Source organism: Homarus americanus, unplaced genomic scaffold, assembly GCF_018991925.1.
Source record: "Homarus americanus isolate GMGI-L3 unplaced genomic scaffold, GMGI_Hamer_2.0 scaffold59495, whole genome shotgun sequence".
NCBI classification, from domain to species: Eukaryota; Metazoa; Arthropoda; class Malacostraca; order Decapoda; family Nephropidae; genus Homarus; species Homarus americanus.
In genome coordinates this window covers 1,281,073-1,405,525 of record NW_024732415.1, presented here as the reverse complement: position 1 = coordinate 1,405,525, position 124,453 = coordinate 1,281,073, and the positions used below count along the sequence as shown (strand labels likewise).

The window sequence follows — 124,453 nt, the reverse complement described above, 5'->3', positions numbered from 1 at the left end:
TGGTTTATTTATGGGTGTGTGTGGCAATGTCTACCTGTGCTGTTGTTGAGAGAGAGAGAGAGAGAGAGAGAGAGAGAGAGAGAGAGAGAGAGAGGAGAGAGAGAAGGGCTTTTGTTGGTGTTTATTTATGTGGTGTGTGGCAGGCAATGTTCTGCCACCTGTTGTTGAGAGAGAGAGAGAGAGAGAGAGAGAGAGAGAGAGAGAGAGAGAGAGAGAGAGGGGGGAAGGGCTTTGTTGGGTGTTTATTTATGTGGTGTGTGGCAGGGCAATGTTCTGCCACCGAAGAGAGGAGAGAGAGAGAGAGAGAGAGAGAGAGAGAGAGAGAGAGAGAGAGCGAGAGAGAGAGAGAGAGGAGAGAGAAGGCTGTTGGGTGTTTATTTATGTGGTGTGTGGCAGGCAATGTTCTGATTGTTGTTGAGAGAGAGAGAGAGAGAGAGAGAGAGAGAGAGAGAGAGAGAAGGGCTTTGTTGGGTGTTTATTTGTGGTGTGTGGCAGCAATGTCCTGCTGTTGAGAGAGAGAGAGAGAGAGAGAGAGAGAGGCTTTGTTGGGTGTTTATTTATGGGTGTGTGGTGGGGCAATGTTCTGTTGTTGAGAGAGAGAGAGAGAGAGAGAGAAGGGCTTGTTGGGTGTTTATTTATGGTGTGGCAGGGCAATGTTCTGTTGTTGAGAGAGAGAGAGAGAGAGAGAGAGAGAAGGGCTTTGTTGGGTGTTTATTTATGTGGTGTGTGGCAGGGCACGTTCTGGTTGTTGAGAGGAGAGAGAGAGAGAGAGAGAGAGAGAGAGAGAGAGAGAGAGAGAGAGAGAGAGAGAGAGAGAGAGAGAGAGAAGGGCTTGTTGGGTGTTTATTTATGTGGTGTGTGGAGGGCAATGTTCTGCCACCTGTGATATTGAGAGAGAGAGAGAGGAGAGAGAGAGGAGGAGAGAGAGAGAGAGAGACTTATTACTGTCCCGTCACACCTTCCAGTCCCGTCACACACCCTTCCAGTCACGTCACACTCCCTGTCACGTAACATCCCCCCGTCACGTCACATCTCCCTGTAACGTAACACATCCCCGTCACACCGTCGGCCAATCATGACCTGAATCTTAAGAAGCGGCGACGTCGGAACCAATCTTAATCAATTGGCTAATTCTTGGCGCCCGCTAATTGGTTAATCCGGAAAATGGACCCAGCCAATCAGGACCCACCATAAACAACTTCAAAACTGACGAGGAATTTACCTGAAGAACGAACAGAACACACACACACACACACACACATAAGCCAACACAAAGAAACAGACATATATGACATACAAAGAAACTATATTTATAAACAGACACAGACAACCACACTGGCACGACACACACACACACACACACACACAGGCAGACTCAATCACACTGACAGACGAACAAACAAACCCACATACAGACACACATACACAATCACACACACATACACCATCACTGGCGCACACACACACACACGCCTCCCCAAACACACAAACACAACCAGAACTAAACATCCGGGTTTTAACGACCAACAGTGAACTCTGCCGTGTAACCCGACCCCTGGATTACGTCCCGAGTCTCAGAACCCAGCAAACAAACACACACACAGGTGGTCGCCCTCGATAGCTGAGTCTTATAGTGGTCGCCCTCGATACTGAGTCTTATAGTGGTCGTCCTTGATGCTGGTCTTTATAGTGGTCGTCCTTGATAGCGAGTCTTATAGTGGTCGCCCTTGATAGCTGGGTCTTATAGTGGTCGTCCTGATACTGAGTCTTATAGTGCGTCCTCGATACTGAGTCTTATAGTGGTCGTCCTGATACTGAGTCTTATAGTGGTCGTCCTGATAGCTGAGTCTTATAGTGGTCGTCCTGATAGCTGAGTCTAGTGGTCGCCCGATAGCTGAGTCTATAGTGCCCCTCGATAGCTGAGTCTATAGTGGTCGTCCCTGATAGCCGAGTCTTATAGTGGTCGTCCTGATAGCTGAGTCTTATAGTGCCGTCCTGATACTGGTCTTATAGTGGTCGTCCTTGATACTGGAGTCTTATAGTGGTCGTCCTTGATACTGAGTCTTATAGTGGTCGTCCTTGATACTGGAGTCAGTGGTCGTCCTGGATAGCTGAGTCTTGTGGTCGTCCTTGATACTGAGTCTTATAGTGGTCGTCCTTGATAGCCGAGTCTTATAGTGGTCGTCCTTGATACTGAGTCTTATAGTGGTCGTCCTCAATAGCTGAGTCTTATAGTGGTCGCCCTCGATACTGAGTCTTATAGTGGTCGTCCTCGATACTGAGTCTAATAGTGGTCGTCCTTGATACTGAGTCATATAGTGGTCGTCCTTGATAGCCGAGTCTTATAGTGGTCGTCCTTGATAACCGAGTCTTATAGTGGTCGTCCTTGATAACCGAGTCTTATAGTGGTCGTCCTTGATACTTGAGTCTCACAGTGGTCGTTCCAAATATATACTTGTAGGCCCAACAAATTATTTATGGCGATATTTACTGAATAAATATCTATTCTATCTTTCTATCAACATACCACAACACACACACACACACACACACACACACACACAAACACACACACACACACACACATTATATATTGCATCCGCTTAATAGAAACACATTATGGAAAGTCGTTCCAATAGTGTCATTATCCCACTCAGTGTACTGTATATATTTACCATAATATAGATTGTTTAGCTTTGGGCAACACGCATACATACACATGGATGGGAGGGGAGCATGTATACTGTATATGTATACAGTACTTTAACATGTACTGTATGATATTGGGTAAGGTAAGGTCCCATGTTCATGTAAACTTCACATAAAGCATATGCTAAGTCCTTGCAAAATTCACATAACTTAATTCACATTACAAAAAAAACACTGTAATCAAATCTCAGGAGTAATTCCTCAAGTTGTAATGTATTTCAAATCCAACATACTGTAATTATTATACTGTAACGATTATTAACCAACTTACACTGTGACTGGAGATGCAATATTCTTGAGGCACAGTAAGAGGCAATTTTGTTCTACCGGCTACAGACAATTAAACACAGAATTACTTGATCATGCGTGCAACTGTTCTAGACAATTACCATGACATTTAGAAGGTACCGTACAGTGTCTTTCATGCTAAGAGTCTTATACCACATCTCATTCTGATCTTAGTAATATCATGTAAATAAAAGTTTCATAGTCAGAGAGAATGGCTGTGATAATCTTACTATTGGTGGAAAGATTAGATTTTTTTTTTTAAATAATAAAATTTGCTTTTATAATTATTAGAGCAATGATTAGAGCTCTTTAAACCTTAAATAAATAATGTATACAAACAACTTCATATATCTTTGTGGTAACAGCATGAATTCTTTTATTACGAAAGCAATATTGTCTTTACTTGTTGATACAGATGTCTCTCACAATACCACACATCAACAAGCGAGAACAATATTGCTTTTGAATGCGAGACATCACACAATCACCGCATAAATCTAGGAGGCAAAATTTGTTACATTTGAGACACCCTGTATATATCTTGCAACTAATAAAACGAAAATTAATGCTTTAACTATCAATAATAACTACTTGTCAAGGTTGTAAAGAGTTCCTTAATTTATATCTCGACTAAAATTCTAGCAACGGTGATCACAAGCAGCCGAGAGAATCACCGTGAGATATTTAATTCGATCACCTGAAGTATCACCACCCCAGCTTATTTCACCTGAAGATTAACCACCCTAATGCAAACCTAACCTAACCTAACCTCATCACACCCAATACAGTAATGTTGGTTAATCTTTAGGAGAAATAAACTGGGGTAGTGATTATTCAGGTGATCCATTAAAATAAAGTTATGTTCCAGGAATATCGAGTTAAAGAATAATGTACTTTAATTTATGGTAAGGATAGGTATACAGTAGTTACATTAAACTATGGATAAATTAGGTTAAGTTATATTAGGTCAGGTCAAATTAGGTAAAGTTAGGTTAGGTGGTTATTCTTCAGGTTATCAACTTTCCTTTTTTATACATAATAAGATCAATACAAAGAAATACAATTGACTAACATATACTTTAACCATTCATCAATAGACTCAGGAAAGGTAAATGTATTTCACCAATCTGTTAACTCACACTCCCAGGACTTACATAAAGGAAGACTTGGGATAACTGGTTGTATATATTACAATTTTATTAAAATAATTATATTTGTGGCTTTTATTAAATTCCTGTAGTTGAGTTGAGTAATTGAGTCTCGGAGTTACCCCAGTCATTCCTCCCTCCGAGTCCTAACTCCTGACCGGGAGGGTGACGGTGATCCAGTTACATGGATCACATTACATTGATCCCGGTAACCCAGTTAGTCCTTTAAAGCTCTCCGGGAAGTTATTAACCAAGGTCAATCTATTAAGTGGTTAAATAAGAGCACTTCATCACTCACCTGCAAAGTTTAGACACTTAGTGGTTAGAGAACTGACAGTAGCCAGCAGTGGTGGGCGGTGGTCGTCAAAAAAAACAACTGAACACTTCTCGCTATTTTGTGACAGTGTGTCGCGGTTTTCCCTCAATATCTTCACCCAAAATCACTGTCAAGGTCACGTCATTACACTATAACAATCCTCACTAACTGTCTTGTCTTAATTTACCTCAGTCACTCATGATACACAGTAAACCAACTCGTACAGGTGTTCTCGCGGTGACTGTGATGTTTGTCAACAACAGCAGTGCGCAGACTCCGCCTCGCTCACAGCTGATCCCCACAACTGAGTCACCAGCTGCGTCTCTTGTTCAATATTTGCCACCCACGATTATTTATTATTTTACATATGAATAAACACCGTAACACAATGTATAGACTGAATATTAAATTTCTCTATTTGTATTTATACAGCACAATGTGTTAAGAATACGTAGTTGCATTATTAAAGGTACCGAGAACTGTTGTCTTTTTATCTAAATCAGTTGTTTCATTATATTGTTCTTATATCTGTAAATGTAAACACATCATTAATAGGATTTTTTTATAATTGTTTCTTTGCCATGATGAATTTCTTTCATCGTTTTACCACTTAACAGCCAACTAGCTATTCGGATGGTTGGTCAATTTCTCAGTTTTCGTAACAATCATCATTACCTTTTATTTTAATAAGCACCACGTTAATAAATCTTAGAGTAAATTTTAGTGCAATGGCTTTTGATATAGTTCCGTACTAGTCTCCATCAATGCCTCCGAGATTGCGTTTTCTTTGACGAGTGACCAGACAATAAATGACAAACTCATGTGGAACAATCGAGGGATTAACACGTTATCTACTTCCTTTACCCGCCAAAGCAGTAAATTAAGATATAAACAAATTATTAACTGAACTTTCCAGATTACAAAGAACCTGAGAAATATCAGTTACTTCCCACTTCCTTGCTAAGAGTCGAAGCTTAAATATCCAGAACTTAATTAACATATTTAGTTACTTGTTTCCAATTGATGGCCCCAATTTACAGTAACTTCACATTGGGATCAAATTGTACTGCTCTTTTCATATGTATTCAGCACAAGTTTCCTCTGCCCTTAACTGCATTTCTTAAAAAAAAAAAAGCCCCCATATTTAGGGCAAGGTAGATGGTGGCTAAGTAATAACGTAAAATATGGATAACGAAAGCTTTTGAGAATACTGTATTACCTTTTCATGTGGTTTGAATATAATACACCATCATATAAAAAAATACCTATAGTGTATAATTTCAACTTAATAGGTTTACCAATGTGCCAAGATTGGATCACAACATTGCCACAAAGTACATCATACAACTGAGGTCAGATTACACATTCAATTGTCTCCCTTGTCTACTTATTTCTTCTTGGTTTACACTAAATATCAATTTTCTTCAAACCTACAGACACATACTCCAGATTCTTTCACATATATTCCTAAGTTTTAATTAAGCTACACCTTCCAGGACAGCATTCAAAGATTCCCTTTTACCTCTCTAATTTCTTAATACATCAACTTCATTACCTTTCTATCAGCTCTTATTGTATTCATTTCCTAGCATTAAGAACCTGACGCAAGAGACTGCAGGCGGCCACACAGCACGGAGAACGATCATTATTTATGTTATCACGGCTAATCCACGACTCATCTGTGGAAAATGGCCGAAAAACAATGATGGTGTTGATGACGTTGGTTTCATTTATTGGGTTTAAAGGTGAAATAATAATTCATATAAAAACATTTCCTTCTTTGCTATGCTACATTCATAGTTTCTTTTTAAAATGAAAAATTAAATACATCATTTATTAAAAGTTATAAAAATCCATCAATAAATGAAGTAAGACCTATAATGGTATATTCCTTATATCTGTAAAAATAATGTACCTCTGATATTAAAAGATTTGTAACACTGACAGTAGAGGAGTCCTTAAGTTTTCTGCAAAAAAAATAGGACTGAATGTAACATTAACAATAGATAATAATAATAATGATAATTATAATAATAATTTTCAAATAAAAACAAATTCATCATCTGACTGAATGCTGGAACACTGTGATGGCAATTTATTCACAAAAATTATATAAGCGAGATCCGCAATTTACAAAAAGAAACTCTAAGAATCATAATTAAAAGCTCACCAGAATTACAAATTATGTCCCTGAACTTTTACTTCAGTTATCACTGTTTTTTGAACACTCAAAAACATATCGGCATTATCAGTCATCTTCTTTCCTATCCTTCTTGTGTGTTAGGTGGATCAAGGGGCACAGAGACCTCACAGAAGGGGGGAGTGGTGGAGACAGCCAGAGAAAGTAACAGGTTAAAACAATATTCTTTGTCTCCTTTACTTCTCTAAGGTTTCCAACCCTTGACCCAACCCACACCAGAGTGGAAGAGGTATACAGGAATACCCCAGTTATTGCAAAGGATGCGTTCCAAAAAGTCATCATTGTGAATAATGAATTTGCGAATATCAATGCAATTTTCCCCATAAGAAAAAATGTAAACAAAGGGGAGGGATGCGTTCCCAACCGGAAATTTCACCACATATTTTACGATATATACTCTTAATTATCCGAGGCTATAAGGTACCAGGGTCGCGTGCTCTGTATACAGTACAGTCGTAGCAGTAAAGGTGAGGAATGAATAAAAAAAAAAAAAATGCCAGTTAGCAACAGTATCACTATATGCAGGACACAGGAGACTGGAGCAGCTGAGATCCCTCCTCATCCCACGATCCAAACGCACATAAGAAATGTTTATGACCTTATATCATTTATTTTAATTTACTTTTGCACATTCTGTACGAAGGATTGTGAATGCATATAACAGAGAAAAAATATATTAACATTATGTAATTCTACCCAAAAATAAGAGTTGAAAAATAACAATAACACAGCTTGGCCTGGTAGGGGGAGAGTACAACTTGGTGACACGCCAAATCCACACACCCGTTCTTCATATTTCTTATTTAATATCAACATTTTTCTCGATATACAGGTACAGTACACTCCATATAATACAATAAAATAACTACAATATCATGAAAACAATACAAAAGAACAAGGTGTGTGTGCGTCGGTGACTGAGTGAGTGTCTGTGTGAGTACATTTGTAAACAAGTGTCAACATTTAAACGAGCATTTACCACTGCCATATGAAGAATTCTATAATGCCCGGCATGCTTTTCACGCAGCGGTTAGGAAGTAAGGGTAGAGGCGTGGGGTGAGCGTCTCCCACGCGTGCTCTGTGTGACCGGTGCCATTGAACTTCACTAATCTCTAAACCGCACGGGTCATGTGGCCAGCCTGCATGGTTTGAAATATTACTGTAGGGCGTCGTAACTTTTCTTTGCGAATAAGCGGGGTGTGCTCTGCGAATATCGAATAGGGGCGTTAAAATATCAATTACGGATAAGCGGGGCTGCGAATAGCGAGGTATTCCTGTACAGATAATGAACTTAATAGCCTTATAATTAACTCCTATTTGTACTGTTTGTTTCAAGCTAATCTAACAGACTCTCAAGGTCAGCACCCATCTGACTCAAGTTTCCTTCATCTTCACTCTCTCCATCATCACTGTCGTCACTGGGCAGACCCCCACCTTGTCTAAATATAACACTCGGGAGTTCGTCTTCATTCTCCATCTCCTCTTCTTCATCATTGCGTGCCAAGTCGTCATGCTCTATCGTGCTCTTGGACCTCTTCCTGCGAGGGCCCTCTTCTTCATCCTCTTCCTCGTCATTTTCTCCATTAGTGGTCGATGTGTCACCGTCCGAGGCATCTCCCTCATCATCGTCAGATTCGTCTTTCAAGGGAACAGATGAGAATTATTTACCATCACATCTTAACAAACACATCTCAAGTAATGTAAATCAGTCGAGTACATAGTGAAAATAATCTGTTCTGCTAGATATAGGAGAGGTAATTACTGTTAATACGTACAAGGTCTTGGGCAAGTCAACTCATTTTACAGGTATATTCCTTGTTTTCTGATCTTATGGTATGGATCAAATTTTAGGTAGTGAGAGAGAGAGTAAGATAAGAGATATAAGAGAGGAACAGTTATGAGGGATGGAGGGAGGGAGAGAGAGGTGCAGTATATACAATTTGTAAAGAAGAGGGGACAGGTGAGAGGGGAAGGGGTTACACACCTATAAGCTAAACACCTTACCATCGTCACTGAGGGTGTTTTGGACCTCCTCCGACATATTATTCTTATCGTCGTGGCCTATGATCCTCATATCCGTGAGAGTGATATATTCCTCCATAAGACTTCCACTTGCCGTTCTGGTTCTGCCGCTTGGACCTGCCTCAGTCTGCTCTGCAATGATAGATGGAACGTCAAATCAAGCAGTACAGTACAGTAGTTGCAACAGGAGATCAAGTTATGGGTACAGTCACTTAAAAATCTATCTCTACTTGGTGGGATTGATGAATTATAGAATGAAAACTGCAACTCCTGGATAGTACTCAGATAATTATTGTTTAATGAGTAAACTTTAAACCACCTCATTGGCTTTATTTAGACTGTAGCAAATAAAGAAATCAGTACAGCAGCTTCATTCAAACTTACTATAAAACTGAACAAATCAATAACGTGAGAAAATTATATATCTGGCCATCTGCTACGTCGAATAGATTCACTTCTAAATTCAACTTAAGGGAAGCACACAATGAAGAATTTAACCCACTGACTGAGCTCTACTGTATCTGTTTTTGGTGTTAATATTGGTAACAGGTGAATGCTTTACTGTGTTATTGTTAATATACATGAAAAATTAATTAATCACCAATATTTTCTTTTGTTAACATTTCCCAAACTAATCTACCAATAATAAAGTCAAGTTAAATATAAGACCATTTATCAATAAAAGACTTGAAGAGTTTTATATGTGTCTCACCTGTACCTGAGTTATATCTTAGTAACGAGAGGTCGGGGGTGAAGCAGTGGTGTGGTGGAAGCCGCTGGATCTCCTTCTCTGTCTCCTTGCTCAGAGGAAAGAGCCGCTCCTCTACAAGTTCCCATCTTTCTGCACATTTCCACAACCAGTTTGGGGTGACGACCTGTAGATCAGTATAAATCAAAGATGCAAATGATGTAAGATCGACAGAATGGAAATAATTATACAACAAAGACGACCACACAACAGGCAAAGGATGTATCCCCCATACTGATCACTGACTAAAATGCCAATGAAACTTTCTTCTCGAGGGACGTTCACTAAAGTCTTGCACTAGGTTGAAGAACCGCCAGGAAAAGACAAGAGGCACCCCAAGCTCTCCCAGAGGGTTGGGTAAACTGAGTTAGGTAGGGTAAGTTGGGTAAGATAAGATAAGGTAAAGTAAAGTAAAGTAAAGTAAAGTAAAGTAAAGTAAAGTAAAGTAAAGTAAAGTAAGGTAAGGTAAGGTAAGGTTGGGTTGGATTGGGAAAAAATCACCCACATAAGATATAAAGTTATGAAGTTAAAACCATTCATATAAACCAACATACCGCACACTGTGAGCAGGAAAGGTGATGTGTCTGTGTCAGAAAGTGCCAAACCACATAGTGAACAAATGACAGTAAAATACTGTACTGCAAAATAGACCATGTAGGAATATCCATAAGGACTATTTCTCAAGAGCTATACAGTGGAATCTCTATTTAATGGACCACTAGGAGAGGAAAGTCCGTTATATCGACGGTTCGTTAGATGTGAAACCTCTATCAAACCGACATTACTGTAAGCTACTAACGTAATATTTAAAGAGTACTGTAACATAACGAGCAGTACTCACATGTAACAGTGACTACATAGCACATACGTGAAAAGTAATGTGATTGGTTGAGTACCTTGATAAGATAGGAAGAGGTGGAAGCAGGGAACAACATTTATGGAATATCTGTGGGATTTTTATTTATTTATTTATTTATTTATATTTTTTGAAGCTGTGCGTTAGTAGTAAAAACACAAAGATGCCAACAGTACAAAGTGTCAGAGAGAGAGAGAACGTAATATTTCAGCATAATGAGTACTAACATATGGCTCGTATGAGTTAGCCGATAGTACTGTAATATATCAACTATTGTGACACTGTCTATGAACAAATCAACAAACAGCATGCAAGCACGACAAACCCAGAAAACAGATCTGAGAAGACACAAAGCTAGACAAACTGTAATTACCTTTCAATGCCCACAACAGATCTCTACACACAGCTTATATTTTCAAGACCCAACTTGCTTTAATTAGAGGAAACCCTGTAACAGACATAGAGGCTATAAGAGGTCCTTCACGTGAGGAGAACGACAAGGATATGGAGTCCCAGCTAAATAAATGAGAAATATTTATAGTAGGTGAACACATTCTAATCAAAGCTATAGTACAAAGCTTCAACGAGGTTATTAAAAAAAAAAATCATGCCACTGTAACAATCCTCAATTAAAAAATGGTTAAGCTGCTGCATAAACCAACTTACTAGAAATTCAACCACGTTATACCTTTATGGATTTGTGTTTTCGAGCGTAGTTCACTTTCTCCGTGTGCAGGTTCGCCGCGACCACGTGCGTCGTGTAGTTCTTTCTGTCGTCGCTCTCGGGAGCTCCTTTAGCCTTCACGATGAGTCTCTCGGATACCATCGCCCCGTAGCTCACGGCGATCATGTAAGCCTTAGACTCCTGTAGCCTCATCTGCTGTGGAACAACCCCCGAGAAGACTATGTTGACGCCCTTCAAAACTTCCCGGCGAACTGTCGGCACGATTGTTTTCAGGTCGGGTAACGCCTGCTCTTCGGCATTTTGATTCTGAGTCTTATCATACTCCTTGAAAAATCTTTTGTGGATTTTTTTCAGGATATCTTCAAGGTACAACAAGTAATCGTCAGTATCCTCAACGTCAAATACATTATCTGCGTTTATCGTCTTTTTACTCGACGTGACATCGTTCTCGTTTCTGTCGCATAATTTCACTTCCAATTCATCCTCCTCTTTCGTTTTACAGTACGCCATTTCTACATCACCCGGGAAGGCATTACCATCCTCAACTCTCACCTCGTTGCATTCTGTGTTCGTGTTCTCGGCACCCTCAACCCCATCGGCCGTTAATTCTCTATCTGCCACCGAATCGGGTTTTAATGCACATTCTGTTTGGTTTGGTTCGCTCGTACAACTATCACTATTCTCACTAGGTTTTTTATCGTTTCCCTCTGTCAATTCTGTATCACAATGCATTACCGAATCGTCACTTTGTTTACTCGAGTCTACGTCACTGTCTAGTTTAATTTCAGGTTCCGCATCTTTTGTATCTGTCTCACCACTCTCGGCTTTTGTGTCGAGTACCACCTCTTTAGTATCTTTCTCACCACTCTCTGCCTTTGTGTCAAGTACCACTGCTTTTGTATCTGTCTCACTCTCTTCTGCTTTTGTCTCGAGTATCACCTCTTTAGTATCTTTCTCACCACTCTCTGCCTTTGTGTCAAGTACCACTGCTTTAGTATCTTTCTCACTATCTTCTGCTTGTGTCTCGGGTACAGCCGTTTCCGAACCATTGCCATGAAACACATCGCCCATTTTGCCAGGTATCAACTCCTTACCGTCCTTGTCACTGTCCGAATCTGAACTGTAACTTTTCTTATCGTCTTCATCCGTTACTAAAGTGTTCTCAGTTGGAACTCCTGTGAAAATAAATGCTATATTATATAACCCATTAATATATTCATAGTGTAGTTCATTGTGTATGTGATGAATTCTTAATACAGTAATGTACAATCAATCAACTAAGTCCTTTGAGCTTTTTCCCACTATAAGAAGGAGACTAAAACTGAGAGTACACACACTTTCTCTCTCTCTCTGTACTGTCATTCATTCACTCTTACAGCCCCAACATGTGTATTTAGTTAGTAGTTACAGTAATTACTTCCATCACCTCACACAATTAAACATTACCCACTTAAACCACATCACACACACCCACTTACTTACCAACAGTTTTAATATTGCACTTTTTCAAATCCTTGAAGTCTATGCCCTCTCGGTCGTCATTTTCCTTCTTCTGGAGACCCTGAGGAGCGTTGATGTCTCCCGTGTGTCTGAAGAAGTGGTAGGGAATGACCTGTACGACGTTGGGGGAGAGGTTCCACACATCAGTCCGATCATCGATGATGCAGACGAGATTGTCTCCGCACGGGAAGAGAGAACTGCCAATTAATACAAAAAAACAATAATGTGTTTAAGACATGAAGAATACAACAGCACTGATACAAGAATACAGTAAATTAAACATGAACAATACAGTGAACATAAACAATATTGTAATTTAAACATGAACAATATTATGAACAAGTAAAATACAGTGAACATATACAATATAATACTGTAACCAAAACACAAACACCACAAAATAAGGTTAAATTAATATCACGTCTTATATCCCTCTTGAGTTATATCATCTACTACTCTTGTTAGCCTCTTTTCCCATGATGGAGGCGTGATGGGCGGGGCTTTTAACCTCCTCATCGGACATTCAGTTACAAAAAGAAGAAACATCACTGGAAAAGAACTGTGATATTTAACTATCTATGAGTACAATGAGAATCAAGAAGAATTGGTTTATTGGTGAGGAACAAAAAAGAAAATTACTGTACTTTCGAATGACGTGATGTGAAAAATAAGAAAATACCGAAATAAATTCAAACAATAATAAAAAAGAGGTATTGGTTTTCTGGCGAGGAACCAAAAAAATTACTTCCAATGATACGAAAAATAAAAAAATACCCCCCCCCCCCAAAAAAAATCTAAATAAAATCTAAATATCTTACTCAAGGTTGGCCTTTTTCGACATCATATCGAGGCATTCATTTCTAGAGAGAATCCTCTGACCAAACAACAATCGGTCTGGATCCAGGAAGTGGGCTATGTGGTGAGCATATTCCCTCACGCCGAAAGTACTGATGTGAAGCTCATAGTACTTGGATACCTTCTCTAGAAAGACCTTTGTGTGTGGCCGCAGTCTGGCATGATACCACGGGCCGCCATAGTTGATTTGGAAGTGGTAAACGTCCTGGGGGAAATAAATAAATAAAAAACAATACTGTACTTGGAAATAACTACACTACTGTCTATCCTGGAAGAAATAAAGCATAGAAATAAACAATAATACTTGGAGAGAAGAGAAGAATCACAATACAGTACACTAAGGTAAAATAATGCAATATCTACCTACCTGCTTCAGTTTGTCTACCATGAAAAGACCTTATGTGTTACTATGGCTAATTTCTATAAGGCTACAGCAGACATAGCCAAACTTACCTTCAAATTTGCTGGAATATTATCATTTGTCGTATGGATCAATGTCTGGTCCAAGTCTACTAGCAACACAAGTCTCCGCTGCTTCAATAGATTCCTTATGTCTTCTTTACCGAGCTTTTGGGCTTCCTGGAGACAATAACGTAATAATAATAATAATAAAGTGTTCACCTATATCACCTCCTTTTCCTTTACAGTAATTTACCTAAAAAAATCAGAAACTGCTCCTAAATGAGAATAAATTCATACACAGTCAAATTCCTCCCTAAATATGGAAAAGCATTTGAGATCTGGGCCTACATGAGACAAAACAGGATTTATTTGGTGTGCAACAGCTGTGTGGATGGAGTAGTCACATCCAGTACTGTACTAAGGTGCTCTGGTTTGTTGCTATGATAGTCTCTGTTTGCCCAGCTGTAAAAAGGGGTACTGTACCTAACTATCTAGATGGGGAAGTGAAGGAGTTCCCAGTACAGTATCAAGCCACACTGCCCCTTTGTGTACCAGAGGCTTAGTATATAATGAAGATATTCCAAAGTGTGGATTGGTGCGTTTGTAAATAAGTAGGGACGGAAAGAAAAACTAACGATAACTTCAAAATAAAAGTTTCAAATAGTCATGTGAACAAAATATTAAATAAAACTTGCAAGTAAAGTCAAAACTGGAACACTAAACTTTCAATTAGCTTTCATTTCACATTCAGGGATGCCAGAAACTACTTGAAACACAACTTAGGGCTCCTGTTTCTATCTCTCTTGTAAGTTTCAATTTATCTACATCTTTAAAAACGTTACCCAACACAAACTCTTCATATGTACCAAAAAAATGCTTCACCAGTCACAACAAAATACTCACATTTCTAGCAATCTTAAGGTCAGGTACAGAGTGAAGCATGCTCACTGCTTCTGTCTTTGGGAGGTCTTTCTCATCAAACACAACACCACAGTCACAACAAATGTTCCCCATCAAGGCATTGTGGGTACATGCTTCAAGTTCCAGTATGTCACATCTGTAGAGCCACAGGGGGAATCACATGAGGAAAATATATGGACTATATTCATTTGCTGTATTATTACTTCAAGACATATGCTCAATATACACACTTAAAAAAAAGATACAACAGTAAATAATAAAAATACTTTCAGTTCTTTCTATTTTCTTTACATATTTAACAAAAGCCTTAACTAATTTTTTTGCTTTTCTCCATCATTTATCAATTTCTCCACCACCAAAGATACTATAAATTATTTTAATTTTTTTCATCAGCCTAATGCTTGTCTTTCCTGTTAATCCTAATTACTATAATCAAGGAGGAAGTAATTATGTAACTTAATTGTCTAGGTATTTTCCAGGGCCTTCTGTGATTGAGGTAAAACAGGAAATTAACAATGCTCAAACACGTTCCCTTACACCTTCTGACACCCTGAGATGAACTGGTGACATCCCAGATCATTGTTGAAGCTACATAAGTTAGTTAAAGTCTTAGCATAGCCAGTTCAAGCCTGTTTCGAGTTCAACATTTAGACTGCACTTAAAAGGTTACAGAATCAGTCAGTAACATAGGTATTATACACAGGTGTCTAATTGTTTTACCTTTATAATTAAGACATAGTGACACCTAACCAACTACATCAGGTATGGGACTTATGACTGCCTGCTCTCCACCTAATACATCACACACACACACACGCCACATAACACAGGACTTACCCATCTTCTATTGTATCATCAACGTTGATGAGCACCTGAGTGACTATTCCAGCATACTTGGCCTTGATGATGATACATTCTCCGGACGTAGACTGGACTTCACAGAGACGTCGCTTTGGGAAGATGTTGGTTCCTTTCTTTGGGTAGATTTTAAGAACCTGTTAAGAGATATAGTATTTATTAAGCCTTCATTCATATAATAAATTTCATAGTCCTCTTTCAAGTCTTGTCCCTGTAGTAGGTTGTCGGGGTCATAAGCAACTACAGAGTGTCCCTTCAGCGGCTGTCACTTTACACCCGTTCAAGTAAGCAGCCGTCACTTTACACACATTCATGCATTGTAACTTATGTGTTCTTCTATGGCATTCCTCTTCCACACCACACTACAACACACATAATACACAACACACAGGTGGTAAAGTGTTTCTCATACAAAACCTCATGCACTTTTGACTTCTGAACTAAACAGGGAACCTTAATTTTGGCTACATGATAAAAAAAAGGCAAAAAAGCACAAGAGGAAAACATTTACTGTGATTATCATTTTATAACTTCGTCCAACACCAGATAGACAGAATGGCTAATCAACTACAGTTCAGTATATTATATAATTTCTCATTCATAAAATAAACCAACTTAAACTACCTAACCTATCAAAATTAAACTACATAACCTTAACTGAAATAATTAATTTAACTTAACCTTACCAAAACTACCTAACCTAATCTAAACTAACTAACCTAAACTACCTTACTCAACCTAATCTAACCTATCAGACTTAACCTACATAACCTAACCTACAATAATTATCCTCATCTATTATCTTAATAAAAAAATGAAATAAATAAATAAAAAAAATCCCACCTATGAAAAAAAAAGGCCAAACTCTCGCAATATTGTCGATTATCTGTCGTTGCCGTTGTAGATTTGTGTTCAGGAAATAAAATAAAAAAAGCAATAAATTCTGAAAAAATAATCCCACACCAACTTTTTAGCATATGAGAAAAAAAAATAATTATGTTAAATTGGGTTAATATACAGTAAAAAAAACAAAAAAACACTGCTTTTAACGGATATCAATTTAACATCTAACGGACCTTAACAAAACGAACTGTACATACTCTCCCAAGTATGCTATTATATAGAGGTTTTATATCTAACGAACCTCAATATAATGGACTCCACTCTGCTAATTAGCACGTTAAATACAAGTCTCAGTGTATGATCGAAGCCCGTATCTGCGACTTTTAGGATCTGACCTTGTATTAAGAGTTGGGTGGAGGAGGTGGGGGGGGGGGGGGGGGGATTACATGGTCAAAACATGAAAGTTCATGCAAATGGCTGATGTGGATTCATATATATATATTAGGTTAGCTTAGGTTAGGTTTTCAATTTTTAACATGTTGAAATATGTACCATTAAGTTTAGTAAGCTATTTGTTTTCATTCCTGAGACATTTGTACATTTTTCAACCTAACCCAACCTAACCTCTCCTATCCTAGCCTAATCTAATCTAACCTATCCCAACCTAACATAAACTTAAAATCCTAAACTTCACTGGATGACCAAAGCGATAATAACAGCCCCAAGACAATAAGGTGATGCCCTAAAACAAGATATTATCGTTGAAACAGACACATCTATACTGAGTGAGGTTTTTAGTATGGGGTAAATCAAGTCTCACAACCCAATAATGACCAACTTGGGTAATTCGAGTCCAAAAATTCACCTGTAATAACTATCTAACAGGTAGGTTATGGCTGACACCTTCTTAACCCTTCCTTACACTAAATCACCATAATCTTTCCCTAAACGATAACCTTCTTTAACCCCATAGTTTTAACCCTTATTTATCCCATTTATGGTTAAATAATGGTATTGGCTAGAGGTCATATATACCAGCTGGATGACGGCCGGTCTCTAGCCACATGTCTTACTAGTTACTGATAAAACCTTAACCCCTTCTTAACCCCCCCACAAGACTATAACCCTCCACGACAACCCACAGATAAGACATGACAGTTTGTTTAATCCGTCCCTAAACAATGGCGACATACCTTATAGTCTTGCCCACAGCTTCTGCCGACGTCTATCTCCCTGAATGTCTCTCTGGTGAGCAACATGGTGGTGTTGCATCTGTAGTTCACCCGCCGCCTCTAGTAGTTGTCCTCCTGTTTGTTTTGCTTTGCGTCGTAACTCACCGTAGATCCACATTAAATTTTATAGGGAATATTTTCTTGACTAAATTATTATCTACTTTTACTGGTTATTAATAAATCATAAATAAATATTATTATTATATTATTTCCTTAAATATATCTTAAGAATGATTAATAAGGCACTAATAACATCATTCCCATAATTGGCGGGAAAATATTTGGCTAGCATTATATATTTCTCTAACCCAGTTTTAAGATTATTTGAGTATTCATAAATCTTTATTGAGATATTATAGTAAGAAAATTTAGAATATACTTCACAAATAGCTCATCATATAACAATAACAATTAATGGCGCAAAAATTTTTGGCCGGCGACTGACAAATCTGTTTGGTATATTTTGATCTCCCTAAACTATTGTTTTCCAATTTGCTTGATTCATTTGTTTTTCTCAAACCTTAAATTATTACATTATATGAATTAAAATAGTCAATGATAAAATAATTAGGTTCACATAAATGACACGATTTTTGGGGGGGGGCTTGTAATTGAAAGACCCCAGAGGAATCCAGGAATATCAACAGCGGTTACATAATGTAATGAAATTTCTAGAAAACCGTTGAACTGTAGTTAGCTGTACAAGTATCATGGATTACGGGCTATTTTCCTTTCAGTTAAACAGACAAATATAATTACAGTAGTTTTCAAACGGCATATTGTGCTCTCCTAATATAAACAACAGTTTCGTTATGATAATAAGACCATTCTTTCTATACCTGTAAGAACAGGTTCACTAACACACATACATTACCAGATACCATACAAAAGTCTGATCCTTTTACCCGAAAGTGAAGGTCAGAGTCACAAGGAAGTACAATATTCGAGTTCAAAATCACGTCAAGCTGAACCATGTGAATCTTAAGTTAAAAACGTTATTAGACCTCCTACAGCCTTGACCTTACGTGATTGTTGACCCAGGAAGCGATGGTGGTCACAAAGATTTCTATCATACCATTTGACCAGAAGTGTCGAAGGAACATTGACATTTTGCGGGTAAATTAACTTAACCTAATCATATCTATCCTAACCGAAACAGTCCTAAACTAACCTAACCAGACCTAACCTACACTGGAGCAGGTTCAGGAACCGGTGCATGCCCAGTACTTGCCAACAGTGCGTAACAGACTTGACCGATCGCCCAAGTGGTTAACGAGCCGATCAGTGAAGAGGATAAAAGTAAAATTAACAAGTCCTAACTTTAACCTAACTAGTCCGACCTAATCTAACAAGTCCTAACATAACCAGTAGAGCCCTAACCTAACCCCAAGGTAGTATAAGGGTATTTAATCTTTAAATGAAATAATCTTGGGCGCTAATCTTCAGGTGATACCCACTAGGAAACACCGAATCCTAAATGGGGTTCGAGCCCTTGTACTGTCAACATAACCAGAACACTACCTATATTTACTGTATACCTGCTTTATATATATATACATTATGAATTAATTTAAACTTCAATCACGATTTTACTGAATATATTTAACTGTCTGTCTGTTATTCCCACAAGGGTTCAGAGGATTCAGTAGCTGTTTCAGACGTGAACGACTCGCACGGTGCCAGCCAATCAGGGAGGCGCTAGCAGAAGACAACAATATGGAGGTCTTCCGCATCTTCGTCCTCCTGTCAGGTAAAATATAAACCTATCTGAACCTTGAGATTTATTTACGAGTATCAGGTCGTCTATCTCGAGGAGTATGTAGTGAAGATAATGGACGAGATGATGTGCTGATGACGTGGATATCTACGTGGCGTTATCGACCCTGTGTTAACCCCCATATAGAACACTCTAGTTTTCTCTAGTTTTTTTCTTAACCTGTAATTTACGATATATATCATTTACTTTAATGTTTGTTAATTGTACCAGGTGTGTGTGTCAGGTGTAGGTAGTGTAGGGAGAGTCCAGGTGTGGTTTAAGACTCGTGGGTATATGAGGTTTCTTTCGGTATTTCTCTCCGATTTACTGTTTCAATCTTTAATGTATGAAATATGGACCAAGGAAAAAAAAATACTCGGAATTAATCATTTAGGAAGTAAGGACTAGCCGCCATACCTCCTGTGCTTTGATAAATTAACCAAAAAAACATTACTGAAGTATGATTTGTGCTTTAATGAACCACTGATTGTTACAGTACTCAAGTTTAGCACTACCCGGTGGTTCATTTCAATTAAAATCATGCTTCAGTGGTTGTTTTAATACATTTCATACATTTTTGAAGCCACAGCCATACAGATTCATGTTTTATAAGCTTTAAACCCAGATAATTCAACAGAGGAGCTTAGGTCTTGACAAAAATACTGAAATTGTTGTATTAAGTTTCGAAATATTCACATTATTTCGACCATTCCACAATTCACCTCAATATATTTACAAACATGGAGATACGATAGAACTAATTAACAAAACACAATAAAATAAATAGAATGTAGAATACAAATTTTGACTGACTTTACTGAAAAATTAGAGAACGATAGTGAATTTTTTTTTTTTTTTTTACACAGGAATTAGCCCACCCGGGCACAGGTCAAACGACCCACAATAGGGCCTGGAGGGTGAAGAACCAATAGACGTTTACAAACACTGATTATTCTATATTCTATTGGTACACTATTAATTGGTGACTTGAAATGATTTGAATTATATAACAGAATTTTTTATTTTATTTTTTCCAGTTCTGGCCAATGTGAAGGCTGCTTCTAAAGTACTGGAACTGAGTGATAGATTCCTGGAGCTTCGAGGAGAGTCAACATGGCTGATAATGGTGATGCAATTTACTGATGTTGTACAGATAATGGCATTTGAGTCATCCTTTCAATCATATTAAATCGTAACCTTTTTTTATTTAAGAATATATTAATTTTAGTAATTATTCTGTAATGTTTTTTGGGGGAAGTGCTGATAACATTGTAGTACTGTATTGTTGCATGGTAGTACACTAGTGTTACACATTATACAAGGTGGGCGAATGATGAACGACTCATTTTATATACATACTGCACAATATATATAATAGACACAAAACTCATCGTACATACATATTACATTATACAAACTACACATACATATTACATTATACAAACTACACATACATCATACATATAAAATACATACTACATGAACACATGTAAAAAAATATACATATAGTGGAGATATATACATAGCTTATACCATACTGAGACTGCTATGTATGATGTTTGAGTTATATCTCACCCACCCTATACAGTATGTCTGATGACCATCTTTTGACCGCCTCAGTTCTATGCTCCCTGGTGTGGCCACTGCAAGAAGCTCGACCCAGTATGGAACCACGTGGCCCATGCGTTATACGGCACCGATATCCGAGTGGGACGTGTGGATTGTACCCGCTTTACTGCCGTGGCGACGGAGTTTGTCATCAAGGGATTTCCCACAATAATGTAGTGAGTGTGAATGGTTGTGGAGTTTTCTTTGGAGTTAAAAGTGGAGGATAGAATATTTAAATGACTGGGTTTTTTTCTGGTCATTGGAGGTTAGCTGTAGGGACGGCAGCCATCATCAGTTGAAGTTTTACGATCGTTGTATTCCATTTTTACCTTTGCATTAATATATCAATATACTTCATAAAAATTTGTAACTAAAATTATTTCTCAAATCTGAAAAAAAAAAATGTATTACGTATATTTAAAATTTCAGCGTAAAAGGGCACATCCGCCATGTTTACAAGGGTGATCGTGTCAAGGAGGAAATTATAGGATTTGCCTTAAGGATGTCGGCGCCCCCTATCCAACACATACAGTCCTCGCGTCACCTCAAGGAAACAGTAGATAGAGGAGACCTTTTCTTCATATATGTTGGAAATCAAGAAGGAGATTTATGGGTAAGAAAATCCAAACATAGTGATCTGGTCTTTGTTGTCTGATGAAGCAAGGGTCAAATGTTACTTCATGTCTCTCTCTTTCTCCCTCTCTCTCAAATGTTTAAACTTCATAAACTTCTGTATTCATTTCTCTACTTGTTAGCTACCACTGATAAACGGCTCTCCCACAGGAATCCTACAGAGCGCTGGCTAATGAATACAGACCATTTTATTACTTCTATCACATTGACGCCACTTGTATGGAGGAGGTAAGCTTTAGGTTTATACTGTATATACTTCAGAGATAGAATTTATGGAGTTAAGCTTTCAATATATACTTCAGAGATAGAATTTATGGAGTTAAGCTTTCAATATATACTTCAGAGGTAAAACTTTTCCCAATCTTTTTCTGGTACATAAATGAAATAACAACACACTCAATTACTGAAGACCATTCGCCTCTCTCCCTGAACCACGAACCCCCGAGATTCAGACGCATGAACCCGAACCATTTATAGAGACAATAATGTTTTCCCCAGCACGTTAAGTTGGAGTATAACCCAGCGGTGATGGTGTTCAAGGACGAGATGCAATTCTTCTACCCAGGTAACGTAAACTTCCGAGTTGTGTTAAAGATTATGTATTATTATTATTAACAACTTTAAAACTTCTTCAATGCCATCAAATTGTCATTCTTTTCGTTAGGTCTTTTAGCTCTTAAATGGCAGCTATCATCGGCGGAAGTTAGCTGCAGGGCTTGCAGTAATCATCAGTGAAAGTTAGCTGGTGATGTGAATATTGACACTGTTGAATTAATGAACACTGCCATTATTACACATAATTTATGCTTGAAATACTATACTACACAACACTATGTCTTTCTTTAGTACCAGATGAAATAGATATGGCAGAGGACAGCAACCTACTCAACACCTCCTTGACGGACTGGATCAACCACGAGCGCTTCACAACCTTCGTTAAAGTGACTCACGGGAATGTGCATCAGTTATGGAAGGTGAGGTTAATTTTTTTCTATAATAAATGAAAAAGAAAACACATTATATATTTGATTACATACATAACTTGCTAAGGGAGATATTATTTATTTTTTTACTAATATAACTTGAAAACACACTATTTTATATTTTATTATTTCTCTAAGGTAGATGTTAATTTTTTTTACTAATATGCCCGGTAATATACGGAAATGGCGGCCGCTGTACTTAGAAAACCTGCTAAGTGTAATGTTCTTTGGCATATCGTTATTGACTCTGCTGTATGTGGGAGTAAGACACAGCTTATACAGAATTATTGTTTATTACAGATCAATAAGTTCCTGGCCATAACGGTAGTGAAGGAGAGTAAGATTGGCCGGATCACGACGGACGAAGATGCGTAAGTTTTTGAAGTCTTTCGTGCAGTGAACAGAATTGATATAATAACTATAATACAGTCATCCCCCAATTCACTATAATGGAAATGGTTAGTTTAGGATTAAAATTCGAGAAATAGAAAGCAAAACTCACTATAATGGAAATTATGGTCAAAAGTTTGAATATACTTTAGAAAATAATATACCTACAGTAGTTACAATCTTCCTCCCTCCAACAATTAACAAAAACTGCTAAAATAAACAAACATGATACATAACACATCATAAAAGACAATAACACACGTTTTATGTACAAAAAATAGTTCAGCCAGCCATCAAGCTGACTCGAACGTGTGTGGCTGCTGTCCTGTGGTGTGTGTGTGTGTGTGTGCAGTGATGTCGGCCCCAGGGGAGGGAGCACAGCTGGGCTAGCAACATTAGTTACAACCCACTGCCTCCACACATACACACCCATGCTCTTCATTTTTCTTATTTTATAGTTATATATTATACAATGGCAATGTCCAAAGCCATCTCACAGCTGACTGGTGATATGTTTTGGGGATATTTACAGTATTATGACTCACGGACACACTCACATCTCTCTCTTCCACTGGCTTAATTATTGTATATTTATGTTCAGGATAGTATTAATAAAGCTTATTGTTGTGTTATGTGTATGTGTTACATTGTAGAGTCAAGATTTAGATGTGTAGGAACCTGTCTTCACCTATATAATAGGAATACAGTACAGGCATATGGGGAAATTAGGTTTAATATACAGAACTTCGACTTACGGCAAGATTTTACGGAACCTAACCCTTCAGAATATCGGGGATGACTGTATGTATAGGTAAATAACCAAAATATATATAGAAGTTAAACATAAAGTTAAAAAAAATAATAGTACTAAGAACATTGTTTAGGAAAATGTGTGTGTGATTATTCTCTCTTGTGTTTTCTGCAGGGGGTCTAAACCACTTGGCAAAAAATAGGCTTATGCTGTAGTTTCTGTAGCTACATGATTGTATTAGATGAGAGTTACAGTACTAATTCATAAACTACTAATGTCTTTCCCAATTTCAGAGAAGACTATGTTGATGGGTACAAGTAAGTGGAAACCAATGCACAATATTTGAGGTAGTTTCTGGATTATCTGCTCCTAATTAGAATGTAGATATTTGCCTCGTCCTTCCTGTATGCCACTTAAAGAATGATATCAATATTAAGTATTCATTTTACGGTTGAGAAGAAATAAATTTAGTTTTTTTCGAATACTTCGGATATCCTCGTGTAATCTGTTATATGTATGTTACGTACACACACACACCAATACTCCTGTACTGTCAATTGTCCAGGAATGGGAATTTAAATGCTTGTAATCATATGTTTAAACTCTCTTGATATTTGTATGATTTTATGGTAATCTACTACAGTGTTAAATGTGGAGAACTTCAGGCAATAATAGGCAGTGTTTTGAAGTCATTGATTTTCTTGGCCTGATTTTTGTTTTCATTCCTCTAGTCCTAATGGCCCTTACTTTCCCGGTCTTATTTAGTATTACCAACACCTACTTCCAACACCTTTTTCATATTTTAGTATTGAAAAGGATAATGGTATAGTCAAATTTGTAAATGTTTCAAAATCTATACATTAGTTAGAATTAAATCATCTATTTCATGCATACTTTCCTCTCCATCCAGAAGTTTGACAAATGCAGTCAACTCCAGTCATTTATATCCTTTCACAAAATACTACAGCCAATGTTTCCACTGTACTGGGGGTGTGTGTTACTGTACTGGAAGCTAAATATCCATTATGTATACTGTATATGCTATTTATACATATGAACAAGTATGTGTTGGTATTTATACATGCTATCTTAATCCTTTCCTGATGTTTTTATTTTTCACCTCTCTAGCATCACTCGTCTCCTCCTCCTTCACCCTTACTTTGAGGTTCCTGTTCCCCTTAATAAACACCAGACAGACATAGAAGGGGAGCAAACATGTGGATACTGGAAATGATAACTTATGACTGTGCTCATTGTTTTGGTAGTCACTGGGAATGAAGCTGTCTCTCTGACCCTGTGTTAACTTTGCTACCATACAACCACCTTTAATGTTGCCTAATGTTTTCAGTATTTTCTTTATAAATACATTACTGACTTCACTCTTAAAACTATAATGTCAATCTTACCATCATAATTGAGTGTTCTAATATTTGGTGTATAAATTATCTAAATTCTATAGTTTGGTGGGTATATTTATTGTTTAAAAAACATATTTATTGTTATCCTGGAGTAGAATGCACTTGGTGTTTTGTACTCCATGTTGGCAACTGTTTCTGTAAATATGTTGAGCCATAGGCATAGCAACACACACTATCCTATCCCCTTCAGTAAAGAATAGTAAATACAACACATTTACAGTAGATAGTTTAAACACAGCTTTAGTTTAAACCTTCCCTCTAATAAATCAAAGTGTTGGCAGATGGAGCAACTTTTAATGTAGGTGAGAATATATAGTACAATAATACCTGTTTATTTAGTCTGTAATTAATATATACCTTTCATCTCTCAATTTCCTCTTTTGCAAATCTTTATTATATAATATCCCTTAAAATACTGTATAAATTGTAATAACCTGTTCACTTATGGAGGAGCTCTAATTTATAAAAGAATGAATATAAAATGTAAAATATAAACTTTGGGACAGCTTTTGCTTAGTCTGGATAATATTGAGATAACTAATATTAACTTGTATATGGCTCAGGTATTTTTTGACATTGGCTGTAATGTTATTGTGTCTCTCTTATCAACAGGTTTAAAGATATGGTCGAGTCGGTTATTCGCAACAGCCGGGACAAATATCACAAGTAAGTTCGGGTTGCGATTGTTTTTATTTACACTAGGGTACTTTGTCTTTCTCTCCATGGGTATTTTGATTCCATAGTAACTAAAGTAGAAAGAAGATAATTATTATGTTTATCAAAGATTCTGGCTCGATAATGATATAATTTGGACAGGCATTTCCAATTCGGCTGGACTGGAACACCTGATTTAGCGAACAGCATTGCCATGGAGCGCCTTCCACTCCCTTCCTTGCTGGTGGTGAACTCGACCACCATGCAGCACCATCTCCCCGAGGACCCAGCACAGCACCTCACTCCAGCAGCTGTTGAGATGTTCCTAGACTCCATCATAGCGGAAACTGCACCGGTAAGTTCAAGTATGGCGTGCATTCTTTGTAAAGGGTGCAAATCGCGTCAAATCATTGGGTAGCACTACTTGCATTGGCGACACAAATTGCATCATTAAACTTAAAAAATTTACCGCCAACATTTTTCAATACAGTATAAGTGTTTCAAATTTAGTTGGGTCATAGATGAATGCACGAACCTTACAGAAAGTAACTTGCGTGAATATTCCCCATATTTTCAGTCGTACGGCGGTGACTCATGGCCTATAAGAGTCTACCGAACCTATTACAATGCCAAGACGTCCCTGGAAGAGATGTGGCAAGGCAATCCGGTGTTAACTTCGGTTCTCTTTGGTCTGCCAATGGGCTTCCTGTCACTAATCTGTTATTCCATATGGTGCTCGGATATCCTGGATGCTGATGAGGAGGAAGGTGAGTTGAATGGCATTGAAGCTTGAATGTTTTCCTGATGTAACCAAGACAATTCATGGATTATAAACTTAATATTTTTCTTAAAGTTTTTCAATCAAATTATTCTTATTTCTAATTTTATTTCAGAGGACCATCATGAAAAGAAAGAATGATGGAAGATGAGAAGATATAATCAAATTACTTGTTACATTGAGTACCAGTATATGGACTACTTGGCTGTGTTGCAAGGTTAGGTACTGCAGCTCTTAATGTTACTCACGTTGAACTATCATAAAATAACCAATATTAGTTGTTGTTTCGGGGGAAGTGGCAACGTAATTCACTTCGAGTAAAACGTTGAAGAGAAACTGTATAAGAATTACTTGTATGATTATAGAATTTCAGTCTAATTATGGAACCTGTCATGTAATTGTTTATGCCATAATTGATTTTACTGCTGGTCTAATCCACACACCTTGACCAAATATCCTGTATAAGTGACATATTGGTTTACTTTACTGTTACTGAAAGCTTGATGGTAGTCTTAGAGAATTAGTTACTACTTATTTAATACTGTGTATGAATTACGAGTGCTAAAGTCATGTATAAAAGTTCAAGCTAAACTGTGGGACCTTTAAATATTCCATGGTTCAATGTATTACAGCTGTTATGTATTGAATAATGAACGTTCAGTATCATAGACAGCTTTTTATTCATTATTTAACCCCAATTTCAAGATGGGGTCGCACTATCCAACTGTTAATTTCTTGGGATGATTTTCAGTCACATTTCTCTCTTTCCTCCCTCTCTCCCCTTCTCTTAGATGTTCCCAAGGACAAGAACAAATTCATATTGACAGAAGGGGTCCATTCAATATATGTTTGTTTTATTTTTAAGAATAATTAGAGTATAATGAGAAAAAAGGAATACATTTTCTTTGACAAACAGAGGATTGTATTCTGATCAGGTATCCCGTTATGTATGAATGGTGAGTGTGTCGCTGGTGCTGGGGAGGATCACTTAAAGAATCTTCAACCTCGACTTATTTCACCTTAAGATTAACCACCCTAACCTAACATAACTTATCGTATATTAACCTAACCTCACCCCCCAAATAGTGCCACGGTGGTTACGAATCTTTAGGTGAAAAATGCCGAGGTGGAGAGATTCTTTAGGTGATCTATTGGGGATGTGCTTTGTCTGATTACCTTTTGTTTTGGTATGGTTAAGGCCCCGAGGAGTACATTAACCATTAGTTTTGAATGTAAGATATTTTAGTGAATATTAATTACTCATACCTGTATTTAATTACCTGTTGACAGTAAACCCACACATTTAACCAAAAGTAATATACGTGTAATAATGTTTCAAGTAATGATGGTAATGAAGGTTCCACAGCACTATAAGTATATACTGAAGCTGCCAAATATTACTTAATGCTACTTTTTAAATACACAGTAATATTCTTAAGGTGATAATTTCCCCTTAATAATCTTGTGGTGACAATAGTAATGATATAAGCATATTATATTTTGATGTACTTAGTGTATTGTTAAGTATTATCAATGCAGGATTAAACCACTTTCTGAAATTATATATATGTTGAATAATATACTGTATTGTTGAACCCATGTTAGAGAGATGTGTATTTCATCTGGTTAAGGCGAGTGTGGAAGGTAGAGTAAATCGTGAGATATTCCTCTTGGATTACAGATATAGTCCAGCATCTACCACTATTGGATCTTTAACCATTTGTGTAGGATATAAGTGTGAGGACTATTATTACCCATATATGGAGGAAAAAAAAAGTTTGTGGGTTTTTAGAGGTGACTTGTGTTGTTGAGCTGAAATGGAGGTTATTCTGTATACAAACCTTTTGTTAACATAGGCTGTATCTCTCTATAATGTGCGGCTGGTCACTTACTTGTAAATACATACAGTGTGTTTGTATTTTATTCATTTACTGTATGTGTGTGTATTCTGCCCTTCATTAAAGTATGGCAATTCAGTAAACTACACCCAGTTAACCTGATTGCATTTAGTAACTTTCTCTAAATACTTTGTTTGTTGTTGACTACTTTTCTCATATAATAAATCAAAATACAGTATAACCAGTTTTATGAATTTTTCAGTAATTTACAAATTTTGGAGTTTTACATTAATTTCTATCTTGCTTGTGGGATACTGTGTGTTAGTTTTATGACCTGTGGTATTTATAGGGATAACGAGGTCATATTAAAATGTAATTAAGTTTGTTTTAAATAAAGTAGGTGAAGTTAATTGTGGGCAGAGAAAGAACCGAGAGCAAGTCGTGTAAATGTACGTATGATTCACCTATACTTTTACTTGTGTATGGTTATATATTATATGCATCCATGTGTGTGGATACATGGATGTTATGTATGTGTGGGTAGATTTTAGAGAAACTTACAAATAATTTTGGAGAAACAGTAGTGTAGTATTTATGATATTTTTGTAGAATTAGGTATTGAACTTTGACCTCAATTCTGTACTGTACCGTACTAATTATCTTGAGGTAGCAGCACGAAGAAGTACATAAAATAGTGTGGAAGTTGCCAGTCTCTTGTGACCTCAGTACAAGAGAGATGGAGAAATTCATTGATATTAGTCATTAGGAAACCAGAAGCTCTCTCTCTCAATCACCTACTAATGATTATCAGAGAAATTATGGGTATCTATACTGTCAGTCTCTTCCTCATGCTGACTTCCACATTCCATTTTGAATTTTTATGTGTTTGATTTGTCTGAAGTTGTGTCGTAAAATGACATTAAAACATTGAAAAGAGTTGTTTACAATATTGAATAACGGTAATGAATCAAAATGTTCATCTATATATATCGAAGTTGTGATATACATTCAAGTAATGTCAAAATATCACATCGCTTCAATTACAAAGGGGATTAATCTTTTCTATAATTACTCATAAAAGACAATAAATATTTCAATTATCAATGGAAGAGTATACAGTATAGTTTTCTACACATAAAAACCTGGTTGTGATATATGGTAAGTTAAAGACAAGTTTGTTGGGAGGGCTAAGGAGAACCAAGAGGAGGAGGAGAAGGAAGCCACAAGAAGGATTGAAACCCATTTTTGTATAAAATCTTGGCTCTTGAGTTTATATTCTTCCTTGGAGGTAAATGGGGACTTAATACACCACAATAGGAAAGATAGATAGGTGTGCAAGATGGCAGTACAGTGAAACCTCCATATAACGCACTTCCCTCGCCATACAAACCGTGTGATGGAGGGTTTCGCATCTAACGGACCCTCGATATAATGAACTTTCCTCTCCCTGTATAGTCTGTTTAATAGAGGTTTCACTGTAATATTATATAGGAAGCTAGTGTATATATAGTATTACTAGCTAATTTATTCATATTTTATAAACCATCTCTTGCTGTAGAGTATATGATTAATGTTTCAAGCTGACTGACTCATCTACACTATCACCATGACACTTAAATGCAGTTCCTTCCATGTCTCATCTTCATTCAATCCCTACTACTTCCCCTTCAGTTCTTCGGGATATCCACACTCACTCATTCCACTCAAGTCTTTCATCTGCACTTTATCGACCATTCTCTTCCACCTTGTTTCCTTATAGTTTTCTACCTCTCCTTCCCCCTCAAATTATTGGTGTTCTATCTGCCTTATATGAAGTCTCTGATCTAGTTTTCATCACCATCTTGTGTTCAATCAGCCGTACTTCACTATTAATGGACCATGAACATACCAGTAACCCCTTCATTTTGGATTAATCTCTCTATTAGTTTTTTATATGTATATGTATGTTTCAGTCAGTATGTCAAATCAGGCAATCTGTAAAATACCCATAACAATGTCCATTTCCTGTTGTTTATAGGTAAGGTTATTTAGCCAAGAACTACAAATATTCCATTGAATATAACTGTAAACCTAACCTGATCTAATCTAAACCCTACACTAACCTAACTTAACCCAACCTATATACAACACAACATAAAACGGAATTTTTCATGGGTAATCTGCAAACTGCCCGATTTCGACACATTGACCCTAACATACTGAACATTGTTTGGAAAGCCATAAAACAAACAGTATACTGTACTTAACCGTTTAAGCAGCAATAAAAGTACCAACATGACTGGTGGAAATATACGTGTTGTATTTTTCTGATGTTTGTAACCCATGAACAAACTAAACTATATTGTTGTTCCATCCCCCCAAAAAAATTCTTGTGTGGAAGAAAATTTACTTTGTCTAGAGAAGATATTTTCAGTGAACAAAAATACACATTAACTTTTAGATAACTGTTTTCTTGATGGTTTTACTCTGAAATGTTAACTTAACCCTTTGAGGATGATGTTTTAAACCTATGAGATGATGATTTAACCCTCCAGGAGTCAAAGGATTAAATATACTGTATTCAGTCTGTATCTATATAAATCAAGATAAACTATTTCTATATAACTAGTTAACATTATGGTTATGAAATTATCTGTCTTCAACTATGATATAAAACTTAATGGTAATCCTACTTTTTTAATATGGTATAGTTTGTGGTGTCAAGATGAGGATTTTTTTATCAATAAATTTCAGCTTCAAAAGTCTTAATGATTTTACAGATATATTTTAAGTTTATTACTGTATTATATGGTTTAAAAAATAATCATTATTTCTGTAGCTCATGTAACCGATGTATTTTCTTGACTAGTACTTTTAAAATAGTATGTATAGTTAGAATGAAAGGTTTTTATTGTGTAATATTGATTCGTGTAATAATACAGTTTTGTGATTACAGTGAAACCTTCATATAACGGACTGCTCTCTCTATTTAGTTCATTAGACGGGTGTTCACATCTAACGGAACCTCGATATAACAGAATTTCCTCCCCGTATTGTCCGTTAAATAGAGGTTTCACTGTGCTAAAACGTTACTATATGTGTGACCAATACTGTACCTTGTTATAGTTCTGTAAAGGTTAATACAACATGTGTGGACACTTAACTGTATGTACACTCTAGTCATATGCATTCAACATATATTTCAGACGTTTAGGTCATTTTTATGTCAAGGTTAATGCGGCATTAAATTGTCAAGTGTAATAATTTGGTTGGATTCCATGACTATGAACTTTAAATAAAGATAACTATATAAAATGTTGGTATCATTCATTCATTCCCTTTTGTAACTTTTAAGAGTGACGCGTGCACTCACGCGCATGTAAGCCATGCTTTGGCAATTGAGGTGCTTATCTTAATCTAGAACTGCTCATCTTAAACAAACCTTTACTGGCATCTTTAACGAGCAGTTTTATTGAGTCACTGATGTTTCGTGAGATGAATGCCATCATAGTGACTCCGACCACCTTACGACCAGCGTAGGCGTTTCCAAACATTATTATTAGCGCTCCCTGCCAGCCTGTCACCTTAGGTGTTTATAAACATTCAAGCAACCGCCAGGGTTGTCGCCCCTTAATCTCTTGGTAAATGCCACTATTTACACTTCCTAAAGTACACTGAAAACACCTGGGCCATTGCACCACAATGAGTACAGTATGTTTGAGTAATATTCTGCCCCATCTGGTAAGTGTGCCGGGAGGATAGTTAGTCTTCAGTCAGCTCTTGTCTAGTAACAAACCCTTCTTAACCCTCGCTGTCAGGTACTACCTTGGGACTAAGTAGAAGACTTAACCAGTAACAGAGTGGAAGTATACCTGGACCCTTGAGTGAAGCATCTGAGTTCTGCTTAACCAGGAAACCTGCCATTTAATCATCAAAAGCAATGGTACTTATAGACACACACACAAACACCCTCCCCACACACATACCAATACACACCCACACAAAAATATATACAGTACATTAAATTTAACCTACATTAGCCTAGAGATCTAAAATTGGGATGAGATATTGGTTGTGTCATCTGGTTAATTTCCAAAAGTTGCTCTTGTAATGGTCATGATAAGAGCTAACCTGAAAACCTTAAGGATTCATATTACGCTCAAACGTCCACAAAACCTTCCGAGTCCCCCAGTGGAAACGTCCCCCGTTTTCTCTGTTTCCCCCGCCTTTGTCTATGGGAGCAGACGCTGTATGCTGGGACCTGTTGCCATCCATTCCTTTGTAATCAATTTAATTTTGCTTTCGATAGCTGAGTCAGAGCATTGTTAGTGAAGATAATAGTAGAGAATGAAAAGGAGTTCATAGTCTCAATTTCAACGTCAGAGGGTACCGTAAATTAATTCATTGGAATAGGAGTAGCTGGACTCCCTGGCCTAGTTTGAGTGAGGGCGCCGCGGGCATTTTAACCGTTAGTAAGTGCCCGTCCCTTCATCCATACAGGTATGCCATTCCACGCTGTGTTGTAATTTGCCCTTCTTTAAGTGATTTGACTCAAGTAATAGTTGATTGTGCAAGTGTTACAGTAACGTAGTTGATATGCTCTGAGTAAAGTCATATTTACGTCTTTAACGTCCCCTGAAACGTGTTGTTGTTGTCACCGGTTAGTAAGTGCCCGTCCCTTCATCCATACAGGTCCCTAACGCAGCCTAGGCCGTGTCTGTAGGGTGGATGTTGTATCCACTATGTCTGGGGACATGTCCGAGGTCCAGTAGGATCAGTTACCTTCGTGAGACCCGGCCGTCAGACACTTCAGACCACCTATAGCCCCCATAGCTGGCTCGTCTGGCCCTAACGCTCGGTCCACGAGGTGACCCGGACCACCAAGCCACACACCACTACCAGCCCCCATCATTGGTGGATGAGTGTCTACCTCAGTAGGGCTATATTTGTGTGGTGGAATTAACCCACTGGGATCTCCAGAGTTCGTCAGATAGTACTCCATGGTGGCTGGACCCCATGGCTGTTGCTTGAGTATCACTCCTGACGACTGAGTGTTGTAGTGGCAGTTGCTCTAATATGTATGGTGCTAAGTGACTCTCCTAGTTGTGCTATTGAGTATGTCCACCCAGTAGGGTTGGAAGGGTATTGAATATGTCCACCCAGTAATGGTGTGAGTATGTTGAGCCTGAGGGCCTAGTAATAGATTTCGTCTGTTAGTACAAACCAATTCTTTCTTCTAATTTCATATTCATGTTTAAATAAACTTTGTATTTGTATAATTGTGTATATCATTTACCTACAGTATTTACCGTTATTTCTTCCCTATTGCTTGATACTATCATTACACCTACCCACGAGCCTCCTATCGTCACGCTACCAATGGTGATATATAAGAGTAACAGGAATTGTTACTGGCACACAGGCCCTCATGAATGGTGGCAGTAGCAGCCCTCATAAATGGTGGCAGCTCAAGCCCTCATACTCTGTACTGTTTATAGTATTGGAGAACTGAAAATTTGAATTAATTTTCCCACAGTGTAAGTTATTTTAAAATGTTGGTAAATTTAGCTACAATATTAACCAAGTGCTGCCTACTTATGGTTTCCTTAGCACCCACTACAACTCACAGGAGGTAAGTGGCACCTGGTTGTTTAGTGAGTTTGTAACATCACCAATGAATTCACCAATATTATAGTACAGGGTATACTGTATATTTTTTGTGTGTTTCATATATATTTTTCTGGTGAAATATGTTAAACTATGAAAAATTTATATTCATAAATGGTTTTACAGAGTTATTCACAAACAAATATTTTTCTATCATATCAATTCTCACAATTTCTAGGCCACTACAAAAATTACTACAAGGTTTAGATTTGTTGGTAGAATTTTTCACTTACTTGTACACCTGTAGTTTGTTGCTTCATAACCACATTAAAGATAAGGACTAAGCACACCTTTATGCATACTTCTTATACATTACACTACAGTACATGTTTAACTTTCTTTCAACAAACCTCACACACCATAACCATCTCTCCCTTACAAAGAATATATTAGTGATATCTCCGTTAGCCGGAACAATTGGTGCAGAGCACTTCCGGGAAAGAGAGATTTCTGGGTAATGAGACGACTTTCTCAAGGCCGGAAAAAATACCCCATCCCCGGAATTTTCTGGGTACCGGAAAATTTTCTTGGAATTTTCGGAAAAAGCGCCTGATTTTTATCTCTCAAACCCGGAATAACTCCCCCATCCCCAGAATTTTCTGGGTAGTGGGAAAATTTTCAGAGAAAATTTCAATTCTGGTTATCGGAGAGTTCCAGGTTTGAGGGATTCCTGCTAATGGAGATATATATTACTGCATTTCCCATCATTTCACCAACTTTTTTTAGTCTCTTAGTCCATTTTCATACCATTATCATGACTACTCCTAGACGGGTTTTTTTCTTTACCTTGCTACTATGTTTGTTAGTTCTTTAAGTTCTTGATGTTAGTCAGAGAATCTACTTAAACCACTACAGTGTGCGTCCATAAACAAACAATGATGATAAAGTCTGGAAAGTGTATTTGTACAATTTATACTACATTCAATTTAATTCAACGCCCCCAAACAAATGCTGTACAAAAAATGGTTTTAAAAATACGCACAAAGAAAACTTAGCTAGCGACGGGATCATCGTGTAGAGGGTGACCGGGCTCGAATTCATGCCACTTCTTATAACCAATCTGAAAGTGGATATTGATAGATATATAAATGTAAGGTTACTGAATACACCGGCAATGTTAATATATACAAGGATGCTTTACTAATGGTACTATATTATATACTAGCACAGGCAGCTAAATCCTGATCCCCCCCGAAAAATAAATTGTATCGTCTGTCTCTACACAATAAAATCAGGCAGTGTTCTGTAAAATATGTTAGTGTATAATATAAGGAATAGAATTTAAAAAATTTTCCAAACAGCTGGGCTTATTGATCTCATTATAGATGGCGTCTTCCCAAATAAAGCCTTGAGTGTACCCCTAGCTAATGGGTGGGAAAACGACTGCATTAAAATCTTTATCAATTATTATAAGACCCTTACAAAATTAGTTACAGTAAACAGGTATATGCACTGTTAAAAAAAAAACTATCTTTAAAAAAATTATAGACAATATGACACAACGGACGAAGGATTTTGACAACCCTACAGCGACAACAGGAGTCACAGTGTTCATTCTGTAATTAATCAATCCCCCGTCCTCCCAGTAAAGTTAGTTTTTCGAGTGACTGTACAAAAGATTTAATTGCAATACCTTATGAGTGAAGTCCTTCTTGCCTTCCTGCCAGCCTCTGTCCGGTGCCTGAGAGTAATCAAAGCCACCTGAGCCATCTTCAGCCACCCCAAACATCTCATTATATTCCTTCAACTGGTCCCTATGATAAAAGATTTACAGTATTAACACACTCACTAAATAATTACACCAATAGAATACAACCAATCAATTCCTATGTTTGTGGACATATATTTATTACAAGCATTACTGTACTCATTTGCATACATACAGTACAGTTCCTCCTTAACACAGATCATTAAGTTAGCTATGTAATTAATCTCCCTTAGCAGCTACATCACATGAAAAATAAATATATGTTGAATAAAGTCACATAAACTGAAGATTCAAATATACTTAACCCCTTGTGAACTGTGATCATCTCCGAGCTGAATAAAATCATCAGTCAACCCAATTATACAATATCAAATGTGGCGGCCCTATAGTGAAGGGGTTAAAAGCAATACTTCAATCAAGAAGACATAAACATACCTATAGTGATGATTGTACACCTTCTTGCCTGTGATGGGATCTGTCACGTCACCAAACTTGTACACCATTTTCACCAGCGAGTGGGAGATCAACTTTGTCATCTTCTCTGGTAGTTCCCTGACCGATATAAAACATTAGAGGGAAGATATAGATCCCAGTGCTTTATGGAGTTGATATATGCTTTACAATATAGGAAATGTTGAGAGATAATATAGGTACAGTATAGTTGTCAATTTTATTTTCATTATTTCGAAACTTTTACCCATTTTAATTCACAATGACCAGAATTAAGTGTAAATGGATCACGATAAGATTAAATTTCCTAGCATATTTCATCTGATGATTAAACACTCTAATGCTACCTAGGTTAGGTTAGGTTAGGTTAAGGGTGGTCAATCTCAGGGTGAAATAAACAAGATTACTTAAACTTCATGTAACATAATTAAATACACAACCACCAATCATTCACTCAAGCATAAAATACATTTCTGATCTATACTAATCTTAAGTTATCCATTTTACTACAATAATTGAACTTGAATGTAACTTACTTGATCAATACAACATCTCCAACCTTACACTGTTCCTCAGGGTCGTGGATGAAGTAGCTCTTCTGGGTGGGGAAGTACTGAAAGTTGACAAATAAAAGAGAATAAAAGAGGATTATACATCATCTCCACAGAGGAGCTTACAGAACCCAGTAACCATAACCAAATTACCTTAAATAATAAAAGACAATATTATCTAAGAATATTTCATGGTAGTTTGGTATTGGCTCAGTTTAGCTAATGGTAAAAAAAAATACCAAAGTAATAAATTCCCCCCATCTGATTTGGATTATTTTTGAGATAATGAAGTCATGACCGTAACTAGCTGTGGTCACCTAAGGACGCAATATACTCACCATATTTAGGTTATTATCCAAGTTAAGTCGTTTTACTCTAACTTTGGCGGCATTTTTTGTGTTATGAGCGATACATTGACCTATAAGAAGAGTGTTACGACCTAATGAACCAGCCATGTCTGAGGGGTCAGGTCAACTGCTAGACGGTGTTGTTATTGTTGAACCACAAGTTGAAGTTGTTGAAGTTGATTATTGTTGAAGTTGATTATAATTAGTTTATCATTATTGTCTTAGTTTATTATAATAAGTTTATATACGTATGATAATTTAAAAGTAAAATAATAAAAGAATCTGTTCGCTGGTAGTCGGTGTTCACGTTAACTCAACAACATTAAGATTGATTTATATATATATTAATATTTAGAAATATAACAATTGAATTAAACTTTAAATATATTTTTGTTATATACTTCATAAGATGGACATACATATAGCACAAATAAATAACAATTATAACACTATGAAAATATGTTAGCTGGTGCTGTTTGCTGTAACCATAAACCTTAACAAACCAAAACCATTATAATAATCAATACATCCAATAATAGACAAAAAATATATCTATATAAATAAAACATTAAATCATATCTCATGTCAAAATAAGAGTAATAATGATAGTAAAGACGGTATAGTAGTAGACTGGTCGTTGGGTGTGGTCGCCAGGTGAAGGTTTAAAAATACTTATCAGTCTTTCTATTGCAACAAGAGAGATAAAGTTTATACTTCACTACAGCGTCAAACACTGGCCGTTAATCTGTTGGGAATAACCATATGGATAGTATTTCACCCTACATAGAATAAATCACCTGAGGTAACTTAATATAACGTGAGCTGTGGTGAGTAGATAGGAATTAATATATATTTTCTTGGTGTTTTTGTGGAAATTTTTTTGTGTTAATTATTATAATGTATCTAATGTATTCCATATATATATATATACACTACTACTAAATTAACCTCTTTGGCTATTTCATTTATTTATATTTGTTATCTGGGAATATTAAACATGGTAGTGTAAAACCAAGTGAGAAGATCCAGGGGTAAAATAATTGTTTCAGTCATGTTTTTCCTACTGCTCTTGACGTGGCATTGAATGATTTTGGTCTTACCTAACCTAATCAACCTAACCTAACCTAACCTAACCTAACCTAACCTAATCAACCCAACCCAACCTAACCTAACCTAACTTAGCCACAGAACCCAGAAATTATATTTAACCTAAATTCCTAATATTCCACAGATGACCAAAATGATAACTATACCAAAATAAACAAAATTGAGCAAATCCTTCTGGTGTTGGCCATCTGCTCCAATATTACCAACGTAAAAAAAATTTCTCGCCTCTAGAATATCAAAATAACATTAGTTAGGTTAGGTTGACGTGCCAACCAGCGAGCGACATAACTCTTTTTAATTAACTGAACACTTCCCACCGGATATTGTACGTTTTGGGATTTACATGAAGTGAGAAAGTATTTAGATTTTTACAAGGCATTTATCACTACTCCACAATTTCTATTTTTATTCATCACAAACTACCAAGTGTTCTGTGACGACCATGAATATAACTAGCGTTGTAATTTTGTTTCGTTTACACTGGCAGTAATGAGTAGCTCTTGGGCCAATACTCATTCATATTGTAAAGGAAATGTTCAGTGATTATTTTGTTTATGTTTTAGGAGAGAAGCAATCATGGACGAGACGAGTCTATGTCTTAGGTGGAACGACCATCACCCCACCATCGTACACATGTTATCAGGCATCAGACATAAGGTAAGATTAACTGTGTGTGTGTGTGTGTACAGCCTATGGGGTTATTGATTCGTTACCTGTGAGTTATAGATAATTACAGGTGTGGAGTACAGTAATAGTACAGTACAATAGTTTGGATGATTAAGATTACTACAGAATGGTTACTTGTTCATTGTATTGGAGTGAAATCATTCTCTGAGCTGCTAGCACACTGGTAGCGTTAACATTGTGCACAGCTTCGAGTCCTTTGGTTTGAGCTATAATGGCCTTGAACTCTGGCAGCCACATATAGACACTCCATGCTTATTCTCATTGATTGATATATTTTGTGTACTATTTCCAGGAACAGTACTGTGATGCTACAGTAATGTGTGAAGGACGCTTCTTTCCAGTCCACAAGATAATTTTGGCAGCTTCAAGTACCTACTTTGAGCAGATTTTTTATCAGCTTGATAGTCAACTTACTATCAAACAACCCATGATTGTCCTGGCAGATATCAAAGCTTCTCACTTTGAAGCTATCCTCTCATACATGTATTGTGGAGAGGTAAATATTTTCCAGAAGAGCCTTGGTGGTGTATTACACACAGCCACTGTTTTAAAGGTGAAAGGTCTGTCGGAGGATTCAGATGAGGAGAGCGACACGGAAATTAACAGGGATTTAACAAACAGACATGCTAATGCTCAGTCACCATGTAAACAGAAACAAAACATGAGGACTGGTATTATACAGCAAGGAAGAGAGAGCACCAAGAGAATGATGGATGACCTAGATAACCAGTGCCAACAAGTCAAACGACCAAGACAATCGCAAGTAATTCATCCGAGCATTGTGCCGGGCTCTGCCATCAGTTTAGCAAAGTTTGGGGCAGTCTGCCAACAGTTAGCTGATGTAGAACCCGAGGAATCTCTTGATGAGGTAATAAAGGACATTTTATTCTATTGTATTTTATGTTAATTAAGAAAATTTTATAACTTGTAGAGATCACATGTACTGTATGTACCACCATGTAGACAGGAAGGTAGCTGGGGTCATTTTGATTTACACTTTTCTATGAGTTTAATTCTGTCCCATTGAATGTTGAACTAAATTTCTGTATACAGTATGTGCAGTTTTATGTTTCCTCGCAGTTATATCTTTTGCCCCCATATACACCTCAGATGGAGAAATACATACAGTACAGGTAACTTATACAATTTTTCCTCAAATGCTGGCCTCTGTAATGCTGAATTTGCAGGCGAATGATTTGCCTTTTATCATAAAATATTTGCAAATACTATGAGTGGCTTATATATGAATGATTTAAAAAAGAAATTGGTTTGGAGATCCAGAAAATATGTAAGAAGAAAAAAAATCCAATCAAGAATTTAAGAGCCCATTTCACACCAGGCACTGCACATTCTGATTGAAGCTCTTCCATACATTGTTTATGCTACTATAGTCACTTGTGGTACATCTGTATCCCCCCCCCTCCCCTCCTGGATATGTGTTAAGGTTGACCACAGAGATATGAGGTTCTCTTGCTGTTATTCCCTCCATCACATTGTGTTAAAGAAGTTCACTCCATATTTTACTAACCTGTCATACCTGAAGATATAAATTTACACACTGTTTGGTAAGCCTAGTGTTTTGGGTTGTAAGAAATAAACAAGTACAGTTTGAATCAAAAACAAAAAGTTTATGAAACTTATTTTTTGTGCTGAACAAAAGAAGTGTATGTTATTGCATTTAACCCACTATTGACTGTTCATAAATTTCCCAGAATGCAAAGTATTTGACTTTTTGTATGCCTGTACAGTTCATGTACAATATACTATACTGGTACAGCAGAACATAGTCGATATAACTTGAGATAAGTTCCAAGAGAGGTCGCTTTAAACCGAATTCGCACTGAATTCGCACTAAATCGAAGTGTTGTTTCAATTGAATAATTTAGTTTGGTACTTGAGAGAAACACAAAATACTGAAAAGACTGGGTCTCTACCCAGATGTGCCTCACCCCATCTCCTAGAATAAACAAAACATTGTTTTTTTGTAGTATTATGTTAAAACAAACATTCATAAATCAACACAGCTAAAATAAAGAGATGAGAAATGGTCTACTGTATTTACTGGCTAGGAAAATGGTGGGGGAGGGAGGTGAGGTGATATGTTTGACAGTTGATGCCAAGGTCTAGTGCTGATTTATTTATCTGTCCTTAAGAGTGACTAAGTTTTTCTCTTATAAAATGTCACTGAACTGACATGGAAGAATTTAGTTAACATTGCTGGAATTCTTATAAGATAGTGATTAATTTGAATATAAACATGCTATAGCTCGCATTAGACATACAGATTTTAGTTGTAATTTAAGAATTTTATTAAAAGAGCAAAAAATTTTACCTCTTGAGCAAAATAAATGACGTTTATATTCAAATTATTGGCTATCTTGCAAGGATTCCAGCAATACAAATTATATTCTCCTAACTTTAGTCTGTGACATTATATGAGATAAAAACTTTAAGCCTAAAACACCAAACCCTGGCTGGGAAGATGGGGGGGGGGGGTAAGGAAGTGACATTTTTGACATTTGGGACCAAAGGTCTAGTGAATTATTTATTTGTTTATTTATGTCCTTTAGCTTGAGTTTATGTTCTTTGCTTATAAAATGTCACAGAAGTGATGGGGAGAATATAATTTGAATTTAAACATGCTATAGTTTGCACTAGAGAAAAATTTTAATAATCATTTAGTACATTATTTTGAGTACATTTACAGTACAGCTTTGCCCTTAGAACAGTGTAGCGTGCCCAGAGAAACATTAGGCGCAAATTTTAAAATATGATGTGCCAGATTGACTCTCGCAAAATAGGCAAGATTCGCTTTAATCCAATATTCTTAAATTGAATTGCTTTAAATCAACATTCTACTGTATGTATATAAATGGGATTTAGTGGAGGGGGTTGGAATGCATCCTCTTATCTTCCATTGAAACAATAGTTTGCTAATGCCATGAGTTTTCAGAAGCAAACATTATGTGTGGCATTTGGAAGGGACTACTGTACTATATTTTTAAAATTGAATTACACAATATTTTTTTTTTAATTGAATAACACAGCTAATCTTCTTGTTATTATTGTTACTGTTGAATTACAAGATCCTAATATTATGTTATAACTTTCAGTTTGAGAGAGAGGAGATACAAGTGAAACATGAACTCAGTGATTCCTTGCTAGAAGACCACAGTATAGACAGCACTGACATCATTTTAGGAAACACCATCAGCGGGTTTCTCCTCACAGATACCGGTAATCACGGTTATGACTCCAACACAGCAGAACATACCATAGACAATAGGCATCATAGAAGGGAAGCGAGTGACGTCATTTTGAATACAGGCGACACACTTGAATGTAATGCACAACCGAACTGTGGCACGTCCGATTCTTTTCACTTGAATAATGGTGACGGTGACATAAGATTCAACAGCGCCTTTAATTCGGGTGACAACTTGGATACTAATGAGATGTTTGGATCGGGATCTATAGAACAGTGCAGTCGTAATGGTGACTCTACGAATACCAGTGCCAATGAAAAAATCTTGTCTGTGGAAGAAAATGTACAACCAATTGTCACTCTAGAGGTACCGGTTAAAAGAAAACCAGGACGCCCACGAAAAGTGCCCTTGCCGGATGACGGTTCAGTGAATCAGAGTAGTGAAAAACGTATAAAAACTGTACAACATAAATGGCGCGGATGTCGACCAATAATTCGAGGATACTTTAAGAAACGTAAATGTGTGGCGGCGCTCAAAGTGTCCGGTAACAGAGGTGAAGTTGGAGCTCTACCAAATGGCTCGAAGCATGTGACATCCACAAAACGTAAATATAAGCCAAAGATCAGGCAAGGCAAGGAGGTACTGGAAGCGTCCGGTGGCAGCGCCGAAGTTGGAGCTGTACAGAAGAACTCGAAGCGTCTGTCGTACACCACTAAGAAAACTGCTAAAAGAGGAAGACCCAGGAAGGATAGCAACACTTGCACCTCTTCCAGAAAGGTAGTTTACTCACATAATGATTGTTGCTAGATTTACCTTATTGTATGATTTCCAAACCCGTTTTAGAACATTTAGCTGTAAGATTTCAGATATGGCTGAGTGTGCTGTGTGATGAAGCCACCAATCAAACTAATGGTTGGTCGTGCTCACTTTCATTAAGCAAGTGTCAAACCTTTCAACTAGGGTGAACACGATTGACTCCAAGGGATTTTAACTAACTAGCTGTACGGTATTGTGAATTTACTGTACTGTGCGTGCCATTAGGATCAAACAGGATGTAAAATTTAGGTGAATCCCTCGTAGGTTAAGGCTTTGTAGACAGACACCCAGATACCCCTTTATACATGTATGGAAGGCTAACTACACAAGCCAGAGATTTTACAAGACTACTTTAGAATTTTGAGCTTTAAGTTACCCAAGGGTCCTTTCTGAGATTTGGCAAACTTTAACACAAGGGACAAAAGACTTAGAATCGCCTCATATCTACCAGGTATTCCTACTTTTACCGTCTACTGACCTAGCACCCCAATATAAAGACCTACGTATCCACCGACAGGAGATATTGAATTATACTGTATACTCTAGTGCAGGGGTTTTCAAACTATGGGTCCCGACCCTTCAGTGGGTCGCGAAATAAATAAATTGGGTCGCAAAATAAAAATGGGTCGCAAAAATAAATGAGAAAAAAAATAAATGCACCATAATTTAGGCTTGGTTATTGTAATGTACACTCCACAGTCTAGGAAGCGACTGCAAGGAGAGCATTTCCTGATTCTTTCTTTACCTCTCATGTTATCCGTTTTGCGTAGAAAAATTCGTAATCGTAGTTTTTCCCCCGTAATCATGAGAAATTTACATGAATTTTGTCGATGCTAAATAAAGGAAAATTGTGAACAGTGTTTGTCTTTGATTTACTCATTTCATATCATTACACTTAGGTTTAATGGGTCGCAATTCAAATTGTTGTTCTGGCTGTGGGTCGCAGTAAAAAAAAGTTTGAAAAGCACTGCTCTAGTGGAAGGGGTAGTAGCTAAGGGACATTTCATAATCGACTTCATTAGAGATCGAATCATGTTTATTAAAATGTTGTTGACAATTTTAGGTATTTAAATGTCTTATACATGTTAATAAAAAATGTGGTTTTCTCTCATTTTTATCAAGAATGTGGTTTTTTGTTTCACATTTATCAAGATTTTTTTTTTTGGCTCATTTTTATCAGGATTGGTACAGTAAATATTTTTAGCTCATGATATTCACCTAACTCTTGACTCTTCATGAGACATGGCCCTCTTTCCCTTGACTTTGTGTAATGGATAATTATTTAAGGTTTGGTTTGCCAATTGAATTCTCTTGTTTCTTGTACACAATAAATGATGAATTTAAGATAGGTCTATGTCTGTGTGTTTCTATGTACGCATCAAATGGAATATATTTTGTAGTGATGGTAATGTCAGATGCTACTGTTGTATTATACATACACTAAAGAGGATTTATTTTATATGATGGTAATGTCCAGTGCTATGACCATTTTTATACGCACATCAGATGATGTAGTATTTTGTGGTGATTATGTCTCGTTGTCTCTATGCTACACCTGTTAAGTTTCTCATGTCTTCAACTTTACCAAAAATTAGACAAATCTATCCCATCCCAAACTGTTGGTGAGCTTGATCACTGGCAAACAAAAGAGAGTGCATGAGAGGCAACTACACACAAAATCACTTTATACCCCAGTGATTCAAGATTTATTTCCATATCCTTAATCTAGACTAAATTTTCTATCTTTTGACGCCAGTTTTGTCATAATCGAGCGATGAGTTAGAGAGACAAACAGATATTAAGTCACGCCATTCAACCACGATTACCTTAAGAAATATAACTGGTGTTGTCGTCAGTGTACACCCAAGTGCCTCGGGTGATCTATGGCTCCTTTTCTTCATTAGGTAAATTATCAGGTTTTATATACAGTACAGTACTTGTCTTTGGGGATTAAAACATTATCAGATTAGCAACAAACTTATTAAAAAAAAAGGTCACGTTTAAATTGAGGTGTGCATTTAGTTTGGCAAAATATACAGTACAGGTATGCCTATATTTTTTTTGGACACCTGGTGATTATTTTGTTTGATAAGACATACTGTATTATGATATTTACACACTCAAATACAGTTAATGTTTCCTGCACACTCAAATACTGTTAATGTCTCCTGTACACTCAAACACTGTTAATGTTTCCTGTACACTCAAACACTGTTAATGTTTCCTGTACACTCAAACACTGTTAATGTTTCCTGTGCACTCAAATACTGTTAATGTTTCCTGTACACTCAAACACTGTTAATGTTTCCTGTACACTCAAACACTGTTAATGTTTCCTGTACACTTAAATACTGTTAATGTCTCCTGTACACTCAAATACTGTTAATGTCTCCTGTACACTCAAACACTGTTAATGTTTCCTGTACACTCAAACACTGTTAATGTTTCCTGTACACTCAAACACTGTTAATGTTTCCTGTACACTCAAACACTGTTAATGTTTCCTGTACACTCAAATACTGTTAATGTCTCCTGTACACTCACATTTTACTCTCATTTGTAGATGGTCATGACTGCTATTAACCCCTTCACTACAAGGATGCCAATTTTAATACAGTTCATAAAATCCACAAAAGAACACAAAGGTGTATTAGACCAGAAAATACAGGAAGATGCTCACCCAGTCTTCCCATATATAGGTACAGTATCATCCGCAGTAATGGCCTAACCTCCTCTCGCTCGGCTCACGTGCGACCAAATACATCGCTAAGAAGGACTGCAACATTAAACGCTGCTAATGTAAATCAATAATATTTTAATTAGCAATGAGTGGGTGATATTTTCCACGGTGCAGTCTGTGTTTGTATTTATCCCATTCGTGTCGTCAAGTATTCCCAACTGTGTATCTTGTATGCTTTTCCAGTTATGTGTTATTAGTGTAAATATATGTATATTTTCATAATTTGGTGTGAATAATTTTGATATTACGTCTTGATGTTCTTAATCTACTGTAAAGAATTTCTCGTCATTACAAATTGTGGTATACTGTACTGTGTAGACCAACAACACTCAAACATTGTTTTGTACAGTAGCTAAAACAACTATTTGTGCATACTTTGTGGGAAACACTATGAGACAATGGATGATAAATTTTGGTACATGTATATGACGGCTGTCACTAGTCACAAGTAAATTTGGGAGAATATCGACCCCCACCTGCACAGATACAGTACAGTAATTGTTTTAGCTACTGTACATATCCTGTGTTTTGATTAAAGGAATGGATGGTGTTACCCAATTTATGGTTGTACCTGTGTATCTGTATTGAGATTATCATTCTCATATTTATTATATAAACAAGGGAGAGGATGACCTGATTGGGGCTTAATGTAACCCTCATCTAGTCAAGGAATGTGGGCTGGCAAATCCAATCCTGTATTATACCAACGAGAGCCGTAGATGTTTTACCAATAAAATTATTAGTATTAGAGAAGAACTTGGACCCATCCTTTCGCCAGTTGTCGTTAAATGTCGGCAGTGTTTTGTCTTTTTTGGAATAAATTCTATACGCAGCTTTATTTTATTTTCTATTTAAGCAATAGTCTGTCTGTATACATGTATTTTCATCACTTCTCTCTCACACACTATACATCACATACCACTCTCCCCTTGATGTTTATACAAGGTCTTATTTCTACTCGAGAACCCTAATGATTTATATTTTAGCACCCGTGATAAACAGGAACCTTAAAATCAGGAGGAGAGGTGACAGGATTTTTGTGGGTGACTATACAGTACAGTTCTTAAGGCATTACACGAGGCTTGAAAGAAATCCCACAAGGCAAGGGTTCAAGAGGCTGTAAAACTATGATGATGAATAGGATATTGATATTCTTATATTACTTGGTGATAATGTGTAAACTCCTTAATAATAATGTACTGTATACATAAACACTGTAGATATTTTTCTCTTCTCTCTTTTATGTGTGGAAATATTAAATGGCAGCCAGGAAATGAGAAGCTGAATAGGAAGTCTCTGTGTCTTGTGAGGTGTTATATACTATTCTTCCCCCACACGACATTTATTTGAGAATGAAGGACGGTTGATCAAAAGAAGAGCAGATTAACCATTTATAAAGTTAATCATGCTGTCTTTTGAAGATTATTATGTATCGTGGGAATGGTAAACAGGAAAGAAGGATGACGTGAGTGGGTGACGTACAGTTGCCGACAATCCACCTGGTACAGTGGCTGGAACTCGCTATAGTAACCAGACTAAGAATGTAAAATACACAGCTCCCTCACTACCTCTGACTACAAGCATGTTATATGTTTAAGGTTTTACTACACAATACCTTATAGAACGTCACTGACTTCTATCTGCGGACCGGTGAAGTGATGTAAAGAGATGTGAAAGAGGGTAGGGAACAAATGCACCAACATATTGTCATTTAGTAAGAAATTCTTAATCTATTTAAGCTTACAAACTCAGTGTGCTTTTCCCTCCATAAACACACACACACACCATCACCTTGACAACACCTACTCAGTACCACCAGACAACCTAATAGATACATGTGTTTATTTCATCACCTTGTCTTCCTGTGAGAAAAACCTTTAAAGGGGGAAAACAATTGATCATCTCAAGTGTATCATAATATATTTTTATAAGTGCCTCTTCAGCATTGGATATAACTGATGTAAATTTATATTCATCCCAGACACACACTGCTGACATGCATCCAAAGACTAAAGTCACCAGTAAAGTCTCTGCAGCCACGGTTATGACATCAGAGGGAAAAAGACTTAATCCGAGGGTAAGTGGATGATGTATTGTCAGTCTTTCCAACCTTTTTCTCCATTGGTGCAGGGTAGCCAGACAAGTGCTCAATGCTGTGTAGTATTGTTCACCAGCCAGTACTGTACTGTAGTGTATCTCATCACCCTGGCAAAATGCTTGTCCATAAAATGTAAATCAGTATCAGCAGACATACATGATGGTGTATTACTTTTTTGTCTGAGTGTACAAAGACTAGTGTACTGTACAAGGAGCATATTTTGTACTAATAGATTGAAATACAATATCATCATATCCAGTAATGTGTACACACCTTCCAAAGATCCATAATAAATGTGTGAATCTGTAGCTTAGTGTAAATAATCTGTTCCAGATTTTGCCACTTGGAGGAGTAGTAATGGAATAACCTATTAGCTGCTGAATAATGGTGGAACAATTCTTTGATGGACCAGCATCGTGCCAAGGTAGTGAGGTAACTCCAGCTACTGAATGCTAACAATCACAGACTCAGCATCGGTTTGGTCATCTTGCCTCAAGTCTGGAAAAGGCTTTTATGGTGTAAAATTAAAAATAAAAATAAAAATCATGTACATACTCTGTCATCTGGTAGTTGTTAATATGTTAATTGAAAACTACACCATTCATTTGGGACATAATTATAATTATCAATAAATTGGTTTATTTGCAGCGTTTATGCACTGGGTGTACCTCACTCACACTATGGTGTTCATTATGAGACATTTTATTAGGTTGAGACCTTACAATTGTCTGGGCCAAATGTCCCCCTCAATCTAAAATCCTTCCTCAGAAACATACGGTACCTGAAAAGATGATGCAGAGGAACAGAAACTGTCTACAGTGTGTAGCCCCTTAACAACTTCAGGCGGGTTCCAGTATATTCACACATACATTATGTTACTAACTTATTATAATGCATTAAGCACTCTTCACTAAATCATTCACTTTGTCATTTGCATCCTCACGTGCTGGGTGCGGTAGTAGAACTTGGGCACACAGAATATAGGATGGTAATGTACTGTACTTTATTTTGTGTAAAGCCAAAATCATACTGAATTATCACTAGTGTTTGGTTAATTATTGTTCTTTATGTAGTAGAAGATACAGATATTTATATTGTCTACACTCAGGTTGTGATAGCAGACATGGGTCCAGAGGTTAACGAGCTGGAGAACAATCCTGGCAATTGTTCAACCAGTCATTACAAATCCAAAGTTGAAGACTCGCATCCCAATGACTGCACCTCCCCAAGTGTCTCTGATCATCCGGTTGATTACACATATGCTTCAGTTGGTGTGTTGGATGATCCACAAGCACATCACAGTAACCTCAGCACACAAGATAAACACAGAAATACAGCCATAAATTATTCCAGTTTCTTGTCCAACCAAGAAGATACTGACATAGATATAAATTTAAGTGAGGAAGTACCTTTTAATTTTTGGTAAACAAAGACACATCAAAAGGAAGCCAAGATATTACTACAAGAAAACACCAAGGCTGATATCCAAGACAGGTTCTTTACAAAAACAGAAAAGAATGTCTCAAATTTAATCCAATATTCCCAGAATCACTGAGAAACTGCAACAGTAAAGAAATGTCGTTCTTGTTCTCATTGCCCTTTTTCTTCCCACAAAAATGCCCATCTTAAAGAGCACAATTGGATCCATACAGGAGTGAAGCCATTTACTTGTAATCAATGTCCTTATAGAAGTAAAACAAAAGGAGCGTTAAAAAGACAATTTAATTCACTCAAAACGTCACCTGTTTGCATGCCATCTTTGATCTGTTAGATCAAAAACACAACTCAAATTTGGATGGACACCTCCCTTCTCTTGCAATCATTGTCCATATACCACAGCCATTTTATTACACATTAGAAGACACCAACATACTCATACTGATGATAAAAACCCATCACTTTCACTTATGCCCTTACAAAACTAAGAGTCAAAGTACATTCAAGAAGTACAATAGTTCCCATCTTGCTGAGAAGCTAAATAGTTGTGCCAAGTGTTCTTATGGGACAGATAAACAGTCATGCCTTCATCATCGCACTTTAATTCACTTGGGAGAAGAACCTTATGCCTGTCAACGCTGCTCCTATCACGGCAGGACAACGTCTAACCTGAGATTTCATAACTTGACTCATTCTGGGGTGAAATGCTATTCTTGTCACTTATGTTCATATAAAACATCTCTAAAGTGTAACATGAAGCAGCATGACCTTAATATATATCCAGATAAAGTTAGCAGAGATGAAGGTCAAGTTAGTAAAGATGAAGGTCAAGTTAGGTTAGGTTAGCATTAGGGTGATTAATCTTCAGATGAAATAAGCTGGGGCGTAGATTCTAAAGGTAGTTCCAGGATGTGTATGCATATATTTTTTCTCACTTCATCATACAGGAGTATTTACCTAATCATCAGTTAAGTTATATCACATGAGGTTATCATTATCGCTCTTAACTGCTTCTAGACCATCAGTTAATGTATAAAATGAAGCAATCTGCATCACCTAATTACAGTCAAATGGTATAATGGAAAAATAACCATAATTTAACAAAAACAAATGAATTTAACCTGATGGACAGGTTAGGCCAGATGCAGGGTGTGTGGAGGGGGGGATACAAAGCAAGATCAGTGATTAATTGAATTAGTTATAGATTGAATATTACAGAATTCCCCAGCATTGAAATCTAGTGAAGATTATAATCCAGGGGGGGAATAATTGCAAGTTAATGTACTAACACGAGATATTTTTATGGACCGTTTTGTTGTAACGATCTGCTTTTGTTGCATGTTTGTCGAAGTTGTATGGGGCTATAGTACACAGGGCAGCATGTGGTTATATGCACCAAAAACACCTTTCTATCCCGTATAATAAAGATACGATAGATTAAGAGTGTAGTGTAACACCCACCACTCGGTCATGATAGCAGCAACTTGAAAAAAAAAATTGCTTTCGGGACTTTTCACCAGATAACTTCCAGAAAAAATTTGCTTGCTCATTTTTTTATCCTTGGTTGATACTATAAGTGATTTTACTGTGTCTTACCTGACTTTCTTAAGCAGTCTGTCACTGTATCACCATCCATAATGACTGTTGTTTATGTCACCATATTTATGATTAATGTCTTGGGTATTTTCTCTCTCAATCTGCTTTACAATTCTTCTTTTCAGGTTAATTTAGGATGCAGGTTATGACTCTGCAAGGAGAAAAATTAGTCATCTGATTTATCAAGAAAATCAATCAGTTTACATTTTAGAAATGATGACTGGTGGTTCTCCGAAGAATCGGTGTATATACTGCATGAATGTGTAAGTTTAGGATATTTGTAAGTGTGTGTTTTGACTTATTTTTACCATTTCAAGTCACTTTCTACATTTATATGGCACCTCTCCCTCACTCTAGGTTTGTGTCCCTTGATCTATCTAAAACACAAACAAGACAGAAGTAGAGACATTACATTATCTCAGCCCTACTATCATCAGTCCCATTGGTGAAATTTCAACACTCGGTACAAATTTCTGATCTTTAATTTGTCATTTGTTTTCTACTGTCTTCACATTTTATGATTAAGTTATTGAGATGATTAGATTCATTTATGTATTTTTAATATATTTTTAAATTTTGATACAGTACAGTGTACATGAGATTATTATGTGGATATTTTGAGAGAATTGTCTGAATCTCAAGAAGTTTTGTTAATAATGTGTCCTTTGTATTCATAAGTGATACATTTAATGCATGGATCTGTGGTATTGGATCTGTTTAGTGTTAATGAACTGTATTATGTGTTCAGCAATTGTAAACTGGATACAACTTGGAGCACTTGTTTGACTGTGTTAAGGTTATACTCAGTCTTACAGTATTAAGTATTTTTGTTCAATTAATAATTCTTACATAACTGATAAATGACTCCTCTAAGTACATAGTGGGGGCAAGTGATGCAAGCCTCACTTATTCACCGACTTCAACTTATATTTTAGTATTATAATTAAGTTGCACTTATTTTAGCACTTATCCACGCAAGCAAGGAAAATGGCTGTAAAACAGTGATGATGGTGATGGTCATTAGTGTGAGATGTATTACTCATTACTGAGGTACAAGAGTTCGGACAAGGATGCTGGCAACGATTATTTTGCATCTTTCATTGATATTTTCATTTGTCTATTTGCTTATATTAATTTTAGGAGGAACATTTTTAGAACATCTTCATCATGTTAAGTTTGAAGTATGTATTACAGCATGGCACAATCATAGAAATAGATTGTTTTATTTGCAACACCCAGTTTGTTTACCTACACAGTTGAACCATTTGTACTTAGAATTAATCTTATTAACTTAAGAGAATGTTTGACAGTTACATTTTACTACAAACAATAATCCTTAAACTAGTTGTAAGTTATAGCCAATTGAAGTTGCCTGAACTGACTCTGTGCAGCCTTCTACAAATACACTGTTCTCAAATAACATAAAATTTAACAGCCTTTAATGTTACGGTTGTGGTACCATTACTCTCCCACATGTAAATTAGGTAAAAATTTAACTTCTTGCATAATGGTAAACATAAAACCTTCTCATTGCATCATTACAACATCACACTCTTGCCTGGATGCCATTACAATTGCAAAAATCACTAAAAATGTGTAAATTAGTTGATCATCCACCATTATTATATTTTGTGTGAATGTAGTAGAACTCAAAAGATCATTGAAGAAAAATACATTATTCTAGGCATTTTGTTAAAAGTTTACAGTTTATATTTACAGATCTACAATTAGTTTTATTGTTAAGGAAGGCAACAAGACTATGGACGAGATTAACAACTTAACGATCCCTGAGGTCCATTTTTTATAACTACGGTACTAGATTGTTAGTACATTACCTTACAGTGTCAAGGTGAACATTGCACCAATAATGCTCTAATAGAAGTGCTTTGATTTGATGTGATTTCACTATCCATGCACTTTTTTTTTTTTTACAGGGATTAGCCCACCCGGGCACAAGTCACTGACCCACATCGGGGCCTAGGGGGCAAAAATTTAATAATAATAATAATAATAATAATAATAATAATAATAATAATTATAATTATAATAATAATAATTCAGATAAGCAAAATTAAAATAACGATAATAATAATATCATCATCAATGCAATAATAATAATAATAAAGAACCATGAAGAAATAAAATAAAACAAAAGATCAAGAGTGAGAAACAATATATGTATGTTGTGTTGTCAATGTTAAGAGAAACAATGAGACCCTGCAATTGTGTGTAAATGAGGCAGAAAGTCAGATAAGCAACCCGGGACTTGGTCACAATTTTCGTGATGCCATGTGGCAACAGGGTCTACCATAGACAACACATTATGCTTCCAATATCTTCCCAGGCAGTAGTACCTCTCTGTTTGGTAGTTGCCTATTTAAATGCTTGTCATAAACTTGAGAAGTTTATAAGTAATGTACTGTGGTCTGGGTCATCATATGTTCACCACTGTTCATTCATGGGTATGTTTCCTTTCTGTAAACATTTGCATACAGTATAGACTAGACAAAATGCCAAATAGTGTAAAAATTAGATCATTGTAAATTATATAAAAACACCATATTCTATTAATTTATTCTTGTAATTATATGATGCAGGCTTTAAAATTTGACGAGTGAGTGCGTAAAGGAGCACAGTACGTGTATATTACTTTTTAAAAATAAAATACAGGTAATGGGCTTTATGTAAACTATTAAAATAAACATTTCGTTGATCTGATTGTTGTTTTTCATTTTGATGTCAATAACCTTATTTATATACAGATGAAATATATTATTAAATTAAGAAAAATGATGGTTCATAAATTTAAACATTTTTAATGGAAATCTTCATACTCACGGTACTGTACATTAATTATAAAATAACTGCAACATTACAGGTGCACATAATGTAGTACAGAACATGTTACCGTGAAAATTATGTGAGGTACCTTTTGCCTCTCATATGCAGGTACAGTATTATCATAACAGGCATTTTTAGCTCTATTAACATTATCCAAAAAAGAATATACAAAGTGAATCAATATAAAATTTTGTATATATTCGGTATTTATTTGTACAGTACTGTATGTACAAAATATATCAAATTAAATTAAAATTAACAGTAGATCACTGGAGGAGACAAAACAAAGTCAGTCTCGGATCTCCCAAGAGAGTCATCAGACATCCACCTCTGTCCTCCCAGTTTTGTGAAGCAAAGTTGTGTCAAAAAAATACCAGATGTAAAGGATGAAATAATGAAGCTACATAATAGTGAAATGCACAGCAAATTGATGTAAAGACATACCTATGTAATGAGTGCACAGTAAGTAGTTAATTCTTGGGGCGTACTGTATCTACGTTGTGTCAAGTTTGGTTGAAAAAATATATACTGTACTGTACTGCATATTTTCCAAGTACAATATAGTGAGGTAATGTTTAATACAGTATACAGAAAAAAAAACAGTAAAACTATAATTTGTCAACTACAGTATGTTAGTGAGACTACTGTACATTCAGCAAAGTTACTGTACCCTAACTACTGTAATGGGTTAGGAGGGATCTCTGTCTGCTGAATAAAATCATCTGGCATTAGCCAAATTTATGCCAAATAAAATGTTAAAAAAGGTGTACCGAAGAGAAGGGATTAAATGGGGTTTACCTGTACAGGTATTTGTACTCTGGCTGTAAGTTACAATTTTTTTATTTTTTTTTAGTTAACCTACAGTACTGGTTAATTATGTTTGGGAAATATAAAAAAATGGTTATTCAAAGACCATATTATGGGATACCATTTACTGCACCTGTACAGTATCTGATATATTAATCCCTTCACTTCTGGGGGGGGGGGGACCACTTGTAATATTTTATTTATCGAATGCCAGATTATTTTATTCAACTCGGAGAAGAATCCGTACATATGGGGTTAATGCTATCAATTAAATATTTCACTCTTGTCAAAACAACAAAGTAGACAAAACAGATTTCACTTTGGTCTAAAGAGTTGAAAATGACTAAATTACAGGTAAAATACACTTCCTTTGTCTCAAACATATACACTGTGTTCCTATGTTTACCTAAGATGTGTCCATTGATGTACTTGTTAAATCTACAGCAACAGGGGCAGCTGTCAGGTCAATAATTTCATCAATAACACACGGCTCATCATCACGTGAAGGAGAATTATCGTGGAGTAACGCTTGCTTGAGTTCGTGTAGCGACGTAACCAGAACATGCAGCTGTTTGCGTCGTAGAGTTAGCTTCTCCTCCAGCTGATCTCTCTTAGACTGTAAGGTATAAAAAAAAAAAGTCAAAGGAAATCATAAAAATAATCAATCAACAGGAAACTATCACCTTCACTACTGGTAAACAAAGAACCACCACACTCCTCGACCTCACCTTAAGAGAATGTAGCTGCTGTGTCAGATGAGCCAACTTATTAGCCGTGTCGGAGCGAGGGGGGTGTTCCTTAATCAGCCTCGCCAGTGCATCGTATTCTAACCTGTTCCGCCGCACTTGCCGAGCTTCCTCCAGTTCTTGCTTTGCCGAGCCAATAGCAATGCAAGCTTCCTTTACATTGGTGCTGGTCTCATCCCTATAAACACGAGAAGAAAAATCAATAAATCCACATAATGTATGAGCCACCAATGGTCATATATTAAGCTCTTTACATTACCAGGTATCATATCAACCAGTAATTGGCACTTCTACTTACAGTGTAACCTCGAAACCTCCATTTAATGAACTATACAGAGAAGAAAGTCCATTATATCGAGGGTTCGTTAGATGTGAAACTCCCATAAAATGGATTATACGAGGAAATAAGTCCATTATAAAGAGGTTTCACTGTGTTTATCCCCTCATGACTACTAATAATAACTCATCAACAGGTAAAACCGAGCATAAATCAGAGAAGAGACAGACAGACAGGACACAGGATATATATAGACAGACAGACAGGACACAGGATATATATATAGACAGATAGGACACATTTACCTGAGCAGCTCGTAGTGTTGTATTTCTTCCTGGTTCATGTCAACAATTGACTTCCACCTGAGGGACGAGTGCTCTATGGCCGCCAGCTGCGTGAGGAGTCGATCGTACTGGTTCTGGCTGGAGAGGACAAATGGCAGGAGCACGATGAAAGAACTACTGTATTACTTATTCTAATCACAGGAAATGTACGTCAACCTTAGAGAGATACAATTAAATTAAAACTAAGATAATAAATTTTGTAACCATTCTTAGCGATTATGTTGTTATTATTCAGCAACCTCCTGTTTGTACTTAGACTTTGTAATATTTGATCTGATCTAATCTAACCTAACCTTAAACCTCGTCTAATCTAACCTTAAACCTAATCTAACCGAAGTTAACCTAACCTAACCACGTAACATTTATCGTGAACAGATGTTATACCTTTCCTGGGGAGACTCCTCTGTTGAACACCATTTAATGAAGTGTTTCATGTACATCATCATCACTCGAGCATCACCTGTCCCATCTCCATCAATCATCAACCGACGCCTAATTATCTCTTCTGGAAATTACAAAAAAAAAAAAAATATCAGAATTACGATAATACACATAGTCAACTTTTTCTTCACTCTATACAATAATACAATGTACCTCACAAGTTCTTCCTCCCAGTCTTCTCTTGTTCAGTATTGTCCTCATTTTTTAATTTAACTTTAATAAAATCTTTTGTATTTTACTTTATAATGGTATTCTTCACTGACCTCTGAGGTGATAGCCATAAGTGGTCTTCCGAGCCACCACCACCAACACTTTTAATTTAGTAACTTTGTGCAACAGTTTCATAGAGCCTATCAGACATTCTCATATTATCAGTTGTGGTAAAAATGTAATCTCTTAATCTAAAAATGTGTGGCAAGATCTACACAACCTCATATATATTCATCTTGCTTCCTAACTCTTCCCTTCACTTTGTCCATTTTTGAAGCTCTATAAATATATATATCTGAGGTTATAAACAAGTTGTACTGGTTCATGTAGCTCTTGAATAGCAGTACTTACCATCCCCCATTGTGTTGTGAAGAAGGCAGCTGTTATTATCTGTCTACTTGGTAATAAAAGTTCTCTCACTCTCCTCACCACTCCGACTTGTGGCTTGTTTACACTGGGGTCACATTCACACATCCATTAAAAAAGTATTACAGTATCTCATATTATCCATAACTAACCAATTACTTTGAATGTATTTTTATAATTATATTTATCAAGTAATTTTTACTTATTTTTCTCCTTGTTAGACAATATTAATGTATATGTATTTTTTCTCAGGTATGAACGTTTACTTCATCAATGATATAGGATAGAATTCAATGTATTTCCTTTTATGCCATTCTAACTGTTTCTTATATTTTTTATTAAATTTTCTACGATAATTCCCCCTTCGGGGTATTTATCATATAACCAGTGTGGGTGCCTTTGATGACGCGCCTTCTGTTCAATCACCAAGTTGATTGCAGATCATAAGTAGATTTAACTCTGCCTCATGCTACCAGTTTGGACCTCTATGAACTTACACGTAATTTGGAGCTCTCTTCTATAGACAAAAGCTGAACATCATTTTCATTATACAGTACGTCCTATATAGGTTGAATTTGATCACCACCAGGACATTACACATAACAAAATTGTAACATTTGTCATCTTAATTTTCAATAATGAGATTCCCAGGCCTTTCGTAACCTGTATTACGTCCTTCACTTCAAAGCGTTTCAACTTTTTTTTATTAATTTTCAAAATTTACCTGCATTGTGTGAATCCCTGAGCACTAAGCTTGACCATCCTTCAGGGCACTACCTCTTCCCACACCACAATCCCTTGGTTGTGTACTTCCTGACCCCCTTGCCCACACAAGTTACCATAATAAGTTCAGTGGTTTATGTCATCAAGTTATTGGAAGCTCCAACAACTTGTCCCTGAATGCGAATTCGCAACTTTCGACTTACAACAGGTACCTACTTTACTGCTAGGTGAACAGGGACTAATGGGGGCTAGGAAGTAAGTCCAAACAACCCGTGACATCTTGCTTGCGAGGCAAGAACGGTACCGCTTCTACCACACTTAACTCATGAGACATAAAAGCAAGCATGAACTTAGCATCCTTCCCTGTTGGGCGCTGTAAACGCTTCACCTTGCACAAGGATGTGGTGTGCCCAATAAAAAAAAAATGTTCATATATTGTCACACGTGTTCAATTAATATCTATTCAGCCAGTCTTAAGTTACTCAGTACTCTTGGTATTTATTTACATACCAGTAACCCTGACACTATGACCTTCAAGAATTAATCCGGTGAAGAACTGTCTTTAGATATCGAGTTCAACATTTTGAAGAATTTTGGTACACATGACCATTGCAGATTTCTTCCTACCCAACATGAACTCTTAAGCCTCCTTTTAAGATGCAAAGAACTACATTATTTCACTGTTAAAAATATATATGAAAGTAGCAGCAATTCACTAAAACTCAAAACTCAAAATTCACTTTTACTAAAAAAGCATTTATGATACATCACATAACATATCTTTTGTCTTATAACAATGAATATAAATGGAATCTAGTCTTATGATACAGTAAAGTGTGTAACTTTACATAAATTTATAATTTTTCTTAACTCCATATGTTGCACATTATTTACATTTTATCAATCAAAATTACAATTGCATACACCTGTACATAAACCAAATACCTTTTTTGTTTAACGTCTGGTCCTAAATATTTGGCAAGTGTCACTTTAAAAAAATAACCAAAAGTGAATTACTGTATTGGTTTAACAAACAAACTCTTATATTCCACACATAACCATTTAATACAATTACCTTCTGTAAAATTGCTTGGTACAGTATGTATTGTATATAAAATCTATGAAATGTAGATTCAAAATAGCATCTAGAATTACCAAGACTGATCATAGTGCGGTTGGCCCCCAGGGCGTCCTCTCATAGGCGGTCTCCCTCTGAAAGAATTTTTAAACCCCCTTGAATGAAACTGCAGAGGTGGTCCATAGTTAGACTTAGGTTGGTCATCATAAATTTCATCTTCATATTGTCGAGCAGGATTATTGGTAAATGGACCCCCTTGAGGTGGGAAAGTTCTGTCATAATCTGCACTGTAGTCTTGCCTGCCCATGTTCCCCGGCCTGTCAAAGCCTTGTGAACCACCAGGTGTATTGTGCCTCTCATATGCACCTTGCTCAAATGGTTTACTGTAATCATTACTTCTATATTCTTGGCCTCCAAACTCTCTGTAATTCTTTAATGAATAATCCCTGTCCATGAATGGCCTTTCAGGCCCAAGGTAACTCTGTTCCCTGTTACCAAAGGGCACGTTGGTGATGGAATTAGTGTTCTGACGATCATCTGGACACGTAAATTCTTTAAGCGCTTCGGTAAGACTAAGTGGAGACTTTGATCTTCCTTGAAAATTTTGTGGAGATCGTGTTCTTCCTTGAAAATTGTGCGGAGATTGTGATCTTCCTTGAAAGCTGCGTGGAGACTGTGATCTTCCATGATAGCCAAATGGTTCCTGATTTGCAGGTTCTACTGACTGATTTTCTCTGAAACCTTTAATTAGTGATTGCTTATATAAATCTGGTGCATTTACACTCCCTAAATTCATTGGCCGTGGTGGAAATGCCCGAGGAGGTTGCTGATTTGTCTGTGGCTGTGTGTGACCAGGCTGTTGACCCAGCTGTGAGCGAGGGTATTGACTTAGCTGTGGTGGGTAGCCTCCAGCAAATTGCGGACATGGGTTTGGTGGAAAAGCTCTGGGAGGTTGATTTAGCTGTGGAGGACAAGTTCCAGTTGGTTGTTGATTTGGCTGTGGTGAATAGGTTCCAGCAGGTTGTTGATTTGGCTGTGGTGTTGAGGCTCCAGCAGGTTGCTGAATTAACTGTGGAGAGGCTCTAACAGGTTGTTGACTTGGCTGTGGTGTTGAGGCTCCAATAGGTTGCTGACTTGGCTGTGGTGTCGAGGCTCCAGCAGGTCGCTGACTTGGCTGTGGTGTCGAGGCTCCAACAGGTTGCTGACTTGGCTGTGGCGTTGAGGCTCCAGCAGGTTGCTGACTTGGCTGTGGTGTTGAAGTTCCAGCAGGTTGCTGACTTGTTTGTGGAGAGGCTCCAATAGGTGGCTGACTTGCTGAAATGTTGGTGCTGGGGTTTTGTACATTGTTTTTAACTGCTAAATCTTTAGTTAACTTCATTGACAGCTTCTGAAGACTGACAGTCTTTGACGTGATCAGTGTTTTCTTCAATGAATTTTTTGCATTCTTCTGCATTTCTGCTCGTAACTTCATTACTTTCTTACTGTCAGTTGCTTCCAGTTTTTTCAAATAAGCAGTGAGAGCATGTTGCTCCTCTGGCACTAAAGAGCGGAAGTTTGCCAAAAGCGATTGCAAGTCTTCCAATGATAATTTTCCCATATCCTTTACAGCGTCCTCTTCATATGCTGTTTGTAGGAGGGACAAGCCAGCACCTACAGAAGGGGGTGACTTACTAACACTACTATGAGTGGCAGATGGGAACAGTGGTTGAGGTGTTCGAGATGCTTCAGAGGAAGTAGAGGATGTTCTCTGTGGAATTTCCTTTGAAGGACTAACTGGATGTGAGCTCTGGGTTGAGTCTGCTGTAGCCTCTACACCATTAGTTCTACTCTGTGCTTGTTTTGTTGCTTGATCTATTATAATCTTAGAATGAGCAGCTGAAACAGCAATCAAAATGTTCTGCAAATCTTCTTCACTTGCATTAGAATTACCGACTTGTAATAAATGTTGGGCAATAAATTGGGCAATTTGTATTTTATCTTTGCCCAATGTTGCTCTAGCAATGCTGGCAATATCTAAGCCAAGGTACTTCTCCTTGTTGGATAGTTTTTCAGCTTCTGACTGAACCCACATTGCTCTTTCAACAGCCATTTGAGTGCGAACTAATGCGGAAACTCCTAAAATTCCCGCTGAAACCTGCGACGACAACTTCTCTCTTGCATAACGTACCAGAACCAAGTTATCGGGATCATTAAATAGCTCCATTGCATTCCCACTTTTTTTTTTGCATTCAATAGCCTTCTCCAGAAGAATAGTAATAGCAGGACCAAAAGAACCAAGTTGGTCTTCTAATTCATTAAGAATCTTTAAAGTCCCTATAACTGAAAATTCTTCCTCATAACTTTTGGCCGGTTCAATGTCACTCGACTCTATATTCTTGGGTGGTGAAGGATTTTTAGCAGTGGAACCAACAACACCCTCCTGTTCCCAAGGACTCGGGGATCTGTCTATGCGACTGACTACTTCCCCTTTTGGGTTTTCGGTATTCCACTTTGAATTTGATCCTTTATCGCTGGCTTTCTTATTGTCAATATCTTCCTTCAAAATCAAATCAGGATCATCCATATTCATCCTCTGCAAAAGTGCATCCCTACTCGATTTAAAACGACTGGCCGTCAGATCCTTGATACGCTTACGCCAATAGTCAGCCCATTCACTTTTAAAATCATACTGAAATGGATCTATGCCTTGTGCTTCCAGTTCAAAGCACCGACGCTCCCAGAACCTCTTCCACTCGTGATTGTAGTCGGGATAACTCTCGGGATTCTTCTCATAAGCTATCTGTTAAAAGAAAACAAAGTGTTACTAAAAAAAATTAATCTTGAAAAAACATGAAAACATACAGTTGAGCCTATATAAACTGACAAGAGCTAAAGGATTACTTACAGCAGATTAAATACTTACCTAACCTAGTCACACCCACGGTACCTACTTGCCTATGGGTACTACCCAAACCGACAATACCTATTTTGCCCACGGTAGTATCCCTATTTAACTCATTGTCACGTGTCTTGTAAATATTGTATTTTCAGTCACCTTTTAACTACAGTACCATCACTTAACCCCCTTCATATGGGGATGCTACTTTTAATACTCTATTTGCCCAAGACCATACAGGACAGAGAGGACCCCATACACAAGGAGTTAAATTGCCATTTTCCAACTCCTCTTGTTAATTAAATAGTTCCCTCTAGCTCACCTAACCCTCAATCTAGTTAAAATTTATTGTAACCTGTTTGAATTATCATCAAACCTAACACACACACAACCATTTCTGTATCTCCCAACTCTATGGAAGCAGCAGGTAATGTAAGCAGTCAAATAATTAAGTTTACAAAGCTGCCTCCAGTAGTTTTAATTACAGTGCAACCCAACAACTCTTCACCTCTTTGTTTATGCGCTGGGCCCTGATTCTTGCTTCGGCTGCTCTAAACTCCTGTAACTTTCTCTCCGTAATACGTCTGCTGCGGTCATCTGGAGAGTCCCTTTTCCTTGAAGAGTGGCTGCTGCGCTGGGTCGATCTATCCTTCCTGGATATAAGGAATGAAACAGTAAAGTGCCTGCAGCAGTGAACAGTAAAGTGCCTGCAGCAGTGAACAGTAAAGTGCCTGCAACAGTGAACAGTAAAGTGCCTGCAGCAATGAACAGTAAAGTGAACAAGTTCTACTCACACAATACCAAATATGATGAACAACAAAGATATGCTGTGACCATTCAAGTTTAACATAATATGTAGATGTAAACATGTAATCACTTTCTTTTTTAATGAAAAGCAAAGTCAAGCACGAGATACAATTCACAACAAAACAAACTATACCATTCAAGTGTTCACCATTCAAGTGTTCCGCCATGAAACGGTAGCAGTTGCCATCACTTTCAAACACACAAAAAAAAGGTTTGTGTTTTGTATGATGCTCAAATGATATAAGAAACATTAACAGCAGAAAGTGAGAAAGAAAACTGAACGACGGAGACAAGCAGACACCACTATTTCATAACAAATCCTAAAATTAACAGGCAGATAAAAATTTGATGTCATGCATTCAAAATCATTTTACACGAGGCTAACTGGCCAACACAGCAAGGCATTGTATCTAACACTGGCAAAATGACACTAAAATTTGTCCCTAATATTTTTGGGGGGAGAATTATCTTGATGAAATACATATATACAGAACAAACAAATGATTTCTATCTCCAACATCACTAAGAGGATATAGAAGGAAAAAGAATAACTTTAGCCCGGGAAAAGCAGAACTGGGAACGACAGAAAATACAAAGCTTTGTACTAACTTCAAACATCACTATCGTTTCTCCTTATTTGAGGTTTCTGTACCCCTTGATCCACTCAACACAAAGGTGGGAGAGGAGTACAGTACAGAAAGTAGAAAAAAGACTTTTCATTAAATATAAAACCACTGCACACTTCTCCTAACGAACATGAGGTTGATTATGGTGCGACTATCTTGGGTACACCACTCAACATGTCCACAAAACAGATGAACTTAATACTTACATCTGTACCTACAGTATTTAAACAATAGAACTGATGCTCTAGTTCTTCACAACATTCTGTCAGTAAACTTTCAAACTTCCACTAAACTGAACTGACCTACTGACTGTGCTCTTTCCACTTGTCTTCCTTGGCAACCGTCACAGATCAAACAAGTTGACTGGTTAGTGGTTGTTATGTGGGCTGGGAAATGTATAGCCATAGTTTCTTTCCTCTCATTTAACAACCATCAATAAATCAAAGCCTACAAAATGTAACAGCTGCCAAGAAGACAAAACTAGGCAGAACTTATAAAATAGGTCATAAGAATAACCCTGCCATGAGGACTCCAAGCAACAAATATTTAATGTATCTAGACTGTGATCATTTTAGACAGATGCACTTGACATAAACCCTATAAAGACCAATGAACATTAATACAAATTGAGAGCCAATGCTGGTGTTTACATGATGATTGGTGGCAAATCAGAAGAAAATAACAACATGGTGCCTGACATAATAAAAGGTGTACAGTATCAGTAGACTGTAATGGCACAGGATGCAATGTGTACCAGATAAAAAAAATATATAAAATATCACAAACATCATACCTTCTAATGGGCGACCTTGGCGATCTGTGTCTAGACCGAGATCGTCTACGAGGTCCGTGGCGACTGTGTGAGCTCCTCGACTGTGAGTCCGGGTGATGGCCGGGTGGAGGAGTCGGCGATCTCGAGTGTCTTCTCTTCCTGGTGCCGCTGCGGGAGGACTTGCCTTGATCCGTGCCTCGCTTCCTATGGTGTATAAGAGGACGATTAAATACAACCATTAAAAAATCACACTTGCATCATTCTGCCCCCACAAAAATTTATTAGTGTAATACATTCTAGCTGATACTATCCACCTAAGTAAGCAGTGCATTACATGACCACAATATCTGCGAAATAAAGGAATCTAACTCCTAAAAATATCAATTGGTGTTGTCTCTATCTGAACCATGCTTGCTTCTAGTCCTAACCTAACCACCGGAACATTTATTAGCTCACCACTTTATACCCAAACCATTACCCAGACAGACAAAAGACACCTCCCCCCAAAGACCCATCCTATCAGAGACTTAACCCCCAGAACACCCCCCACTCCCTCATTCGCCACCCCACTGACCACCACTGACTTATATGACAAACACGTCGGTCGATAAACGAAAACTCCCCAATTAATTTCTACAAAGTTACAAGGAATACAAGCCATAAGATCTAAAACACATCCACTAATGAGGGAACAAAACCAAACACACTGACAAGTTCTTATTGCTGATGTTTCCTTTCTCTCTCCTTATTTGTCTCTGTAGGTCCATGTTAGACCTACTCACAGGGCATAATAGGCACAGACAATCTTATAAAGCAACAATAACGACAGAATGACATCCTTACGCCTGCTTGTTATAGGGTGAATGGGACCCTCTCCTCCTCTTCGGTGACGGTGATCCAGTGCGGGCCTTCCCAGAGGGCGACACTGACCTGGAGGGAGACCGTGAACTGCTCTTGTGTCCGGAGTTGGGCCCAGGTCGATAGTTCCTCTTCCTGTAGCCTTGACCTGTAATGATAATGGTTACTGTAATGATAATGGTTACTGTAATGATAATGGTTACTATAATGATAATGGTTACTGTAATGATAATGACTACTGTAACACCATACAAGTAAGTGAAACACCATAATGACTACTGTAACACCATAATGACTACCGTAACACCATAATGACTACTGTAACACCATAATGAGTACTGAAACACCATAATGGCTACTGTAACATCATAATGACTACTGTAACACCATAATGGCTACTGTAACATCATAATGACTACTGTAACACCATAATGGCTACTGTAACACCATAATGACTACTGTAACACCATAATGGCTACTGTAACATTATAATGACTACTGTAACACCATAATGGCTACTGTAACATCATAATGACTACTGTAACACCATAATGGCTACTGTAACATCATAATAGCTACTGTAACACCATAATGGCTACTGTAACACCATAATGGCTACTGTAACATCATAATGACTACTGTAACACCATAATGGCTACTGTAACATCATAATGACTACTGTAACACCATAATGATTAGTGTAACATCAAGCCAGAGTCTCTAAAAGCATCTCACCAAGTGCAACAACTCCTCTTACCAGTCGTTGAGAATTTCCCCTCTGTTTTCTTAACTTCAATTATCTCCACGTCGTCGTTTACCAGGTCAATTGCCTCTGGCTTGGCGCTGCTGTCCTGATCTTCTTCTGTAAAACATATATCCAAGTGTAAATAAAAAGTTTTCCCTGTGCAGAAGTTATCAAAACATACGTTTAACAACTTTTGATCAGAATTAAACAAGTTACAAGATTGAATTTTAAGTCCAGAGAATAAATTTTAAGGTCCTGAGACACAAACACACAAGCAGATGAACAGAGTAAGTGATTTGTTAGTGATCCATCGTATTATAAAAGCTATCTCGAGCCCCCAGCGAAATATAAACTAGGCAACAGGTTGTTTGGTAGTTTACATACCTGGGAGATCAGGTGTTGGAGAAGTCTCCTTTGTCAATGGTGTTTCATCCTTGGTAGTGTTGTTGAATGGGGGGAGTGGAATAGTCTCTGGGGGCAACTTAGCGTCAAGAGTGGATGACGTCAGGCTTACGGACTCGCTCTCCCTTTCTTCTCCATTCTTCTTTTTTGGCTCACTATTCAAAGATTAAAAATAAATACATAAATAAAAAAAAATAATCAGGAGTAATTAAATATTTATAAAGTAAGGAGCAACCAGCCATAATTACAAATGTGAATAATCAAATCTGACAAATACAATATAAGCGGCTCTTTTCATTTTTGGCATAAGCAACCTTTAAGAAACTCTTACAAACATAGGCACAACCACAACACCACCAAGATAAATCAGTAAATAAAACCCAGCAAATGAAGGTAAAAAAAAATGTGTCTGGCTCTGACTATTTCCATTAAGTAAGAAAAGCCTTTGAGAGAATGACCATGAAGAAAACAAAAAAATGATTCAATCCTTGGTTATGCTCACCTAAGTTGACCAAATTCGTTAATCTTCTGCTTGAGGGACGCCAAGACGGAGGAAATGTCTCTCTCATAAGCCACTGCCAGTTTATGCCGACCCATCTTGACTTCAACCTGAAACCATGAGAGAGGGTGAGTGAGTGAGAGAGAGAAACTTTCCCATATATTCAACATGGCTCCACTCCTCTCACTTGCCCATTGTTGATACAAATACATAATAGGAACTTTTATTCAGGTAAGTTAATTTCCTATGATTAAACCAAAGCCCTCTTAAACTTTGTGAAGTGCAAGTAACTGAACCTTTCTATCTATTTATCTACTGTTATACTCTGTGTGTGTTTGTGTGTGTGTGTGTGTAAAAAAATGGCAGGAAATGAGCCGACACTAAGTCGAATTACGAAAACCCATTTGTTCACATCCATCAACTTCCGACAACCATTACAAAATACAAACTTTATACTGTGGTCATAACTAGCTGTCCCACATTAATAAAATTTCTCTACCATACGTCACCTAATGGGTTTAAAAGGACTCAAACGATAAACAAATTCTGCAGTACCAAACACACACACACACACACATGCAAGAAGACTGAAAAATGGAGAGTTAAAAGAATAAGAGTACTTCAGAATTCGCCTCCCTACCTCACTCAGTGCCACAGTGAACTCTTTGACGAGGGTTGCAGTCCATTGCTTCAGGCTGTAGGTACCGTATTTCTCGAAGATGTCTCTACAATGGGTTTCCTGCGAGATGTGAAGATATAATATGAGTGAATGCACATACTGTAGGGAAAATGTGTTTATAATGACAATACACAATAGGTCTGCAACTAACATTATAACAGAGAAATATTAGCGAAGAGTAAAGAGTGAAAGGGAGATTTAATCCAAATACCTAATTTTATTTACAATACACAAAAATTCCACATCCTCACCGAGAACTTTAGCCTGTGCGGCACACTCTTGACGTGGGCGATAAGCGTGTGCGCGTTCATCTTCTTGCTGCACACGGCACAGATGTAATAACAGCCATCCAGGGTCATGTCTACATCCTTCCTCACCTCCAACACATACTGAAGACCTGCAAGGAAGGACAACCACCAATTAAACATACCAAGATGAGTTATTCCTACAGACAAATTAGAGGTAATGAAGTATGTACAGTTTAAATTAGGTTGTTCATTTAATAACCACAAAAGGGTGGATGGCAAAGAAACTGTATGAGCTGCATGGAGAAATCAATACCAGAAAAGAAAAAGGAAAAAATATATAATGAACTTGCAAAACGAACACATAAACTAACACTACTTTTCAAGTGAGCAGTAAAGAATGAATTCAACATCAGCTGCAATAGGTATTGACAGTAATAATGTATCAGTAGATGTACTAATGTTGTGCCTGAAAGCAACACATGGGGTAAACAGGAGGGAGATACCGAGACCTTGAAAGACATGCCGAATGGAACTGACTGGGGATGACTAAGGTGGTATGGAGGTACTGAGAGAATGCAATGTACAAGATGGGTGTAAATAAAAAGGTACAGATGATAGGATGGAGAGGAGAATATCGAGATGAAAATGAGAGAAGACGGATGAACTTGAATTAACAGTTAAGACTCACCTTTCTATCACCTTCATCCATTCACTCTTAACCAGCTGTACCATTCTCAAAATGCTGCTCTGTTTCCATTTATTTACTCAAATGCTTCCTGGTTGGCTATCCCCCCTCCCCCCCAAACTCCTACTACTTCCTGCTTCCCTCCCTCCTCACATTCAGCTCTGACGAGACAAAATGATCCCACAATGAGTGTCACAGATCATGTTAAATTCTTGAATATTTATTACCGACACCTATCTCACCGCTACCTGGTTAGCTGTAGAAATTTTTGAGAAGAAAATAATTTACTTAGGAAAAAAAAATTTACAAGTGCAAATGTGCTGTGCTTGCTAAGGTTATGATTAGAGCTATAAAAGGTTGGCAAAACTTACCCACAAGTGGTATATCTTTGCATTTATCCACCACTGCTTGAGCCAATGGCACCTTTTGGTAGTACTTTGGTACTTCATCCTAGAAACAGAAAATGTGTGTTTATAGATACGTCAACTTTTATAAAGACTTCATGTAAATGTGATACGGTTTGCATTCATTAAGAATGCTGCTACAAAGATCATAAAAGGAAACACAAGGCATGCAAAGCATGAAATAAGTACACTACTAGCTCTTAAGACACAAACAACCAGCAGCTGCATATTTCCAGTTACTTGAGCAGTGTTCAATAATACTGTATATGACCCAGCCTTCCAAAGCTAAGATGTCAATATGTACGGAGCAACAGCAATAGTCCCATTGAAGAAACCAGTTCAAACTGGGAGAAAAATGTGAGCCCATATTAGGGACCAAGAGGATTCTTCTGGCCCACGGGGGGCACTTGGGGTTCTGATACACTGCTTGATGCTGACGACAGGTGAAGATTTGAGGATGATTAAGCCTTTTGGTGAGACTTTCTGCTTCTACAATCCTCTCTTTACTATACATTCCTTCATGAACTGACCTGAAAAGATATAGAGAAGGATACAGAAAGGCTCACCGAGACTTTCTAAACAAGCATAAATATAAAGCTCCACTTTTAGTATCGATAATAGTTTAATAAAGAGTCTACTGATGAGTGCAAGTGCAGCCTTGTGTTTCCTCTACATCTTATTCATACTGAAACACCTTTTATGAATCAACTATTAAACTCTTGCCAATCAAACTTTCTTTACTGTAATAATCCTTGATAAACATATGGCCATGTTATGATTTTAATTACATATATACAGTACAATGGGTCCTTGTTATTCATATGGGTTCCGATCTTATTAAACTGGACGTATAAGAGGGAGTTTGGTTCCGAGCCGGTCTGTAAAAAAAAAAAAAAAAAAAAAAAAAAAAAAAAAAAAAAAACACACACACACGAAACATGTGTAAGTGGATCCCAGAGGCATGACTGCCCATTAGGGGCAGTGTGGATACAGTACACTGTATACTAAGCCTTCGGTACACAAGGGAGGCAGCATGGCCAGTACTGCTCTCGACCGTCTTCACTTCCCCAAGTTGTAACATTAGGTACCCATTTACAGCTGGGTGGACTGGGAGAACCCAGGAATCAAATTGATGAACCCTGGAACAGGAGGCGAGTGCTGTATCCACTTGACCGTCACTCTCCTAGGAAACATGCACTAATACTGTACAACAATAAATAAAACACATTCTAGTAATATTAAATGCGTACTGTACTGTATAGTAATAAATAAAAGTTACCGGTAAATACTGCACAGTAATTTTAATACTATATATTTAATTTTAAAGTTTTAAAGGTTTAATAATACAAATATCAAATGAAGATCGTTGATAGATGATTAAAAAGTAGTTTTTCCACCTGAATAGATGGCAGTACTTTATCCTCCCTCAAATTGTCCAACGCACAGATATTAAATACTGTACCCAAATAATCAGGAATTACTGTACTCTTTAATGGTGCTCAACATAAGTTATCATATAAGGTCATTATAGAAGACCGAATGTAAACAGTGGAGTAAACATCGTGATTTAACTTATTGCCAGCATTAACAGATATTCATCCCCCCCCCTTTAATCTATTTATTTAAGGTTTTACTCTACTTGTAAACATATAACCAAGTACGGCCCACAAGCAATGAATTTTGATGGTAAAAACTGCTATACGCAGAACCGAGTACAGTATACATATAACTACTGTATGAATAACAAGGACCCCTTGTGTACAGCATACTGGTACAGTACAATATATATATACTGTATATGCACACGACGCACCCATTTGTGAAATAGGCATATAACCTACTCAAATTTATGTTAGGTTAAGATAATTTTGGCTAATTTGTGAAATGGGCTCCTAATTAGAACAGGAACTGATATCACAGACTGGGCAAAATGACTTCGCCCAATTCATAAACCAAGCAATTTCACAAATGGTGTGTGTTTGTGTGTGTGTATACAGTACTGTATATAAGTGCAAGGAGGGTTGTTCAACTCTTCATCGGACTTCTTCTGAATGTGATGTTGGGTCAGGTCTTGATATATTCTATACTTTATTTCTCCGTGTAACTCTGTTGACCGATAAAAAAGTACCTGAATACCAGCACAGTAGAAGGATCTGACCCTCAGCTCACACAAGTCCACGCGACTCTTTCCTCTCAAGACATACTGGACTTGCTGCCATCTGTGAGGCTCATTTGCAAGGGATTAAATATATGGAAATATTGTAAATAGGCACCGAGTACAGACTGTAAGGGAGTGATTTGAGTTTGATCTTGATATTACAGGAATGTGAGGGTAGATACAGTACTGTTTTATTCTGAAACAAGATGATAACCACTTGTCACATGACCAATAACGCCAAACTCAAACTGAATAATCACTTTCCCTAGAGTCCAGATTTTGTTCCTCAACAGATTTTTCCACAGATTCAGGCTAATGTAAAAAATCTGAGGAGCCTTGTTCTGAAAAGTTCCCAATAACAGGATGAGGACAGATGACATGAAGAGAATGAATCGGGCAAAATTCTTCTCATTCAAGCAGTTACACCAAGTTGAGATGGAGAAATATAAAAATGTTAAGTTCCTATCTTTATATTAGCCTAAGTTCTAAACACAAGAAGTCCAAGATCGACCTGAGCCACCCTCCTTCACGAACACACTCGGAAATAAAATACTACTTACCATAATCTTCTTGGTCCCTGCGAATCTTTCTCGGACATCTGAGTAAACAACTTCTAGCTCGGATTTCTGATCAGCTGCCTCGACGGACATCAGAATTTCGTCCACACAAAATAGTTTCTTTGGAGTCTCTTTGGGAGATATAGCTTTCACATCACTTGCATCCTCTGTTCTGCCATCAAGTTTTGCATTACTTGATGGGCCAGGTGTTGCAGAGAGTGTACCAGGTGTTCCAAGAAAGGTACCAGGTGTTGCAGAAAGTGCACCAGGTGTTGCAGGAAGGGTACCAGGTGTTGCAGGAAGGGTACCAGGTGTTGCAGGAAGGGTACCAGGTGTAGCAGGAAGGGTACCAGGTGTAGCAGGAAGGGTACCAGGTGTTGCAGGAAGGGTACCAGGTGTTGCAGGATGACTATCTCGCCCATCCACAGTGACTGGGGTATTTCCACTTGAGTTTTGTATCTCTTGATATCGATGAATACCAAAGCTCGATTCTTCTTTCTTTGACGTCCCCATCAACTTACATACGAGCTTGTGTAAATTCTCACTCTTCAACTCGAGAGAATCATAGTCTTCATGACCGGTCTCTGATGACGACCCATCCAAAAACACACCAAATGTCGCGAGATATTTGCCATCATCATCATCGTCGTCGTCGTCATCATCATCGTCACCGACAGACGCCTCGCTATCTGACTCGATATCCATAGGCACTTCCTCGATATCATCTAACGTGTAGTCCTGTCTTGTTACGTGCGGCGCACTGTGGCGTCCAACAAACTCAAACAGCTTACTAGGTGGTCGGGGAGGTGGGATAAGCTCATGTGGCAAGGGTGGTACTTGATTACCTTTAACTACAGAGGGCAGTGGTGGTGAGGGTTCATTTGGAGGTGGACAAGGAATTGGTGGTTTATATATACTACTGACTAATGCACAAGGAAGAAAAGGTGATGGAGCTGCCACAGGAGAAGGTATTGGCTGTGGAGGTGGGGCAAGTAACAAAGAGCCGCTCGAAAACTTAGAAGTAACAGATTCTCGGGACACCTCTGACTGTGCGAGTGAAACGGACGATGATGATGTGTCGTGAGGTTGAGAAGAACATGGTAATGGTGGTTGTGGAACAGACAGTGGGGATGATGGAACAGACAGTGGGGGTGGTGGAACAGACAGTGGGGATGGTGGAACGGACAGTGGGGGTGGGTCTAGTGTCACGGGCGGTATGGGAATTGACGACGACGCCGTTAGCAGAGGTGGAACACGTGGCGAAATTTCCAACGGCGATGAAACCGTTGAAAGAAGAGGAACACGCGAAGACGATTCTATTGACGATGACACTGGTACAGAAGACTGGCCAAGAGTTGAACCAGGCTCTGGGGTAGAAACATGTGATTTACCATCTTGACAAATGGATTTTGGTACAACACTGGCACTTGAGGTTTTATTGCTTGCTTCAGGAACTAAACCATCGTTATATGAATTTAAAGCAGACATAACAATGAGCTTAAAGTCTTTAGTATCGAGAGATGTTACGGCATTAAGTGCGGCCACTTTAGGTGGGTCTTTACCCCCAGAACCGGATTTAATGAACGACCCTCTGGTGTCTATCAATTTTTCTGCAATATCTGTATCCGCAAGAGCCAATATGGGCGAACCCGTGGGAGAATACGGTGTCTCTTCGTCATGTTCCGCTGAATGGTCGTTATCGTCTGCATCTTCATCTACGCTGTCCTGAGCGTTATCGAATACCGACCATGATCTGGCGGTTTCTTTTGGGGTCTCCTTGGTATGGGTTAGATTCTTCAGCTTATTTTCCTTGAGCATCTTTTTCTTGGCTTCATGTTCCTTTTTCTTCTCTTGGTACAAATATATTTTCAGATTGTAAAACTCTCTCTTCCTTCTCTCGTACTCCGTATACCACGCTCTCTTCCTCTCGCCCCTCTCCTCATGGTATCTCTTCTTAGCCTCGTAATAACACCTCTTCATCTTCTCGTAAAGCCTCAATTTCTGCTTCCTGTCTAGGTGGCCGTAGCGTTCTCCCACGTTGCTGCACTCAATTGGTTTCTTCTTGCTTGTCTCCTTCGTTACAGGTTCCGAGACGGCTTCGCTGTTGTCTTTAGATTCACTAATCTGTGTACTCTCACTTTCAGGTTTATTCATTTTGATTTCGGTTACGCTCTCTCTCTCGTTATTACCCTCGACTTCTTTCTCCGCTGGATCTGCCGCCGTTGTTCCATCCTCCGTGTCGACGTGGCTACAAACCGAATCCACAGGACTAACGTCACCGGCATATGAAGTATCATCCGCCACGTCAATAGTATGGAGTTTGAGGCCCCAGTTATCAACTACCGGAGGTGGGGGTGCAGATAATGACTTAAAATAGGACCTCTGGTTGTCGGACATGGGGCTCTCGCACGTAGCGCTCGGTTCCCTTCCTTTATCTTCAGCTGCAGTGTTATGAGGCGGCATCATCCCCCATCTATCCGACACAGAAGGGGAGAGTCCTTGAGGTGGCGGCACTCTCTTCTCTCCTCTTTCTAGTAACGGTATATGCTTCTGCAGGTTATGCCCGGAGCCCAGGTTATCATTAACGTAACTGACGGGACTGATGTTCATTCTCGCGTCCCGTCCCGTCATCTGGAGTGAGTTTTTCTTGGCCCATCCCTCGATTACTTGTGGCTTCGGCTGACAGACGGGTTCGACGTGTTTGTTTTGACTTCTGCCGTCTCTTCTGTCAGCATTCCATTCTCTTCTATATCTTGAATTTCTGGACTCGGCATCCACATTCTTATTTGATGCGTAACCACAAGACCTTTTTGACACGAGCAATTCTTCCCTCTTTGACAAAACAGAGCTGTGTTGTTCGACTTTAGGTCTTCTGACATTAGCATCTTTCTTCTTTGGTATCCTGAAAAAAGAAAATTAATAAATAACCAAATAATAATAATGATGCATACAACAGTTTCATTAAAAGCTTACTGCCTTTGTTTAAGCCCTGGCACCAGATATCCATTACATATACACACAAAAGTTAATAAAACAATCGACACCGATATCCGATAGAATATAACCCAAGAAAAGCGACACAAGTCTGGTCTCGACTTACTTGAATGTGGTGATGGAGGGTAGAGAGCTGCAGGTGACAGTAGTAGTAGCAGATATAACTTCCTTGCTGGTCAAATTATTCTCCTTCATCTCGCCTCTTGTAACTTCTTGCTGAACAGAAATTGGCCTCTTCAGCTTAAACTCTTGAAACTTCCTCTCCTTCTCTCTCGTCCTCCTCTCGAATTTTAAACGACCCTGACTCTTACTGTCAACGAACTTCTCCCGCTTTTCTCTCTTATTGTTTTTTTTCATCAAGTCTTCCCTACTCCTAAAATCCCGCAATTCTGACCTGGGCTGTGCGTGTCTCGATCTTTTCCTGTCTCTTCTTTCCACGTCAGTGTTATCTTCCTTGGCTAATTCTATTTCACCCTTTCCGAGACACTTTCCCCCGCTGCCCAACTTCTCCTCCTCCCTTCTACGCTTCACCGCTTTCTCATCTACCTCAACTGTCTCTGATTCATTGCCTTCCTCCTCGTAGCACGAGTTCTCGCCTTCCGTGTTCGCTTGGTTGTCCTCGCTCTCCGCGTCGGCCATCTCGTCACCAGTACCTACATCCACCAGTCTATCTCCAATGTTCACCTCCACTGACCCATCTTCATCTTTCTCTGCCTCTACTGACCCGTCTTCCTCTTTTACTGCCTCTACTGACCCATCTTCCTCTTTTACTCCCTCCACTGGCCTATCGTCATCACCTCCATCCCCCGATTCATCCTTGTTTACAAAAACGTCTAACGAGCAATTGGAATTCTGCGTTGCATCTCCATTTTCTTCCTCAAAAAGGGTCTCGGATTCCGGCAAGGTCGGCGCCTGCGGAACATCCTCGTCTCTACCGTCGGCGTCCGGGAGGATGCCAACCTTGATTCCTTCCTCACTTTCGGAGGACGTTAAAGCTGTCATTTCTTTACATATTAACCTTAAACACATTTGAACTATTTCCTTGTACTTGGTGTCCTTGGCTATATCCTCCAAATGGACACAACAGGGTTTGGTGTTCAGCGTTAATGCTTCTTCCGGTTTAGGCTGCTTTAATCGTCCTAATTTCCTTTTATTAGTGGTTTTCTTTAACACAGAAGGTTCAACTTTCACATCTACATCTGGCACTGTTGCTGTACCCTCCGAATTAATGTCCAATTTATTTTCTCCGGTCTTGACAGAGTCCAAGATGCTGCTGCTGCTACTAATACCGCCTTCACAAGTATTGCTCAACTGTAGACAACTTATTTCAGAGGAGTTCTTGATGTTAGGTTTGGTCTCAACTTTTAAAAAATTTCCTTCATTGGGTAAAATCTCATACTGTTTGCCTCTCCTCCTCTTCTGTGGTGTCTTTTTAATTGGTTTATCATCGGGCTGTTCGTTCTCTTTCATGTCGGCCGCAGCGTCAGACCCTATAGATGACGCCTGAGAGTTATCACCCTCTTCCGTCGTCTCTTCAGTCTTAACGTCACCTGAAGTCCCACTGACGAGACTCGCCTCGCCCTTCACTGCAAGTTTGCCGGGCGATTCATGACCCTGCTGACCTTTTTTGGTTTTTCTCTTCCTTCCAACAGGACATTTAGTGGACGCTGGTGTAAGTTTCACGGCTTTCTTATCATCGGAGGAGTCATTGGTCCCCACCTCGCATTTTAAGGATTTTGTTGTGGGTGACCGACACGTTTTAGGACCTACTTTCTTTTTCTTTCCTTTGGCAGACACAGTTTTCCTCGGGGCAGAATCTTTACCGTCTTTCTTACCACCTCTCTTCCTGGGTCCCATACATCTTGTGGACGGCGACTTATATTTAAACACATTCTTCCACTCACAATATGAGCTTCCATATTTCATAGCAAATAACTTAATAATCTCAACATCTTCAAAAACAACATGACTAGGTTTATGAATCATATCTTCAAGGCAAATTAGATTCAGCGTCAGCCTAGTCTTGCCTTCGTCGGGAAACATATCCATGTTGATAACGGGAGCAAGAGAAGACTGGGAGATAATGAGAGCTGCCGTGATCTGTTCCCGGCTGTAATACTTGTCCTCCTCCACCAGGTACCTCACACTGGGAACTTCTACATCGGGTTCATCTGAGAGTTGACCTTCACTCTTGCATATCTTAACAGGAAACAAATTAATATCTGCCTTGTCCATTGTTGGTGTTAGGGGAAAATCTGGAGGTTCTTCCTTAACCTTAGATTCCTCCTTTACCTTGAAGTCTTCAGCCGGGTCATTGAAGAAACCAGAACATTCAAATTCCTCTCCGGGATCGGCATCAACGGGTTCTAATTTCACCAAGGAAAGATCAACGTGTGTTTGGTTTAAATTTGATTCCTTATCCTCAACTACTTGACCTGGTTCCTGGGAGTTAGCAAGTTCATTGCTAATATTTCCAAGAACAATATTATGGAAAGTTAACTCGTCTGAATTAACTGGATTCCCACAAGTTAACCCTGAAACATCCTCACCTGAAAGATAACTATTTGAAGTGTCCCCCGTTGAATAATGTCGCGACTCAAGCCCCGCTGAACAATCAACTAAGGAAATAACTGAAACTAAGGTGGCATCAGTTGTAATGGGGCTTAGCTCTGAGCTCCCAGCCTCATTTAGTGCTGCCAAACTGATGGCTTCAAGATTACAATCTCCTAAATCATCTTCCAGATCAACATCTAGGCCTGGATGACTCTGACAACTAAAATCTAACTCTGGAATAGGACTTAAAGCTACAAGGTTGGGTTCAGTGCTAACTCCACTTAGTACATGGCCACTGTCCACATTAAGCACTGGGGTGTGCTCATCATCACCAGCTTGAGTCACGACATCATCTACACAGGACAAGTCAGAATCTTGCATAATATATTTTTGCACTTTGGAGAAATGTTTCTTTTCATCATCACTCTCATAGTTCTGCCCTTCTGTGTCCTTTTCACCGATAATGTTTTCTCCACCGTTACTATGAGCACTGAATGGTTTTTGTCCAGTGTCACCATTGTTCTCAGAATTTAGCTCAAAGCAGTTATTGCCTCCCAAGTTTTGTCCTTCAATGTCACTGTCACACCCAGTCTTCTTTCTGTTACTGTTAATATCACTCCCATTACTTTTCTCAATATCCGCAAGAATTTTATTCAAGTAATCAATTTCCTCTGCAGCTGTTGTTGGTTTAAAATTGTTCTCCTGATGTCTTACTTGTGGATCATCTGCTCCAACTTCATCTAATGTAGTAAATCCTTGAAGGTCCATAACCTGTAAGACAATAACATAAAACATTAAAGGGTAAAACTCGTGCCTATCACACCTAAAGAAGTTTGCTATTATCTTTACTTTTGAAACACCATACAATAAACCCCCATTACATCACAGCCACAAGTACGAGTATTATTCACCGCACGGCCACTCTAGTGTGGTGAATGTTTCAACCACGATCACCATTCACAACACTTTAAGATGCACAAGATTTCTTTATTAATATTCTGTTATAAACTGTTTAAAATTCTGATCTAATGTTATCATAGGCAATTAATGGAATATTTTGCCTCCTGGTGTAAAGGTATTCAAAGTAAACTGAATATCTCATTGTTCTCCTTGTTATAATTACAACGTCTATACACATAAATACAGTTTATGTGCAAGTGTTTTTCTGAATACTTTCCCACTAAAAAACGTGAAATTTCCCCAAATCTTTATGTATATGATGCATGCTTTCTGAAATAACGTGTTCTACATTTTTAAATAATTTCAAGTATAGTTCAGTTTTAACATGCACATTATTATAAACAGCTGAAACAAGAAGCAAGGCATGCTAGTAATGAGGAGAGAATTAGTGCAGGTCTTGTCCGCAGGAGGATGAAGAATATGTGATCACTGGGTGCACGCTCTCAAAGATTCTTGCTGTGAAAACTTCTCATAAATGAAGACCCATGAATGCACTAACTTGTTGACATTATCACAAATATAACAAATTACACCGAGAGGTCATGGGGTGAGGAATAGCGCAGGCGGGTGTATATGTAGCGTTGAACACCATTACTGCACTGCCTTCTCCTGTCCATAGTGTGTGTCATGGTCTCTGCTATCTGTGTAACATTGGCGGTGTTAGCACCACACCCTAACACACCTGCATACCCTGATACATCTTCACCTGGAAACACACTCAGACATACCCTTATACATCCTTACCTTCACACACATACCCTTATACATCCTTACCTTCACACACATACCCTTATACATCCTTACCTTCACACACATACCCTTATACATCCTTACCTTCACACACATACCCTTATACATCCTTACCTTCACACACATACCCTTATACATCCTTACCTTTACACACATACCCTTATACATCCTTATACATACCCTTATACATCCTTACCTTCACACACATACCCTTATACATCCTTACCTTCACACACATACCCTTATACATCCTTACCTTCACACACATACCCTTATACATCCTTACCTTTACACACATACCCTAACCTATATACACAGTCACACACCCAAAAATTATTCTACCTACTGGTTAACATAGGCTGTACATAACTAACTAACTAACTAACTCACTTGCGCACACCACGCACGCACACATATCAGAATTATACCTATGACTACACTCAAATAAATAAATATATATATATATATATATATATATATATATATATATATATATATATATATATATATATATATATATATATATATATATATATATATATATATATATATATATATATATATATACACTGTACTATACAACTTAAAACTAAAAGGTACAATACCAATAGACATAAGACATAGGTCAGCCACAAACAATAACCCTAATTTAAGTGTCACGTCTCATATATTTCCCAATCTGTATTATGCCCGTGAGTGTTGCAGTCGGCCATAACTCAAACACTGCGTAGCCCGGGGTTACTGGGATGAATTTGACAACATGTGAGACGTAAACACAACTATGACAAGTAAGGTTGCGGTAAAGGTTTATTCTCCATCAAACACTGCACAATCCTGAATGAGAATTACCAGGTCTTGAATAACCTTTTTCCTCTCTTTCTTTCTCCTTTTCCTGTTCTTCGGTATACTTCTGGTTAGCTGGGAACATACTTGCTGGTTCTACATCATATATATACATTGCAGAATTATAACTTAAGACACAGCCTAGCCATACAGTACCGTAGGTAAGCCTTCAATATGAGAATCTGGAAAATCTGTTGAGGGATGAGCATGGTAATAAACATTTTAACACATCAAATATACACTAGGTATGTACGTCAAATGGGCGTAAAATGATGATGATGGCGATGATGACGGACATAGCGTACAAAATTAGAGGTGGTCGATACAAAGAGGGTGATGAGAAAACAATTGAGATGGAAAGATTGGGTAAAGAATCCAATATCCTGAACTAAACGACGTGAGTCAACACCCAAAGATCGGTGCAGCTAACAGGGTTTTGGGGAGGGGAGGGGCATGGTGGGCAATGCTACGACATGTGAAGAAAGAGGTAAATAACTTGTAATATTATCTTTGTTTGTCTTGTTGTGGAAGTAGTACCATACACTATAACAAAACAATGTACTGCACTACTCTATTAGAACAGATTAATGGCATACAGTGAAACCTCTATATAATGGACTCGTCTCACCTGGGGGGCTTCATATCTAACGGACCCTTGATATAACAAACTTTCACCTCTATGTATATCGTTAGATGGAGGTTTAACATATACTGTAACCGCCCCTTGATATAACGGATTTTTCACTCCATATAGTACTGTAGGTTAAATAGAGGTTTCACTGTAATATGAAGGGGAAAACGGGTGTGTATTTGATCTCGACTCCTGAATGAAAGACAGCAAAAGAAGATTGTGTTTGTTGTTGACTCTAGCTATATGGTGGAGGGGAGGAGTGAGAAATAAAGGCTTTAAAAAAAAAAAAAAAAAAAAATTTCAATTAAAAATAAAATACAAAACATATGTAAAAGTACAGTATAGGCAAGAAGTGAAGTTTCTGAGATCTGTACTGCACTGCCATACCACACAAATCAATAAAATAAATTGTTCCATCAGTATTAATGGCCTTCACCACCACAAAATAAATTATTACAAACCACCAACCAGTTTTCAGTTATGGTTTTAAAATACAGTAAAGTATACATAAAATCTACACCAACACATATTACCTGTGTTCACTCCATAAATTTTTCACATTTATATATCCAGAACCAGTGGCTCTCATCCCTAGATTTGTAACATTATTCAGGACCTTTGTGGCAAAATTATATTTTTCAACAAATTACAAAATAGACAAACTTGAAGACACAAGTCCCTTCACTTACATAACTCAGACACTGTACCAATGGCTTTCATACAGGAAAATTTCAGAAAACTTCAATACCTAGTTTTTGAGATACATTATTGTACTGTACCTGTAAATGAGTACAGGGGATCCCCGACTTACGAATGCCCGCCAATACGAACGAGGTTAAACATGAAATTTAAAGCATTTTATTTACCCGATTTAATTTTGTACTTTCATTTACTGTATTTTGTCATTCTATTTCTTCTTTTGCCTTAAATTAAGTGATTTTAGATGTATATAAGGACTTAGGCTATGATATAATGTAGTGGGATTTTAAACATTGTTTTGTAATTATGGTATGCATACAGCATGTGTTCCAACTTACATAATACGTACAAATCCGTCTTAAGAACGTCCTCCCCGTTCCTAACTCAGGGACCCCTGTACACAAGTTTACAACTCGGGGAAGTGAAATGCAGTCAAGAGCAGTACCGGCCCTGCTGCCTCCTGGTGTACCAAAGGTTTAGCATACAGTGTTGTATCCACACTGCCCCTACAAACAGTACTGTTGTACACATTCTCCAGAAGAGCAGTTTTCAAATTCGAAATACAGGTACTGTATCCTGTAATTCAAACTAATGGTACCTTGTGCTGCATTGACTATTTCAAACAGAAATGACCCAAAAGCAGTTCAATTTGCCTCTGTTGTAGTGCTGCTTAAACCTCTGACAAGTGAGTGTACAGTATTGAGTTTGGCCAATCTGGCTTCATGCCGGCTCAACACTTAACAGTGCACCTTGATAATACTGTACACTACTGTATTTTCCTTACCCCCATAACACTCCCTCAGGTGTGCATTTTTCCTTCTTAAATCTGAATCAAATGGTTTCATAGCACAACATACTTAATATAAAATGATCAAGCACTTTTTTTAATGTTTTTACTCAAAAAAATTATCTCCAGAAAAGCAAGACCGCCATGGAGTGACCGCACATAAATGTCCAAAAAAATAACTCTCCTAACAATTTAAAAATTCCCGAAGAATACATGGCAAACGTCAAGGAGATTAAGCACCTTGGTACGCAATACACCCACTGATGTAAAAACTTGGTTATGTTTCATCAGTTAACAGTGATCTCAACCATTTGGTCTTACAATTGAATGTTTGCAAAAGCTACTGGATGACCTACCAGCCAAGTTGGTAAATGGAGTGTATTATATTCAAACCCAAATATTAACACACATGAATTTCATAAAGTTTCATCAAGCTTGTATCTCCTTACAGTATATATCATGTTCATGTGTTAAATACTGCATTGTACTGGATCAACATGGGGGAAATCAAAATGGCTGCTGCTTTAACTTTTATTAACTCGCCACATGTTTCCAACACTCTAAGTCTTCACTGAGGGGAAAGTTGAAATTCTTCTCAGTGTTGTAAATCTTTATTGTGATGATAATAAAAATAATAATAATAATAATGATATGCGGTACAGAACAAAAAGTGTCGGAAGTGCCATAATCAACCCCTTCACTACAGGGGCGCCCATTTTAATATTTCATCCGGCTCAACCAGACGATTCTATTGAGCTCAAGAGAGGACTCCATACACAAGGGGTTAAAAGGTGTCTGCAGAACAACATGCAACTACACTAAGGTGCTGGCTCTTCATTCAGGGTCACAACTGACTTTTGGCCATAAATGTAACAGACTTATGGGTACCCATGAAAGCAACACTACTGTAGTCATGTTTGCAGGTAACTTGAGTGGAATTAATTATAGAGCCAATACAAAATTATTAATGCACACAAAAACCACTCCTTCAAGTGACAAGCTTTAGAAGGCAGGCTTATAAAACTTCTAGATAGCTGCACGGTGTGATTTGTAATGATCCTTGGTGCAAATTGTTGAGCTGCATGCTGGCAAATTCTCACAACACAAAAATATAAAGTAGGCAAGTTTAACCCCTTCATGGTAACATCCCCCCGCATGATTTGTATGCCTGTGATTAATCTGACGACATTATTTGACATCAATATAATTTACTCCAGATTTTATGCTGGATGATGTACAATATCCCCATTCATTCCCTGTCCTCAGCCAATGATAATATAACAAAGGTACTCAAACTAACCAACCAGGAGTGAACTCATAACAATGGTTTTAAATAAAACAAATATAGATTTAGGCACGAGATAGGTAAACATTGGTTTGGAAATCGAGTAGTGGATGAGTGGAACAGTTACCAAACATCATCACTAACTCGAATACGCTGGATAGCTTCAAACATAAGTTGGAAGGATAGACGAGCGATAGGGGTTGGGTGCAAACGAGACTGCCCAGTTTGGCCCGCTGTAGTTTCCTCCATTCTCATTCCTCACTCTCCTGTGCCGCCAAGCATACATTATTTTACAGTTATGTTAGAGGTATGGCAGACACGGCTACAGCAGCTAAGAAGAAACATGCCCCAGACATAAGGATGGTGATGAAGATGAATGATCTTTGTGACTTTCTCGTGATGATTGACACGGGGTAGCCCGTCAGTGTCATTTTCTCACACCTGGCATCATCCTACCTCATTTTCTCCCCCTGATTTGGTGGGATAATTCTGGTATTTGCCATCAACTCCATTTGGCTATGATATATTTTCACTGACAATACTTGCACACCCATAACTTTTTATATTACAAAGAAAGTTTTTTTATTTTAACAAATTACCTTCATGCTACGTGGTATATCAGAATTATCTTGAGGATCAACACAAGTACATACAGTAATATTAAATATGTCTATATTTTGTCTTCACATTTTACACTAGGGGGGTGAAGCAGTTAGGTGTCAACTTAACCAACATTTTCTCAAGAATAACATTCTCCAAATTACTGAAAGAAATCAGTTAAATAAAACCAAACTTAATGAACATAAACAAACATGATGAACACTGGGTTTGTAATCAGATAAAAAACTGAATACAGAAAATAATAACTGGATTTCTAGTCAGCAAAGCTAACAAAGGTTGCAGACACTACATGATAACAAATGTGTATACACCTTTAATCATCACTATACTGCATATACTGTTATGGCTTTCCAGGGATCTTGGCCAATCACTGAACATATTGTATTCTACACATTTACACGAACTCGGTTTGAATTTTCAATGGCGTATACTGTACTGCATACATTCTACAGTACTGTATCTCATCAATACGAGGGTTATCTTCTTCAAAAATACCACATGACAAAAGTGCTTGTGGCAAATTTAGTGTCTTACAGGAATATACGTGGATACTACAGTACTGTATACATTCCAAAAACATACTGTATAAACGTTTTTATGAAGAAAAAATTTAATTCAATAAAAATGTTAATAAAGCAATAAAACAAACAATAATAAAGTAAAGTCAAACAATAATAAATTATATCTTTCATTACATTTCAGCACCACTGTGTAATAAATCAGAATAATGGCAAAATAACCATAAACCTAAATTGATGTTGAGTTGAACATCAGAGTAGTACAGTATACCAGAGGCAGACTAACACTGTGTTGGCCTGAAATGGGTACCTGCACAGTCATCACCCCAACCAACAACCCACAAATACTGTATTCCAATTTCTTCGTTAAGGACAAGTGTTACATACTTGTCAATTGCACAAATAAAACCACGGTGCATTAAGCCACTTTCAGGATCGGTTTACCGTACGGCATATAGTACTCGGCCGAACCTACCACGAGGGCAACAAACAGACCCTGCCCCTCCCAGCTACACACACAAACAGGTATGCCTTACCACCACTCCAACTGTAGATTCATCAGAAAAAACAACAACAAAACAGTACTTCAGCTGCAAAACAATGGATTAAGTTTAGTTCATAAGAATATTCATTTCGCCGTGAAGTTCATGTACTGATTACGACAATTAAACAAAAGCCAGTCGTACCCCGAGTTCCAACTTCCACTACTGTGCTCTTGACCACTAGCAAGACTTTTTTTTTTACTTTTGTTTAATGATATTCCCTCAATAGACAAATAATGAGAGCATATAAACCATTATGTCGAACACCTTTTTTTTTTTTTTGAGAAACGGGAGGAACCAAGACTCAGAGCAGCACTGTACAGCCAGCCTCCCAAATGGTCAATTATAGACCACAATAATATATAAATTTACTAAGAAATCTTTTCCAGTTCAACAGCAGCATCTCATCAATATTTTGTTTTTGTTTTACCTGACCTATTGAAGAGAGAAGGGAGTGAGCAAGATGGAAGGGGAGTGAGTAAGATGGAAGGGGAGAGAGCAAGATGGAAGGGAGAGAGAGAGAGAGACTGAGATAAAATGGAGAGAGAGATAGCAAACTTTATGTTGGAGACTCCTTTATCATTTCTACATACTGAATCTAAGTACAGAATTTACTGCTTTTTTTTATGTGTAAGAACTCTCACTCATTACAACAGTACATTTTCACAAAGGCTACTGATAAACACAACAAACACAAGCATGTTTATTAGACGTGAGCCTTGTGCAACCTTTAACATTCACTTAAATAGTATATACCTCTTGAACAGATACTGTATATTGTACGGGATATACGGTAATACGCTAAACAAAAGGTGTCAAAAATAACATCATAATATCACGTGTTTTCTGAGATCCGGATCCTATGCGTATTGACAGTCTCTCAAATACTGAATTAGAGACAATCTTGTGACCTTCAAATCATCACTTTGCCTCAAGCATTGTTTATATTTAAGTAATTTGCTTCAGCCAGGCCCAACAGAACTGCTGCAGCACCAGTGGACTGAGCTTGACATTGTACCACAACTAAAAGTGGCCTACATAGTGTGCTTGTGACTGCCAGATAAGAGTAATGTGGGTCACACTGTGTCAGTACATTATACTCGTGTGTACAGTACATGGCGTTTACAATCACCATGAACATTATGACTAATCTTACAGTAGTAATTGTTCAATGAGCTTGGAACAGAAATCAGATCAAATGCAGATTATGAGGTTTGCTGAGAATACTGCATGCTGGTACAGTATGAGGTCATCACATGAAGTACAGTACTGAACCACTGTATGACATGGCATCACCTCTAAGATCACCTCACTTTATTCACGAAAAGAAAATTGTCACACTAATCTCATATGAACATGGCCTTGCAGTCTCTCAAAGTATGTCTTCCTCTTCCATACCATAACATTATCAACATAATTTTGTATAAATGGGTATAATTCGTTCACCACAACAACCCCCCCCCCCTCCCCCCCACACACACAAAAGGGACACCATTCTATTTCTGATTTTAACAAACCAATTTGCTATAAAATAATAATAATTTTCTGCACCACTAACCATTACAACAAACAAATGAGCTAATACTGCCACATATGGTGCAAAACACCATTCCATAAACTTAGTGAATCCAGTACTGTCTTATAACTAATTCCAGTAGAGATAAACATTAATTGGCAATCATTAAAGTATGGTAATGTGATCAGTGTCCAAATTTTATCTTGGCAGGTGGAAATTTCCTCTCAATAGACAAGTGTATACATGAAAATCATGACTATCACTTGGTAGCTTCCCACACAAAACCTAAACTAACCATATATATGGTTAGGTTAGGTTAGGTCCTGGAACCCAACTCTTCAGTGACTCACCTGTCTACTTTATTTGAATTCTTGCCAAATTTGTTATAGTATATTAAATATATTTGTTTGGTCATTACTAAAACCCATTTTCAAGTTAGATTTTACCAGAATACCTTTACATGGGCCATCATCTGCCTCACTAGTCACACATAACTAAGATATATTACTGTACACTACATCACCTGGTCTCTTCCCTTATGAGACCACATAACAACAGGAATTTGTGGCAGTAACTTATGAGGGTGTCGATCAAAGCCTTACTCACGTCTCTGTGTTGTCCCGTATAAACTCAAAAGACATCCTGCCATTCAGTTTCTGACAGAATGACATAAGAGACAACACTGTACTAACAATTTTCCATATTTATCACTTATGACTCACAATAATTCAACATCAAACTTTAAGAAATATTTGGAAACATGGTATGGTTGTGACTTGTATAAATGGAACCGAGAGCTGGTTTATAATATCAACGTCAGGCTGGACAGGATATTATGTACAAACTTCACTATTAATTGTAAATGTTTAATTTTTTTTCTGCATTAACTTTACTGATTTTTTCATTGGCGACACTTTCTGAAAATTATTAACCCACTGTCATTAGCAATTAACAACAAAAATTGGGGTGGTATAGCAGTGTGTTCTTGCTAGAATCGTTGGCAGCATTAATCTACACGTTAACCATTTATTTCAACACTGGGTGACACAAGAACTTCCATGATTGTGTCCTTGTGTTAAAACTCAGTCCACTGCCTTCAATAATAACGTCATACCGGCAGAAAGTGGCCACGATAACACCCCCAAATCACCATTGCCAAGATGATTATTACTACTCTCAAGTCAACAATTAACAAGTTTACCAATTTAAAAAGTACAAGATAATACAACAGTTAATTTACTTGTCTTCAGTAATTACTCATATAAAAAAAAATCGATTGTTTACGTAAAGTTAACCATTACAACATAGCGTCAGGTCCCCTATATACGCGTTCAGTCTTGACATGTATATACGTGCTGAAAAATACACAATTTACGCCAGTTCTTCACAAACAAAACAACCTCAGCATCAGGTAATATATTAGGGATATTTAAATGTAGCAGAAGACGTTGGTAGGTGTGATAGAAAAAGAGTACACAAGGGATTTAATGATGGTGGTGGCGTCGTCGACCAGCGCATGACAAATACTCCGCAATCAATGTCTTCTTCAACTCTTTATCACGCGCGTTTCTTTCTCGTATCACCATAAACCTCAGCGTAAGGACTAACTACCGATCATATATTTTCCCACTGTCATGAAGGATTATTAACACTTAAAACATAAAACAAGACAGACTTAATACTCACGTTACGGAGACGCCACTATCTGACTCTAGTGGACCAGTTCACAAGATGGAGTCGTTCCTATAATACTGCCAACTCTACTTAGTTCGCCACTCATCTTATCTCAGCAGGATTTTTAAGATTAACATCATAATTTAAGAACAATATATATGTGTAAATAATGTATTTTATTGTGATTCATATTTATTGTCATGTACTTTGATAAAATTTTCAACTATACCCAAACTATATTTTGAAGACTTTATATTTACTCTATTCCTGAAATATAAACCCAAATAAATATTGCCTTAATATATACTGGTGATCCTTATTAATGTATTTTATTTTGCATCATAGTAATATATGTTCTTGATTCATTACCCATTAGTATTTAAATCACAAAAAGTAGCATGCTCCGTAAAATTACATATACCTGTTTATCTTACTCAAGTTGGACCCACAGAATTATTATTTAACTCAATAATTTGTACATCATGATGACATATGGCAATTGTTCTTGATTTTTTCTTTTTTTTTACTTTACCACTTATCCTCTGTTTTTTAAATTCATATTTGTTTACTTAGGATTATTTTAATGAGTTTGCTGACGTCATAGCTCCATCTGCTTCTAATGACCATTATTAACGCTTGCGAGGTAATGGTGTTGATCCTAATTTTTTCAACTAATGGATAGATCATGTTTATTTTGTTTAGTTATCTCAAACATCAAGGTGTAGACCACCAGCTGGTACACAATAACATGTTATGTACTGTCGTGTCTCGAATAACTTAAAAATTAATGTCCTTTGGTAATGCTATGGTACTGCCTACTACTGTGGACATGGGATCGATTCTGGGTCAGATGTGAGAAAGGTATTGTCCAGTGTAAAAAAAGATGGTTAACTAACTATGCCCAAATGGCGGCAAGCTTGTACTATGATCAAAGGTATATAAAAAAATAAGCCGCTCTTTCTGTGTGTCCTATCACTATCGCTATTAGTGCCGCGGCGCTACTTTTCAGACTGTGCTCAGCAATAATGAAGAAACACGTATTACAATTCACGGAGAATAGTACCAATGAAACACTTAGGTTTAGGTTATTTCTTTGTTTAATTAAATATACATACAAGTCCAGGAATTTTTTTTTCATTTTAGTTTTTTTTTGCTTTTTACTTTTTACTTTTATCATCTTCGCCACTGATCGGCTTGTTAGCCGCTTGGGTGATCGGTCACGTCTCTTTTCCTTTATATTCTTCACCAAAAGGTCGGCTCGCTAGCCGCCCGGGCGATCGGTCACGTCTCTCTCACGCACTGTTGGCAAATACTGGGCATGCACCGGCTCCTGAATGTACCTGAACCCGCTCCAGTGTTGGTCAAGTCTTCTCTTGAAAGAGCTCACACTTGGTACCGTCACAACACTCTCTGGTAGATTGTTCCAAGAGTTTACAACTCTCACTCCGAAAAAGTTTGCCCTCACAGTTTTCTGGACTTCGGCTTCTGCAGGAGGGGTGTGGTTATCTACGCTAGGCAAGACCTTAGAGCCAGCCAGGCGAGGGTACAGGGAGAGGATGTCTTTGAAGAGTCCAAGTGGTGTAAAATTAAATTAAAGGGAGGGGACTTACTTATCGTCGGGTGTATCTACAGATCCCCGAACTGTGGCCCACTAAATCAAAGGAACTTAAGAACCTTAATAAACAATGCGGCGATGCTCAACCCCAGCCACCTCCTTATCATGGGGGACTTTAACTATGGCGACATCGACTGGAGAAACGAGTCAACCCCGAATGACTTGAATAATCCTGCTACTCTTTTTGTAGAAACTCTGAGAGATAATTTTCTGTTCCAACATGTGAGAGACCCGACACATTACAGAGGGGAACAAACACCCAAGCCACTTGACCTCATCATAACAAACGAGGAGGGTATGGTGGCCAAACTGGAACACCTTGCCCCAGTTGGCACCAGTCACCATACAGTGTTGTCATTCAGATTTAACTGTTACCTAGTTCAAGATAAGGCCAGGCCAAGGTGCAAATATTACAAGGGAAATTACAATGGGATGAGGGAAGAGATGAGGGGTATCAACTGGCCTGACTTATTAAGGTACAAGAACGCAGACACTACGCTGAATATCATAACTAGTAAAATGACCCATTTGATCGATAAATATATACCCAAGACCAAACCCAGTGCTTCTAGGAATACGAGGGGATCCCTACACATGAACCATGCGGCGGTCGACAAAATTAAGAAGAAAACCCAGAAATTCAAGACGTAGGTTGGGTCAAACGATGAGCAAGACAGGAGGATGTATGCAAGAGCCAGAAACCAAGCAAAGATAGAGTGTAGGAGGGCTGAAAAGGAGTTCCAAAGGCTGGTTGCACGCGAGGTCAAGTCAAACCAAAGGCGTTTTACCGCTATGCAAAGTCGAAATTGAAAACGCGAGTAGGAGTATCAGACCTGAGGCTTGAAGATGGTAGTTACGCAGATTCTGACCAGGATAAAGCTGAGGCATTGAACAGCTTCTTTTCCTCAGTGTTCACAAGAGAGGATGCAACTAACCTTCCTGCGTTTGAGGACAGACGGTTCGACACAGCACTGACCCACATTGTGTTCACAGAAGAGGGTATTAGAAATAAACTGTCCAGGCTAAAGGTCCATAAGAGTCCTGGACCTGTCATGGTGCATCCTAGAGTGCTAAGGGAGCTGTGCAACGAGCTTGCAGAGCCCCTGAAGATTCTGTTTTGTAAATGCCTGGATGAACAAATGGTCCCCAGTGAATGGAAAGTGGCTTATGTGAGTCCTATCTTCAAGAAGGGCGATAGGCACTCCACGAACAACTATAGACCGGTGAGCCTGACCAGCATAATATGTAAAGTACTTGAGAGTATTATCAGAGATGCAGCGATGGAACATCTACTACGAAACAACCTTGTAAAAGATTGCCAACACGGTTTTATGCCGGGGCGCTCTTGCTTGACACAATTGCTCAAGGTATTGGATATTTGGACCCATATTCTAGAACGGGGTGGTAATATCGACAATATTTACCTAGATTTTGCCAAGGCTTTCGACAGTGTACCCCACGAAAGGCTGAAAATCAAACTGGAAGGGTACGGAATTCGGGGAAATGTCCTAGCGTGGATAGAAGACTTTCTACATGACCGCAAGCAATGTGTGGTGATTAATGGCACGAAATCGTCATCTGTACCTGTAACAAGTGGGGTACCGCAGGGTAGTGTATTGGGCCCGCTGTTGTTTGTTTGTTTCATAAATGATATGCCTGACGTTGTACACTCCTCCATACAAATGTTTGCCGATGACGCCAAGTTATTTCGGGAAATTAAGAACCAAGCGGACTGTGAAGAGCTGCAGAAGGACCTCTGTGGGCTCCAGGAATGGTCGAAGGAATGGCTGCTGAGATTCAATGTCACGAAGTGTAAGAGGATGCACCTGGGGCGTACCAACGGTAAGGAGGCGTACCATATGTCCCAACGGGATGAAGAAAATGTACTAGTTGAGACTGTGTGTGAGAAGGACCTAGGTGTGTATGTTGACAATGAGCTGAAGTTCTCGGGCCATTGTGAGAAGAAGGTAAATCAGGCAAATAAATTATTGGGTCTTATAAGAAGGTCGTTCAGATATCTAGACGGTCCGTCCCTCGTGACGATCTTCAGGAGTGAAGTGCTTCCCCATCTGGAGTACTGTCACCCCATCTGGTCCCCGAGATATGCTAGGGACTGTCAGTTGGTTGAAAATGTTCAAAGGAGGGCCACCAAACTGGTGCCTGCACTTCGGCATCTCAGCTACCCTGAGAGATTGGAGCGCCTGAACTTGCCTAGCTTATACTACAGACGGGCAAGGGGGGACCTAGTTGAGGTTTATAAGCATCTCAGGGGGCACTACTCAGTTGAGTGTCCTTACTTGGAGCTGGCGGACGCTCGCCCCACAAGGGGTCACAGCTCAAGATTGAAGAAGCCGCAAGTCCGGAAAACCGTGAGGGCAAACTTTTTCGGAGTGAGGGTTGTAAACTCTTGGAACAATCTACCAGAAAGTGTTGTGACGGCACCGAGTGTGAGCTCTTTCAAGAGAAGACTAGACCAACACTGGAGCGGGTTCAGGTACATTCAGGAGCCGGTGCTTGCCCAGTACTTGCCAACAGTGCGTGACAGAGACGTGACCGATCGCCCGGGCGGCTAGCGAGCCGACCTTTTGGTGAAGAATATAAAGGAAAAGAGTCGTGACCGATCGCCCAAGCGGCTAACAAGCCGATCAGTGGCGAAGAGGATAAAAAAAGTAAAGTTCAATCTTGAGCTGTGACCCCCTGTGGGGCGAGCGTCCGCCAGCTCCAAGTAAAGACACTCGACTGAGTAGTGCCCCTTGAGATGCTTATACACCTCTATTAGGTCCCCCCTTGCCCGTCTGTAATATAAGCTAGGCAAGTTCAGGCGCTCCAATCTCTCAGGGTAGCTGAGGTGCCGAAGGGCAGGCACCAGTCTGGTGGCCCTCCTTTAAACATATTAGAAATAGCATGGTCAATTTTGTTATTAAGAAGATTAGTAAGAGTTGGGTCACTGCCTTATGTCCGGAACATTGTGGTCACTTGCTGTCCCCTAGGAACTTGATCTCACTCTCCTCTACAGTATACATTAGCCTTATCAAGTATTACTCTTTAGTCTGTACTCACCCCTGAAGATGTGAATTACACGAAAGCGCTTGGGAACTTCGTGTTTTCTTGTAGTTATCAGCATCATGCATCATATTCATTAGCAGTATATATAATGTCAGAGTCATGTGGGTGATGTCACTGTTCGCTGCCATGCAAGACAGTGGTTCATATACATTGGACGTCATATTCTAATTGAAAACTATCAGTGTAGGCTAGCAAATTTGGGATATACAGCAAGAATGACCCCCAAGCACCCCCGATTCAATGTAGTAATTACAAAATTCATGATACAATAAGCCAGGTGGCCTGAAGTTTTTGACAGTGTCACATTCAATAATATAGTTTTCAAGTGTATGCTTTAAAGGTTTATCACAAAGTTTGCATGCTGAGTGTTACGGTATGGGTACAGCGTTACTAACTACTTATTTCTCCACAGAATCTTCGCCATTATTTCGCCACTGAAATAATAGACCCAGGCTCCAAGGACTGCCAAGCACCTACCAAAGTATGGGTAGCATGTCAAGCAAATGGTGGCTTCATTCAATAGACTTTATGGTTTGTGTGTTTATTATGGTTAATGGGTTTGTTAAATCACAGAGTACGTTTATGGTGTTGTGGGGTCTTATTGGTTAATGGGGTTATGAAGTCGATTATAGGTAAATGGGTTTTTGAAGTCTGGTGGATAAGGCCTAATGGGTTTATGGGGGCCCATTGTTGTGCAAGTTACTCGTTACTGAATCAATTTAAATGAGTACAAGTGAACTAACCTGCCGTCGTGCTTACCTTTGCAGTAGTTCTCGCCAAACACTACTTTTTCATTTAATTTTTTTATTTGGTTAATTTAGTCGATTTTATTCAGTACAAAGGGGGATCCTGTACACAATGAGTTAAGGAAGAAGGAAGAAAGAAAATGTAAAAACACCATTGACTATAAGCGACCAAACTAACTCCTATCATAACATTGTCCAAGTAAGTCTATAGTTTTACGATACCATATTATTACTGTTTTGTTAAAGTGCTTGGTCAGTTTCATAGGGGCTTTAAATATTTATTGTTTATAAGAAAAACAAACAAAATAAGGAGACTGCAATAGGTTTGACCTGTGCATGGCAGCTCCTGTCGAGATTTACTACCACTCTGTCATCCATGAATCTATCTAGCCTCCTTTTAAAACTTTCCAGCATTCCAGCACTGGGTCCAACTAATTACCCAAATGTAGCCAAATGTAGTCGCAATGAAGTCAAATAATGGTCCTAGATGAATAAATCGGACTGCCAATCACTTCTCGACTAGTATTTGGTGTCACAAAGTCACAAAAAATTGGAAAACTTACTTTAATCCGAGTTAATAGATCACGTGCATGTACCTAACCTAACCTAACCTAACCTAACCTCGACTAGTATTTGGTGTCACAAAGTCACAAAAAATTGGTAAACTTAATTTAATCTGAATTAATAGATCAAGTGCATGTACCTAACCTAACCTAACCTAACGCAACACAACACAACTCAGATTAAATTAAGTTTACCAATTTTTTTTTACTTTATGACACCAAATAATAATCGAGAAGTGATTCACAGCCTGAATTACGCTTGTACGACCATCATTTGACTTCATTATGCTACATTTGATAATCGGTACATGCGTGATCTATTAACTGATTCAAGTTTTCCAGACACCAAATGAATTACGCTTGTACGACCATCATTTGACTTCATTCCGGCTATATTTGGCTACATTTGGGTACATTTGGGTAATTAGTCGGACCGTTCCAGCACTTACTACAAAGCTGCAATGCTTGTTCCACTCGTATACCACCCCATTTGTGAACCAGTTCCTTCTTATCTCCCTCTTAACACCTCACCTAGGTAGCTTCTTAACCCCTCATAATCCCCCAATTGAAAGTCTGGGACTCTAACCATTTTGTCATTGTTTTTCGTTTCCCAATTTAGGGTGAACTTGATTTCTCTGTGATCACTGTTCCCTAGTTCTTCCCCTATTCCCCTATTGTGATATCTCTGATAGTATTTTCTTTATTTGTTAGTACTGTACTAGGTTTAATATATTTGCTATTTGACTTTTCTTTACAGAACAACAAAATCGTTGGATAGAGAAGCTCCCACAGACAACTGATAGTGAAAATGTCAAATATTAGTTTTGATCAGCTGTCAGACTGTGTGTGGTTAAGAATTATGTCGCACTGTAGGGCCCAAGATTTGGCAGCTCTTAGTTCAACAAGCAGTCGTCTACATCAACTGGCAAACGATAAATATCTTTGGAAACACTTTCTACGCAGAGGTAAAGTTTTATATTAATGACTAATGTGTCCTATATATTATCCAAAAAACTTCATTCGATTGTGTTTCTAGTGCAAATTTATTTATTTATATTTTTTTGTATTTTAGCCAATAAGATTTCCGCAATTTCCATCAATATTGGTTGTTCAAAGTGGGCAGGGCCTTGAAGTAGAGGGAAAATATGGGGTAAAACACAAACCTATAAAACTCTTAAAACTATAAAATGCTTTATTTATTCCTGTTTTTGGTGTTTAGTATGTGATGGTATAGTTTAGGTTTACAGATGAAGGGGGGGGGGGGTACCCATAAACTCAAAACGATTTTTAACCTTTTTTTTTAGGTTCGGAAAGTTTAGGTAATGTTTTTAAAGATTTATTTAGTGTTCTCATAACCTAAACCATTGCTTGTTCTGTGTGAGTGTGTGGTTCAGTACGTTTATTCTTGCTTCAGTTATTTCGATTTTCTTTCAGATTTCAACATTGTTCAGCCTGACCTTGGGACAGTAGAGTCTGTCAAGAAACTTTACACAAACTGTAAGTAAAATTTGGTAAAAGTCAGTTTTTATTGATATACAGTACACAGTATCAACTTTTCCTACAATGGTTAGGTTTAGTTGTGAAATTATATGATATTGTTAACCACTTGAACTTGATGATTTAACCCATTGAATGTGATGAGTATGGTGATTTAACCCCTTGAATGTGATGAATATGGTGATTTAACCCTTAGTATGATGATTTAACCCCTTAGTATGATGATTTATCCCATTGAGTGTGATGAGTATGATGATTTATCCCTTTCAGTGTGACGAGTATGATGATTTAACCCATGTAGTGGATTACATGGAGAGAAACATCATTTATATGGAGGTTTCACTCGATATTAACTTCTTTACTTATGGATTTATCTAGTTTTCATCTGTACATTTTTTTAAGTTCCTATGCCTCTTCTTTCATTACTCCCATCTCTGTTATGAACCATTTTTTCACTGATTTTCCATTCCTTATCCTTCATTTTTGTCTTCCTCTGTTTCTCCTACCCACCACCGGCATTTCCACTTAAAGTATCTTAAGTTCTTGGTTTAATTCAGCGGCATATGACCTAAGCTGTTGCGTCGTCAGGGATGTTATTCCCACAATCAATCAATCGGTGTAAAGTTTAATAGGAAATATTTCTCTTTCAGTGTTTTACAAGTATGGGTGCGTGTTGGGGATGTATGAAACACAAATTAATCCCTGCGGTGCCTTCCTGGAAATTAGGGTAAGTGGTGATTCTTGGATGATGTAGCTATGTAGTACAGTTCTGCATATTGTATGTCAAACCTGGTGCTGCTTCATGTTACTTTAGTTATCATTGCGGTGGGAGTCATGTTGGCACCAAGTTAGGTGAATATGGGGAAAAATAAATTCAAGGTGGCAGTATATTTTCAGTGAATTCAAGCTTGCATTCACCATTCACACACACACACACACACACACATACTGTTCATAAATATATACACTGTATACTGTACTGTACACACATACACACATGAGGAAGGTGTTACCAAGTAAAACCCTCCCAAACATCATAGATTTGCCAGACTTTGGTTTCCTCCTGTACTAACACTAGCTAGACCAACAACACAAATGGCTAGTAAGCTGATAACTGTTGAAATGATAAATAAAACAAATTAATTAAATAAAGACAGAACAGTTTTTATATAAAATTAGAGAACTTGAGGACTAGAATATAATGGCCGAGTGGAGAGAGATCTTTAATAATTCAGGCGTGTGTGTACAAATACGAATGTTCTTCATCCATAGTACAAGGCTGGTAACATTGAGGGCGTACACTGGGAACCGTCATCGAGGCTTGACGTGACCGCCCCCCTGAAGGAGTCCGTATTATTTACCATCAGCGGTGATCACTTTCCTCCTCACTGTACCTGCTTACCCCACATTCACCCACATGCCTGCAGTTTCAACATTGATAAGGTTTGTTAATGTTGCTTTACAGTGACACCCTCTATTTAACATACTATATACAGTAGAGAGAAAATTCCGTTATATCGAGGATCCTTTATATGTGACACTCTCCATCTAATGAACTACATAGAAATGAAAGTCCATTAGATGTGAAAACCTCCATCTAATGGATTATATGGAGAGGGAAGTTCATTATATGGAGGTTTCACTGTACTATACTGTATGTTGAAAAGGTAGATGAGTAATTTAGTCTTATCTGTATTACCTTGATTCCCCTGAAGTTTCGACCATGATATTACAGTCTCCGGACTGCTCTATCCCTACATAATAATGGTCACCCCTCGTGTTCGAGGCTGGCCGGCCTAAGGGCCACGTAGGCATGCATTTGTTTAAGGTGTAGAAGCTGTCGCCAACACAACAACCACACTCTAAGTTCACGAGTTGCATGAACCAGTGTCGAGGAATAATCCGAGACCGGACAACTCGCCAATTGCACTGGCTAACCATTACCCCCGGAACACGATCCGCAAATTGATCAACATCCAGGTCCCCAATTACTGCTGGATAGACAGAGGCAAGTGTCATACTTCATTACTCTGAGTCTAGTATTTTTATTTATTTATTTTTTATTTATTTAATTTTTATTTTTTCAGCGTAAGGGAGTTGTGATCCAAAACTGTTCTGCTCCCTCTGAGCATATGGAAGCACTCGGGGATCAGTTTGATGATGACATGGATCTCATAGAACAGCAGAGGCGTATGACCATGTACCTGGGTTCAACAATTGGGTGAGTAAAACCATAACACCTTAATATTTCTTTCACTTATTGACAGATTGTGCAAAAGAACTCGACTTCGGTAATCAGCTGAGTCACTATGGGTTGCCTATTAAAGATTGTTCCAAATTTTGTTTATCTTTTATTTTTCAACCCCTTTCTTGCTATGACAGACACACACACACTTCTTTGATTCTATTGAAGTTCCTCTAACACCACACACACACTTCCTTGTTTCGCTATAACCTAACCTTACCTTTCGAGGATGATGATTTAAACCTTTGAGGACGATGGTTTAACCCTTTGATTATGATGGTTTAAACCTTTGAGTACAATGGTTTAATCCTTTGATTATGATGATTTAAACCTTTGAGTACGATGGTTAAACCCTCCAGGACTGCTGTACAAGATTTTGTATTTTATTTAAATATTTATTTATTTATTTATTATTTTTTGCTGTGGTCTTCTAACATTTACTGGCGAGTCTGAATTAATCTTACATTATCATTTAAGTCATGCACCCTCAATATAACATTCTTTCATATCCATATAGTTCGTTAGATGAAGTTTCACATCTAACGGACCCTCGATATAATGGACTATCATCTCCATGTAGTTCGTTAAATAAAAGTCTCGCTGTAATATTTTTCATCCAACAGAAAAGGTCTGGTGCATCTTCCCCTAACTCTCCCGACACTTGAGGACGTACCATCTCCCCTGAAGCTAGATGACGGTACCTTGCCAAAACATATTATATCACCAGGACTTTTCCAAGGCTCGTATTCATCTCATGGCCTAGAGGTGATTCTCTTCCGATATAAAGATGAAAATGAAATACATGGTTACAAGGTAAATAAAAGTGAATAAGTTACTGATTTCATTAGAATCATCTGTAGATCAGCCATCCAGCTTATTTCAAAGTAGGATTAATCTCCCTAATGCTAACTTAACCTAAAATAATCTACCCCCCCCCCTTCCTTCACAGCATTAGGGTGTGTTTTATCATCAGAGAAATTAAATAAGGTGGTGGGGGCTAATCATCCCCTGAATCTATCCACTCCATCTGCATTTTGTTTTTTAAATAGATGAGTTCCCCAACATTATGCACAATGCCAGTTTATATATCAAAATCTACTGTACTGTGCATGGAAAATATATTTGTATTAGTTTTATATAGTGTATAGATATGATGATAGATAATGACTATATTTTTCCCATCTTAGGTAACAGGTGACGAAAATGTCTTCGCTGGCAAAATTACAGTGAAAATAAACTTAAAATTCCCACTACTTCCGACAAAAGAAGACCAGAAAAGTTTCAATGCCCTGCTAAACTATGAACCTACCATGATCAAAGAAGCGGCCTTTCTCACCTCCGAGCAAGCCTTTCTGCCTCCTGAAGACTGTTTTATTGATGCTGAGATTCCACTGCCTGTAACATGTAAAGCCAGGTTAGTTGAGAATTTATTTGTTTATTTATTTATTGTTCAGTGAAACCTCTATTAAATGGAGTACAGGGAGAGGAAAGTCCATAACTGTTATATCAAGGGTCTGTTAGGTGTGAAACCTTCTATCTCGCTGATTATATACAGAGAGAATTCCGTTATATGGAGGTTCACTCTATAGTATAAGATTTAAAAAGTGGAGAGTAATTAAGCATCAATCCTAAGCAGCTTTCATGATGCTTTTTCTTTTTCAGGTATCATGGGTTCGGGCAGATCGCATATTCGATGTTTACGAAACCACGTTTCACGCCAGTTCACGTTGCAGTGTTCAACGATGACTTGGTCGGAGTTATTTGGTTGGAACTTAGGTCCATGAGCTTCTATTCTCGAATTAAGCAAAAATTCACTCCAAACTTTCACGATGGTTATAAAAATGTTGTATAAATAGTGAGATATACAGCGGTCCCTCGATTAACGAGCACAATTCGTTTCAGAAGGTTGCTTGTTAACCGAAGCACTCGTTAACTGAAACCATTGTTTCAATGGGTTTTTGGGTAATTGGTTCCAGCTCACCGAAAATTGCCTAAAATCAACAGAAAGGTAGTAAAGTACACTTAATTTGAGGTGTGTATGTAGAAGACTCCTGGATGATGATGATGGGAATTAGAATGGGGGTGGAGGAGAAGGTTGAAGAGAAGGCATTGGGGTGGAAGAGAAGTCACCCCATGGCACCATTTCATCCATAAATTTTTAGTTCTCTTGGTGTAATTCAAGATTATTTTCTTTAAATCAACACTGCACTGCATTATATATTGTCAATATGTAAAATAAATTTCAAATTGACCAATAATTTGCTTGGAAACACAGAAAAACAGCATTTAGTTGAAGAGTCTCAAGCAAGATGTTACCTCCACTGAAAAGACACAGAGACTGACGCCTGTTTGGTGTGTTGACAGGCTGTTTTGCGCGCATATAACTAGTTCCCTGTACTTCAGTTATGTTCAATAATTGTTAAAATGACTAAAAAATTTAATATTAAACTTAAAATTATTGAAGTATAAACTTTTTGATATTTACTAAAATAGTAAGGAATTTAAGCCCTAGAATCGATTACTGTATTGGCGGACTAATACTACAGCTGGTGGACCGCCAAATGCAAGTGAAAACATGTTGAGGTCCGCTTGTAAGAAACTCGTTAATTGAGGGATTGCTTGTTAACCGAAGTTAAGAATCTTATGGAAGGTAAATCGTTAACCGAAATCTCGTTAACCGAGGGATCACTGTATACAGTAGTGTTGTCAAGTACCATACAGTCGTGAATGAAAAAGTCCTGTTGTCTCTTTTACTGCCACGTGAACCACGAGAATTAAACTCATGAATCCGAAGCATTTGCGGACAAAATAATACCTCAGGTTCGTGAGTCTGTTGCTGCATTTAAGTGGTATCTCGTGTTTTTCAATTTTGGCACGAAAACATATAATTTGTGTAAGTTGATATATGGACCCTTAACCAAGTGGCCTACCCAGTGCTTATGCCTTTTATCTTGGGACACTATTTGTCATCTTAATCAAGCTTTAAAACTTGTCCTGTATGTCTTTTCTCTATGCTGTGAAACCTATATAACTCTAAGTATTGGTGACTTTTAGTGGTTCTAACTTTGTGATTCAGAGTTAATAAACTTGCTTCTGTTGAATATAAATGATCATTTGTGTTGTTTTTGTCTGCTGTTGTTACTTTCGGTATTTGTGTCTTCCGGCCATGTGACAGCTTTTGAAAATGTTGGACCTGATGGTGACAACCTCTCCAGTTTCTGAGGGTACTGGCCATCCTCAAGTGTAAATCCACAGCTGGATGATGTGATATTACAGAGGTACCTAAATACTTTGGGAACCTCTCAAGGCAAAGAATGCCATTGTCACCTCAGGCATATGACTGTATAATAGAATTTTATTAAGAATAAACCTATCATCAGTAAAATGTTACTATTTTGATCACCCAGTTATTAGTAATTTTGTATTTATAACAAATTATTACTATAATGAGTCCTTATAATTAAAGTTGTTTGTTTTTATTTAGATTAGGTTATTCTATATACAGTAAGTTGGTTCAGAATTGCGTGGTGCCCTGGACAACTGCCTAGTTCACCGTGTGAGAAGTACAGACCATGAGCGCTGCAGGTCTTCAGCACATAACCAGTTCGGTACATTGTTAATTTTTATCAATATGAAATACTATAGTACACATGATGCCCTTTATTATAGTATTATAGTTATTCAACAGGAGTAACTTTCCTTGTGAGCCTTCAAGTAGTGTACAGTACTCTACTGTATATTGGACAAAATATAACTTTGATTTTTATAATTGATAGTATACTTATAGATGTATAAATTTTCCTTTCCACCAAAAAATTATCCTACTCTCTGCTCAATTATTTGATATTAATGTAATTCAAACCAATTTTACTTATTTTAAAATTGTGTGATATACAATATACACATAGTGCCTTAGACACACACACACACACACAACTGTAAATGGATTGATGATAATTTAACCATCAACCAGTTATTATAAGAAGACTGTAAACTGTATGTAAGAAGAGATATGGTAGGATATTAAAATACTTAAGACTAATAATCCATCTGTGCATTTATATTGTTCACAAAGAAACAAAACATAAATGTGATACAGGGTAATAATAATAATAGCAACATTTACTAAGTTAAGAAAAATATGATGATTCTTAACTATTATCGAGTCACATAAGAATTTGCAGGAATTTATCTATATACTGTAGTGTTAAATGTGTATAAAGGAAACACAATCACATAAGCGTACTAGGATATTCTTAACATAAATTAAGATCCGTGTAAAATATCCAAATGTTTTTACCGAGGAATGATATTGTAACTGCATTGGGTGTCCTATAGATAAACAATATATTTTTAGCTGCTTCTGTCGACTTCATGAATGCTCTACTGTACCAATCTTGACCCATGTTACTCCCTCACAGAGATGGTTTAATTTATATACTGTATTTTCAAATAGTAAATATTAATATAATCTACATTCTTACTCATAAGTGATATATGTAATGTTTTGTTTCCTTGTTAAGCAGAAAGTACAAAGTGTTCTGTAAGATTTTAACTGAGTAATTAAATGGTTATAATTATACGTAAAGCATCTCATTAAATATTGGAAGGACCATGGACAGAGTTATGTGTACTGTACAATAAACTCCACCTTCTGTACTTTGAAAACAAGCAAATAATCAACGAGTTCCAGAGCAAAATAGGTATTGGCATCCTTTTATCTCTCGTGCTGTTTCTCGTAGTGGGAACAGTCAGCTTGGCCCAGGGTGCTGACACATCCGTCATCACCCCACTAACCTGTATCTGGAATTTTACAGCATTACCAACCCGTCCAGGGATCCTTTTAAGCATTAGATATATATGTACTGTATATAAATAAGTAAATCAAGCTACCACCTTTTTCTTAGGTTTAATTAAGTGATGGTAGTTGGGCAGAATTTTGGTGAGGAAGTCCAGCTGGAGTCCTTGTGGCTAGAAGAGGGAGGAGATAAAGGTTACAATTAGGGGTAACTTAAAAAAATATATGCTATACTCTATTAAATATTCCCAATAATAATACAAGAGTCATATAAGAATAGTAATTAGTAACATAAGGCTCATAAAAAAAAAATGAAGGATCAAATAAACCTTGTTGAGAATAGATAAAGATACCCGATAAAATTACTACTAGGTAAAAACAAAATTCAACCAGGGTCCTGAAGCTTCCAATACTGTACTCCATATGTTCATTTTGGTCAAAGCCTTATAAAAAGAAAAGTATTAAAATGCATCTAAATTAATACAGGCAATAGATAAAGGTTTTCTTAAATAAAAACAAAGTGTCTAAATTAAGATCACAAATAAATGTCCTCGAATAGATACTCACGGCTGGCTTCTCCGACTGAGTTCTGTGGTGAAGTTCATCCCCGTAAATAACTGTGTTTTCTTGTACAACTTGTGGACACACCATAGAGCACAGGGACCCCACCACACACCCACGGGACAGTTCCACACCCGGGCCTATGTGACCTGTAATACCAGAATTGATAATGTAATCCATTTACCCCTAACTAACCACTAAGTATTCTCTACTCTGCCCCTTATGTGTGTAAAAATAGAATACACTGATGATGGCTGTCGTCCCTACAGCTAAACTTCCACTGATGACGTCCTTTACTGGCTAGTTTTTCTGGTTCTTTCGTCTTTTATTATTTCTTATAAACAATTACAACCATTTCAACCTTCATTTCTGAGCCAATCACCCAGAAGTTTAGTACCAAGGCAACTTAATTTTAGGCTCAAGTATATATAATGTCAGTTACAACTTACAATGGACAACTTACTTTAACCTTAGCTATACAGTACAAAATGTTAGTTATTTATAAAGAATAATAAGCATAACCATAATCTCAAAGTGTCCTGTTCAACATAACTTACTCTCAGCCTCGAGTATACACAAACTTAACTCACTCTTAGCTTCCAGGACATTGTTATCGCCCATTTTTGAAGCCTGGCAGTAGCTATCCACCTCAAAGACATTGTTGTTGCCTATCACCATCACTGGAGGCTCATCACCAGCCTCAACACCCTCTGGCAGTCTGCAAGGTTTAGTGTCAAATAAAAACAATATACTTTAACATATTCAATAATTCATCCATTTATCATTTATCTAACTATTTATATATATTTGTGGCCTTGTTATGGTAGAACAATAACCTGACAGGACACATCAGTTAAAGCACATGGGGGTAAACGAGAGAGAGAGTCTGTAAATATTTTGATTGAGTTACTTGCATTATACAATATACAGTAAAACCACATAATGGACTTCTCTCTCCATATAAATCGTTAGATGGAGGTCTCGCATCTAACGGACCCTCGATATAACGGACTTTCATCTCTATATAGTTCATTAAATAAAGGTTTCACTGTAGTGTTTAAAAAATACATACACAAACACTGTACTACATAAATTGGATCATATGAAGATTAGTCCATTATTGAGAAGGTTTAATGTAATAAAAACAATACGAAGTAAAAAAATAAAGATAAGTAAACAGTTTTATATCTCACTTGTTTATTATCTGAGCTTGTTCCTCGATCAGGTTGCCTTCCCCGATGATAATAGGTCCTGACTCAGCAATGATACGGGCCTTTGGGTGAATGACTGTGCGAGCACCAATGGTTATGTCCCCATAATAGTCTGCCTCAAAGCACACCACAGCTCCAGGGGTAACTTTCACGCTGTAAAGGAGAAGAATATAATGATACAATTAATTCTAAGAGATGTACACAAGTCTCTTAAGAATAGTCTTTGGATATTCTGGAGGTAAATAAACTTTATTCTATGGAAAATTTGTGTAAAGTTACTGGTTCTTAGGAAATAATATCATAAAGTATTACCATATATGGCCACAAACAAAAGCAGATGAATAATAATACTTTATTTTCGCCTTGTATCACTGCTTATACATCTTCATGCTCTCTCACGTTAAATGAAAGTTCTTGATCTTAATAGGAATGAGTCACAGATGGTATGTATGTGTCAAAGTCTGGCAGAAATCAGTAAAATCTGATGTAGCTCTGTAATGGTTTTGGTTAGATCCCTAAAGAATTGAAGGCGAATCAGACAGGAAGGAAAACAGCCAATTATTCATTTAAATCCTTGTCTACAGGGGATTTCTCTCTGCTAAATAAAATCATCTGGTGTTAGCATGACCACGCCTACCTTGGCCTCACCTTCCTTAGGTCTAGTGCAGCTTCAAGAGCCAATACTCAAATTAAATAACACATCATCGAATATAAACCCACAAGTTATTTCTATAGTATAAATAAACAGGTAGAATGTACTTTAATTCATCACTTACTTGCAAATTGCAGGATCTAGCTGCTTGACTAATGACATTGTTGGTGTTTATAAATCCGGCTTGTATAAACATAAAGTATTGTTAAAATTTGCTCAATATATTCCATAAATACCTGTACAGGCAATAATTTTATAGATATAATAATTATTCATAGAGTGTTTAAAAATATAACAAGATATAATTTTCAATATTTTAACTATAAAACTTTATATATTCATTTAATATATTAGTTACATAGACAACCTTGATGTAAACAAGATAAGGAGACGTTTTCCAGCCAGGTATCCGGATTTATTCCTTCTCTCAAAACACCGAAATACTGTCAAGAATATCTCACACACATATATTATTTCATTAAAGATATGTAAAACTGAATTTGAAGTCATATTTAGCGAATACGAATTGTGTTTTGTTTAGTTCAGGTGTCAACGGTGTCACCCCCTGTGTGTTGTGAGGCGCGGGAAAGACAACCTCAACAAGATGGATACACGCCCGGTAATTTTTGTCTTGTATCTTTTCCTCATAATTCTGTGTATCATTCGTAATATTTTTTAGTATATGAGGATGTGAATCATTAAGAAATATCTTAACAATAGGTAGAAGTTGACAGGTGGAGAGTATGAGCCATGGGGTACAGAGAATATATTTGCTCTGTTGCAATGTTCCATTTTTTACGTATTACTTTCCTCTTCGCTATTGATCAGCTCGTTAAGTAATTATTAAACTGTGAGGATTTCCAGTACTTGGTGGCTTCCCGAGGTAAGTCTCCATTCATTTTTTTAATTAGCCCGCTAGGGAATGATAGATAAAACCATAAAAGGTTAGATTTTATTTTTTATACAGGGACCATATACAGAACCATGTATATAAACAAAAATGAAAAAAAAAAGATCAAGAGTCTGAAACAATATATGTACAGTATGTTGTGTTATCAATAGTAAGAGAAACAATTGAGACCCTGCAATTGTGTGTAAATGAGGCAAAAAGTCAGATCAACAACCTGGGACTTGGTCACAATTTTCGTGATGCCATATGGCAGCAGGGTCTACCATTAGGCAACACATTATGCCTCCAATATCTTCCCAGGCGGTAGTACCTTCCTGTTTGGTAGTTGTCTACTGCCTATTACGAGTTAAACACCACCTGTAAATGCAATAAAAAGGGAGAGTTTTACATTACACTTTCATTTTTCGCGGATTTGATAAACTGTCAAGGGGGTGACAATGAGTTAACTAAATTAATGTTATTATAGGGAATGATAAGCGTTATTAGCGTGTTACGGATGAATTCAACGTTGATGGATAGTCCAGCTGCGCTATCCTGGAATTGGGTCAATTTAATCAGTTAATTAGCGGATATGTTAAGTTGTTTTTAGGTAGACAATTATTCTTATCTGGGTCAATTGCAGGAACTATTGTATTCTGTCACCATCTTGGGATTACTGTACGCTTACTGTATGAAAAATGGTATTTCTGCTTATATTTCTGAAGCTAATATCAGACACTGAATCTGAACGTGAGAAATTTTATTAATGTTTGTCTGGGGTCTCATGTGATGCGTGATGTAGTCGGCGGCGGGGGTCCACCAAAAGCTCACGGGCCTCCACGAGAAATATGCATGTAGGCGGAGTTCTTGAAGAGGAAGATGGAAGTCATGAGGCTTCGCGTTAGTCTTATTATGGTAGATGTTAGTCAAACAAGACCACTGAAGCCTTACTAATCTAATTACATCGGCTATAATTGCTTATAATGTACAAACAAGAAAGGCGATGCAGACATGTAAGGCAGAGAGGCAACCACCTCCTCCCAACGCCTCGGGCTGACTGGACTTCACCTGGATGTGTAGAAAGCGGCAAGACACCACTCCCTCTATCTACCTCGTCTACCTCCTTTCCTTAATATATATGAATCGTGTTAATAGTGGTTAGTTACATAATGATTCTTTAAATTGTCGTCAACAATCGTCAGTCTTCTGTTGCGAAGAAGTGACGTATTTGTCCGATTCCAGAAGACGCAATTTGATTACGTGGAGGCGAGCAGAGAGCTGCCTCACGACGCTTCACGCTACAGTGACAAACACTCACTCAGGAATCCGGAAGCAAGAGCGTCTCGGAGTGGAATGTGTGCGAGATGAATGACGGGCGCCACCACTCTGACAGAGGCTGCCCCACAGTACCCCGCCACGACAGTCCGCCCCACAATACTCCACCACAAGCCGCTCCACTGTACCCCGCCCACTGTACCCCGCCACAAGCCGCCCCACTGTACCCTGCGGCACGGCAGTCCGCCCCACTGTACCCCGCCACGACAGTCCGCCCCACAATACACCACAAGCCGTCCCACTGTACCCCGCCACAAGCTGCCCCACTGTACCCCGCCACAAGCCGCCCCACTGTACCCCGCCACGACAGTCCGCCCCACAATACTCCACCACAAGCCGCCCTACTGTACCCTGCCACAAGCCGCCACACTAGCCACAAGCTGCCCCACTGTACCCCGCCAGCCGCCCCACTGTACCCCGCCACGGCAGTCCGCCCCACTTTACCCGCCACAAGCCGCCCCCTGCCCAGTCCGCCCCAGCCGCCCCACTGTACCCCGCCACGGCAGGCCGCCCCACAATACCCCGCCACAAGCCGCCCCACTGTACCCCGCCACAAGCCGTCCCACTGTACCCTGCTACGGCAGTCCGCCCCACTGTACCCCCGCCACGACAGTCCGCCCCACAATACACCACAAGCCGCCCCACTGTACCCCGCCACAAGCTGCTCCACTGTACCCCGCCACAAGCTGCCCCACTGTACCCCGCCACGACAGTCCGCCCCACAATGCTCCACAACCACAAGCCGCCCCACTGTGCCCCGCCCCACAAGCCGCCCCACTGCCAGTCCGCCCCACTTTACCCCGCCACAAGCCGCCCCACTGTACCCCCACGGCAGTCCGCCCCACTTTATCCCGCCGCAAGCCGCCCCACTGTACCCGCCACGGCAGACCGCCCCACAATACCCGCCACAAGCCGCCCCACTGTACCCCGCCACGGCAGTCCGCCCCACTGCCCCGCCACGTACGCCCCACTGTATCCCGCCACGGCAGTCCGCCCCACAATACCCCGCCACAAGCCGCCCCACTGTACCCCGCCACAAAAGGCCGCCCCACTGTATCCCGCCACAAGCCGCCCCACTGTACCCCGCTACAAAAGGCCGGCCTGTAGTTCCCCGCCCCCAATATCCCACTCCAGGCCGCCCCACAGCACCCTGTCACGCACCGATAGATATAAGAACAGCACCATCCCATCTATTGTTAAAATAATAAACAACTGATTTATGTACTGCACAGCCCTGTAAATGTATTCACTGCATATTATATCATTATGTCTAAATCAAATGTAAGTCTGCATATTTTCAGCCACCGGCTGCAACTCTATTAATAAACCGTTTATTGTTATTATTATTATTATTACAGTTCGCACCCGACGGTTGAGTTAGGCTGGATCCAGCAGGACTCTGGCCCGGGTAACACACAACCGCTGGGGATCATTTGAGGCGTGTGTATCTGTCCTTCACCAAGGTCGCGCAGGTAAAAACTCCAGGAAACCTGGTCACGCCCTGCTGGGTGCGGGCATTTAAAACGACAGGAAGGTCGAGCAACTCATCCGCGAGGGAGAGATAACCATATCGGGATCACCTTAAGATTAAGGGCACAGTAATGAACGGTCTTGGCAACATTAGGAAGGACACAACGCGCTCATGTTGAGAAGTACCGCGAACAAGGCGGCGTTATGACGTTAAATCTTAGAGGGAAAAATATAACGCGGACCAATTTACCCTTAACACTGACCTTGCCCTTAACTAAATCTATCCTAACTTAACCGTACCAAGATCTATCCCAACCTAAACTTTATTAAATTTATCCTAACCTAACAAAACCTTAACTAGATCTGTCCAAACCTAACCTAACCTAACAAAATCTATATTAAGTTTGGATGGATTAGGTCGTCTGCTTTTAATAAACCAACAGACATTTTAACCAATAGAAGAACAGCATTAGAATCGAACAACCCATCTGCCTGTCATTTAGCTCCGCCCAGTGATGACGTCAATAGCCAATGATCAACAACATCCTAGTCTTATGTCCTGCTATTGGCTATTTGTTAGTGTTACACGTCACTAGATGGCGTCAGTAATTTTCCTATATATAAAAAAACATACTTTAAATTTCTAACCAAAATATTAAGGACAACCAAACCTAACCTAACCCGATCTAACCTAACCTAACTCGATCTAACCTAACCTAACCCGATCTAACCTAACCTAACCCGATCTAACCTAACCTAACCCGATCTAACCTAACCTAACCCGATCTAACCTAACCTAACCCGATCTAACCTAACCTAACCTGATCTAACCTAACCTGATCTAACCAAACCTTTCCGGGTCAATGCAGTTTCTTTGGTGGATAAACGGCATTGGAAACTGTATAGCTCCACTCTATACACGTATACCTATCTACCTGCATAACCTATACACATGTTAAACTGTATACCTGCATAACCTATACACATGTTAAATCTATATAATGATTTTATTGACAATTTTACCATCGGTGGAACTCACTGTTGGGTGCGTCTGGAAGCAAGAACTCAGGTATGCTAGTGATATATAATTTACCTGTGTTTAATTAGGGTTTAAATCTGTCATTGGTTCAGGTGTAGAGCAAGGTGAGCCGGTAATCATCCCAAACCACTTGTTATGCGGTGAACAATAATGCTATCTCTTGTTTTTATTGTATTTACCAGTTTTATCTATGGTTATTTTTGCATTGCATACATACAGTGTAAATGTATTTCTGCGGGTAATATAACGCATTTTTGGTAAGGTTAATTAACTAGGATTAGCTTGAGTGTTATCTGGGCTTTTTAAATGTTATCAGTGTAGTTACTCTCATGAAGTGGTTTAACTTTTTTTTTAAGAATGATTGTATTTCTCTATGTATGAATGTAGTGGTAGGGTAATAATTTATAAACAATATCCACGAGTAATTGTACAAGTGTGGGTGTCAGGAGGGAGGTCGGCGGTGAAGGCTCTAGCCAAGCTCAGGAACCCCCCCTTCCCCGCGGCTCAGTTGCCAAAGCCAGGTAGGGCGGCACGGCTCCTGCCAGTCTCTCAGCTAGTTTTGACCTGGTATTTATAGGCGGAACAGTGCGCGAAGCTTGTGTCAGTGGATGTTGGTTGATTCGTGGTGTCTGAACCGTGAAGTGCCTCCTAGATTGGAGAATATTATGTGTAAATAAGCGTATTCTTCCACAACATCGGGAAGCGGGAGTTTGGGTAAGTACGTGTGTCCTCATCGAAATCCACCTGTTTGTTGTGTTTATATGACCACCCCTTTTACCTTGTAGGGTCGCAGGTACGCCCTCCTGTCAAGCCAGCCTTCCCAGGTGCACGTCTGATAACTTGACATTGAAAATATGCAGTCATAGGAGCATTAAAAGAGCGGTTATGGGATTAAATAGACATTGGGATGAAATGGACTCTGGATGTGGGTCATTGTGGGAGTGGGATTTGCGTTAATCTCTTTAGACTACGGAAGAGGATTAATTTTCTGGACTCTGGGGAGACCGGCGGTCATGTGTATGAATTAATCCCGCTAGAGATACGACACGTGCTGGGTATTAAAGAGAAGGGCGGGTTTATAATGCAACAGATATCGTCTACATGTATGTGTGAGGGAACCATGCACCAGTGTTTTGTCCCCCGTGAACCCCAGACTGAGATAAATTGATGTGGTCAACCCCGGGCATTTAAAACCGTAACCCGCCCCAACCTCCCCCCCCACACACACACCTTGTCATTAATTTAAAACCAACTCTAGAGAATATTAGTAGAAATTTATGCTATGTATTTTATTTAGAGTTTAATGTTTTTTTATTTTTTTTTGTGAATGGTTAACGGCAGGTGAGATTAATGTGTACTCCGCAACAACATCCTCGACCAGGTGGCCTCGTGCAATGGATGACCTTGGGCATGTGTGTGTGTGTGCGCGCATTCCCCCACCCCTTTTAGTATTGTGGGGGGGAGATATAGGTGGGTTGTGTATCTCTCCCCCACATCCCCCAACACACCCACTACATAGGCTGGGGAAGGCTTAGGGATATGTACACCTCTCCCACACACCCCGACACACCCACAACACAGACTGGAGGAGGGGTCATGATGTTTACACCTTCCCCACAAGCCCACAACCACAAATTACAGTTCAGTATGCCTCTAACTCCACCAGACCAGTAGAATATGTTACGCCACTGTTAGGTTGGTACCTCTGGTTGTGTGTGGTTATTTCAGCATAGATGTTTAGAGAGAGTTACTTGTTTGTATTGGTCAGAGATTCCATTGGTGTTAGTATGTTAAGGTAATTATTGACGACTGACCCGCCGCCGATTTTTCATAGTTTTAGTGGGTTTAATATTGGTCAGGGATTCCTTTGGTTTATATTGGTCAAAGATTCCAGTGTGTTTGATTGGTACCTGGTTCTGTCTGGTTAAAAATGGGTTTAGTGTGTTACCAGTTATACCTTGTGACCTGACCTCCACGCACTGTGACCTGACCTCCACTCAGTGACCTGACCTCCACCAACTGTTACCTGACCTCCACCCACGTTCATACCTCCTAATTATTCTCTCTCTCTCTCTCTCTCTCTCTCTCTCTCTCTCTCTCTCTCTCTCTCTCTCTCTCTCTCTCTCATGCACACACACTGGTCAGGAAGGAATTCGTATTATCATCGTCAGCACACACACACGTACGTTATTTTAAGAACGAATGCTCTCATTTTATCGCACCATTTCTTATACGACATGGTCTCTAGTTGTATATATAAGTTTTTCGTTATTATGTTGTATTTGGCGGTTGTATTTGTTGTGTTTATGGTTGTTGTAGTACTTGTGTTTTGTTGTTGTAGTTAACTTTATAATGTGGTGTCTGTTATGGTGGGCCAAGGGAGGGGGGGGGCTGTGTTGCTTTGGGTTAGGTATAGTAATGAAGAGATTTATGTGTGTATGTGTGTGTGGGAGAGGTGTGACTGTGTTTAGGCCATGTAGATGTATATGGGCGTGAGGGCGGTGTATAAGTGTAAGGGTAATATTAGGGCGGTGTGTGGGTGTATGTGGGGTGTGCCGGGTGGAACAGAAGGGTGTAACTCTACAACACTGCAGTTTTTTGTGATGCTATCATAGTCAACACTCATAATAGGATGGTCGTAGGATGGTGTGTAGGAGGAAGGGCTCGTAGGATGGTTTGTAGGAGGAAGGGGGTCGTAGGATGGTATGAAGGACTCGTAGGATGGTGTAGGGAAGAGGAAGGACTCGTAGGATGGTGTAGGGAAGAGGAAGGACTCGTAGGATGGTTTGTAGGGGAAAGACTCGTAGGATAGTGTAGGGAAGAGGAAGGACTCTGTAGGATGGTGTGACCTGTAGGATGGTGTAGGGAAGAGGAAGGACTCGTAGGATGGTGTAGGGAAGAGGAAGGACTCGTAGGATGGTGTAGGGAAGAGGAAGGACTCGTAGGATGGTTTGTAGGGGAAAGACTCGTAGGATAGTGTAGTAGGACTCGTAGGATGAAGAAGAGGCGTATAGGATAGAGAGTTAGGTGGTCTAGGTTCCTCCCCTGTTTAAAATATCACTTCGGTTAGGTTAGGGTGTTTAGTCATCAGGTGAAATATCTCTAGGGTGGCTAATCTTCAGGTGATACACGTGTTTGTTAAGGTGTCTCAGAATCTTAATTAATGCTTAAGGTGTACACTATATTGAACCAGAATGTATAATTATGTTACAATCCAAACCTAACCAGATATTACATGTGTGTGTGTGTGTGTGTGTGTGTGTGTGTGTGTGTTTCTATATTTAAATGACTGTGTGTTTGTTTATGTTAGTGTATTTGTGTATCTGCCAGTGTGTTTGTATCTGTATTTCTGTGTGCATCTGTTTATGTAGAGGTGTGTGTGTTTGTTTTGTTTGTTTGTTTGTATGTATGTATGATATTAGTCCAAACAAGAAACAAAAACACCGGAAATCCCGTTATAGATTGACCAAAAATTGTAATGATCAAGAAAGGCATTGTTGTATTGGGGGGGGTAGAGAAGGGGTGACGTTGTGATGGGGTAGGGGGGTGTTGGGGTAGGGAAGGGAGGGGAGGTGTGTTGGGGAGGGTGTGTTGGGGGAGAGAGGAGGTAGTGGGGGATGGGAGGGTGAATCAGAGCGAGACCAGACGGAGAAAAGGGAGGGGAAGTGGGGGGGAGGGGGGATACTACTGGCCTGGTCTTAACTGGTCAGGTGGATCTTGTGCTGGGGGAGGGGGGCTCCTGGTCGTGGTCTGGTTAGGAGGTAGGTGAGACCACCCCATTATTCCTACCACCCCACCAATTAAGAACATAAGAACGGAGGAAACTGCAGCGGGCCATACTGGGCAGTCCCATTTACACCCAACCCCTATTGCTCATATATCTATCCAACCTATGTTTGAAGCTATCTGGCCATCCCATCATTCCTACCATCCCATTTTCCTTCTATATAACGGCTTTTCCTGTATATACTCCGTTAAATAGAGGTATTATTATGTTATTGGAGTATATACAGTATTAGGCATCTGAAGTATATATATATATATATATATATATATATATATATATATATATATATATATATATATATATATAAAAGTTTTCCTCAGGTCTTTCAACTTATATATGTGTGATAATTTGCGGTTACAGAAAAATGTGTGTAACAATGAGGAACGTGTTGATAATGTAATAATAATAATAAACGGTTTATTAATAGAGTTGCAGCCGGTGGATGAAAATATACAGACTTACATTTGATTTAGACCTTCTTTACTCACCCCCTCACCCCTCCCTCTCCTCTTCCTCCTCCTTACCACCACCGTGACTGAAGGAACCCAACAATGCTTCACTGTTTGATTAAAGTATTTCACAACTAACTCCTTCCAACCTGACCGTGGAGGCCAGGTGTCTGAATCCCCCCACCCCATACGCCCCCCCCCCCTCCAGGTAAACCACACCGTGACCTCCAGGCGACCTCCGGAGGCTGGCTGGAGGCTCAGTTACCTCTCTTTCTTAATGAGGTCGTTGCATTTTTGGAAAGGGGATGCACTACGGTTGTCATCGTCGTAGGGGTTGGCTGATAGGTCGTGGGGAGGGGGGGGGGGCAGGTTCTGGGAGGTAGGAGAGGTTAGTTAGCAGGTCGTGGGGGACAGGTACTTTTCAGGTCGTTAGGTACACGTCAGGTCCTGGGTCTAGGTGAACGGGCCAGTAGCTTCATCTCAGGTACAGGAGCTGAGAGATCTACCTGATGGGGGAGACCTACCTGATGGGGGGTGCTAAGAGGTTTAAATCACTGAATCACCTGAAGAATCACACCCCAGCTTAATCCGCCTGAAGATTAACCACCCTAATGCTATTTATTTCGGGGTGAGGTTAAAAGGGGTTAATCTTCAGGTGAAATAAGCTGGGGTGGTGATTTTTTTGGTGAAATAAGCTTGGGTGGTGATTCTTCATGTGAAATAAGCTTGGGTGGTGATTCTTCATGTGAAATAAGCTTGGGTGGTGATTCCTCATGTGAAATAAGCTTGGGTGGTGATTCTTCAGGTGAAATAAGCTGGGGTGATGTTCAGGTGATTCAAATGGGCTTTTCCCACGTGATGGAAACTTAAACGGGTAAGAAATAGTGAGCGAGGCGGTATACAGCAGTTTCCCCTACCAATTCAAAGAAAACGGGGATTTCTATAAATAGCAGTATTAGCTATTCGTTCATCAATAAATAGCAGATATTGGCTATTTGTTTATTTGTTCGTCAGTAAATAGCAAGCTTTGGCTATTTGTTAATTCGCTGAGTAATACATACATATAATAGCAGGTGTTGGCTATTAATGTTTATTCGTTTGTCAATAAATAATAGCAGGTGTTGGCTATTAATGTTTATTCGTTCGTCAATAAATAGCAGGTTTTAGCTATTTATGTTTATTGAGACTCCTGGATCACTTGATTATTGCTATTTGTTGTCTTAGCACTTTATTGACACTGTTTCCACCTGTGTAAGTTGAGGATATGAACAGGTGTCAAGAAGATGGCGTCAGGTGTCAAGAAGATGGTGTCAAGCGTCAAGAAGATGGCGTCAGGTGTCAAGAAGATGGTGTCAAGCGTCAAGAAGATGGCGTCAGGTGTCAAGAAGATGGTGTCAAGAAGATGGCGTCAGGTGTCAAGAAGTTGGTGTCAGATGTCAGGAAGATGGTGTCAAGAGCCGCTACGGACACAGTTGGCGTAGCTACGTTCGTGTGTTTATAAAGACTAGTGGTTGGAATGGAACGCCTGGCGCTCCTGATTGCTTGTGCTGGCGAAGGTATATATAACGGGTCGGTGTTTTGAGAGAGAGTGTGTGTGTGTGTGTGTGTGCGCCAGACATCTATGAGGGCAGGGACCTGTATGGAGATTTAGATAGATAGATAGATAGATAGATGTTTCTCTCTCTCTCTCTCTCTCTCTCTCTCTCTCTCTCTCTCTCTCTCTCACACACATACACAGTGTCCTTGAGTCGTGGTTTAGACAGAGGGTGGATGGCGTGGTTAGGATTTCATCAGAGCGTGAAAGGCGGATTTAATCAGCTGGATTTACCAAGTGAATTTAGGATTAAGGAATGATGTATCTTAAGCAGCATAGGTTTAGGATAAAAGGATCTTAATACTGATAACCCAGCTGTAGGATTAATGATGAGTTTTAGGTGGTAAGGATATATGGACTGCGGTAGGATTGGTTAAAGGAGGTCGTAGGATGTATGGACTGCTGGAGGATTGGTTAAAAGACACCGTAGGATGATGGACGTGTAGGATTGAATAAAGGAGGTGGTAAGGATATATGGACTGCGGTAGGATTGGTTAAAGGAGGTCGTAGGATGTATGGACTGCTGGAGGATTGGTTAAAAGACACCGTAGGATGGATAGATCGTAGTAGGATTGAATAAAGCAGGGTCGTAGGATTAATTACATGGATACAAGTCATCCCTTTCAAAACACTTTAAGTAAAAAAAAGTCGGCTTTGTTTTGGTATGGACGCTGGACGGAAGGACAACACCCACGTGGCATTGTTTACAAATAGAAAACAGCTGATTTATCGCGTTCGAGTTCCAGCTGACACATAACAGACCTTCAAATGTTGATCGCTGTCAGAGGTTTTTTTTGGGGGGGGGTAATAGATGGTGTTGGTGTCTTGTGGGTCAAGTTGATAGATAGGTGGTTGTGTGTGTGTGTGTGTGTGTGTGTGTGTGTGTGTGTGTGTAATACCGGTATGTATAAATTTGTATGTATGTAAGGGAGAAGACAGCACTCAGGTGTTCTCATAAGGAAGTGTTACAGGCAGGTGAACGTGATCAGCGGTCTAGTCTGTAATGTTTAGTGGATGACTCTCCCTGTGGTAAGCTGTCGACCTACACTACTATGTACTACTATTACTACTTTTTTACGTGGCCTCCAGCCTCCACCAATAGCCACACGTACACCGCCATTTTAGTACCTTAATATTAAATATATTAATACACAAGTAGCTACCCTGGCTGTGTTGAGTTAGTTGAGCCGCAGATCTATGCGGCATTCAGTGACTGTTGCCTCATAGACAATGTCTGCAACCGTTGTTGTCTTTGGGGCCGACGATCTCGTTCCCCTGAGGCAAAGCAATGCAGACCTAAGTAGAGAGGAGGACAGTCGACATCTCATCCAGGCTGTAACATAACTTCTGGGCTGCTGCTTCTGCCCAGACAACACCTCCGCGAGTCTTGTGTAGAAGCGTCTTGCACTTGGTCCCATCCTGCCAGAGGTTGTGAACACCAGAGGAGTGAAGCTGCCTTGATCCACATTCTGAATTCTCTTGGCTTACGCCCTAATCTTGTCGTTCTCGTTCCTCTTGTGTGTAGCCTCAAGACACAAGTTACGGTGACAAGCGGCCCTGGGGTCGAATATCCTTAACGTCAAAGAAGGCTCGCTGTCCTCGCGTCCAGAATCCTGGAGTGCTGACGTCCACACGGGTTTCGTTAGTTGTGTTGGAAATCCTGTGACGGAAGTTCTGACCGTCCAATGGCAGGAGGGTCAGTTTCACCGAGACATCGTGGCAGATTTCATTCAGTAAACTTGCTGTTAGATCCCTTACTTATGCCCCATGCATACGACGCCCCCTCACCATGGCGTGGTCAGTGTCATAAGATGGGCCACACGCTTTGGGAGGGCAAACCTTCTACTGGTCTACCGTACCTTAGAGCAATGGCATCTGTGAATTCATGTTTATTTAGTACTACTACTACTACTACTGTCACTTTTTTCTCGTTTTTGCTGTTTTTCTTCGTTTTGTTTTTGTTGTTGTTCTTGGGTGGGGTCAGGTTAGGTTAAGTATTAGGCTAGACTAGCGAACAACCGACGGACGTATTGTGTGTCAACATGTTATAATGAGGTGGTGAAGGGAAAGTTGATCGCCCGTGCTGGCGCTGGGCAGTATTATGGTCATGATATATAGGTCATCGTCACTGTAGGCACAAGATTGACTGGCTGGGCATTCAATCACTTTTTTGTCGAGTTTGTGTGGGTGTTTGGTTAGGTTAGGTTAGGTTAGGTTTAGTCTGGCCAGGCAGGGGGCTACAGCAGGTGGGTGGACGTGACCAGGTTGAGTATGTGCAGGTGGGCAGCTCTCACAGGTGGGGGAGGCGGGGAGTTCACATACCTACTGGAACCCACAGCCCGAGACAAGCAGATGGGTGGGTAGGTAGATAGATAGATAATTTGATAGATATTTATTCAGTATAATCACCATACAAGTTTATATTAATATAACCTGTATATAGACGATGTAGATATATACGGAATATATACAAACAGTGCAGAGGGGGGGGGGGTAGTGGGGTGGATGTAGGTGTTAGTAAAGGGAGGGAGGGGGTGGTGCGAGGGAGGGAAGGAAGGAATTACGTCTTGGGAGAGAGAGGTGGGGCTTGGAGGGGAGGAGGTAAACACAGCGAACTAAATTACAGGAGAGAGAGAGGTGGAGGATTACTTGGTGGAGGATCATTTACTGGAGGTGGAGGCAGCTAAATAGTGAAGTAATCTGGTCGTCCTTGCCTCCACCACCGGAATCTTGGAATGTGGCCACGGCCCCAGCATACCTTAGGGTGCGCATGTCACTCCGCGCCCGTTTTTACCCCGTCTCTCTCTCTCTCTCGAATATAATTATAATAATCTGTCGTCGTGGATTATTATTATTATAGGCGTCGCTTGTGACCTTGTACTTAACCTCGTGTCACCTGAAGATCAGTCACCTTTATTTTATTTCACCTTAATCATTTAATGCTAACCAAACCTACTCTAATCTAACCTATTGATAACCTAACCTAACTGAACCTAACCTAAGCTAACCTCACCTAACCACCTCGCATCAGCTGAAGATTAGACACCCTTAGTTTACTTCACCTTGAGATGAAATATGTTTAAGTTTTTATAAGTAATGTATTTAAGTGTGTATTAGTAGTGTATATTTTAAGTGTACAAGTACTGTATGTTAATGTATTGAAGTAATGTATGCTTGTAAGAGGTTTTAAGTAATGTTTATAAGTAGGTGTTTATTTAGTAATGTCTGTGTGTAAGTGTATGTCGGGGTGTGATTGTCGTGTGGTTGGTTGTCATTGCAGGAACCTTGAATCACTTACAGCCACCAATCACCACTACACCTTGTTATGGTCTGTCGCCACAACAACACCACCACCACCATCACGTGTTTTGTCCTCACCATTATCATCACCACCACGTGTTTTGGCACCACCACCTCCATCATCACTACTACTACTACCACCACCACTACCACCACCACCACTACTTGCATTAACCACAACTGACGTGAACATGGTGTGTGTGTGTGTGTACCCATTGTGAGTCCGCACATAACTTACTGGTGTCACGGTGGGTGCAATAAGGCTTCCAGGAACTGTGTTTATGAAGCCTGGGTGGGCGGTGGGAAGTCTCTCTCTCTTTTTCTCTTTCACAGTTTCTTATTTTTTGTGGCTGCGTGAGGGAGAGAGAGAGAGAGTGAGTCACCCCCTACACCATGGGAGGCATCACATAGAGGGTGGGTACAGTGTGTGGGTCTTCATAATGATACAGGGTGTGTTAGTCATCCAGCATAATGAGATGGCGGTGACTAAGTGGGCCCTATCCATGGTTAAGTGGGCCCCAGTCTATGGTTAAGTGGGGCCCCAATCGATAGTTAACCCCTTGAGTACGATGATTTAACCAACTGTAACCACAACTTCTACCCCGCCTCCTCTTCCTCCCGTCATTTAACCAATTACCTGTACTTTTCTGTCTGTCTACCTGTCTGTCTCTTTATACCTGCCTGTCTCTGTATACCTGTCTTTCGCTGTCTACCTGTCTGTCTGTGTACCTGTCTGTCTTGTCTGTGTACCTCTCTGTCTGTCTGTCTGTCTGTCTGCCTGCCTGTACCTGCCTGCCTGCCTGTCTGTCTGTACCTGTCTGTCTGTGTACCTGTCTGTCTGCCTGCCTGTCTGTGTACCTGTCTATACCTATCTGTCTGTGTACCTGTCTATACCTGTCTATACCTGCCTGTCTGTGTACCTGTCTATACCTATCTGTCTGTGTACCTGTCTGTCCTGCGGCTGGGAAAGTGAAATTATTGCTCACGCTTCCACCATCTGGGTCACACTAGCTTATTACACCGGTGACTGATTGACTGACACACTAACTGACTGACTGGTACTAATTGACACTGATTGACTGAAGCAATGACTGACTGACTGGGAGGTAATTTTATGGATATCAGTACAGTTAAAAGTGTTAGGTGTTTGACTGGCAGAATCTAACTGGCTCTGACTGACTGTATAGCGGACTGACTGGGATCACCTGAAGATTAACCACCTTATCACTTATTTTTTGTGAAGAGGTTAGTGTTAGGTTAGTATTAGGTTAGGTTAAGGTTAGGTTAGGTTAAGTTAGTATTAGGTTAGGTTAAGGTTAGGTTAAGTTAGTATTAGGTTAGATTAGTGTTAGGTTAGGTTAAGTTAATCTTCGGGTAACATAAGCTGGGGTGTCGATTCTTCAGGTGATCTACTAATTTACTGTGACCACACCTGTATAAGCAGTAGGTATAGTGGGGTAGGAGGGGGTGGGAGAGGGGTAGGAGGAGTAAGGGAGAGGGGGGTGGGGGTAAGGGAGAGGGGGGTGGGGGTAAGGGAGAGGGTATTTTTTGAGGTTGTCAGTACAGTATATTGTTTTTTGGGGGTGACTCTCTGTGGCCTTGTCCCCCCTTCTCCTCCTCCTCTCTCTTCCTTCCCCTCCTTCATCCCCTCCCCCCGTTCCCCCTCCTCCCTCTTCCTACCCCTCCACCCTCCCTCTCCTTCCCCCTCAACCCCCCCTCCCCCCTCACTGATATTGTAGGAGTGGCTGGCTTGTTCTTCCTCTATAAGGTTTAATGCGTTGTATTGGTGTGACGTGTCGTGCCTCCCTGTCCTCCTAGGCCCCAGTCCTATTAGGCCCCAGTCCTATTAGGCCCCAGTCCTATTAGGCCCCAGTCAAACTAAGCCCTTACGTAACCCCCAAAACTGCAAACCTAACCTAATCTAAGTCATGCTAACCTAACCTAACTAAACCAAACCTAACTAAACCAAACCTAACCTAACTAAACCTAACCTAATTAAACCAAACCTAACTTAACCTCAAGTGAATGAAAATGTGTAAATGAATGAACATGGAGTGAAAATACGCGTAAATGTGTGTGTAGATGAATGAGCGAATGAAAGTGTGTAAGTGAATGAATAAACAGTCCGTATGAGTCAGAGTATACAAATGAGTGAAAGTTTCTGTGTATGAATGAATGAATGAATGAATGAATGGGTGAATGAATGAATGGGTGAATGAATGAATGAATGAATGAATGAATGGGTGAATGGGTGAATGAATGAATGGGTGAATGAATGAATGGGTGAATGAATGAATGGGTGAATGAATGAATGAATGGGTGAATGAATGAATGAATGGGTGAATGAATGAATGAATGGGTGAATGAATGGGTGAATGAATGAGTTATACACACAATAATGTATAACACACACCTTAGTACCAGTGTGTATGGAGTGACAACAAGATCTCCTTCAATAATTAAATGTTATTCTTATTGGCTTCTTGGACTGTGTTGTAGGGAGGGAGGGAGGTGAGGGTGAGGGAGAGAGGTGAGGGGGAAGTGAGTGAGGGAGGGAGGTGAGGGGGAAGTGAGTGAGGGAGGGAGGTGAGGGGGAAGTGAGGTGCGTAGGTAAGGTGAGGGAACTAGAGGGAGTTATATGAGGGAGAGGTGAGGGTGAAGGGTGAGGGAGGGAGAGGTGAGGTAATAGAACTGTGGGGAGGGTTACCTGCTGTACTGTTAGGTAGCGGTGTTTATAAAAGTCCTTCCGGGTCATCCTGCCACGGGGCGCCTCGGTCATGGTATTTCCTGGGTCACGTTCACTACCCCCCACCCCCCCACACTACCTATACTTTTAATGTTTTGTGGTGAGGTGAGGTGACGGTGATGTATTGTGGTGGGGTGATTAAGGAGGGGTTGGGTGGCGTGGTGAGGGGAGGGGGAGGTTGGGTGGGGTGGGGGTGGAGGTAGCGAGAGGTCAGGTCAGGTGGATCAAGGTAACGGTTGTAACTATTAAGGGTTGATTACCTGTATAGCAAAGGTTGTAGTTATGATTCTGATTTGTGGTTGATTGGTTGTGAAGCGACAGAAGTCAATAACAACACTGCAATACAACTCTACAACATAATTCCAAAACATTACAACTTGAATCTGTCTATCTTTAAATTTACAACAAAATTTAAATATTATACTAGTGTGTGTGTGTGTGTGTGTGTGTGTGTGTGCGCGCGCGCGCAAATAACACTTTCATGTGTGTGTGTGTGTGCGCGTATAAATATACTTTCTGTCCTGAGTTCCCATCACCCAGTTTGCAGCAGCTGTTGGGTTCCCTTGCCCCCCCTTCCTCTCTCACCCCCGTCCCTCCCTCCTCCCCCTCTCCTCCAACCTCCCCTCCTCCAACCCCTCCCCTCTGCCAGCCTCCCCTCTCCTCCCAACCCCTCCCCCCTCTCCTCCAACCCCTCCCCTCTCCTCCAACCCTCCCCCTCTCCTCCAACCCTCCCCACCTCCTCCAACCCCTCCCCTCTCCTCCAACCCTCCCCTTCTCCCTCCAACCCTCCCCCTCTCCTCCAACCCTCCCCCCTCTCCCTCCAACCCTCCCCCTCTCCGCCCTCGTCTCTTATTACGTCACTGATACAGTCTACTAATACGTCATTGTCTCTACTATTATTACGTCATCGTTACGTCACTGATACAGTCTACTAATACTTCATTGTCTCTACTATTATTACGTCATCGTTACGTCACAGATACACCAGTTATATTGTAGTAGTTAAGAAGCTGTTAGTTGTAGGTAAACATTCTCTCCCTACAGTAGGCGTTATCTCCCAAGGGTTTGAGATAGAGACAATGAACCTTACAACTGTCTCTCCCCCAGTAGTTAAGATATGGGATAATCACCTTAAAATATTGTTATTGTGTTCACTGTGATTGTGTGTCTAATGTTATGTTATAGGGGAGGATGGAAAAGACAGGAAGAAGAAGGAAGGTAGGTAGGTAAGAGTAGGGAAGGAAGGAAGGGGAGGAAGGAAGGAAGGAAGGAAGAAGGAAGGAAGGAAGGGAGGAAGGAAGGGAAGGTAGGGAAGGAAGGAAGGAAGGAAAGCTTGGATGTAAAAGTAGATGTAATCACTGTTATCTACCTTATCATCAAGTCCATCTCTCTCTCTCTCTCTCTCTCTCTCTTTTTTGACTCTGGGTTTATCAGAAAAATGTATAGTCCTCATTTGTGTGTGTGTGTGTGGAGGCATCAACACACACGTACTTCAGCTGTGACGTGACTTAAGTGAACCCGTACAAGTCCCAGCTCCAGCCTTGCCCCAGCCCATTCCCCTTCCCCGCCTCGTCCCCGCCCCAGCCCCAGCCCCGTCCCGTCCCGAGTTCCTTATACCCAGAGGTCGCGGGGCCAAGCAGTTTTTCACGAGATACTGAAGCCATTGAAATTTGTCCTCTTGTTGTCGATACGTATTGGTAGTTCAGGTCAGGTCAGGTCAGGTTAGGTTAGATTAGATATTTATTATGAAATTAATATAATGTAAAATTTTTTATATTTTAACCAAATTTTTTTAATATTTTGACTTCAACTCATCTCTAACTTCAAGAAAAAAAATATTACTTTCTACAACAAATTAAAACTTTCACATAAACCAAGATCTAACTACAAAAAATATAAACCAATTCCTATTATATTTCCCCACACTATGTAGCCACGGAAAGAGTAATTTACACCTGTTGTCACACCTGTTGAGGTATATTCCCACATTGACACCTGCACAACACGTTAAAACTAATGGGGGTTTATGTTAATGAATGGGATAATGGTTTAGTTTTTTATGTGTTTGTGGTTTAATACTGTGAGTTGTTTATGAAATTCTGTCGGGTGTTGGGTGGATGTTGGGTTAGGTTAGGTTAGGTTAGGTTAAGTTCCGGCTTCGTGTCTGGGTTTGTTGGGTTAGGTTAGGTTAAGTTCCGGCTTCGTGTCTGGGTTTGTTGGGTTAGGTTAGGTTAAGTTCCGGCTTCGTGTCTGGGTTTTTGAGTTCCTCCCTACCACCACCTCACACTCCTACCCTCACCTTCTCACCTTCTCACCTCCTCACTGACCCTCCCACCCGCACTCCACCCACCCACGCTCCACACCCAGTCATACCATCTACCCACATTCCACCCACCCACCCACACACCACACAGATGATGATATTGGTTGGTGACGTCATTGATAATAATATTGAGTCATGACGTCATAGATGAAGATGTTGGCTGGTGACGTCATTGATAATAATATTGAGTCATGACGTCATAGATGAAGATGTTGGCTGGTGACGTCATTGATAATAATATTGAGTCATGACGTCATAGATGAAGATGTTGGCTGGTGACGTCATTGATAATAATATTGAGTCATGACGTCATAGATGAATATTTAAACCAATGGCGTCACTGATGATATTAATTTGTGTTAATTCCAACTCATGTTTATAACTTTTTAGCGGGTTATGCTAATTAGTAATGTTAATATCTTTTTTCCAGGGTAAGTGTCAGCAATCGTCAGCAAGTAATGGTGATCCCTGCTGACTCTAACCTCTCATCAAGCTGACAGTGAAAAGCATAAGTGAAGATTTATCTGATGTGGAGCGTTTCACCTGTGCTTGTCAGACACCAGGTAAGCTGATAGTCAAGCTTTGGGAAGATTTAGCTGATTATGAACGTTCACCTGTTTGGTAGGTATCAGCTGCGTTTGTGTGTGTGTGTGTGTGTGTGCGTGTTTTATTGTGTGTTGTGTTTTGTATGTTGAGAGAGAGAGAGAGAGAGAGAGAGAGAGAGAGAGAGAGAGAGAGAGTTAATTAGGGTTAGCCAGACAGGTATGTGACATAACACCTCAGGTATTTTGGTTTTGAAGGCGTTGTGTACAGTGGTGGTGGTAGTAGTGGTGATGGTGGTAGTAGTGGTGATGGTGGTAGCTATGTTAGTGTCGGTGGTAGTGGTAATGTTAGTGGTGGTGGTAGTAGTGATGATAGTACTGAGGGTTATGGTGATGGTTGTAGTAGTAGTAGTAGTATTAGTAGTAGTAGTAGTGGTGGTGGTGGTAATAGCTTTGTTAGTAGTAGTATTAGTGGTGGTAGTGGTTGGTAGTCTTAGTATGACCTTATCTACACCATGTCTTTTATCAGATAACATTCCTCTCCCCCCCCATCCCCTCCCTCTCTCTCTCTCTCTCCCTCCCTCACCTGTTATCTACACTACACCCCATCTTTATCACCCTCTTCTCCACCATTCCCACCACCATCTATAACCACTACCTTCGTTAATATCAAACAACTTAACAACCTAATATAACGATAAATAACAATAAATCACTATGACC

The 124,453-nt window shown here is 38.9% G+C and overlaps 9 protein-coding genes across 21 annotated transcripts; 4 read left to right on the top strand and 5 right to left on the bottom strand.

The window, feature by feature from the left end:
- Positions 1-6,224: 6,224 nt before the first annotated feature.
- Positions 6,225-17,710, bottom strand: LOC121868558 (RNA polymerase II subunit A C-terminal domain phosphatase-like). Of its 2 annotated transcripts, none has more exons than XM_042369299.1 (10): positions 17,545-17,710; positions 15,488-15,645; positions 14,633-14,786; positions 13,781-13,906; positions 13,291-13,532; positions 12,455-12,669; positions 10,976-12,147; positions 9,396-9,558; positions 8,666-8,815; positions 6,225-8,299 (listed from the first exon to the last, which is right to left on the bottom strand). In XM_042369299.1, exons 1-10 carry the CDS (start codon positions 17,608-17,610, stop codon positions 7,998-8,000), a joined length of 2,748 nt encoding a protein of 915 aa, XP_042225233.1. In that variant the 5' UTR covers positions 17,611-17,710; the 3' UTR covers positions 6,225-7,997. The 2 variants fall into 2 exon arrangements, with proteins under 2 accessions (XP_042225233.1, XP_042225234.1); XM_042369300.1 differs by having other exon boundaries at positions 9,402-9,558; positions 17,545-17,708.
- A 1,528-nt stretch (positions 17,711-19,238) lies between these two features.
- Positions 19,239-31,686, top strand: LOC121868557 (protein disulfide-isomerase TMX3-like). 2 transcript variants are annotated; one of them, XM_042369297.1, is made up of 13 exons: positions 19,239-19,333; positions 20,377-20,465; positions 20,960-21,123; positions 21,377-21,560; positions 21,731-21,808; positions 22,079-22,145; positions 22,427-22,554; positions 22,864-22,934; positions 23,998-24,021; positions 25,735-25,788; positions 25,939-26,131; positions 26,354-26,543; positions 26,670-31,686. In XM_042369297.1, the coding sequence occupies exons 1-13, from the start codon at positions 19,300-19,302 to the stop codon at positions 26,693-26,695; spliced, it is 1,302 nt and encodes a 433-aa protein (XP_042225231.1). In that variant the 5' UTR covers positions 19,239-19,299; the 3' UTR covers positions 26,696-31,686. The 2 variants fall into 2 exon arrangements, with proteins under 2 accessions (XP_042225231.1, XP_042225232.1); XM_042369298.1 differs by lacking the exon at positions 23,998-24,021.
- A 3,234-nt stretch (positions 31,687-34,920) lies between these two features.
- LOC121868556 (28S ribosomal protein S17, mitochondrial-like) lies at positions 34,921-37,293 on the bottom strand. The gene is made up of 5 exons (XM_042369295.1): positions 37,086-37,293; positions 36,733-36,809; positions 36,182-36,298; positions 35,672-35,792; positions 34,921-35,098 (listed from the first exon to the last, which is right to left on the bottom strand). The coding sequence occupies exons 1-5, from the start codon at positions 37,200-37,202 to the stop codon at positions 35,030-35,032; spliced, it is 501 nt and encodes a 166-aa protein (XP_042225229.1). The 5' UTR covers positions 37,203-37,293; the 3' UTR covers positions 34,921-35,029.
- Positions 37,294-37,661: 368 nt separating this feature from the next.
- On the top strand, positions 37,662-52,711 carry LOC121868554 (protein tramtrack, beta isoform-like). 5 transcript variants are annotated; one of them, XM_042369291.1, is made up of 6 exons: positions 37,662-37,896; positions 38,765-38,858; positions 39,181-39,756; positions 42,002-42,871; positions 47,632-47,727; positions 48,857-52,711. In XM_042369291.1, the coding sequence occupies exons 2-6, from the start codon at positions 38,778-38,780 to the stop codon at positions 49,172-49,174; spliced, it is 1,941 nt and encodes a 646-aa protein (XP_042225225.1). In that variant the 5' UTR covers positions 37,662-37,896; positions 38,765-38,777; the 3' UTR covers positions 49,175-52,711. The 5 variants fall into 5 exon arrangements, with proteins under 5 accessions (XP_042225225.1, XP_042225223.1, XP_042225226.1 ...); XM_042369289.1 differs by having other exon boundaries at positions 37,663-37,921; XM_042369292.1 differs by having other exon boundaries at positions 37,667-37,921; positions 48,517-48,990.
- Positions 52,712-53,581: 870 nt separating this feature from the next.
- On the bottom strand, positions 53,582-56,907 carry LOC121868553 (THO complex subunit 7 homolog). The gene is made up of 5 exons (XM_042369288.1): positions 56,799-56,907; positions 56,181-56,301; positions 55,758-55,874; positions 55,158-55,353; positions 53,582-55,045 (listed from the first exon to the last, which is right to left on the bottom strand). Exons 1-5 carry the CDS (start codon positions 56,806-56,808, stop codon positions 54,836-54,838), a joined length of 654 nt encoding a protein of 217 aa, XP_042225222.1. The 5' UTR covers positions 56,809-56,907; the 3' UTR covers positions 53,582-54,835.
- Positions 56,908-58,265: 1,358 nt separating this feature from the next.
- LOC121868550 lies at positions 58,266-87,382 on the bottom strand. Of its 2 annotated transcripts, none has more exons than XM_042369280.1 (13): positions 87,315-87,382; positions 74,030-77,247; positions 70,933-73,831; positions 68,182-68,260; positions 67,129-67,274; positions 66,839-66,937; positions 66,202-66,308; positions 65,682-65,854; positions 65,310-65,414; positions 64,538-64,700; positions 63,716-63,898; positions 61,998-62,142; positions 58,266-61,393 (listed from the first exon to the last, which is right to left on the bottom strand). In XM_042369280.1, exons 2-13 carry the CDS (start codon positions 77,242-77,244, stop codon positions 58,688-58,690), a joined length of 10,020 nt encoding a protein of 3,339 aa, XP_042225214.1. In that variant the 5' UTR covers positions 77,245-77,247; positions 87,315-87,382; the 3' UTR covers positions 58,266-58,687. The 2 variants fall into 2 exon arrangements, with proteins under 2 accessions (XP_042225214.1, XP_042225215.1); XM_042369281.1 differs by having other exon boundaries at positions 65,310-65,411; positions 87,315-87,369.
- LOC121868551 (F-box only protein 31-like) lies at positions 86,969-98,979 on the top strand. 2 transcript variants are annotated; one of them, XM_042369284.1, is made up of 10 exons: positions 86,969-87,039; positions 92,396-92,514; positions 94,050-94,257; positions 94,727-94,789; positions 95,440-95,516; positions 96,062-96,232; positions 96,877-97,010; positions 97,658-97,847; positions 98,222-98,448; positions 98,697-98,979. In XM_042369284.1, exons 3-10 carry the CDS (start codon positions 94,101-94,103, stop codon positions 98,884-98,886), a joined length of 1,209 nt encoding a protein of 402 aa, XP_042225218.1. In that variant the 5' UTR covers positions 86,969-87,039; positions 92,396-92,514; positions 94,050-94,100; the 3' UTR covers positions 98,887-98,979. The 2 variants fall into 2 exon arrangements, with proteins under 2 accessions (XP_042225218.1, XP_042225217.1); XM_042369283.1 differs by lacking the exons at positions 86,969-87,039; positions 92,396-92,514 and adding an exon at positions 92,810-92,928.
- On the bottom strand, positions 96,000-104,467 carry LOC121868552 (dynactin subunit 6-like). Of its 5 annotated transcripts, none has more exons than XR_006089420.1 (7): positions 104,381-104,467; positions 103,587-103,757; positions 102,984-103,111; positions 102,400-102,542; positions 101,931-102,005; positions 98,344-98,429; positions 96,000-96,210 (listed from the first exon to the last, which is right to left on the bottom strand). XR_006089420.1 is itself a non-coding variant. In XM_042369285.1 (7 exons), the coding sequence occupies exons 1-6, from the start codon at positions 104,416-104,418 to the stop codon at positions 98,406-98,408; spliced, it is 579 nt and encodes a 192-aa protein (XP_042225219.1). In that variant the 5' UTR covers positions 104,419-104,467; the 3' UTR covers positions 96,000-96,210; positions 98,371-98,405. The 5 variants fall into 5 exon arrangements, 3 of the variants coding, with proteins under 3 accessions (XP_042225219.1, XP_042225221.1, XP_042225220.1); XR_006089421.1 differs by having other exon boundaries at positions 96,000-96,127; XM_042369285.1 differs by having other exon boundaries at positions 98,371-98,429.
- Positions 104,468-106,513: 2,046 nt separating this feature from the next.
- LOC121868493 (extensin-like) lies at positions 106,514-107,587 on the top strand. The gene has a single exon (XM_042369156.1). The coding sequence runs from the start codon at positions 106,514-106,516 to the stop codon at positions 107,585-107,587; it is 1,074 nt and encodes a 357-aa protein (XP_042225090.1).
- The last annotated feature ends 16,866 nt before the right edge of the window (positions 107,588-124,453 follow it).

Bases quoted from the DNA above. Each gene is read 5' to 3' on its own strand.
- LOC121868558 (XM_042369299.1), bottom strand. From the start codon at position 17,610: ATGTTGCTCACCAGAGAGACATTCAGGGAGATAGACGTCGGCAGAAGC. The intron at 13,533-13,780 runs GTAAGTTTGGCT...TATTTCCCCCAG, and splicing joins ATATTCCAGCAAATTTGAAG to GACGTTTACCACTTCCAAAT. The intron at 12,670-13,290 runs GTAAGATATTTA...ATTAATTGGCAG, and splicing joins TCGAAAAAGGCCAACCTTGA to TTCTCTCTTCCCGTGCGGAG.
- LOC121868557 (XM_042369297.1), top strand. From the start codon at position 19,300: ATGGAGGTCTTCCGCATCTTCGTCCTCCTGTCAG. The intron at 20,466-20,959 runs GTGATGCAATTT...TGACCGCCTCAG, and splicing joins AGTCAACATGGCTGATAATG to TTCTATGCTCCCTGGTGTGG. The intron at 21,809-22,078 runs GTAAGCTTTAGG...TGTTTTCCCCAG, and splicing joins ACGCCACTTGTATGGAGGAG to CACGTTAAGTTGGAGTATAA.
- LOC121868556 (XM_042369295.1), bottom strand. From the start codon at position 37,202: ATGGCTGGTTCATTAGGTCGTAACACTCTTCTTATAGGTCAATGTATC. The intron at 36,810-37,085 runs GTGAGTATATTG...GTCAACTTTCAG, and splicing joins TGGATAATAACCTAAATATG to TACTTCCCCACCCAGAAGAG. The intron at 35,099-35,671 runs GTATTGCAATTA...ATCCACTTTCAG, and splicing joins AGAAGGACTTCACTCATAAG to ATTGGTTATAAGAAGTGGCA.
- LOC121868554 (XM_042369291.1), top strand. From the start codon at position 38,778: ATGGACGAGACGAGTCTATGTCTTAGGTGGAACGACCATCACCCCACC. The intron at 39,757-42,001 runs GTAATAAAGGAC...TATAACTTTCAG, and splicing joins CCGAGGAATCTCTTGATGAG to TTTGAGAGAGAGGAGATACA. The intron at 47,728-48,856 runs GTAAGTGGATGA...GTCTACACTCAG, and splicing joins GAAAAAGACTTAATCCGAGG to GTTGTGATAGCAGACATGGG.
- LOC121868553 (XM_042369288.1), bottom strand. The intron at 55,875-56,180 runs GTATAACATCTG...TGTCCTCTCCAG, and splicing joins GAGGAGTCTCCCCAGGAAAG to CCAGAACCAGTACGATCGAC. The intron at 55,046-55,157 runs GTGAGGTCGAGG...TATACCTTACAG, and splicing joins AGCAGCTACATTCTCTTAAG to TCTAAGAGAGATCAGCTGGA.
- LOC121868550 (XM_042369280.1), bottom strand. From the start codon at position 77,244: ATGGACCTTCAAGGATTTACTACATTAGATGAAGTTGGAGCAGATGAT. The intron at 66,309-66,838 runs GTAGGGAGGCGA...TCATGGTTTCAG, and splicing joins TCACTGTGGCACTGAGTGAG to GTTGAAGTCAAGATGGGTCG. The intron at 64,701-65,309 runs GTAAGAGGAGTT...TTATCATTACAG, and splicing joins GGGGAAATTCTCAACGACTG to GTCAAGGCTACAGGAAGAGG.
- LOC121868551 (XM_042369284.1), top strand. From the start codon at position 94,101: ATGTCAAATATTAGTTTTGATCAGCTGTCAGACTGTGTGTGGTTAAGA. The intron at 94,790-95,439 runs GTAAGTAAAATT...TTTCTCTTTCAG, and splicing joins CAAGAAACTTTACACAAACT to TGTTTTACAAGTATGGGTGC. The intron at 97,848-98,221 runs GTAAATAAAAGT...TTCCCATCTTAG, and splicing joins ATGAAATACATGGTTACAAG to GTAACAGGTGACGAAAATGT.
- LOC121868552 (XM_042369285.1), bottom strand. From the start codon at position 104,418: ATGTCATTAGTCAAGCAGCTAGATCCTGCAATTTGCAA. The intron at 103,112-103,586 runs GTGAGATATAAA...TAAACCTTGCAG, and splicing joins CAAGCTCAGATAATAAACAA to ACTGCCAGAGGGTGTTGAGG. The intron at 98,430-101,930 runs GTGGTAGCTTGA...TACATGTTACAG, and splicing joins TAATTAAACCTAAGAAAAAG to GCAGTGGAATCTCAGCATCA.
- LOC121868493 (XM_042369156.1), top strand. From the start codon at position 106,514: ATGACGGGCGCCACCACTCTGACAGAGGCTGCCCCACAGTACCCCGCC.